Source organism: Anopheles cruzii, chromosome 2 (assembly GCF_943734635.1).
Source record: "Anopheles cruzii chromosome 2, idAnoCruzAS_RS32_06, whole genome shotgun sequence".
NCBI lineage: Eukaryota > Metazoa > Arthropoda > Insecta > Diptera > Culicidae > Anopheles > Anopheles cruzii.
Window position 1 is genome coordinate 61,216,860 of NC_069144.1, and position 134,286 is coordinate 61,351,145.

The 134,286-nt window shown below is 50.2% G+C and overlaps 23 protein-coding genes across 27 annotated transcripts in view; 7 read left to right on the plus strand and 16 right to left on the minus strand.

Annotated features, from left to right (window-relative positions):
• The window catches only part of LOC128267187 (uncharacterized transmembrane protein DDB_G0289901), a 6,317-nt gene extending 5,034 nt beyond the window's left edge, over positions 1-1,283 (minus strand). The window contains exons 1-4 of the mRNA XM_053003975.1: positions 1,174-1,283; positions 963-1,103; positions 84-467; positions 1-9 (exon numbers count right to left, since the gene is read on the minus strand). The exon at positions 1-9 is cut by the window's left edge and continues 1,119 nt beyond it. Coding sequence (XP_052859935.1) covers positions 1-9; positions 84-467; positions 963-1,103; positions 1,174-1,283 — 644 coding nt within the window. The remainder of the gene's footprint in view (positions 10-83; positions 468-962; positions 1,104-1,173) is intronic.
• A 3,721-nt stretch (positions 1,284-5,004) lies between these two features.
• Positions 5,005-6,859, minus strand: LOC128267188 (general odorant-binding protein 70). The gene is made up of 6 exons (XM_053003976.1): positions 6,791-6,859; positions 6,237-6,256; positions 6,049-6,130; positions 5,416-5,628; positions 5,168-5,360; positions 5,005-5,096 (listed from the first exon to the last, which is right to left on the minus strand). The coding sequence occupies exons 1-6, from the start codon at positions 6,857-6,859 to the stop codon at positions 5,005-5,007; spliced, it is 669 nt and encodes a 222-aa protein (XP_052859936.1).
• Positions 6,860-10,118: 3,259 nt separating this feature from the next.
• Positions 10,119-25,246, plus strand: LOC128268447 (2-oxoglutarate dehydrogenase complex component E1-like). The gene is made up of 10 exons (XM_053005541.1): positions 10,119-10,222; positions 13,291-13,505; positions 13,573-13,713; positions 13,782-13,985; positions 16,061-16,163; positions 17,539-18,029; positions 18,105-19,720; positions 19,792-19,936; positions 20,011-20,165; positions 23,588-25,246. Exons 2-10 carry the CDS (start codon positions 13,416-13,418, stop codon positions 23,685-23,687), a joined length of 3,045 nt encoding a protein of 1,014 aa, XP_052861501.1. The 5' UTR covers positions 10,119-10,222; positions 13,291-13,415; the 3' UTR covers positions 23,688-25,246.
• Positions 25,247-25,579: 333 nt separating this feature from the next.
• LOC128267376 (RNA-binding protein 8A) lies at positions 25,580-26,292 on the minus strand. The gene has a single exon (XM_053004197.1). It carries the CDS (start codon positions 26,223-26,225, stop codon positions 25,728-25,730), a length of 498 nt encoding a protein of 165 aa, XP_052860157.1. The 5' UTR covers positions 26,226-26,292; the 3' UTR covers positions 25,580-25,727.
• Positions 26,293-26,541: 249 nt separating this feature from the next.
• On the minus strand, positions 26,542-29,699 carry LOC128268786 (iron-sulfur clusters transporter ABCB7, mitochondrial). The gene is made up of 6 exons (XM_053006005.1): positions 29,590-29,699; positions 28,674-28,797; positions 28,451-28,605; positions 28,208-28,374; positions 26,948-28,129; positions 26,542-26,874 (listed from the first exon to the last, which is right to left on the minus strand). Exons 2-6 carry the CDS (start codon positions 28,730-28,732, stop codon positions 26,641-26,643), a joined length of 1,797 nt encoding a protein of 598 aa, XP_052861965.1. The 5' UTR covers positions 28,733-28,797; positions 29,590-29,699; the 3' UTR covers positions 26,542-26,640.
• Positions 29,700-29,791: 92 nt separating this feature from the next.
• On the minus strand, positions 29,792-31,662 carry LOC128267189 (SET domain-containing protein 4). The gene is made up of 2 exons (XM_053003977.1): positions 31,532-31,662; positions 29,792-31,298 (listed from the first exon to the last, which is right to left on the minus strand). The coding sequence occupies exon 2, from the start codon at positions 31,184-31,186 to the stop codon at positions 29,792-29,794; it is 1,395 nt and encodes a 464-aa protein (XP_052859937.1). The 5' UTR covers positions 31,187-31,298; positions 31,532-31,662.
• Positions 31,663-31,899: 237 nt separating this feature from the next.
• LOC128267214 (uncharacterized) lies at positions 31,900-34,833 on the minus strand. 4 transcript variants are annotated; one of them, XM_053004013.1, is made up of 4 exons: positions 34,700-34,833; positions 33,758-34,152; positions 33,360-33,692; positions 31,900-33,285 (listed from the first exon to the last, which is right to left on the minus strand). In XM_053004013.1, exons 2-4 carry the CDS (start codon positions 34,149-34,151, stop codon positions 32,063-32,065), a joined length of 1,950 nt encoding a protein of 649 aa, XP_052859973.1. In that variant the 5' UTR covers position 34,152; positions 34,700-34,833; the 3' UTR covers positions 31,900-32,062. The 4 variants fall into 4 exon arrangements, with proteins under 4 accessions (XP_052859973.1, XP_052859970.1, XP_052859971.1 ...); XM_053004010.1 differs by having other exon boundaries at positions 34,694-34,804; XM_053004011.1 differs by having other exon boundaries at positions 33,758-34,155; positions 34,700-34,792.
• Positions 34,834-35,242: 409 nt separating this feature from the next.
• On the minus strand, positions 35,243-37,407 carry LOC128267190 (vitamin K-dependent gamma-carboxylase). Its single transcript, XM_053003979.1, has 2 exons — positions 36,881-37,407; positions 35,243-36,813 (listed from the first exon to the last, which is right to left on the minus strand). The coding sequence occupies exons 1-2, from the start codon at positions 37,405-37,407 to the stop codon at positions 35,280-35,282; spliced, it is 2,061 nt and encodes a 686-aa protein (XP_052859939.1). The 3' UTR covers positions 35,243-35,279.
• Positions 37,408-38,628: 1,221 nt separating this feature from the next.
• Positions 38,629-40,126, minus strand: LOC128267191 (uncharacterized; the record flags this gene model as incomplete). Its single annotated transcript, XM_053003980.1, has 3 exons — positions 39,984-40,126; positions 38,883-39,908; positions 38,629-38,812 (listed from the first exon to the last, which is right to left on the minus strand). Coding segments are annotated over exons 1-3 (1,353 nt in total), but the record flags the coding sequence as incomplete, so codon positions are not given.
• Positions 40,127-42,091: 1,965 nt separating this feature from the next.
• On the plus strand, positions 42,092-44,755 carry LOC128276599 (TAR DNA-binding protein 43-like). Its single transcript, XM_053015059.1, has 3 exons — positions 42,092-42,208; positions 42,279-44,398; positions 44,528-44,755. The coding sequence occupies exon 2, from the start codon at positions 42,675-42,677 to the stop codon at positions 44,295-44,297; it is 1,623 nt and encodes a 540-aa protein (XP_052871019.1). The 5' UTR covers positions 42,092-42,208; positions 42,279-42,674; the 3' UTR covers positions 44,298-44,398; positions 44,528-44,755.
• Positions 44,756-47,833: 3,078 nt separating this feature from the next.
• On the minus strand, positions 47,834-60,885 carry LOC128268161 (uncharacterized). Its single transcript, XM_053005186.1, has 11 exons — positions 60,667-60,885; positions 60,454-60,581; positions 56,207-56,459; positions 55,699-56,136; positions 55,369-55,635; positions 54,182-54,304; positions 52,674-52,984; positions 50,940-52,607; positions 48,494-50,869; positions 48,171-48,430; positions 47,834-48,094 (listed from the first exon to the last, which is right to left on the minus strand). The coding sequence occupies exons 1-11, from the start codon at positions 60,883-60,885 to the stop codon at positions 47,853-47,855; spliced, it is 6,285 nt and encodes a 2,094-aa protein (XP_052861146.1). The 3' UTR covers positions 47,834-47,852.
• A 6,925-nt stretch (positions 60,886-67,810) lies between these two features.
• Positions 67,811-69,085, plus strand: LOC128269490 (dynein axonemal assembly factor 10). Its single transcript, XM_053006970.1, has 2 exons — positions 67,811-68,805; positions 68,878-69,085. Exons 1-2 carry the CDS (start codon positions 67,904-67,906, stop codon positions 69,083-69,085), a joined length of 1,110 nt encoding a protein of 369 aa, XP_052862930.1. The 5' UTR covers positions 67,811-67,903.
• Positions 68,891-71,646, minus strand: LOC128269489 (tetratricopeptide repeat protein 27). Its single transcript, XM_053006969.1, has 3 exons — positions 71,552-71,646; positions 70,650-71,496; positions 68,891-70,581 (listed from the first exon to the last, which is right to left on the minus strand). Exons 1-3 carry the CDS (start codon positions 71,595-71,597, stop codon positions 69,123-69,125), a joined length of 2,352 nt encoding a protein of 783 aa, XP_052862929.1. The 5' UTR covers positions 71,598-71,646; the 3' UTR covers positions 68,891-69,122.
• A 359-nt stretch (positions 71,647-72,005) lies between these two features.
• On the plus strand, positions 72,006-74,909 carry LOC128275363 (DDB1- and CUL4-associated factor 8-like). The gene is made up of 6 exons (XM_053013844.1): positions 72,006-72,396; positions 72,464-73,114; positions 73,191-73,280; positions 73,353-74,085; positions 74,159-74,304; positions 74,380-74,909. Exons 1-6 carry the CDS (start codon positions 72,257-72,259, stop codon positions 74,906-74,908), a joined length of 2,289 nt encoding a protein of 762 aa, XP_052869804.1. The 5' UTR covers positions 72,006-72,256; the 3' UTR covers position 74,909.
• Positions 74,910-75,157: 248 nt separating this feature from the next.
• Positions 75,158-76,426, minus strand: LOC128275374 (uncharacterized). Its single transcript, XM_053013855.1, has one exon. It carries the CDS (start codon positions 76,424-76,426, stop codon positions 75,218-75,220), a length of 1,209 nt encoding a protein of 402 aa, XP_052869815.1. The 3' UTR covers positions 75,158-75,217.
• A 197-nt stretch (positions 76,427-76,623) lies between these two features.
• LOC128267666 (general transcription factor IIE subunit 1) lies at positions 76,624-78,024 on the minus strand. Of its 2 annotated transcripts, XM_053004554.1 has the most exons (3): positions 77,372-78,024; positions 77,085-77,295; positions 76,624-77,000 (listed from the first exon to the last, which is right to left on the minus strand). In XM_053004554.1, the coding sequence occupies exons 1-3, from the start codon at positions 78,016-78,018 to the stop codon at positions 76,626-76,628; spliced, it is 1,233 nt and encodes a 410-aa protein (XP_052860514.1). In that variant the 5' UTR covers positions 78,019-78,024; the 3' UTR covers positions 76,624-76,625. The 2 variants fall into 2 exon arrangements, with proteins under 2 accessions (XP_052860514.1, XP_052860513.1); XM_053004553.1 differs by having other exon boundaries at positions 76,624-77,295.
• Positions 78,025-78,320: 296 nt separating this feature from the next.
• Positions 78,321-79,603, plus strand: LOC128277406 (rab-like protein 3). The gene is made up of 3 exons (XM_053015860.1): positions 78,321-78,405; positions 78,807-79,168; positions 79,250-79,603. Exons 1-3 carry the CDS (start codon positions 78,360-78,362, stop codon positions 79,601-79,603), a joined length of 762 nt encoding a protein of 253 aa, XP_052871820.1. The 5' UTR covers positions 78,321-78,359.
• Positions 79,604-79,633: 30 nt separating this feature from the next.
• LOC128277407 (adenosine 5'-monophosphoramidase HINT1) lies at positions 79,634-80,206 on the minus strand. Its single transcript, XM_053015861.1, has 2 exons — positions 80,053-80,206; positions 79,634-79,979 (listed from the first exon to the last, which is right to left on the minus strand). Exons 1-2 carry the CDS (start codon positions 80,164-80,166, stop codon positions 79,710-79,712), a joined length of 384 nt encoding a protein of 127 aa, XP_052871821.1. The 5' UTR covers positions 80,167-80,206; the 3' UTR covers positions 79,634-79,709.
• Positions 80,207-81,002: 796 nt separating this feature from the next.
• Positions 81,003-88,604, minus strand: LOC128267473 (zwei Ig domain protein zig-8-like). Its single transcript, XM_053004310.1, has 6 exons — positions 87,567-88,604; positions 83,505-83,891; positions 81,652-81,774; positions 81,417-81,562; positions 81,185-81,344; positions 81,003-81,118 (listed from the first exon to the last, which is right to left on the minus strand). The coding sequence occupies exons 1-6, from the start codon at positions 87,622-87,624 to the stop codon at positions 81,003-81,005; spliced, it is 990 nt and encodes a 329-aa protein (XP_052860270.1). The 5' UTR covers positions 87,625-88,604.
• Positions 88,605-112,677: 24,073 nt separating this feature from the next.
• Positions 112,678-119,895, minus strand: LOC128267192 (folate-like transporter 3). Its single transcript, XM_053003981.1, has 6 exons — positions 119,687-119,895; positions 116,837-116,924; positions 116,224-116,437; positions 114,754-114,877; positions 114,144-114,716; positions 112,678-112,990 (listed from the first exon to the last, which is right to left on the minus strand). The coding sequence occupies exons 1-6, from the start codon at positions 119,893-119,895 to the stop codon at positions 112,678-112,680; spliced, it is 1,521 nt and encodes a 506-aa protein (XP_052859941.1).
• A 1,171-nt stretch (positions 119,896-121,066) lies between these two features.
• On the minus strand, positions 121,067-123,555 carry LOC128278347 (uncharacterized). The gene is made up of 3 exons (XM_053017060.1): positions 123,217-123,555; positions 122,817-123,149; positions 121,067-122,742 (listed from the first exon to the last, which is right to left on the minus strand). The coding sequence occupies exons 1-3, from the start codon at positions 123,401-123,403 to the stop codon at positions 122,459-122,461; spliced, it is 804 nt and encodes a 267-aa protein (XP_052873020.1). The 5' UTR covers positions 123,404-123,555; the 3' UTR covers positions 121,067-122,458.
• Positions 123,556-129,303: 5,748 nt separating this feature from the next.
• LOC128268196 (potassium voltage-gated channel subfamily KQT member 5-like) overlaps positions 129,304-134,286 on the plus strand; it is a 91,279-nt gene continuing 86,296 nt past the window's right edge. Inside the window, exon 1 of the mRNA XM_053005229.1 lies at positions 129,304-129,354. The gene's annotated coding sequence lies outside the window, so the exon portion shown is untranslated. The remainder of the gene's footprint in view (positions 129,355-134,286) is intronic.
• LOC128268197 (transforming growth factor beta activator LRRC32-like) lies at positions 130,647-132,367 on the plus strand. Its single transcript, XM_053005230.1, has 2 exons — positions 130,647-130,746; positions 130,823-132,367. The coding sequence occupies exons 1-2, from the start codon at positions 130,700-130,702 to the stop codon at positions 132,285-132,287; spliced, it is 1,512 nt and encodes a 503-aa protein (XP_052861190.1). The 5' UTR covers positions 130,647-130,699; the 3' UTR covers positions 132,288-132,367.

Here is a 134,286-nt window from a genome sequence, read left to right on the forward strand (position 1 = left end):
GAAAGCAGCCTGCAAGGCGAGTGAATGAGACGAGTGTTTGTCGAAAGTGATCGAGAGGGAGAGCGTCACCAACGTCCACTTACTTGTACTGACCGGAGCCACTGGGGCCACTCTCGAACGCAACCTTACCACGCACCTGTTTATGCGTCTTGTACAGTGGGCTTTCGTAGGCAATCGTGTTCGGAGCATCCGGTACGGGGTTTGCCACCTCGTATCCGGTTCCACTACCGGCCGAGTACCGCACCGAGTGCTTCTCCCCGACGTCATCGATATAGGAGTACAGCCCGTTGACACGCCCGTTGCTGTCGGAACCTTCGCGGCGCTGGTAGTTGCGAGTTTTGAACTGAAAGTCGTAGCTCGGGTCATCATACGGATCGGCCTGCGGGTCATCCGGTGTTCCGATCGGTCCCCGTGGAACCTGCGACAGGCTCTGCTTCCGATGGATCTTGGGTCCCCGAGCACGGAACCTGCAAACAGAAACACTTGGTCACTTCTTCATCGGGTTCCTCGCTTATCCGCTATTCAAGTCTTTTGATTTTGACCGCGAAACTAGACAACGGCACAGAATGCCGTCCAGATTTGTGACTCTCATTCAGACGATTAAAAAGAGCATTAAATTTGGATTGTATCCGTCATAACATAGCCTCGGTTTCACAACGACTCATTCGGTAGGCCCAAAGAACCCAAACTGACACCGAAGACAATACAAATTCATTTAAAAACTCATCTTGACCCGCAAGGCCAAGTACACGGCGATCGTGATCCAACGGGTAGTGGCTGCGGTAAACTATCGCTCTCACGCTCAGCCTGTCACATGACCCCGAAATAATTACACTGCCGTAATGGTGTGATAAATGCTAAAATTAGTGTCTCACTTTTCCAAAGTGGCGCTACATTAAATTCAAGTTCAGCATGGGGAAACCTTTCACTTGGGCGACAGGAGGTCTCGATCCTATGCTTACCCACGGGGACCGGCAGTGTAGATCGTTTCCTCGACCCGTCCCGTATCCGGCTGGCGGCTTCCGTAGCGTCCGCGGACGACCGTCTTCGGGTTACCACTGGCCGTATGGTAGTGTCCTCCGGGAGTGTCTGAATTTTTCAGGCTGCGTAATCAAAATAAAAATCACTGGCATTAAGATTTCGCCCCATTTCTTGGCAGTTCACTGGCACTACCCGAAAGCAAAGGATCCATCCGAGTTGATGTGATTGAAATCGGTCTGGTCGGAACGCACTAGCAGAAGATGGGTCAGCCCAACGGTCACGATCACCCACGGCACTTGCATTGCTAATGGATCGCTCAGATCTTGCACTGGTCTTAAATTCCTTGAGTATTTTAACGAAACACTTGTCCTATATCCTTCAGAAGTCACACACCGTTGAATGGCTTATCACTGTCGGTTCACGAGGTCGCTGCTCAGCTAATCCATTTTCGGGTTTGAATCTCACACCTTCTGCTGGGCCCGCACTCAACTCGCGTTTTCCCCCGTTGTTATAGGGTTTCGCTCGCGAAGTCAAACTCACACTGTTCGTGGCGGCGAAAATCCGTACCTCTTTATATACATTTTAGCCCGTCCACCGCCGCGAGCCCAACCGGGCTCCGTTAATGGCGCTTTTCCGCCGAAAAATTAAGCAAACAAAACGGCAAAAAATGGAGGGAAACACGAAAAGAACGCAAACAGCCGAGCGAAACAATAATAATAACACGATGCCACCCGCTCCGACGCTGGGTGGGAGGCCGCTAGATTCTCGGCAGATTGCTGTCGCCGACGGCGCGCTTCCTCGACCTAACCCGGCCCCGTTCCGATTTTCCCGCCTCGTTTCGAAGATTTTAGATTCGGAGCTGGGACGGTGCGGTGGGACGCAAAACGCATGCGCATGCGTGTTGATTGGATGGCTCTATGACGCGTTTTATGTGCCGCGTGCGGCGCGCTGCCAACAAACAATGGAATCTCGCTGCTCGATATCGATCTTTTCGGGTTTATCGCACACGAGAGCGGACCGTTCGGCCCGTTCTGCCAGAACCGACCGAGAGTTTCTTCTTGTGTAGTGTTGCTTGAGGGACCATTATGGGTGGCGCATGTGTGGAAGACATGTTGCCAGAGGCCTGCAAACCCGGTGAAGCAAACAGTGATCAAGCACGGAGGTGATTTGATTCATAAAACATTATCTTTATGCTCCTACACTTGGGCAACTCACGCTGGGCTTGGGGTGCCGTCGGCATGTTTGAGGCCAACGATGCAGAGTCTGGCACGAGGTTTCCATTAAACGAACGTTTACGTCGGACATCATTCATTCCGATATTCGCAGCGACAGAAAACAAAACGATAACTGCAGCAGGAATTTGTGATTGAATTGCCTTTCGTTCTGTAAAACAGAAATTTTCCAGCTTTTTAATTAAAAAAACTTTTGGAACAATTTTATTACATGCCATTACGACTGATGCGTATGCACCACATCCCGGACGAAGAGTTTGTAGTAAACCGGAGCTTTCAACAGTCTCGCATTTTAATGATGGGCTCTAGAGATGGGCCCGATCTTCCCCGCGACGTCGGCAGATCATCATGGACCGTCATCATCGTGTATGAGCCTTCCGTCGACTCCGCTGATGTGCGGTGGTGGAGTGGTGTGTTCGGCGCATGATGAACGAATCGCACGAAACGTCGGTCGGCGGCCGGCGCTGACCGCCCGAAGACCTGAATCTTATACACCTCGCCCACCTGCTTCCAGCATTCCAGTAGAGATACAAGTCAAGGACAGCCTCATTATGACGGGGCTGCCGGGCGTTCCCTTCAATTGTTTCTACGATCACGATCGCGATGAAGCCTCCCCCCGGGGGCCACACAACCTGTCTGCGCTGCCGGTGGCTGAACATGGCCGCCCCACCGAAACCCGCACGACTAACACCTCTCCATTAGCGCGCGGGCCTCACTACAGGTGGTGTCAGATTATTTTGGCAGGATTTCCTTCTTCACCGGCCGCGCAGGCTCAAATGATTGATCGTCTGCCACACACGATGGTGGCCGGTGCCGTGTTGATTCGAAATTTCTGCGCCATTATGCAAAATTCTTCCAAAAATCCAACTCCCCCATAATTGACCGAACAATGGCCCCGGCGGGACAGGCAAATTTTCACGAGCCAGCTCCGGAAGCGGTTCGTGTTGGGGCGCTTACTCCTACAACACACCCGCGAATCCTTCATCCGGACTCCGGAGCATCAGCGCGCGTGGCTGACCGCCGGTGTGACCTTACCCCTCGTGGGGTGCCGGCATCCGTCGCCGGGTTCGTTAGCATCCAACTGGGTAATGATTTATGGCAACGGTAGCGATCCTACCACGATAGAGCCGAGCGTCGTGCAGACACCCGGAGTCGTACCGGACGCGCGGCATCGCGCGAACGGCGAGGAACCTACCAACGATCTTCAACTTGGAAGCTCGTTTCCGTCGCAGTATGGTCCAAGATGGTCTCGGGGTAATTATTAGTTCGTATTGTTTGTCCCATCAATCTTCCCTGCAGGCGCTAATAGCTGGCCACATTATTGACCCAGCCAGTGGCCAGTAGCGCCAGCTCAGTTGTTTGTTGGTTTATGCTCACAGTGTTAAGGAATGGGTGATCCATAATGAACCTTCCATTAAGTGGAAAGGATGCGTTACTTCCACGCGATCCTCTTGTGTGCGTGCTGATCGCCGTGAGTTTGATTTGCGTACGATACTAAGCCCTAGCGATATATCGGTGGAAATGAAGGAAATGATTAATTCTGTGATTTCTCATTTTGATTAAAACAGATTGGTTCGCTAATAACTAGGTGAGAGCATGTTGAATAAGCGTTGCTCATGAAAAATGTATTCTACCATGCACGTGGCATCGATATGATCACTTTTAAGAATACTTTGCAGAGCTTCATACGCAGCAGCTTTCTTGTAAGTTGTAAGATTCTTTTGTAAGATTCTTTTGAGTACACGCCGAGTAACCGAATTGTGTAAGAAACGACAGTAAACTTTGTCGCCATCTTCGAGGTCCGACTCCGAAACCCCCGCTGAGAAACAGCGGAAGAAAATAATTGGATAATTAAAAACAATCGATCTTTATCGTCTAAATCTGCCGGGCTGCGGTGTCGTACTGTTCTCAGACAGACTCGAACGATAGAGCGCGACAAACCGTTAGGCCGGGACATCTTTTGGGGCTGCTGGTGACCCTGCTGCTGCGTTTGCTGGGGGTGGTAACAATGAATGTTCTGGGGTGGGCGCTTAGTGTTGTGGACGTGACTGCAGTCAGTCATCTTTCGCATAGTGTTTCGGTGGGCACTAGGTAACTAGTCCATTTGGAGGATAGAACCCATTGTTTCTACCGTGCTGCCGTCCCTGAAGTCCAATGCTGAGGAAGTGAAAGAGTTGTAATGTGTTCCGTTTCCTTCTAGGCGCCATAATTCCCAGCTCGGAGAAGGTCTAAGGCCCAGCTGACGAAACTCTTGACAAATTGCCTTAATTTCCTGTTGTACGCTTTTTGTGACAGTTTCGAATCTTTTCTGTGCTCTATCTGCTGTAAACTTATCGTAATCAGAAAAATGCGTTTCAAAAATTCGCGCACAGTTTAACACGCTGAATTTGAAAAACAGACCCTGTTGAAATTAATTCATATTTTGTGGCTACCAATGACCTTCCGCACCATGTACTCCATTGTTCAGTTTATGCAGAACAGCTCATTTGCATAACCGCCATAAGGAACCAGTTAAACACAGGAAAGTAATGTCATTACATAATTAAAATACTGTGTCAGCGGGCGTCTTTTGTTGCTTACTTTTTTACTGAATCTCTTACACACATACTAATAATGTAAACCATTTTAACTCATTTCATATTGGAAGTAGTTTATTTTATTCACAAACTAAATGTGGGTTTTACACAGTTTTTATTGACTTCCAAGTGTTACTTATTTTTGTAAAATTAAAAACATCACATAAAGCACCAATCCCACCCGCTCTCTTGTCACCAGCACCATCCTCCGTTAGTCAGTGCTGGGATCGATCGCTACAGTAATCGGTGATCATATCCGAGATACAGTCAAACACGTCGAAAGCGACTTCACACTGCTCAAAGTTTTCTAAATTAGGTAAAACCAACATTAAGATCCTAGCTCTGGACGCACAGTTTGGACACCTTTGGCAAGCTTACCCGCTAAATCGTTCCGTTTAATCTGATACTTCTTTGATGTGCCCTTCAGACAGCGATCGACGCCTCGCAGAGTAGCCATGAAGAACCCGTGCTCGTGTACACCTTCCGTGTACAGATTCACCAACCCATCCAACGTTGGCCACCCGTTCTTGTCGACGGCGTCGTTCTTACGGTACACGCACTGCATCAAACACTGGAATAGGAATAGGTTATGGTATTTCGGGCGGCAGGACTGACAGGATTCTTACTCCTGCAATCCACTTGTCTTCGTGCGAAACAATCGTCGGATGGGAGAAGTCGTGCGATTCGCTGTCACGCTTTCGTCGCTCGTGCCACTGTGCACTCTCGGCGGTGTAGATCTTTAGTGCGTCTTCGATCAGGCTCGATTTGATCTCCTCCTGGCACTGGTGGATTACCATGTCCACCTTTTTCGAGATGTTCGGTTTGCTGAGGCATCGCTTCTGTGGAAACGAGTCAATTGGAAACTTTACTGGTGGCATTTATAAGGATAAAAAGGAAAGGAGCCAAAAGGTACATATAAAGGATGTCAATCCAGTCGTGACCGGTTTGAAGCAACAAACATTACCCGTCTTGACCATTTGTGATTGGTCAACGAAAACTAGTTTTTCTCTTTCTCCAATAAACTCCGCGTCCAATAAAGAAGCTCTCTCCCCAGTTGCAGACACCACGCAAACTTTCGGTGTCGAAGCTGTACCGGAGATGTGTAAACTCGAAACTTGCCCTCTGCCATGCCTATTTTCTTCGTACACCGAGCCCCGTCGGAACATTGCGTTCAATGTGCATTGCACTTATCTTCTTCGTCCAGACGATCACGAAACCCTTCTGGTTATGCAATGCGTTGCAATTTCTGCCAGAAGCACGGGGGCCAGAGCGATTTTGGCAAGCAATAAATAGGGCAGCATAAGGTCATTAACTTGAGGCAGTGACTCAACATCACGGGACCTTTATGAGAGGTCCTCTACTATTTCGTAATCTGTTATAAACGAGTTGAAGAAATAAAACACAAAACATGCAGTATGACGTATTTGGGAAAACACATGCACCTTACGTGTTCTTGGGCTCATTATGCTGTAAATTACCAATTTGAGATTCAACACCTCACGTGCCATGGGAAAAATTAACTGATGCCAAACGAGAGCAACATCATAACGCCGAAAATGCAAACTATTGGTCGTTAAAGAAGTATCTAAACGTCACTATCACCCAACCGTTGGTCAAGGTGAGTGGCTTTGTGGAGGGTCTCATTATTATGAAGATTGGCCAACCCATCGACCGATTCCAATGCTGTCTCAGTTTACCAGTGCCAAGGTTGATTCCAATTTTTGGAACCGTTGCGTGTGGTTTAGGTGCTTTAGGTTTAATAAACCCGTATGCCGTGTTAATCAAAGTGCCTATTACAAGCAACACAATCTCTCTGAAATGAAGTAAAAGCAAAACCGAATTTGACCGAAAGTTTGGGGGCTCGTTTGTCTCGCAAGGTTACGTTCGGTTGTGCAAGTGATGCCACTTCAGTCACAATTCGAACCATTACGTGTGAGTTCGATTACGATTGCATAACAGAGGATCGCCTGACGGTGGCAATGACCACAGATTCGAACTCACTTTCGGTGCATCGGCCTGTACCGTGCAGACAAAGGAAACCCACAGCATCAGGAAGTAGCGACACTTCATCGTTCGTTGAACTTTTGGCCGCTGGCACCAACTTAGAGTCTGCGTTTAATTGGTCTTCCGCTAATGCGGCACTGCGAATGACGCCTCTTAGGTGCACTTGAACTACGAAAATTCACTGAGGCCACTGCGGGGTTTAGCGTGCTACTAAGGATGATCGCACCAAAACGCGACTTTCCGAAGCGGGATCTCGCTGCTTTCTGCTCTACGATTGCTGGTTAACGGTGACTGCCATTTTCACCCTAAGACCCCCGAGACCACGAACCACACATGCAGCTGCGCTTATGTTTGTGTAGTGTACGCACACCTTTTTCGGCTCACGCACTGGCGCACGCCATCGCAATGTTTGCCATGTGCGCGCGTGTAAGCAGCAACGTGTTGCGCATGTTGGCGCCCGTGATACTGGAAGGGAGATTCGCCACGCGGTGGTGGGTCACAGTTGCCACACATGGCCCAAACGAACCGGGGATAATCTTGCGCCAAATTTGGAAAGGAGTTTGCAGTTCTGCGGCCGCGCCAAAGAGTGGAATGCTGCAGCTTCGACAACGATCGTCTTCTAAGCGGTTCATTGCCAAAGAAAGTCAATTGAAGTTGCGTTGCCATTACGTTGCAGGAGGTGCTTGTTAAACGACCATCTTACAACGCACGGTGCAATCGTCTCGCATTAGGAAACATTGGCGAAATAATTCGCTTACCTAGCATAGTAAAATACCAGATGCGAGTTGGACTCTTGAGTCGATACGATACTTTTCTCTTCTCTAAAAATCAATGTTCGACGCAATTTATACAAACTAGTTGAAAACACATCCTTTCCTTTCACGCACTTGTTGGCATTAGTTTCCTGTGCTTTATTTGTTTTCAAAACTAAGCCAACCAACGGTCAAATTGAAATACCACAGCCGTTAAATCTCTAAAACATCGAATTCATCTAAAGATGGTGCGATTATTTTGAAATGGCACACCAAAAAAACATCGCCTCCGAGCTGTCACTGAGTAGTTCGCCCGCTTCTCACAGTGGCGCTCACGCTTGCTAGCAAGGTTTTTTTTTGCGCTAGCATTTCTCGTGCGTGTTGCGGTGTGTAAGGTAATGAGAAAACTTTGCTTGCTCTTTATTAATCGGTAAACGCAGCTGCGTTTGCTCAAGTAGCGATTAAAGCACGTGTCGGAAGAGTGAAGGTGCATTATTAGTGCAATTCAGTGCCAATTGCGACTCGCAGACGTTATGTAATGGGAATCGTCGCCGGAAAAGGACAATCGAACGTGAAACGTGTGTCCTTGATTTAGGGACCTCCCTCTGTGTGTGTGTGTGCTTGCGTTTATGCATGTTTGGAAATCAGGCTACTGCAATGTGAGCCAGTGCCGGGAAGGTGATGCGCTTTGCGCATCCCTGGCGCTAACTTGTGATGCAATGAATCGCTTTTCGTTAAGTGACGAAATGCAGCCATCGTGGCAGTGCGTCGACTAAATCCCCTCGAAACAGCTTTCATAGCGCAGCTGTAGCGAATCAGCTGAGAGAATGGACTGTGAAACGCGGAGCAAACCGAAATGGCAACTCCGAGGAAGCAATGCGATTGGACAAATCCCGCAGGGACCGCGGCAGGGAATTCCGCACTGAACGCGTCATAAAAACCCCCGCCGTGTCTCTCAGGCGCATCTGGCGGGGTTGCTTAACGAGTGTTTTCTATAATAGTCTCTCTTCGTTTTTAGGTTAGAGACACGTGGTCGAAATGTAGTGGATTCCGCTCGTTCGTTTAATGAGGTCAAAAGTCTCACAGACGAGCCTCCTCGCTCCGAACTCGCAGATACTGCTGCTCATTCGGGAGCACAATGATCGAAAGGAAACAAGAAAAGTAAAGCAGCGCCAGAGGAGCTGGGCAGCCCAGCTGATAACACGGCATGGGACAGGGATCAAGCCCTGCGTGATTGTTTACCCCCGTGGCCACCGACTCCCATCAAAACATGCGCCTCGTTCGGATGCGGACCATGATTCGGTTTAAACTGGTTCGCGAGCCACATGATTAGGAGCCGCATTATTATTGCTGGGCCCATTACCCTCATCGGATGCTAATTGTACAGAAACGGTGATCGGATGATCTTCTCTTCCTAGCCCCTTTGGTGCGATAGGTAACAATGAAGAAAGATGTTAATTCAAAGCGACGCTCGTGTCGTGTGACTTTGAGCGGACGCGCGTACTTTGGCCGCGATAAGTTTGTCGCTTCCAGTCCGGATGAATCTGGTTCAAATGTTCCCGGCAAACTACGCAGTAGTTGCCCCTCGAGAAGATGTGTCCGTTTACGATCGTTCTGGCGGCGGCGACCGTGTCATCCGGCATGATAAGGTGTTTAAAATGCAGCTCGTTATCGTGCCTGAAGCGTATCTTCTCGATAGCAGATAGCAACGATCTTGCAGTCCCATTTAAAGGCAACTCGTGACACCGACGATAAACGACCGCCGAGAATGATCATCGCTGCCGTCACCCGTCGTCCTTCCCCAGGGCCACTGACACACATTCGCGCCCTTACGGGCGTGCATTTTTCACGAGCAATTGTTCCACATCGGATACGGTCACAAACGTGAGGGTTCTGTGGTGGCTACAAATACTTACAACTGAAACGGGAAGGTCAGTTCGCTCGACCGCTGGTTGAACGCCTCTTGTTGCTGTCCACTAGACAGAGGGAACGGATTGTTACCGAAGCTGGCCGTTGGTCAACTAATCCTCTGCACGAGCGACGAATGTAAACGAAAATGTTGCACTCTAGGGGATTTCCTTCGCCCCATTCGTATTCCGGTCTCGGTACCACGTGTTTCAAATTGCGCCTGAGTTCGTGCCGGGCTCTTGCTTACCTTTCACTACCTTTAAGATACCACCAACCCACTACTGACGATCGCGCGGTCCCCGCCAAATCACGTCTGTGGCGTGCAAAGTACCAACCGCGGTATCGTAAACGGAAGATAAGATATTGAGTCTTTCAATCAATTTGAAGACTCGCGCACACAACGAAAAAAAAGGCCAGAAAGGAACTTTATTGTTTAACGGATGACTAGACTTTTGACGAACCGTATCGTGCCCAGCCGATACGCGCCCCCAACGGGTTTAGTAGTAGAGTCGACCGCAATCGATGCCGCTCTACACCTATACTCTCTACCCGACGCCGAGAGATATTATTGTCGCGGGCGGTGGTCAGTTGATTGTGTTTGTTTTTTCGTACACATTCTGTGTTTTGCATTGGCTCGTGGTCGCGACCAAGCTCCGTAGTTGCTCGCGGGTTGTCGTTACGCGAACATTCGAAGACGAAAACTGCCGGCGTAAGCAGTTTAGCGGTTCGCAGAAAAGATCCGTTTAGTGGCGGAGCGCGATCGTTAGAGGTATGTTGGTGGTAATACATATTATAGTGCTCGTTTGGTGCCGATTGGCTGAAGAATGTCCGCCTTTTAAATCATCATGGACGATACAAAAAGTCGGCCTTCCACTTACGTAAATCATGTGTAGTTATATTTTTGGCAGTTCCTACGTGAGAGGCACAATTCGGACGAAAATAATCACCAATCGTTTTTGCGTTTTTGCACGTGTTATGTAATGGAAAAAATATTTCCATCGCGAGCGTAGAGCTGAGTGAGGCGAGGCGGAGCAGTATAAGTGGAAATCAAATAGAATCATGAGAGGCGCAGCTTGCTGTGTGTTGTTAGCTCATGTTTAATTTGAATACATTGTAACCAGGAACTCACTCGCTTTGGAAAAGAATCACCAAAAAAGCGAAGTCAGCTAAAATGTGCGAAAGGTTATGGTTGATCGCTAGAGAAATGAACCTAACAACAATTGGCATTAGTTTCTCCTCCGTTAGATCACCTTTCGTGCCCCAGAAAGCGCGTCGCCGTCGCCAGCATCTGTTTCCCGCCCCAAGCCCTGAACGGTATGAAAATGATCAAAAATAGAAACCGCGATCGAGAAGCGACTGTGTGTGAAAGGAAAACTGTTAGCTTTGCCGACAAACTTTTCTTCAACACGCGGTGGTGTAGCTGTGGTTGTGATCGGGGGGATCGTTTTTAGCCCAAGGTTCTCGGTGGTTATGCAAAAGCTTCTATCAGTGCGCCCACCAGCCCTCCGAAGCTTGTGGACGAAAAGTTTTACAGATTACTATTCGCTATCGGAACAATTCAGCTAAATCTGTGAGTGGCCTACACCTTATGATAGCATTACAAGAGGGTTAGCCTTGATTTGCTACTCCATTGAACTCAAGCGAGAACTTTATTTGCATTGTCTCTTGCTTGATCCCTTGCCAAAGAGATGATCGGTTCGCCTCAGGATGTTTGCTGCTGGCATTGAAAGTAAACACGCCTCGCGAGAATGCCGCTCACTCGATCAGCGCAAAAGTTTATGAGGACAAGGCCAAACCGGCGAGGCACCCTCAAGCAAATCCTGTACCTACCGCACCGCAGTGGAGTTCTCCGCGCCGTTGCCAAAAAAAAACCCCTCACACACAATCGAACAAGTTTTTGGTTTACAATGTTATTTTTCGCGCTACGGCGGCCTCCAGAAACCGGTTGTTAGAGGACAAACCCGGCATCGGCTCCGCAGCGATCATTGACTCACGACGCTGATCGCCGGTGGATTTGCATTCTTTTCTTTATTCCGCCGTAAATCCATGGCTCACGTGAATCCCACCGCTCCGTAAGAACCGGTGCGATCCGGTTTGCTGTCACTGTGGCTCCGTTTATTATGCTCTTGATGGGGTTGTTTTTTTTCTATTGCAGCCAGCATAGGAATGGCGCCGATCTGTTGATAATAAATTCCTTCTCTCGCCCGCACTCCGACGGCTACCCCAAACCGGCGAAGATTGTGATGGCTCGAATGACGAGAGGGCTGTATCACGTGCTAGGCGGATTGGCGAATGCGCGCCTCCGCAGTTTAACCGGCGCGCCGTCATATGACAGAACATCCGGTGACGCATAAGCGGACTTTCTGGCGCCGTCGGCACTGTGTGCGTCATCTGATTTGAAGAAACGATTGTTGCAGTATGATGTCACACTTGATATCATCGTCTCAAAGCAGGCGTCTGTTCCTTTTGCAACCGTTCATGGAATTTGAAAAGTTAATCTTCTCGACAATTGCCGGCCGGGCAACGAAACGAAATCTTTTTGAAAGGGACCAACATCGAACTGCGCAGTAGAACCAGTCACTGTCTCGTCCGTGTGTCTTTGTTTCGGTCTTCTTAGCAGATGGACGATAATTATATCGCCGATCGGCCGATCGGTTTCTGCCGCACAAGTATCGTGCAGTCCTTATTTTAGCCCATTGACGCACGACAGCGATATTTGTCCATCGTGTTGCGTGCTTGAGCGGGAAGGTAGCGCTATCGTTCCCGAAAAATATTCCATTCAAAGAACACCTCAAGGTCACACTGGGGCCGACAGTCATACAAAGTAATGCGGTTCGCGGCCCAGCCCTTGTTGAACGAACTCAATCCGCTGATACGACTGCAGTTCCCATGCTGCAAGATCTCTCAGTCGTACCAATACTGTGAAATTCAAACAATCGATACCAGCGCGGCCGTTGCTGTGAGAACTCGAACGCCGTACGGTGAAGGGGCAGAGGGCAGAAAATGTACCTCGTGATTCAATGTCAAGGTCGCACACGACGATAGCTTGTCGCGCCTGGTTCGATGCTCTAGAAGCTAGTGGCCAACCTTTTTTCCTTGGCCTAGGCGTTTTTCTTCGCGTTCCACCGTTCGTCGAAAATTGCCTCTCGTGTGCTTGATAGGACCTATTTATAGACAAAAAACCACGAACGGTTGCTCCTACATTTGGTGGAAAGTGTTGCAGGGCACCATCGAGGTGTCTTCAAATTGAGCAAAGCTCACGAAATTTTAATGAATTCTATTGTAAACAATCGGCTTACGGAAGTAGTGATAAACCATTTCTGCCAGGTCATGGTCATAAGAGCAGCTGATCGGATGACGGTGTTAATTTGGTATGATACTGGCGCACAGATTAATGGCTAGTCGATAAAATGATAGTACGTGACAAATTGAAAACTACTGATAAATAATGGAATTATGTGAATTTAGTTTAGTACTACTATAATCCATGATGGAGTGTCGGAAGTTAGGTAGTGCATCGCTTGGATTGTAAATTGTTTCTCGCTGGAACTTTGTTTAGAACATTTTTAAAACTTGTTTTTTTCCAATAATTAACCTCGCGTCACTGTGTCGCTCGCAACGTGCCCAGATAAGGCAACCGGTGGCAAATGTTGTGGTAGTCGCCACTACTGCGACAGTTTGATAAGGCTTGAAACGATTTAGCCCCACAGTCCGTCACATTTCTATGGCGACGGGTTTTGCGAAAAATCTCTTATCATAGTAAACCATCGCTGAGTGCTACTGTGCTGACTGTGGATGAAAGTAAATTTTTGATTTTATCTCATTTACCCGCCACAGAATCTGAGACACAAACCATCGTCTACCGGCAGCACGGATCCCTGGCCCGCATCCGTAGTTTGAATTTTCGGATTTTTGCAACTCAAAGGTGTGGTGCAACCGTATCGAAGTAAATCACCATCAAAATGCATCGCGCAAGGACGGCTCTTCACCTGGTGAACCCGATGGGTCAGCAGAGCTTCGGTGCCTTTCTGCTGAAGAAACCGGCATCGAAGGTACACCAAGATTCCACTACATTCCGCATTCCACAGACCGTTAAACCGTTTCTCTTCTTCCACACAGCTGACCACGGAGCTGGTGGCAGCCTCGTCGGTGAAATTATACAACTCGGCCGCGGCAGAACCATTCCTGAATGGGTCCTCATCGAACTACATCGACGACATGTACAATGCGTGGCTGCGGGATCCAGCTTCGGTGCATGCGGTATGAAACTAGAAGCGGCCTAGTTTATCCACGTTGATCCCCTATCAAGCACTCACGTCTCGTTGCAGTCTTGGGATGCATATTTCCGCAACAATTCATACGCAGGACCGCCAACGCTCGTTCCTTCACCGAAGCACCACGTTCCCGCTGCACAGTACCTTGGTAGCTCACTGCCCGCCCTGGCCGGCGCTGGCGCCGCCGTCGGTGGTCGTATCGACGATAAGCTAATCGATGACCATCTTGCCGTGCAAGCGATCATTCGCAGCTACCAGGTAACATTGGCCGTTGCTGTGCGATAAAATTGTCCTTCCGGCAGTTCTCCTGACTCTGACGCGCGCCACCCCCAGGCCTGACGTTCGTAGACATCGCTCTCTCTCTCTATCTCCGTCTCTCTTATCATGTGTCTGCCCCATGTCCCGTCCTGTGTTCCTCGTTTGTTTTATTTTTTGTCCCTAAAATGATCCCGCGACGCGCCAAAATCGATCCTTGTGTGACGTTGTGTCCTGCAGCGTAAAAGAGCAATTCAATAGTAATAGTGGCCAACCTCTAGGGCCGCTATCAGCTTCGCGTCGTCTTAAAAGTCCTAAAAGATAAAGGCTCCTTTCGTAATTAATGTTTTAGATTTTTGTTTTGGCTTTTTAATCACAAAAGTATTATTATTCCGACGACATTTTGTTTGAAATTAGATTGAAGCTGACGCGTGCCGTTTTTATGTGTGGCTCCCCCAAACCTCCTCGGTATCCGTTAGATTGCATGAGTGTATTCTATTCTAGACTCGGTGGGGATCGACGACGGAATGTCGTTCTTGTGCGGCCCAACGATGGGCTTTTCCATTGTTCCATTCCGTTCCTATTACTCGGAGCCGTGCCTCGAAAATGGCACTGGTAAACTATGGAGGTCAAAATAACAAACCATACACACTGGACGCTCCGTAACCCGATTTGCCTAGTAGAACGCGTAACAACCCCACAGGGCACCCCAGGCTACGTGTGAGAACGACGGGAAACACGCCATCATGAACACATTTACGACCCTCAACGTCGGTCACAACAACGAATGGGGAGCGAACACTAAAAACAATCATTAAAAAATATCTTTAATATCCACTACTCCCTATCACCACCACCACCACCGAACTCATCGAATCCTGCAGTCCCGTGGGCACCTGGTGGCGGACATCGATCCGCTGGGCATTCTCAATGCCGAGGTTCAACCGGATAGAGCGCATCTTCGAGCAAATGAAAAAGTTACCCGCACTTACATGAACTTTGGTAAATTGATCAGCCTTACTTACTCCTTTTTACTACTTACTCCTACTATTACTACTCCGTTCAACAACGCACCATCTAACATGGGTGCGCTTTTTAGTGGTTAAGAAGGTAATTGATATCCCCGGACCCCTTTCCCGGTTTTCCTAGCTTGAAATTGAGATTCGGAAGCAACGAAAGGCCAGGCTTTGAGGAGGGGTCAGATGATCGCACTGAGCGGGCACTGATTGGAATGTCCGTGGCGATCTTTCCATGGGGATTTCTTAACACAAAATAGCCATTCACTAACACATTTGTGTGGTTCTAGTGTGTAGTGTTTAGTTTGTGAGTATTTTAACTATTTAGCCGTCTTGCGTCAACTAACCAGAACTCTGTCCATGCAGTGACTCAAATGTTGTGTGTGATCTGCACCCGGAAAGTGCCCGTTCTCGTGTGTTTGTCCTTTATTGGTGATGTTGTTGTTTGTGTTGTTTTGTCCGCTTGTGTGCTCAATGTTTTATCCGCTCGTTTGTAAACCATTCCCTTTCTCTCTCTTCGACCGTTCCGTTCCTGTGATCAGCCCAAAGAATCTGCCAGAGAATATTGCCGTTAAATGACCCATACTCTTCTTGTCCATACGAAGAAACTCTAGATTGATCTTTTACCTTTCTTTTTTCACTCATCCTTTTCTCTTTTCTTGTCGGCGATATTATGTTGGACTAATATGTACAAAAACAAAAAAAAAACAATGTATCAATACCACATACAACATGCAAAAACATACAAACACCGCGCTTAAAATGTGTGTGTTGGTAATGTCAATGCAAACACCCGCAAACACCGCAATTTAACCGTCCTTCCGCCTTCCGTCACACTATTCCGCTACGACTACTACCGTGTCACACGCGTCTAACACACCATCCAATGATCTATTTTACCTCACGTCGCGTGTGTGTGTGTGTGTGCACCTCTCTCCGTGATCGGTGGTCGAATCCGGAAATCCGGAAATCCACCGAACCACGGCGGACGCATTTGGCGGCGGCCTGGTGTTTGTGCGGCGGCCGGTCGGGCGGGTGTGTATGTGTGTGTAACGTGTACAGATTAGAGGGCATAATGTGGCCCGCCTTGACCCGCTCGGCATCAATAGTGCAGACCTGGACGATAAGACTCCACCGGAGTTGCTGTACTCGTCCTACCGTTTCGGTGAGTATCCGGGTGTACGTTGCGTTGGGCGTTGCGTTTCCTCGCGTAGTTCGTTCGTAAGAAGAGAGCCAACACATTCCCTTCTCCCTCACACACTGTTAGTGGCCACATCACACCTTTAAACACAACAAATTTACCCTTTCGGTTTTTCAAGGCTGCAGTCTTACGTTTTTCTTCCCTTTCTTCATTATCTCTCCCCCGGGGGGCAAGGCAAAAAGAATTGGACCCAAGTTCCTACGGCGTGTATCCTTCATTCGAAAGACCCCAGCGCGACCTCATCACACACGTGCATTTGGTTTCATCTCGCGATCGCTGCGCAAAATTCTTCCACAACCACAAGAGGACCCAAATTATAGTTTCTGATATTCTTCTTCTTTTCTCCGTTTATCGTTGCCCCCCCATCCGGTGGTCATATCCGGTGTGTTTTGGTTGACTTTTTGTTCTGATAAACGGTTGCCTTGCACATGCCCACAAAATCACGCATAAATTATTAGTTCCGGCCAGGATTCTGGACTGTGTAAGCGAAGAAGATCGTCAACTGCTGTTGGGCATGAGTAAGAAAAGAAAAAAGGACACACACAGAACACAACTGGTTCCGTGTTCCGTCCGCTAGATAGTTAAGAAGCGCCCCGTATCTTGTGATTCTTTCGATCCACCAGACCCCCCCATTCCTTATCGCCTGGGACGTTTGACCGCACCCCGCCTGTTTGTCCTCTGTTATCACCCGAGTGGTTTTTGGTTGGTTTTCTGTTACGCTTTTCTTCTGACCTACCTACCGGAACTACCGTGCAGCTTTCTTTTGTTACATACACCTTCCCCGTTTTTCTATGCTTCCTCCTAACACATGCCGAACACTAACTCTCTCTTGATGCACTCTCTGACACTGGAGCGTTTAATGTATGCTTGAGAATGTGGAATGTGCCGCATAAAGCGTTTTTGAGTTGTAGCAAATTGGCCACGATCGCGCAAACATTGGCATACTGTGAGTGGAACCAGACCCTGGCTCCCATCGAAAGGCCGTTCCGAATTTCAATTGCTTTTTGTATTGCCTCTTCTGCTTAGTTGTAAGTGAGTGAGATCTCTAATTAGATGTCCAGCACAGCACGTAATACCGAACACAGGTACTTTGGACAGACCCCGTCCGGTATTACTTGTTGTGCACAGATTAAGTCCAGTAGTTGCAAGCTAACCAAACACGATAGAGTAAGGCAGCAAAACGCGCTCAAACCCTGATTCTCGGTGAAGGGACGCCGCGTTGCCAGTCCGGTTCCCGGAGGATGTGTGTGTGGTATTGTGTAGCACTAAGTCGTCACGATAAGACCCCCCCCGTCATGCTAATTGTGAGTCACTTGTTTCCCGTCCACCACCGGAACAGAGGAATCCGACATGGAGCGCGTGTTTAAGCTGCCGAGCACGACGTTCATTGGGGGCAAGGAAAAGTTCCTGCCGCTGCGCGAAATCCTGGGGCGGCTCGAGAAGGCGTACTGCAACAAGATCGGCGTCGAGTTCATGTTCATCAATTCGCTCGAGCAGTGCAACTGGATCCGGGAGCGCTTCGAGACGCCCAACATCATGAACTACAGCAACGACGAGAAGCGTCTGATCCTGGCGCGTGTCACGCGTGCCACCGGCTTCGAGGCGTTCCTGGCCAAGAAGTTCTCGTCGGAGAAGCGGTTCGGGCTGGAGGGCTGCGAAATCATGATTCCCGCCATGAAGGAGGTGATCGACGTGTCGACCCGGCTCGGCGTCGAGTCGATCATCATGGGAATGCCTCATCGTGGCCGCCTGAACGTGCTGGCCAACGTGTGCCGCAAACCGCTGCATCAGATCTTCACCCAGTTCGCTGGATTGGAAGCGGCCGATGATGTAAGTGTCCGCAAAGTCCGGTACCGGTATGTTGTTTCTGACCTCTGCTTTTTGCATCCTTTCCCCCTCCCAAAGGGTTCCGGTGACGTAAAGTACCATCTGGGAACGTACATCGAGCGGTTGAACCGCGTGACGAACAAAAACATTCGTCTGGCCGTCGTGGCCAACCCGTCCCATCTGGAGGCCGTGGACCCGGTCGTGCAGGGTAAAACGCGGGCCGAGCAGTTCTATCGGGGCGACGGTGAGGGTAAGAAGGTAATGTCCATCCTGCTGCACGGTGACGCTGCGTTCTGTGGCCAGGGTGTGGTGTTTGAGACGATGCATCTGTCGGATCTGCCGGACTACACGACGCACGGTACGGTGCACATCGTGGTGAACAACCAGATCGGCTTCACGACCGATCCGCGCCACTCGCGCTCTTCGCCGTACTGCACGGATGTGGCGCGCGTGGTCAACGCACCGATCTTCCACGTCAACGGCGACGATCCGGAAGCGGTGATGCACGTGTGCAAGGTGGCGGCCGAGTGGCGCGCCACGTTCCACAAGGACGTCATCATCGATATCGTGAGCTACCGGCGCAACGGTCACAACGAGATCGACGAGCCGATGTTCACGCAGCCGCTGATGTACAAGAAGATCCGCGGCACCAAGCCGGCGCTGGACATCTACGCCAACCAGCTGATCGGCGAGGGTGTCGTGACGGCCGAGGAGGTGAAGAGCGTCCGGGAGAAGTACGAGAAGATTTGCGAGGAGGCCTTCGAGCAGGCCAAAACGGAAACGCACATCAAGTACAAGGATTGGATCGATTCACCGTGGTCCGGATTCTTCGAGGGCAAGGACCCACTCAAGGTCGCCCCGACCGGGGTGATCGAGGAGACGCTGGTGCACATTGGCAACCGGTTTTCTTCACCGCCACCGAACGCCGCGGAATTCGTCATCCACAAGGGCTTGCTGCGTGTGCTGGCCGCCCGGAAGGAGATGCTCGAAAACAAGACGATCGACTGGGCGTTGGCCGAAGCGATGGCGTTCGGTTCGCTGCTGAAGGAAGGCATTCACGTGCGCCTGTCCGGTCAGGACGTCGAGCGGGGCACGTTCTCGCATCGGCATCACGTGCTACACCATCAGACGGTCGACAAGGCCACCTATCGGCCGCTGTGCCACCTCTACCCGGATCAGGCCCCGTACACCGTCTGTAACAGCTCGCTTTCGGAGTTCGGTGTGCTCGGGTTCGAGCTCGGTTACTCGATGACCAATCCGAATGCGCTCGTCTGCTGGGAGGCCCAGTTTGGTGACTTCAACAACACCGCCCAGTGCATTATCGATCAGTTCGTGTCCTCGGGACAGGCCAAATGGGTGCGCCAGAGCGGACTGGTGATGCTACTGCCCCACGGAATGGAGGGTATGGGCCCGGAGCACTCGTCGGCCCGCGTCGAACGGTTCCTGCAGATGTGCTCGGACGATCCGGACTACTTCCCGCCCGAGTCGGACGAGTTTGCCATCCGGCAGCTGCACGACATTAACTGGATAGTGGCCAACTGCTCGAATCCTGGCAACTATTTCCATCTTTTGCGCCGACAGATTGCGTTGCCGTTCCGCAAGCCACTGATTGTGCTGACACCCAAATCGTTGCTCCGTCATCCGGAGTGCCGCAGCAACTTCAGCGAGATGATCGATGGAACCGAATTCAAGCGGTAAGAAGCGGAAGCGGAAGCTTAGCGCGGTTCGGTGGTGTTGTGATGCGTTTCGCTCGGTTCACTTACAGATTGATCCCGGATGCACTGACCGGTGAGAACCCGAACGGCGTCAAGCGAGTCATCTTCTGCACCGGTCGTGTGTACTACGATCTGCTGAAGGCGCGTCGCGATCGTCAGCTTGACAGCAGCATCGCTATCAGCCGCGTCGAACAGGTCCGTCCGATTGCTGCTCCGACGGCGGCAGTCAACACCAGCCATTAATCTCTATCGTTCTTGTCTTGCTGCAGATCTCACCCTTCCCGTACGATCTGGTGAAGGCGGAGTGCGCCAAGTACCCGAACGCCGAGCTGGTGTGGGCCCAGGAGGAACACAAGAACCAGGGCTGCTGGACGTACGTGCAGCCTCGCTTCGATACCGCAATCAACTCGACGCGCGACTTCAGGTAGGTGACCCCGGTGTGCGCAACTCGCAATTGTGACCAGTTCCCACTTTTGCCCTCCCCCTTCATCCTTTTGCGCTATAACTCATGTTTCCCCAATCCCAACATCCCGAATCGACTCTTTCCGCCGCGACCGATACGCCACAACAGTTTGCGGATCAATAAAATGTTTGTAGTTCCTGCCCTTTCGTGTCACCGCCTTCGTATTGCCAACCCGTATCGATTGTAGGCTAATGATTGTGTTCTAGACGTCCCTCCCATCTTGAGTGTGCCCTCCGTTTTGTTTGGTGAAATCTAAGGTTCCGGAGAGTTCCCTTTCGCACATTTCTATGGACACGAAACAAACACAAACTCATACACGTAAAACCTTCTTTTGCCTGCTAATAACACACTACACAAGCGCACGCACTCGTACACTAAACACCGTCTCTTTGGTAGTATTAAACATCACCACTCACACGACACATCTCCAGTTCCCAGGTGCCTCTCCAAATGCGCCCTCTAATTGTACAAAGACAGCACCTTTCCTCTGTGATAGGAATAGGTATTGCTACTACTACTCTACTTACTACACTACAAGCGCCAATCTGTCTGTTTTGCTCTTTTAATCTATCTTTTTCTGTCTATCGTAAAACGCACCGAACAGCATACACTCTGAATGCACCGTTTTTTACCGTTTTTACCGCTAGTTTCTCTCCTTAACACTTCTCTTTAACTATCTTTTCGTCTCCTCGAGCATTACCTTCTACCTATCGTACTGCTAGTAGTCATTCCGTAGACACGCCGGGGAGTGCGTTTCGTGTAGTACCGTAATTGGCTGTTGAACGTGAGCGAGAATCATAAATCACATGCGCTGGGTGGGTCGTTTTCATCAGAACTCAGAGACGATGGTGTTGGGCGCCGCCGGATGCACTAATCCGTACACGTTAGATCCGGTACAATGCGGTGTGTAACTGCCTAACTGTATTGGTGAAGGTTAGAGGCATAATAAGAACGAAACGATGCTGATGCTAGCGAAAAGCACATTTAATACCGAACTCACCCGCCATCCCGACCGATCCAGTTGCGTTAGTTGGTAGAGTTATCCTTCCCACGGTTTCCGTTTGAAGTGCCGTTTGATTCCCCTTGTGGTCCACTACCAGCCACGTACCACCGATTCCGTATGTTTCCGCAATGTCTTCGCTTGAAACGCCTTAGCTGTGTTCCACCTTTGGATGATGTATGATTTGGAAATCCCTTTTTTGTGTTCTTGAAAGTAATTTTAGTTTAACGTTTTGAGTTCCAACAACCCCGACAGCATACCTCCTTTCGTAAGTTTCCACCGTTCAGTATCATTCAGTTCCTTCCTTTTTGCGTTAAAAGTGCTTTTTGAATCACGCGTACATTAAGAGAGTCACGCGTGAAGAAGGGGGCCTCCCAGATACCTCTCTCTCAACCAACCTACCCCTTCACCGAATCAAACTTCCGGCACTGGCCACACAGGCACAGGCAAATGGGGCGTGGACGACCGAAAACCAACCACACAAACATATACGAACCAACCGGAGGCCATCCCTCTCGTTCTCCATTTTGCAGCCTCGAGGGCGACGGAGCGATCGAAGGTTACAAAGACGTGTTTGACGCTTACAAGCCCAAAAAACGGTCATCATTGGACAACGGCGGCGGCGGCGGCGGCAGCAGCAGGCAGCAGTCCGGAACTGCGGCGGAATCAGTGCATTCGAAGCCAAATGTCACCGGTAGCGCTACTGCCGCTGAGCCCCCCCATTCTGCTACGTCCACGTCCGCGGCAAACGCGTCGTCGGAGTCTTGGTTTAGTCGTTGGTTTGCCAGCAGCACCAGCAGCAGCACCAGTAGCAGCAGCGGCCATGATGCTAGTGATGCTGCTGCGGACCGTAAAATTGAAACCACATCCACCACATCACTCCCCTCATCCACCACCACCACCACCCTCACTAACGATGATCGTAGCCAAAATGCCAATATTCATAACCACAACCATCATGCCCGTAGCGATAGCGACAGCGTGCAAGACGAAAAGCTTGTGCAGCAGAAAACCGGCCAAGGATTCAATATCCCGCAGGGTACCTTTAACTCTCCAACGAGCGGTTCCGCTGCCAGCAAGGGTCGTAAAGTGCGAATCTCATCGCGACCACTTAGGTGAGGGGTCACAACAACCAAAAACCGTATTCCCAAACTCTCTCTCTATATCTATTCCTATATTAGCACCTTTTACCCCACCATAACTGCTATTGCTAGCGACTACCGCTTCGTAAGGTCCGCTTTCCCGCCGGGTTGCCCAATCGGGTTGTAGTAGTACGGCGCAGAGGTTGCTTCTGCTTCGCTGTAGTGAACGCATCTGGTCTAGTCCGATCGCTCCATCGCCGCCCATCCATTCCGGTCGCCCGACCATTCCGCTTCCTTTTGCTGCTCATTTCCATCTGCGATTGACTAGAACCTCAGTTGCTGCGTGTGTGTGTGTGTGTTATTGGTATCTGGCACTCGCTGGCCACGCGTGTTGCGTAAAACCCAATCGGCTGGCCTTTTGCTTTATTACAATTTTCCGTTATGGGGCGTTTCAAACACGAATTGGCTGAAGCATGTGCGGTCATGCGTATCGATTGGCGATTAGCATTGCTTTCGGGGGTTTTATTTTGTTTATTAATTTATTTGTTTGTTATTATTTCAACAGTTTATGTACCAACGTTTGGGAAGTATTTATCCACGCTTTTGTTCATTTGCATAGGTGCTTGCTAAAATTGTTTGCTCTATCCGCTGCCACAGGTTCACGTTCGTCGTTTTCGTTTTTCTAGTTGTACCGTTTTAAGTGACTAATCCCTGTGCCCAGATCGTACTTTTCAGTATCTAGCATGATCGCCGTTCCATCACCACCGTGTTAATCCCGTTGACTAACCCTGTGTTACCCTCTAGGCGCGTAGGTCTTGCTAACGTGTGTCTAACGCTCCCCCTAATAGATTGTGTTTTCAGGACAATTGTAGTGCTGAGTTCTTCGTCACATGTACATAGACACACAATGTCGAAACAAAACACCACCACCTGTACACACTCTACTGTGCGTTACATGTTCCTAAGTAGTAAATGTGTTACACTCCCCATCTGAATGGTCAACATAAAGCCCCGAACTAAACCCCACAGCCCCATTCTTGTATCCCTTTTCCGTCACTTTTGTGTTTGTTGTAAAGATATTAACCATTCGATCGTTAAACACAACGCATTGTTGCTAATGTTGCTGTTGAAACACAAAGCAAAATATATACATATATATCTGGCCCCTTTCCCAACGGGGTGCATCCTCCGGCGGCTCGTACGAGGGCAGCATCTAAACTTATTTTTCTGTTCTATTTACTTTACTCCCGCGGCCGATGTCCACGCGGCACTGCTGCTCCCTTCCTTGGTCGCGGCAACAGCTACGTTGGACGTCCGTGCGGTGCATCGACCGCCACTGGCTCTAAGGCACAGCACATGAAGGAATTGAAGAACCTCCTGGACGACGCAATGGCCTTATAAATTACTGGTTCGACTTGTGCAACACACAACAGTACTTCGCATAAAACACGCTGGACACGCTGTTATTGTTTGTCTGTGGGTATTACCGTCCGCGACCGAATAAAGGTGGACGATGACAACGGCGACGGCGGAGGGGAGAACAGAACCACAAGAACACAGGGACCTTCGACTTGACCGTTAGTCAAACGCCGAATGCTAATGCTACGAGATATTAAATATGAAGTTATGTTAGTCCCACGGTGCAGCAACACACAACAAGGCGCACTTGGCGAGTGACGCTTGGTTATTTATGAAGTTTTTCACTAGTTTTAGTAGTTCCCCTATTTAATGTACGCCGCTAGGCGAAAAGGGCACCACCCGTCGGAACGCAAAAAAAAGGATCAAATCAGGAACAGCAGAAGACCCTTCCCTCCCAGTTCCCAGCTCCAGGTTCGAGGCGAAGGACGAAAGAGTTCTTCGCAGAGTTCTGTGAGAATGGGGCCTGGCCTACACGTGTGTGGCGCTTCTAGGTACATTTATTTTTAATTAGTGAAAGATCCATACCGAACCGAAGCACAAGTCTCTCGGCGGGTCTCAGATGCGCAGGAAATCACTGTTGAACTATTTATTTATGCTAATATTCTTACGGCCGGTGTGTCGCGGCCGTGGGTCGACAGGTCTTGTCGCTAGTGAGTGCGGCCGGCGGGGTCGATGTGGAAGGACGTGTCTGTCGTTCTAAATAAATGCACAGATATGGAATGGAAGCAGTTTTTTTGTTTCTTTTTGTTTTCGGATTGAATGGCGAAGACTTACGACATAAATTCGCGTGAGCCAAGTTTAGGTAGATTTAGCGTGAAACCAAACATTTCTAGATCTATTCAAGCAACAACAGTTTAACTCCACATTAATACTAGCTGTAGGATGGTTAAAGCGTTTTTATCATGATGAAATCGATTGGTGCTTTCATTTTTACCGTAAAATAAACCAAAATCAAACCCCGTAAATGGCGACAAAGCGACATAACCTATAATAATCCCAGTTATAGCCCCCCCTTGTACCTAGCAATTGGGGAACACGCGGACAAGCAAAAACAACTAAATGATAGACGCGATTTAAAACTGAATTCAGAACGTAGTATTGCCGCCTCTTTGATAAACCATAATCGTCTTTCGATTGGACACGTGTCTCGTGGCGGTGTTAGCAACGGATCGTTCTCTCGCGATCGTTCCGGCGATCTGTTAGTCCGAATTCACACGCACCAAGTGCTTCTTCAGCGACTTTGTACATACACTTGTTGTTCACTGATAATAGGGAAGATAGGGAAGAGTTGAGGAAAGGAACGTGAAGGAACAACCCGATTGTTACGGAAGGCACGAAAAATTGTGAATATATTTTGGACGCACTTTTTAGCACTTCTACTTGCACCGATTCCCGGCCCGGCTGATGATGGAAGAGCCGAATGTCTAGATAAACTGTAAACGATAGGCCTATCCAACCTATTCTGTACCAAAATCCATGCTTAAAAGGGTCGCTCATTGGCCGGCTGGAACGATTGTTTGGTGAAATAAAGCTGAATACACTAAACCTTAAAAATACATCCTTGAGAAAACCACCGGTGGCCGGCGACCATTGACCGGATCGAATATGCTTCTGTTTTCGCTCGCAGGTATGCAGGAAGAACGACCTCTTCATCACCGGCTACCGGAACGAAGCCAACTCACCAGCGGGAACTGGAGCAGCTGCTAGAAGAAGCCATCGGCTACGCCAAGGAACATCCGAAGAGCCCCATTTTAGTAAATGCTGGCCGAAAGCTGAAATGCTCCCCTCTCTTGCTTTAAAACGCGTCGGAACTCTTTCGGTTCCGCGTAACGATAACGAAAAGGTAGGTTTTGAAATTATGAGGTCCAGTTTATTTCATGTCGCGTATTTCTTACAAAGCCCTCTATGGGACAAAATAACCGTTAATCTGTGGTGTGGTGTGACAAATGGGTGTGTATGTTCCGGGTACATCCGGGTGTCTTTACCTATAGAATTGGTATACATTTACTTCCGCCTATCCACCTATCGCCGGCGGCGGTCACTACTGGATTTCTTGAGCTTTTTCGGTCCCTTCACGAAGCACCAGTCGACGGCAATCGTTTGGCCGAGGATTTCCGAACCATTCAGCGCTTCTTTGGCCGCCATCGCCTGTTTGTACGTTTCGTACTCGACCAGCGCGTACCCCTTCAGGAAGCCGGTCCGGCGGTCGAGATTCAGGTGAATGTTCTTGATGTCGCCAAACTCGCAAAACTTCTCCTGAATGTCATCTTCCTGCGCCTCCTCGTGGATGGACGTCACAAACAGGATCCACCCTTCGACCGAGCGCTGCGGGCCCGGTTCGGCCTCTTCCTCGTCGTCCTGAAGCCGCTCGTAGTCGATGGTTTCCCGGGGGATGCTTTCGTTGCCGAAGCCGCGTCCCTTTCGCTTGCGTGCCTTTTCCTTTAACCGTGCGATGCCCTGGTCTCCATCTTCGTCCACCTCGAACTCCTCGTGGTTGTAGATGTCCAACACGTCCGCCATTGTGTGTGAAAGGTGCTTCTAAAATGATATTTTACCGAAATCTTCGCCTCCTAGATCGTGTTTTCAAACTTTCTCTACGTTCCCAATGTTTTTCTTTGCTGCACGCTCACGCTTTGACAGTTGGCTCGCGGACTGGCTGTCACTCCGCACTGGCTGCGTCCGTTGCTGCTGTCGGTCGTTTGAAAAGTCAGTTAGCTTCTACTGCAAAACGACGATAGATCAAAAATTGACTCATAGTCTTGTCTTTCAAATAAAACCAAAACATTCGGGTATTTTAAAACAGCGCTGTATTTTACCTAGCTCCCTATGGGTCGGAGTTTTCTTTTCGTTTTGTCTTAAAAATAGTCAACAACCGTTGGCAAAGTTCGATTCCATTGCGTTCGCCTCGCCTGGTGCAAACTTTCGCATCCGAGGCTCAATGATTCCCTTCGCCGATCGTTTTGGTGCCACTGTGCAGACGATTCTGTGTGTCCCACAGCTTGGTGTACAGACCTCCGCTCCGCAGCAGCTGATCGTGTGTTCCCCGCTGTCCAATGCGTCCGTTTTCAAGCACCAATATTTCATCCGCATCCATCACCGTCGAAAGCCGATGAGCAATGCAGATGCTGGTACGATTATCCGTTGCCCGGGCCAGGGCTTGCAGTATGTTCTACGAAAGGAAGCGAAAGTTTTTCGTTTGTTTCCGTTTGGACTCGGAAGGACGCCGATTCCTGGTTCCTTACTTGCTCGGTGATGGAATCCAAACTGCTTGTCGCTTCATCGAACACCAGGATGGGTGAGTTCTTTAGAATGGCCCGCGCGATGGCCACCCGTTGTTTCTCTCCCCCGGACAGCTTCAGTCCCCGTTCGCCGACCTGCGTGTCGTACTGTTTGGGCCACTGCAGAATGGAGTCGTGCAGATCCGCCATACGGGCCGCATCCTCCAGTTCGGCTTGCGATCGCGACAGATCACCGTAGTGAATGTTGTGGCGGATGGTGTCGTGGAAGAGTACCGAATCCTGCGGCACCACAGCGATCGCACGTCGCAAACTTTGCAGATCCACTTCGCGAATGTTTTGCCCATTGATCCGAATCTCGCCCGCCGTCGGTTCGAAGAATCGATACAGTAACCGCACCATCGAGGACTTGCCCGAGCCCGACCCACCGACGATGGCAATCTTTACACCGGGCGGTATCGTGAAGGAAAGATCCTTGAAAATGTCATTGCTCTGCGCGTACCGGAAACCAACGTTGCGGAACTCGATCGAAGCCGTCTCCCGGCGCACATCCAACGGAAGCGCATTGGAACGGTTCTGAATGGCGCTTTCCACTCCCATTAGCGTGAACATGGTACGCATATCGAGTAGCGCCTGGCGAACCTCCCGGTAAACGCTCCCGAGAAACCCGAGCGGAATCGAGAGCTGAAACAGCAACCCGTTCACCATCACCAAATCCCCGACCGTCATGTTGCCCCGAGCGATCTCGTTCGCGGCCATCACCATGATGGCGCTCAGCGCAACGCTGAAAATCGCATTCTGGCCAAAGTTCAGGATCGCCAAGCTGGTGCTCGTCTTCAGGCTGGCCGCCTCGTACTTCTGCAGCACTCGATCGTAGCGGGTCGCTTCGTACTGCTCGTTGTTGAAATACTTTACCGTTTCGTAGTTGATGAGCGAATCGACGGCCTTATTGCCGGCCTCGTTTTCCGCCTGGTTCATGTAGATTCGGTACTTGGTGCGCCACTGCGTCACGGCCAGAGTGTATGCGCTGTACACGCCGACGCACCCCATCGAAAGGGCCGCGTACGCAAGGCCACACTTCATGCCGAGGATCGAGGAGACGAGCGCCAACTCAAACACCGTCGGAACAACGTTAAACACCATCGCCGTGAGCACAAAGTTGATGCCTCGCGATCCTCGATCGATGGTCTGTGCACACGAGAGAGAGAGAGAGAGAGGAACCAGTGGATGAGTGGCCATTCAATTCCCGCACCTTCGGTTCATTACCTTCGAAAGGGCACCCGTTTGCTTGCTAAGGTGAAACTGTAGGTCGAGATTGTGCAAATGCAGGAACACATTGGTAGCGATCTTTCGTATCGAATGCTGAGCCACGCGGGCAAAGACGGCATTCCGCAGCTCGTTGAAACCCGCAGCTCCGGCGCGTGCAATGCCATCTGCGGAAGTGGACGAAAAAGCAATGGAACATGATGAAACGGGGCCACCAGGCGAGTCCCGTTGATGGACACTTACACCCCAACAGGACCGAGATGGTGAGGGCTGAGGCCGCCTCCGGTACCGTGTCCATGCTCAGCACGTTCAGGTTATCGACGCCCATTTTGAACAGGAACGGAACGCACACGTTCAGTACTTTCGCTCCTCCGAGTAAGCTCAAAGATATCAAGACTCTGTAACGAAGAGACGACGGGTTGCAGTGGCGATCGCGAACGGTCCCCAGGACAGATCCACGGCCTACCTCTTCCGCACCAGGGCGTCATCCTTGGGCCAAATGTACGTGGCCATCGCCTTAATCATATCGGTGGCGGTCACTGCCGGCCCATCGTAGCTGCCAATCGATTCGCCGGACGCCGGATGGTGGCCTAGGTGGAAACAATGACGGATTGGTGGTGATTTGCGGATTGTGGTCGGAGCTGGCGACAGTAGGGAATGGTGGTTAGGGTTGGTTGGGAACCGTTTTGTGTTAGGGGCAGTCGCTCTTGATGGCAGCTCCGCTCCACCGTGAAACGGTGCGGCATTCGGATGACCCGTCTTCGTCTTCCGGTAGCCCCCGGTGTGAAGATACCGTCGTATTTGCTGCGTTTGCTGTGGCCGACGAATACTCAGCGGATTGCCTGATTGACCCTCAAACCAACGACCTTCGAATCCAGCCGTCGTCGCTGCTAGATTACAGCCACCGGGACGTTGTGGACCATAACCGTGCGCAAATGGAAAGGAAAAGTGTGCAACCAGGGAAAAGAGAGAGAAAGAGAGAAACAAGAAACGTAACGTAACCCCGTGTTGGCGGCACACAGTTTAACCAGAAAATAAAACAGGCAAATGCACAAAAAATCGCGAACAAAAGTTAGCAAAACGCAAACGGATTCAAATCACGGTTCTACTCTATTACAGTCTGGGGGTTGTGAGTATAAAATGGGGAAAACAAATGGGAAAAACCTGCGAAAAACAGAAGAGAAGGGTAATTTTGTCTGCACCGAATTGGGTGTTAGCCCCGTTAGACCTTCTCCGGTCGCAAGCATTAGTGTTGGAATTGGACAGTGTTTTAGTAGCACTTTGGACAAACCCAATGCCGCCGCAAACGTGATCGGCCAGCCAATTATGTTAGAGGTGGAGTGTGAGCGGATTGTGGGGCGGACTCGAAAGACTTGGCTTACGTTGTTTCTTCTTCTGAAATATATGCCGCAGGGCGTTTCCGGTGCCATCACCACCCTGTGGTCCGGTGGCATAGTATCGTCTTGACACCGTGTCTCTGTGTCGCCTCGGATCGTTGCGTAAGCTTGCTGCGGAAGCCGTGACATGATGGAGGTGCTGTTATAGAGAGGGGAACCGAAAAGAACGGGACCACGCGGTTTTTGGCTAAAATTTGCTTTTGATTTTATTCAAAAATCGGACACCCTCCCATCCGTACTCTCGATACGCGATCGCCGCAGGCGTGAGCGAAGCCAGCGAACTGAGGCCCGCAATCGATCGGTTCATTTGCAACGCCACGAAATCGAGCAACCGAAGCGCGATCGCTCGGATCGGCCCCAGTGGAGGGGTCGAGGCGAATGCGATCGCCCGCAGGTGGTGAACGTTTTGCTCCACGAAGAGGATCGTCAAACAGACGGACAGGTTGTGGCTCAGCAGATCGTCCTCAACGAAGAACAGCTGTTCGGCGAGCCGATGTCCGCCAATGAACCGGTACTTTTCGCGCGGCAATCGCAAGCACCGCAGTTCGGGGTCGTGCTTGATGAACGCGTTGATATCGTCCAGCGTGAGTTCGAAGAAATCGTCCGGATTATCGGGAACCGTAAATCCGTACTCCAGCAGCAAACTGGTGTTGTTGTGCGTGCCGTAGTCGATGAAAATTTGCCGCCCGGCCGGATGGGCGGCGTGCGTGCGAAGCGTGTACCACAGATCCAACGGTTTCCCTTTGCTCAGCCGATGCTGAACTTGCCGTGTCGTAAGTGAGAGGCCACTTTTCGTTTGGGTGCGCGCATGATGGTTGAAAAAGTCCAGCAATGGTGCAAGCGCCATCGATGGGTCGTCGGAGAGAAGGTCTTCGAATAGGGTGCCGGCGGGTAGGAAACTGTTGATCATTCGCGTAACCTCCGGGTCCACGTACACACTCCGGGTGTTTACCGCAAAGAATGCCCACTTGAAGCGCTCCAGTTCAAATACGCCCTGCCACTGGGAATGCAGAGCGGTGACGATTCTTTCAAATGCCACATTAATTTGCTGGTTCTGCTCAACCATTGTTCTCAACAGCACCTCGGGAAAGTGCAACAGTTCCGCTTTGGAGCAAAAGTAAGGATTGGAGAACGTCTTTGGTAGCGCCTGCAAATACGCTTCAGTCCTTGGGTTCTTCTTGTGCTCCTGTGCACAGAGGTAGAAGGCCAACAGCGTTTGAAAGGGAATCTTCTCGCTGGCTTCGCGCTGGCCGATGGTTTCGCCGTTGAACATGGCCCTGAACTCTTCATCCTTCTCGATCGTGTTCCAGCCGATCAACGCTTCGAATGGCAGTGCTATGATGCAGTCCCCACCAGCGATCGATCGCCGCGAATACAGTCCCTTCCCGGTGCGCTCGAACGTCGCTATTCGTAACGCTGTTTCGTTTCGCCATCCGAGTTCTTTCAGCCACCGGAACAGGGGAACATGCTCCAGACACTCGCGTGGATGTCTGGAGCCGTTCTTTCGATTCGTCTTGGTGCTGTTCGTTGAGCCATCGGTTGTCATTTCTCTGGCGTTACATAATCCGTCAGCTGGTTGCATATTTGCTCTCTGCGTGCTTGCTGACCGTGGCCTTGATCACGTCAGCGGGCCTCGATCACACTTGTGTGGAGGATGTTGAGCAGCTGGCGAGAGTGAAGAGTGTGACTCAAAGCTGAAAGTGAACGTTTAGAGGCAAATCATTCAATTGTGGAATGGTTGGGCCATTAACGCGAGATCCTTTCCAACAACAGCACAGCATCCACTCTTCACCCGCTGCCGCCGCTCAAACACTCCACGTGTGCGTGCGTACGTAAGATTCTGACTCCGCTTGCCCCGCAGCCTGATCGCATATCGAGAGTACCGTCGGTTGGTTTATCCCGGAACAAGGGCGAAAACAACACTCACCCTAGCGTGCAGCTTACAGTAGTTGTCGCTGAGCGGATGATGATTTTTGAACGTAATTTTCACCACATCCAACCAATTGCGGTGGATTTGCGGGAATTGTTTTGATACGACAGAACAGCACAGCACAGCCATTTTTCAACTGACAGTTCAGTGACGGTCCTTCGAGGGTTGCTTCCAACAGCTAGAAGCTTTTGACAGTTGAATGAATAAAATTGACAGCACCGTAGACTGTCAGTTGGCTGCAGATGTTTGCTGTGAGTTTGAACAATAAACGGTTGTTGCAATATATCAAACGGAGCCCGAAGAAATAATGGAACGATGCGACGGGTCAGTGCAGATCGGAAACTCATACTGGAGTTCGTGGAGCTGTTTCGTATTTATTTAGCCAAACGTTTTTCATTTGAGAGTCGTTACCCGAACTGAAGTGAATGCATTTTCGTAAGAACCCTATTAAAATGGTTTTTTGTGTCTCCGCGCGAGAAATTGAAAGCTCACAAAATTGTTCTTCTTGTGAAAGGTCTAAGAATCTCCTTAGGTCTCTGCAAAGGATTCAGGCAGAGGCACAAACGCTGTGTAACTCTGCATATTAAGTGGACATAGTTTACAAATCATATCCTTCAAGCGATATTCTTTTGTGTTCTGCAGTTGTGTTTTGTCGATTGAGGTAAACACGTTCAACCCATCAGGCACGTTGACTGGATGTTTGTAACTCGTCGTTTGCTCGGCAAGGGGTTGCCCATACACGGTAAAGGGGTCTGCCGAAGCTTTAAGAAATTTAACTACTTGGCCGCCGCTTGCGGAGTTCGGCGCCAAGAACCAAGAGTTTTTATCGTCTGCTGAAATGGATTCGCATCTCAACACGAATTTCTCTCGGATTACCACCCTAAGGTCATCGTTCGTAGGGATCGGAATAAGAGGGAGTGGTTTCTCACCACGACGCGCTGCCTCACGGAGTAACAGGGCTCTCGCGATCTGCTGCTCCGGCGGTGTGCGCTTTGTGACGTCTACTCTGTGTTTAAGGTTACTATGTGCGGCCTTAAACGGGTACGCAGACTGTAGTGGCAAGGCTCCAAACATTTCTACCTCGTCCACTAGGTGGAGGAGGCAGTGAAAAGTACTCGTCACATAGCCGACCAACTTTTGGTGCTCTTTTACAAAATCCTCTATCAACAACCGCGCGTAATTCAGCAAATGTCGATATCGTCTATTGTTGCAAATTGCAACGGCCCAATGCAATCGACAATAGTTGTCGTAGTACTGTTCCTTTATAGCTGGCTTCAGTATTACGACCCCTACGATGTCTAAAAAGCAGCCCCACATGGTGTGCGGCCACTTAGCAATATCGGTTACATAGTTTGGCTGTTTCCTTTCGTGAGGGTACCGGAAACCATGCAATGTGGTCTCCATAAGTTCACGATGTTGTCGTTCCATGGCCTGGATATTACCAAGACCATCGGCAAACGCGAAAAACAAAGTTTTCATAGCACCGATGTGCAGTAAACGTCGGTTTTCGCCTACAATTACATTCTGGACTAAGTCTATGGGCAACCTCGCCAAAGGCGTCATAAAGGGTTGCCCATCTCTCTCATCTCTCACCAATTGGTGGGTGCCTGCGTAAACTCCTCGCCGGAACTCTTCATTTGTCCGTGGGTTGGTGTTCCTTTTGCCGAAGAACGTGATGGTGGATCCAGAGACAAACTTTCCTTTTATGGTGCACTTTGGGCACCCGTAGTAATTGCTCTGATGGACCGTCCCTGTAATAGTTGGGAAGGCACATATTTTTTATACGTTTAGATACATTTATATTCAGCCGCCCTTCGAAACCTACCTTTAACAAATGCCCGTGCGGCAACGTCGGTAATTACTACTCGTGGTTTAACGGTTACCGAATCCCCATTAATCGTCAGTGGTGCTTCGCATAACCGTTCAGCCTCTTCGATGAACGGCCCCAGGAACTCCTCACAGTGCGGCTCAGCATCGCCACAAAACACACCGACGACAAAAGGCTCGCCCGGTGGTTTTGAGCCTTCGTGCAGCCGAGCCATGATAATCCACGCTAAGAATGTCGGTTTTGTCATCTGTTCCAGCGACACTTCATCGACTTGAATGTCAAATGTGAGGTCCTTTTGGTCGGTGGCTCTGTTGGCACGTATTCCGTTTTCTGTAATGATAATGTAATTATAATAATTTTATGTTAACACACCTAAGACACACAGACACACTTACCAAAACCACGATGCCAGTAAACGCCTCCCTGCATCTCGATGGACTCGTTGCTCCATGGCCCTATGGACTCCTCCAATGCGGTGCGGGGATCCTTCGGTAGGCCGGGGATAAGTGGCCCCAGCGCGCACAGAATCTGCTTCAGCATCTTCGGCCCATTTTCCGCGTGTTGCTCGCAGATCAGCACCATACGGCGCGTGAGTTCCCTCGCCTTTTGACGCTCCTCCTCCGTGACACTGTTGAACACCCTGCGATCGGCCTCCAGCTCATCAGCGTCGAGTTCCGGTTCGCTGTCGCTGTGGTAATCGTAATATTCTCGTCTGGCGCGGGCCTCCTCATCCTCAACCTGGCTCTCCCGTCGCTTGACTCCTCGCCTCAAAGTTTGTCTGGATGACATTCTGCTGTTACGAGACAAAAAAAAACATTACACTAACCATTACAGAAAAATGGGTTAGGGTTCCGGCCCTTGGACGGATGGTAAATATGGCTTTGTTTAGAGGGCCCGGTGGACCGCGGATACGTGGTCCTCCCTTAGTGTCCTAAACCCCTAAAGAGTACCGGTTTTTGACAGGGTGTTTTCCACGGGGCCAACAAAGAAGGAACAGCGAAACTTAAAATTCACGATATGAACACATGGCAATGAATGTGCATAGTGTTTGTTGCCGTTTTATGCTTACGCCACACTTGTGCGGAGGAAGCGAGCAGCTTGCAAAAGTGAAGAGTGTGACTCAAAGCTGAAAGCGAACGTTTAGAGGTAAATCATTCAATTGTGGAATCAACGCGAGAAAGGCATCCTTTCCAACAACAGTACAGTATCCACTCTTAGCCCGCTGCCGCTTAAACACGTAAGATCCCGATTCCGCGTGCCCCGCAGTCTGATCCCATATCGAGAACACCTTTGGTTGGTTAATTCCAGAACAAACGAGAAACAACACTCACCCTTACGTGCAGCTTACAGTAGTTTCCGCTGAGCGGATGATGATTTGAAAACGAAACTTTCACAAAATTCAACAATTTGCGGCGCAATTAGCGGGAACAGTTTGATACGATCTGAAGCGAAGCGACGCCAATTTTCGTTTGACAGTTCGGAGCGTTTCTGCAACTTCCGGCAACTAGATGCTTTTGACAATTGAACGTTGACAGTTGAATAAAACTTACAGCACAAATAACAGTTGTGTGCAAATGTTTGCTGTGAGTTTAAACATTAATCGGTTGTTGCAATATATCAGATCGAGACCCGGCCCGGGCCCGAAAGAGAAATAAAGGATAAGTGAACGAGGCGACGGGTCAGTGCGTCAGTGCAGATCGAGAAGAACCAGAAGATCGAGCCAGAACTGTAACGCCAGAACATCTGTGAATTTCGGGCTCGGTTTGACAAAAAAAGCAACTTGTAACAACAATAGTAAGCGATTTTTTTGCCCATTACAGTGTTTTATTCAATTTAATTACCCGACCTTTCCGTAGTGGAAAAAAAACACACTGGGCGATATCACATTACAACACAAATGCCTCATTACTCTGGTTACTAACAATCCAATACGAGTTCCTTCAAGCGCCTTGGCATGGGAACCCCGTAAACTTCGTACAGAAATGAGTTGCCTACGTTTTGCGTGAATCGGACAAAGTTTTCCCACCGATGAAGAAATTCTTCACGCAATGGCAACATTGCTACGGAGCGCTTCCCTTTGACACCGTTCGAAATCTCTTCGAGCAATTCTTTGGTACGGTTTACGTATGTGTACATGTAACACGACGGTTCTCTGCCGATCGTTTCGATCGAATGGAAACTTCCCGGCCGCACTGATGCACTTTGGCCGGACTTGAGAACCATCCTGGTTTTCGGTTGGAAAGTGTCCGCGGCCTCATCGGTGCCCGTCTCAACCCGCACCGTCCCATTCAGCACGGTTAAAGAAACGTTGTACAACTCGTTGGCCACATAGTTGCGAAGCGTTAGACCGGGAAAATCGGCGATAAACATCACATCCGAGTGGTTGCTCCAACCAAGAACTGTGTCCGTTAGGCGCCGCATATCTGTCCGGTGAACGGTGAACTGCTGCAACAGTGGCAAAACCCATTCGACCGACTCGAAAGGTGACCACGGGGCACGCAGGATGTCCACGTTCGGATTGAAGATCCGCTGCTGGAACCTGGAATTCATGCTACACCAAATATCGAAGTAAACGGAAATATTCATCACTGGCCGGGGGGTCACTTTTCTTTCGGGACTCCACGGCTGCTCAAGCTGCAGGTTCCGCTCGACGCACCGCGCGAACTGCACCGCCATGTCGGCATGTTTGGTCCAACGATCGTTGTCTGTGAATGCGTAAGGCGCTACATACTGCACCCGGCCCGGATTGTTGCGATCCTCCACCCGCACCCCAATCATGGTCGTATCCCAGGCGTGTACCATCATGTCCCATGAGTAGCCGTAAAGTCCGTTGGTCCAGTTGTTGTAGCCTGGACTGAGAAAGTGCGAGTAAGGTAGAAACAGCTGCAGCGAGCAGTACGCCAGCATGATGGCCATTTTCCATCGTTTGCGACGACGATGATGGTTTGGCCTGCCGCAGCTTCCACGTGTGTCGTTCTGCGGTTTAGCTTCCGTTTCCTTCGCAGTTACCGGAGCTGGACGTGGCTCACGGGAAAGAATTCGTCTCGGCCAGCTGACGCTATAGTAGAGCGGAAGTTGAGTCAGACAAACCCACGGAAACATGCCGATATGAAACAGCCTCGAGTTCATCAGATGGAACGCACTGGCAAACGCGGTGGCCACCCTTCGCGTTGGTGCGTAGATCAAGAAAAACACAACGGTCGTATCGAAAAGGCAGCCGAACCAGTGGACAATCAGCAGATCCGTCAGCTGTGCTCCGAGCACCGCCCGGAAAGGGACAAACACCCAATGATAGCTGAGGTTGGTCATCGCGTACCCGGACAGCCACTCGTGGCACAGCTTCTTCAGCCCGGCGATAAAGTACAGCACGAAGAACTGAAACTTTAGGATGAAGTAGTTCCAGAACGGTACGCACTGTCCGGACGCCGAATCTCGCCAGGCATCGATGGAACTGCGGGGGAGATAAAAGGAGTCCGATCAGACACACCCATCGGGGGCGCAACGGACGGGCATCTTACCAGCAGCGGTGTGCATCGGTGAATAGAAAAATCGTTCCCAGCAATCCGTAGAGGTAGCTGTGATTGTTCCAGGCGCTCTTGTCCAGCAGAAACACATACCAATAGGTGACGCTGAAGGTGGCGGCGGACACTCGGAATCGGTAACCGAGCGCCACGCCTGCCACCCCGAGCCACATCGCGCCGTAAACGAGTCCCATGCGCGGTAGAGTTGGCGGTTCCATCGAGTGGATCAACGGAAACCGACAGTCACGAGGCTCACCCCAGCGGAGGTCCAAGTCGCCACCACCTCGTTCCTCGGGAATGTCGATCAGCATGGCCAGTCCGAACAGAATGCGGGCCACACCGAGTGCGGCTCCGTCGACCGGGCGGTACATACACTGGTTCACGAAGCCATCGAATGACGACACACAGCGCAGATCGTGTCCTGTGACAGTACGTAGGAATCGATCCACTTTCCGATCGCCACGAATGGGTGAGCCGTGTGCTGAATCCTTCCCGGCATCACCTTCGTCTGCGTCGTCTTTCATCATGTGGCCGGCACTTTGCGCGGACTACATACTTTACTACTCAGTGGACGTCTTTATCGTCCCAAACACTGGTCCGCGGTAGCTTATCTGCTATCTGCTCCGGATTCGGCGGATTTTTTCTCACTGAAAACATTGCCACACATTACCCACTGCTTATATACCTTTCTCAATTGCCTCGCCAGGATACCGACGAAGGGTGAGCTCCGGCATCCGGAGCGCATTGGAAGACATGCGCAGAACTCTCCGCCAACATCTGGGGAAGCAGGCTCCACTGGGAAGCAAGTTGTTTACAAACTATTCTTATCAATTGCTGCGGCTACGGTAAACGAAGGCAGTAAATTGGCAATTTAATCGATTTTTCTCAAAACCATTTCCAGAAAGGTTGGCCCAGAAAAACTGAACCATTGAATCTCAATTTCCGGCTTCGAACGGATGCTGGGCAAGGGGCGCAATACGGGTGGAACGGAATTGATTTTCATTATCGCGCACCTTGCCATGTTTTCCTTTTGTATATTGCTCATTGATCATCGTCCACTGATTGGCAAGTGGGTCCGGTTCCTGCGGCAATTGGCCGCAGCCCTTAATGAACCTCGGCCACATTTGCAATAACAAACCGTTATCCCTTTCGGGACCAATCGGTTGGGTAATAATCCGACGCGAGGTGCGACGATACCGCACGACCGAACGATGTGTGGGATTACGTTCCGGTTGGATAACGTGGTGGCCACCGTTATTAAGGTCCGTGGAGCCAATTCGCGCCATTCGCGGCAGAAGGTGAGATGCGTCATCGGCGATGGCCAGACAGCGAGATGGCGATGAAAGTCAACAACCATTACTTGGTCCGGTGTCCTCCTGCGCAACACCGGACCAAGGTAACGGGCCGCACATGGTAACTTGAACTTTCGTTACGAACGTTCGTCCGTGGGAGTTTTGCGCATTTTCGACCATCCGGCGATCACCGAAATGTGAATGTTTGTGAATTTGTGAGTTTAACCATTTCATTTTATTAGCAGTTTTCAAACACTCCTCTCTACGGCCGACTCTTACCCAATACGGCGCACTGAACCACGGCACGGTTGCTTTCACTCACTGTAGTGCACAAATAAATAGACGTTTCTTACGGACTTACGGACGGATATCCCCAATCGATTGGCACATTAACGCCTCCTCCGCCGGGCGGCATCAACCCGCGTATTGCTGCTGCGGCTGCTGGTCAGCACCGTTGTTGTTGAAGAAGCGAAAGAATCCGCCCCTGTGGTTGTTCAGGTAGTACAGAATCTGCATCTCATCCTTGGGGCACTTCGGGTAGTACGCGTCGCAACTGTTGGCCCCGATCCCGTACCCCAGCAAGGCGGCCCGTGAAAATTTCAGCCACGGCGAGCTGTCCGGAACAGCACCGAGGATACTGTTAGAAAAACGGAGAAACCTTCATTAAGCGGCTCGACTCGTTCCCTACTCGTCCCCTGGTTACTCACGTCGACAGGAGACCCCGATTGACGGAGCTACTGAAACCTTGGCCCGTCGAGCTGCGGGACATCATACAGATTAGCTTCGGCACGCACTGCAGTTCATCGTTGTCCGCAATATTGTCCAACGCTTGCCGTAACTGTCCACCGACACCTCCCGGGAACCCGGGAACGGGGGCCGGATTGGGAGCGTAAGCCGCACCCGGCCGGTTGACACCGAACGTGCCGGGGGCAAAGTTGAAGATGCTCTGGAGCACCCCGAGAATGCTTTGGGCATTCGGTGGCCCATTCGACGGCTGCTGCTGGTAATATGGCGCCGATCCACCTTGATACGGCGAAGGTCTGTAGGGCGCATATGGTGGCTGGGACGCCGGGGAAGGATACTGGGGCTGTAGGTACTGCTGCTGCTGGTATAGACCTCCGACCGATGCCTGCTGCCCGTTGTAGCTGGGATACGCACCGGGATAGTGTGAGCTCATGCTAAACGGATACTGCTGTGTCTGGAGTTCGGGATAGTGGCCGATCGTGTGGTCGTACTGAGGCCCCGCGGCCCCCGTCAGATAATTGTCCTGCAGAGGAGCCCCAAACGGGACGTACGGGTCTTGCCCATCCGCTACGTTGTAGACCTTCTGATTGGCGTACTTGAATTTGTTCTTCTTTCGTTTCACTTTCTGTTGGTAGGCCACAGTTTGGCCATCGCGTGTGTCTGCTGGCGGTGGTGGTGGTGGCGGTGTGATCGTATCACCTCCTGCACCCGCAAACTGAATGGAGGCACCGACCGTGTAGAACTTATCGCCGCCCTGATCCGGATCGCCCTGATTGTAAAAAGGGACCACATTCGGGGCGCTAGAGGACGGTGCGAAGAACGGAGCACTGCTGTCGGAGCGATGCTGTTCGGACGAGTCTACGAAGCGGACGCGTCCGGCACGCTTCACATCTTGCGCTTGAAACGCAATGATCGTTCCTGGCCGAGGGCCCACGCTGGTCGCTTCCGGTGCCCGGAACACGAACTGATCCTTCCCGTCGGTCGCGAAGCTGTGTTGTTACGTCCGAGCATTCACTTTATTAAAAGAGGCTCACTCCGGGGGGAATCCGATGCCCTATACTCACCCAGTGTCCTTCCGGTAGCTTATGGCATCCGCTCGATTGTTCACGATCACCAGGGCCACCACCAGGCACTGCGCAATCAGTGGCCCCGTCCCACCGCGAACCCCACTAACCCACTTATGCGATCGTTGGCCGGATTGAGGCATGTTCACTCTGCACCGTTTGCCGACCGCGACTGGACTGGTTCGACAACCCGCGCGCTCTTCGGTAACTTCATCGCGTGCCGGGATCGCTGGCGGGATTGCAAAACCGAAAGATCGTAAACAAAACAAAAAGCTCCAAATACACCAACACCACCACCGGGGCCGCCCGAAAACGGCAATTTCACTTTTCACTTTTGCAACGCACCGCCGAGTGACTCGCGCTCGAGCCGAGGAAGTGGGGACTCGGACTCCCACTCCCTCCGGCCGGCACACGAAGGCGAACCGGGTTGCGATTGAAGCGGGTGCTGTGAGAAAGGGGTCAAGGGGTTGGTAGTGGGAATTCCGCGGTCTTTATGCAATAGCAGCTCTGGGGGCCGGGTATTAGATGAAGGAAGGCGCCACCACCACTATGGGACTCCACTAGGCTCGATGATAGGGGATGGCGATAAGGTTCCAAACCGGAATCAAACACGTTTCCATCAGCGGTTACATCTTAATGGAAGTTAATCGAACTTATCCAACGGAGTTCCAAAACGCACTCATCTTGCATCGCGGATCTTTCAATGCACGTATTAGAGCACCACGTGTTACACGTGTTCGCGATGTGGGAAACGCGCCTTCGGACGTTGTTCGGGTGTAGTGAAAGTGGAAACAATTGGTTCGCCGCAAGTACATCTACAGGTCTATCGATTGGTGCATAGGTTTATGCTCTCGTTGGAACCGTGGAGTATTGGCATAAGAAAGTGCCATGTGTGGAACTAACGTCAATTTCAATAGGGCCCCCCGATTCGTATCGCTTTTCTGTAACGAACAGTTGCCGCATAACCTATTCAAAAGTCAATTATGTTTTGCCCGTTCATAAATTGGGCAGAAACGGTACCGCCGCTACGGCATTTCGTGGCCACAGATTACCACCCAGGTATTCTGGTAAATAGTTTGCCGCTATCGTATGACTAACGCGGCCAAGCTTTCTCCATCTTCCGGAAACGCTTTTTTTCGGCAAACGGACGCTTTCGATTTTTTTGCGTGATACGGCGACTACTAAGTTAAGCATCATGAAAAGTCGATGAAAATGAATGAACCAGCCAGCGAGCCAGCTCCGCCTGGGAACATTCTGCAGAGCGTGACAGGAAAGGAAAATGAGTGATGCGCATTTTTTGAAAAGTGTATCAAAAAGGTTACTTCTACGGATGGTTGGTCGTAAAAATGTTCGACTCTCTTTTCCGACAGAGAAACTGTACGGTTCGTTAAGCGTGGCGGACCACACCGATTTGCAGTATTGAGTGCAAAAATGATAACGACCTCCGTTTTTGGTGAAATTGAACCTGAAATTAAGAGTGAACTTGAACATGAGCACGAAGTGATGGGAGAAAGTGAATTTACCATAAAGCAGTCCATTTCGAAGGCGCAGTCTCCAGTGGGAATAACAAATCGGACGCATAAGTTGTTCAGACGCCATTGCGTTACAGATTACAATTATTGGTGATTTTTTCACGATTTTTTGGAAGTTTTTGATAACGTTTTTTGACGCCGTTTGCAATTGCTGTTCAAATTTTAAATTTTTTATTTCGTTGACGTTTGACGTTTCGTTTGACGTTTCCGAATGAAACATCTGGCTGGCTCGCTCACTCTGATCGGAGCGTTCTCTTTCCGGCGCGCGGTCTTACTCAATCGACCGATTCGAGCTCGGCTTTTTTCGAGTAGAACAAAGTGGGCTGCGGAAAGCGCACAGTCGCTCTCTCGTAGAACAATTGGGTTTCTATTGGCCTTTTACGAGCAATGGATTATCGATTTGGGATCCTTCTCGTACGCGTTAAGGCACAAAGCATCGCTCGCATCGATTGAACAGTGCCGGCCCTCGGAAACTTGTGCTTTTGATCGTGTGTTATGCTCCCTTCACAGTTCGTGAACGTGTGTGCGTGTGTGTGTTCTTGTGCGGTGGCGAGAAAGAGTGCGGCCGCAGTTGCTGCTGAGTAGTTCTGTGAAACGGTTCTACGACGACGACGACGGGCAAGCTGGCTGGCTGCTGGGGCACCACGGATAAAGGGCATTCGCGCAATCAAATTGTCAACGCTATGTGCCAAGGTGTGGCGGGTGATTTAATCGATCTCGAGTGTGTGCTGTGTACCATAGGAGACAATTTCTTTTCTTGCAGAAGCTAAGCCAGCCCCGCTGCGCTGCATAATCGCGTGAGTACGTGACCGCGAGCAAAAGTACGGATCCGTGAGCGAGTGAGTGAACGCGAACGAGCGAGAGAGCGAGCACGAAAGCGAGAGCGAAAGAGAGCGCGGTGTATAGGTTCACGCGAGAGAGCGTGCGTTGAACGGAGAGTGTGAGAACGGGTGTGTGTGTCATCTCTATTCCTCTTCTCCCACCAATACCATACCACCAATACATGCCAAACGTTCCAAACGTCATCCGGCCGGGTTTTGCTTAGAGGAACCGTTTGGAACGAAGCAAAAAAGACTTTGTTTTTGCCCAGCCCCCCACCCCGTCTCGTCCGCGCTCAGTCCTGGAGTTTTCAGGGGACCACCCATCGTTGGACGTGAAGATGGAACCGTCCGGGACGGTGCTCGTGTCGGAGGAGGAGGGTGACGAAGCGGTCGAGATTCCGCTCGAGGACGACGCGACGCTGCTGCTGACGACGCTGCAGGCCCAGTTTTTCGGGGCCTGCGGGCTGAAGTACCGCAACCCGGACAACAAGGTGATCCGCGGGGTGCGCCTGAGCGACGGCAAGCTGCACCCGTTCTCGCCCGACTCGGGCTGGGGCAACCACGTGTACATCTGCGTGTTCCCGAAGGAGAACAAGCGCAAGTGCGACGACCGGACGGAGAACTCGACGCCCAAAACGAAGCGCATCGAGAGCCGGAACCGGACCACCACCGATCTGATCGTGCTGGGGCTCCCGTGGAAGACGACGGAGGAGCGGCTGCGCGAGTACTTCGAGAGCTTCGGTGAGCTGCTGGTGGTGCAGCTGAAGAAGGACTCGAACACGGGCCAGTCGAAGGGGTACGGGTTTATCCGGTTCGCGCGCTTCGAGTGCCAAATGAAGGTGCTGTCGAAGCGCCACCTGATCGATAGCCGGTGGTGCGACGTGAAGGTGCCGAGCAGCAAGGACCAGATGCAGCACCAGATGCCGAGCAAGATCTTCCTCGGGCGGCTCACGGAGGACATTAATGCGGACGACATCCGGACGTATTTCAGCAAGTACGGTGAGGTGGCGGACGTGTTCATCCCGAAGCCCTTCCGGGCGTTCGCGTTCGTCACGTTCATCGATCCGCACGTGGCGCAGAGTCTGTGCGGCGAGGATCATCTGATCAAGAGCACCTCGGTGTACGTTTCGACGGCATCGCCCCGGCCCGAGCACGGCCGGCATCGGGGCAAGAGCCAGATGGGTGGCAACCCTTCGTCGAGCTACGGCGGTGGTGGCGGCGGCGGTGAACATGCTGGCCGCGACGGGAACGAGTACTGCGGCGGAGGGCCACACCATGGCGGGCATCCGAACAATAACTATCACCATGGTGGTGGCGGTGGCGGCGGCGGTGGGGTGGCCGGTGGCCCGGGAGGTTACAATCATCTGCCGCAGCAGCCGGGCGGGGGCAATCAGCGGCCAGTGTGGAACTACAACGAGTACACGACGCAAAACCGCCAGAATAGCGGCAATATCGACTCGATGCCGAACCTGCAGGCACTCGGGCTCAACTCGACCGGTCCGAATGGACAGGGTGGCGGTGGTGGTGGCGGGTCGGCTAGCGGTCACCACGGTGGTGGCGGTGGCAGTATGGGAAACCATCTGAGCGGCAGTGGGGGCGCTGTGACTGCGGCCCCAGGGCCCGGACTGCACGGTGGCCCGGCGGGGGGCAATATGAACATCAACCAGATGCCCATCAATCCGGCCATAATCGCGGCCGCCCTTAGCCAGTGGAGCCTGATCGGCAACCAGATGCAGCAAAACACGGCCTCGCACGGTGGAGGTGGCGGTGGCCCCGGAGGACCGGGCCAGGGGCACGCGGGCGGTCCGGGAGGACCGGTCGGCGGCGGTGGACCTCCGGGACCGGGTGGGGCCGGCCCCGGACCGGGTCCGGGCCAGGAGTATCTGGCGTGGAACGGCAACGGTAGCGGTGCGCCGGGTGCCGCTAGCCCTGCGGGCCGTGTTGAGCCGAACCGACCGTAGATCCTTTGGCCCCGGGAAAGAAAGAAAGAAAGAAAGAAAGAATGAGAGAGAGGGAGTAGAAAGTACAGACGATTTTTCGGACGATGTCGGCCAGAGAACAGGTAAATTAGTTGTGGCCAGGGGGCCACAACGCCCCCGGTGTTGTGCTGAACGCTGAAACCCTTATCCGGAACACCGGCACTGACACGCATTTCTTCCTCGTTTTTCTCTCGCTTGAACCCTATTTTTAGACCGACGCCCGCGCCACGGTTACGAGAGTCCGGGAAAAGAAAACAGACAAACCCGTGTTCTGTGGGAAATCGCGTTCCCACGAAGTTTGACGATCTCCGCGCTCCGCGGCGGGCGGGCGGGCGGACGGACCCCCTTGACTGACCTCTTGTTCAGCAAACACGAGAATGACGCGTGAAAGGATGTCTGGATGGATGCTCGCGATGGATGCTCGGGATGCAATTTGGTTTGATGGCGTGGTGTGTTGTGTGTGGAAGACGAAGATTTGATAATGAAACCTTTTTTACTATTAGATAAATAAATCTTATTATGTTCTGCCCTTTTGTTTCGTTCGTTCTCCGTTCGCTTGCCCGAGAGATGTATTTGAGAGAGATATTTGAGCCCATCAAGAAAACAAACTAAAATAAAATCTCATTTGCGTGTGTGTTCCGTGGCGTAAGTAGCCCCAAAAATATGTAAACGTGTGTGGTTTGTGTGTGTCTGTGTGAAGGGTTAAGCCAAAAACAGTAGTTTTTCCAAAAGTATCCGAGAAGGTAGGAATGGAAGCGAGAACAAAACCGTTGCTCTTAGAGGAAGGAGTCGTGTCGTTGTGCTAGAATTACGCTAATTTAAACCACATCAAACCCCCCCGAGAAAAGCGGATTTCGGATGCGTGTGTAGAGTCGAATGAGTTCTTCTGACCGCCGAACCAGAATTAAAAGAAGCCCCCCTAACAGTAACAGTAGCAAGCAAATGATGGATGATTGCAAATGGATGGAAACTAGCTTTGAGTGTGATGATGCGCCCGCCTTTTGAGTTTGATTGCCGCGATCTTCGGCAGCGCAAGATCGTCGTGAGCCTCACAGGATCCATAATTTAACAGTGTGTGACTGATGTTGTTGTGGGGTTTGACTTTTTTCCACTTTTATGACGTGTAAATACAACACAAGAAACATAGAATAAACGTTTAGCTGTTTACGGAACATAACCGGCCCCCCTTACTGTTCCCTCGTGTTTCATTTGTACGTAAAGAAAGCTCGTGTGTGGTGTGTTATGGCCGCCGCAGGTAAGCGATAACGGCGGCGCCGGCGGAGAGACCTTTTCAAACGGAGTCTTTACCTGGCGAAACTGTAGTTGATCGACGTTTTTCCTATCTTTTTTATCAGCTTTATCAGTGTACAGTGTTATCGCCGGCGGTGAACGGCAGAGCGGAGCGTAAGTACATGGAATCGGACTGACGCGGGGACGAGCATGGCCAGAAGAAGAAAGAAAAAAGGTAAGCATCCATTGCATTTCATCAACTTCTACATTTATTGAACAGGATTGAAGCATTCCAGTACCATTGCGGGTGTACATATATCGGCGTTAAAACAGTTGTATAATGTAGTTCTGCATCGGTTCAATCGTTTGTATGTTTTTCCTTGGGCCAGGGCCAGGGGCGCGATAAACATACTTGCGGCTTGAATGGTGCACTTTTCTTATTGTAAATATGTTTGATGCTCAATACAGATGCATACGATGTATATATATATGATAATTGCGCGTTCTGGTGTATATTATATATATAGATGCCGCTTGGAGAACTTTGCTACCGCAACAAACACTAACAACAATGTAAATTTTCCGGTGTATAACCGTATATGCCCGCTTAAGCCCTTTTCCATTGCCTCTGGCGCATTCCTAACGCCCGAAGCGCAGTATTTTATTATCTGCTGTACGCCTGTAATAAATATTAAACCGTTCGTTTCAGCCGGCGGAAGGACTCGTTTCACAAGCCTCAGTTTGTGTTCATTAAGTGGTGAGTAGAGTAGTACATTTACTTCAAACTGCTGTTACATGTTTAAATGAACGATGACTTTTGTCGCTTAGCGCGTTGATATTGTAGTTTTTTGTTGGCCGTAGTTAATAGTTTCTGTGTTTCTGTAAATAGACATATCGGTTACACATTACGGTTCCGAGTGGTGCGCAATGCCAAGAGAGCGTGCTCGAGGTGTGTGTGTTTATGGCTTTTAAGAGTTCACACTCTGAGATATGGGAGATATCCGTTTCAATAACCGTTTTTTTAGTTGGTAAGATGTATGGCTTACGACGTAGTGATTTAACTTCTATACGCTCTCAGTCACATCCTGCAATATAGATCTGCACACTAATTATTGTCATAACACTTTGCCGTAGCGTTTAGTAGTACTCCTTGCATCCTGTGGACGCAGTATGCTGTGTATCGCTTATTCGCTAAACATCTCACTTAATGAAACAAGAGTGCAGAACGGAGCATAAAATGATTCCTTCTCGGAGACTGTGTGTGCGTGGAGGGTTTGATTATCTCTAAAACATCTAATTGACTTTCGGTATCGGAAACTTGTGACAATGCAGGAACCTGTTTGTGCAATAAAACCCGCTTATGCTCCCTAGTAGGCGGTGCTCTCGAGGTAATGGTGCACAGTCCCGCAGTCGTGCTTGGATTACTTCGATCGATTGCAGAGATGAGCCGCGATGGCCAAAAGAAACCAATGATCGAAACAAAAAATCAGAAATAATATATTTCTCTTTGCTTCGCTGGAGAATTTGTGTGAGTTTCCGCAAAACAGATCAACAGCCCCCTAACATTTGCCTTACCAGATACCTTACCAAAGTCTGTAACACAGATCGTGTTTTATATTTGCAACCTGGACAGCTGCTCCCGGTTCGAACGATGTTCAAGAAAACTAATGAAATCCTATTTATCCAACCCCCTCGTCGTCGCTGAGCGGAATATGATAATTAATCGCGCGTTCCTAAGAAGAGCTGCAAACATTAATAAGCACTTGCAGCTAAGGGGGGCGCAGAAAGATTTAAATAAATTATAAACAACGACCTACATCAGCTAAGAGATGCAAGAGACCCGTCGCGGTTACACCTAATATCGCCATCAGATGGCTGCCGATTGAGCTTCTTCCGTAAACCTTTAAGTTATGCCCACAGCGTTTGTCCTACGTTTGCGCGCTTTCCGGTGTGATGCATATACTGAATCTTGTTGGAATAATGATGATATGAGATGAGTTGAAAAGCAGCAGCGTGCATTCAAGTGGGGAAGTGCAGTGCAGAGAACAATTTAACATTTCAAGCCCGTTTGCCAAGCAAAGCCTAAATTTTGAGTTCCTCTCGTGACAGCTTGAATCCGCAATATCAATGCCCTTCTGTTCGATAGGTCCAATGTTGTGGTAGATAATGGATAGCAGACAATCGATTCACGCATAATACATGTGTCGAAATAACAAATTAACAATCGACTTTGTCGGAGTGACGGATTTTCTCTCTCTCGTTGGACACCTTTAAGTTCTGTCTGTCTGTCTGATCGAATCGGATCGCTTACGCCTTGACGGCAATCGGTGACCGGGTGTTATCGATCACACCGCCCGGACCGGGCAGAGCGCTAGGCTTGCCGATCAAATACGCATCGATCTGTCGTGCCGCCTGCCTTCCCTCCGAGATGGCCCAAACCACCAACGACTGACCGCGGCGACAGTCGCCCGCCGCGAATACCTTCGGATTGGCCGTACCGTACGTTCCAACGGGGGTTTTGATGTTGCCTCGACCGTCGAGTTCCAGTTCTACAATGAAAAAGGTTCGAATGACAGGAGAGAGAGAGAGAGAGAGAGAGAGAGGGGAGCGGTTCCCGAAACTTACTCATCTCGGACGGGGCCAGCTTTTCCGGGCCCAGGAAGCCCATGGCCAGCAGGATCAGATCGGCCGGATAGTACTTCTCCGAGCCTGCCACTTCCTTCATACTCCACTGGCCGGTCGGAGTTTTGGCCCACTCGACCTCGACCGTGTTCACACCCTTGATGTTACCGTCGCCATCGCTCACGAACTCCTTGGTCGTGGTCGAATACTGCCGTGGGTCCTTGCCCCATTTCACCCGGACCTCCTCATGACCGTAATCGACACTGGTGAGAAAATGGAAACCGTTAAATTCCAATCGGCGATCGGCCTTGTAGTGGAGAGCTTACCGGAAAATGCGTGGCCACTGTGGCCATGGGTTATCCTGACCGCGCTTCTCGGACGGGACGGGAAGAATTTCGAACGTGGTGATCGATCGCGCTCCCTGGCGCAGTGAGGTCGCGATACAATCACACCCGGTGTCACCGCCACCGATAACGATCACATCCTTGCCGGCGGCCGATATCCATTCCGGGCGCGTTCCGAGCAGTTTCTTCTGGCTCGCCTCCAGGAACTCCATGGCAAAGTAGATTCCCTTCAGATCGCGGTTGGGAAGATTCAGATCGCGTGGCCAGGTGGCTCCGGTGGTGAACAGAACCGCATCGTACTCTTGCTCCAGCTGCGATCCCATCACGTCCTTACCGATGTGCGTATTGCACCGGAACTCGATACCTTCGGCCACCATCAGATCCAGCCGTCGTTGTACGACCGTCTTCGAGAGTTTCATGGTCGGAATGCCGTACTGCAGCAGACCACCGGGACGATCGTTGCGTTCGAACACCGTCACCAGGTGGCCGGCTTTGTTCAGCTGCTGAGCGGCGGCCAAACCGGCGGGACCCGATCCGACCACGGCAACCTTCTTTCCCGTACGAACTTCCGGCAAATGGGGCTTGATCCAACCCTGCTCGAATGCGTGGTCGATGATGGCACACTCGATGTTTTTGATCGTCACGGCCGGTTCCGAGATGCCCAGCACGCACGCCCCTTCACACGGTGCCGGACAGACGCGGCCCGTGAACTCGGGGAAGTTGTTCGTCTGCAGCAGCTGATTGATCGCTTCCTGCCAGTTGCCATTAAACACGAGATCGTTCCACTTCGGAATGATGTTCCCGAGCGGGCAACCGTGCGAGTTCGACTGGCAGAACGGAACGCCACACTCCATGCAGCGTGCGGCCTGCACTTTCAAGTTCTGGCGCACGTGCGGGAAGTTGAACACTTCTTTCCAATCCTTCTGACGCTCGGTCGCGTTCCGATAGACCGTTGTCTCGCGCTTGTACTTGATGAAGCCACGCGTTTTGTCCAATACCTGATCGAGCTTCTTCTTCGCCAGCGCCGCATCCTGGATCGATTCCTCGATGTCCTTCACCTGCGGTTCCTGCTTCGGGTGACCGTTAGTCGCGACCGTGGCCTTGGCCACGCTTTGCTCTTTCATTGCCTTCAGTGCTTTCTGGTACTCGTGGGGGAACACCTTCACAAACTGCTGGCAAGGTTCGGGCCACGTCGATAGCAGTTCCGTCGCGATTTCCGAACCAGTTTCGTCAATGAATTCCTGCAGCAAATTCTTAACCGTTTGCCGGTCTTCATCCAGTTCGAGCCCCAGCAGCTCGACCATCCCGGGGTTCACCTTCGAGCGGAACGTTCCGTCGACGTCGAGGACGTACGCGATACCTCCGGACATTCCGGCGGCAAAGTTACGCCCGGTTAGCCCCAGAATGACCACCATTCCGCCGGTCATGTACTCGCACCCATGATCACCGACGCCCTCCACGACGGCCGTGACGCCCGAATTGCGCACGCAGAACCGCTCGGCAGCGATACCGCGGAAGTAAGCGCGTCCGGCAGTGGCCCCGTACAGGCACACGTTGCCCACGATCACGTTCAGGTGCGACTCGAACGTGGTCCCTTCCGGTGGCCTGATCACGATCGTGCCACCCGAAAGGCTCTTGCCGACATAATCGTTTGCATCGCCCTCCAGCGTCATCTTGACGCCCTGCACCAGGAACGCTCCGAAGCTTTGGCCAGCCGATCCGGCCAGATTGATGGTGATCGAGCGTCCCTCCGGCAATCCGGCATCTCCGTAGCGACGAGCAATCTCATAACTCAGCGTGCTGGAGAATGCTCGTTCCTCGTTGTTGATCTTCATGCCGATCGTCAAATGAGGATCGGCAGCCGTCCCTTCGATGACCGCCATCGTCCGTTTGATCAGCTCGTTGTCGGCACGTTTCTCTAGCATAAAGTCCTGGTGCAGCGAGCCACCGACAATGTTGGTGCCCGGGCGCAGATCCAATGCGTTCTTAAGCAGCATCTGCAGATCGAGCAGCGATCCCTTGAACGACACTGTATCGCGCATCTTGAGCAGATCCGTGCGGCCGATCAGTTCCTGGAACCGGCGCAACCCGAGTCCCGCCATGATCTCGCGGATCTCTTCGGCCAGCATGAAGAAATAGTTGATCACATGCTCCGGCTTGCCGGAGAACTTGGCACGCAGCACCGGATCCTGCGTGGCGATGCCGACCGGGCACGTGTTCAAGTGACACTTGCGCATCATCGTGCAGCCCATTACGATGAGCGGAGCGGTACTGAAACCGAACTCATCCGCCCCGAGCAACGCGGCAACAACCACATCGAACCCGGTCCGTAGCTGACCGTCGGCTTGCACCACAACTCTGTGAAAAGATGGAATGGAATTGGTTAGCGTGGCCAATCACACGAACATCAATACCTCGCCTCGAATACCTTGATCGAAGATCGTTCAGCACCAGGACCTGGTGGGTTTCGGCGATCCCCAGTTCCCACGGTAATCCGGCCGACTTGATGCCGGTCCAGCTGCTAGCACCGGTGCCACCGTCGTGGCCCGAAATGACGATATGCTCCGCCTTGCCCTTCGCCACACCGGACGCCACCACTCCGACACCGACCTCCGACACCAGCTTGACACTGATGCGTGCCTTCGGATTGGCACACTTCAGATCGTAGATCAGCTCGGCCAGATCCTCGATCGAGTAAATGTCGTGGTGCGGAGGGGGAGAAATCAAACCCACGCCCGGCACCGAGTGGCGCGTGTCGGCAATCTCCTGCGATACCTTGTACCCGGGCAGTTCACCGCCTTCGCCCGGCTTCGCTCCCTGGGCCATCTTAATCTGCAGATCATCCGCGTTGGCAAGGTACGCGGCCGTCACTCCGAACCGCCCGGAAGCGACCTGCTTGATGGCCGAACGCCGATTGTGCTGCGGATCCTGGTTCATGTAGCGATCGGCATTCTCGCCTCCCTCGCCCGTGTTGCTCTTGCCCCCGATACGGTTCATCGTGATGGCCAGTGTCTGGTGGGCTTCGAGTGAAATACTACCAAAGCTCATGGCACCGGTCGCGAAACGCTTCACGATCTCGCTGGCCGGTTCTACGTCGGCGAGATCAATCTTCGGGCGGCCCTTGACAAACTCCAGCTGACCGCGCAAAGTGCACAGCTCCACGCTGCGCATGGTCGTATCGCGGAACGTGGCATACGCACCTTTGCTCTCGTTCACGGCCGCCTCCTGAAGGGCCGCGATCGCGGCCGGTTCGTTGATGTGCCCTTCGCCGCCCGCACGCCAGTGGAACTGACCCGGATTGCGCAGGATCAACGCGTCCGAGTGTCGCGTGCCGTGCACCAGCTCGTGCCGCTCGAGACCCTCCCGGGCCAACACTTCCAGGCTGACGCCACCGATGCGCGACTGAGTGCCGCGGAAGCAAAGATCGATCACATCCGTGCCCATGCCAACGGCTTCGAAAATCTGTGCGCCCTTGTACGACTGGAGCGTCGAGATTCCCATCTTGGCCATCACCTTCAGGATGCCGGTCTCGATGGCGGTCGCATACGCCCGGTAGATGCCATCGTCGGTGAGCGACGGATCGATCACGCACTCGTCGCGCAACGCATTCGCCATCTCGAACACCAAGTACGGGCAGATTGCATCGGCCCCGTACCCGAGCAGGACGCACACGTGGTGGACTTCGCGTGCCTCGGCCGTCTCCACGATCAGACCGACCTTCATGCGTTGGCGCGTCTCGATCAGATGATGGTGGACGGCCCCGAGCGCCAGCAGGGCCGAAATGGGGGCCCGTTCGGCGCCGGCCGCCCGATCGGACAGCACCAACAGCTGGTAGCTGTGCTGGGCGGCAGCCTCCGCCTCGGCGCAGACACGCCGCAACCCACCGAGGTAACCCGGTGGACCCTCGTTCGCTGGGAATGTAATATCGAGAACCTTAGTTTTCCAGCCACGGTGCCGATTCCGTTTGAGCGTTTCAGCATCCGGAATGCTTAGGATCGGATTATCCAACCAGATGCGATGTACCTGCGAGGGCGAGGCCACCAGTAGGTTCGCCTCCGGCCCGACCGGGCACTGCAGCGACATGATGATCTTTTCACTGCCAAGAAAATACCAAAAGAATTAGGATGCAACTTTCGGACAACACAAAGGCCGGAATGCTTACCGGAATGGATCGATCGGTGGGTTGGTGACCTGGGCAAAGAGTTGCTTGAAGTACTCGTACGGTAGCGGCTGGAAGGCGGACAGACACGCGAGCGGCGCATCGTTGCCCATCGATCCGAGCGCTTCCTTCTTGTTCTTGATCATCGGCAGCAGCAGCATGTGGATCGTTTCGGTCGTGTAACCGTACAGCGGCAGCCGAGGATCCAAGATGCCTTTGCGCTCGCTCGTCAGCGCAGTTTCGTTGTTCAGCGCCACAACGCTGCCACCATTCGATTCAACGCCTGCTTCGCGACGAATAACATCCATCGTTATCTGTGTACGGCGCAAAATAACGCGAAAAGTAAGATCATCAAGCGTAATGGAGATAGTTTGAAAGTATCACACTGAACACGGCAAAAGAGTTACGAAACTAGAAACATATTATGCAAAACAAAGAAGATTTTAGAACACTCAATCTAACACATTGAACACATTAAACAAAAGGCGCGACAGCGTTGCCAAAAAACATATACAACTGGAAACTGGAGAATGCAGATGGGAGAAAAGAACCCAACCAAAGAGTGTCGTTCAACGCAAGAAGTGGTTGGTTGTTAAAAAGCATAATATTCTCGAGAAGATGCCGGAAATTATAATATCATTCGGCTCGGAGAGCGGCAAAAGCTTGCAAGCGGCTACGGCTGAGACACTTTTAAGGATCCACTTACCATCTTGGTGTGTCATGACGTTTTGCGTTTGGAGAGACGATTGAGGAATTGTTGTGTGTTCGGGTGAATGGGTGAGGCGTGTTGTCATGGAATTAGAAATGAAGCGGCCCGGTGATCGGAGTAAAATAATGTGTTTCATGCACGGACGGGACGGGGGACGGTCAGGCAAAGGCACGCAAAAAAGTTAATATTTTTTATTTGTTGTAAGTTTAGCCAGAAACAAGACAATTGCATAGCAAGGGACGCGAGAGAGATGGCGGATGTAAAATATCACGGAGAAAAACAAAGAAAACGAGTACAGAGTACAGGATAAAGAAACAAGTCACCGATGAGGATGGTAAAGATGTTACAAGATGTTTGACGATTGATTGACGAAGGACAATTTGGTACCGAGCATAGGAAGAGAGAGAGAGAAAGAGAAAAAGAAAGTACAGTAAAACAGATTAATATGGATTCCAGAATGTGTTTAGTGTGGTAAGTGTGTGGTCAGGCGATGAGCTTACGCGGGTCACTTGTAACCAACTGTATACCACGTATTTTGTGTCTCCCGTTAATCCTTATCCTTAATACCCAAAACACGTTACGTTATTCGGACGCGTTGCCATTAAATAAATGGACACGACTGGGACACACTTCGGACACACAGTACGACGACGACACGGGACGGTAACCATGGTAACAATCACGTCATCATCATCATTTCTGCTGTCGTGCGATTCGACGAAGATAATTCTCTTTTACGATCGATCGGCACTAGAAAAAATGATAGACCCATAACGTTTACTGTTCACTGTTTCGTCCTTACCTGTTCCTGCAACCATTCGCCATGCGGACGGGATTTGGCAATCTCCGTCTTCAGCTCGATGTCCTGGATGAGCGCCTTTTTCTCCGTGTCCACCAGCAGCATACGGCCCGGCTTCAAGCGGCTCTGTGTAGGTAAGATCGTTCGAAGAAGCGGATCCAATGCGATCGGGCGATCATAGATTGTGTAATGTCGGATCGGTACACGGAGAAAGAGTAATTTTACGGTGCATTTACGGTGCATCAGGAAAAAGAACAGGGAAACATTGGTAGAATTAGAAAGAGTTTGACGAGTTGATGTGGATGTGTCGGTGTGGCGCGCCATCGGCCACCTTCTGATTCTAATTGTTTGGTTTTAATGATAGTGACTTGCTGACAAATGCATTTTTGATACGAATATGAGTGGTTCTACCGACAATGTTTAGTAGGTTTGCGCGCTTGCGTTCGTAGATTCGTTATATTTTGGTACGAGTTCCTGGCGCTTGTTCTTGTGTGTACGCGAGTATGGGCTTTGGAAGAGTTGGAAGAGGACGATCTTGACACTTGTGACCGGACACGACTTGAATTATAAGAAGAAAAAAAACATACAAGACGAGAAATGAAAGTGCCTTAAACGCTATACGGAGTGAGAAGCATTACCGCTCACGTGTCCCGGGATTCCCGGCGATCATTTCCAGCAGCCGACGATCCGCGGGTACACACCGGAGACAGAGAGAGATGCGCGCCCACTCAAACATCCACCTCCCACACTTTCTCATCCTCAAACACACACACACACACCGACACACACACACTCGTATGGTCACCAGCGGTGTGTTGCTGTGTGTTCTCTCCTATCACCTGTGGTGGCCCATTGGTTCCTTGGGATGACGACATCTCGCCAAGCCGTTTCTTCGTCGGCGGCTTCTGGCTACGAGACCCGTCGTCGTCGGCGGGCATATCATCGCGCGGATCGATCACTTGATCTGTTCTAGATCGCTGACCACTACGCGGCACCGCCAAGAGTGTGTGTGTGTGCGTGGAGGAGGCGCCCGAGCTTCGCGCAGCGCGTGGTTATGATACGATTGTGTGGTGGTGATGGTGGTGGTGGTGGTGGTTGGTGGAACAACAATAGGTATTTTTTTGGTTTATGAGCATGTTTTAAACGAATCTACAAAAAGAAAAACCCGCATAAGTACACAGTTTGTCTACCTTGAGTATAACGTCTTTGGGATCTACGTCGTAAACGCCGACTTCCGAGGCCATGATGAGCACGTTGTCCCGCGTCACGTAGAAACGCGACGGGCGCAACCCGTTGCGATCGAGAATGGCTCCGATGTAGCGGCCATCGGTGAAGGAGATCAGTGCCGGACCGTCCCACGGTTCCATCACGCACGCCGACCAATGGTAGAAGTCACGCTTCTCCTGCGACATCGTACGATCGTTCTGCCACGCTTCCGGGACCATCGTCATAACGGCCTAGGAATCAGAAAAGGGATTACTAAGGGTGGTGCCCTTCTAGGGTGATGATGGCCACATTACCTCCGGCAGCGAACGATTTCCGACGTGGGCCAGAAACTCAAGCACACAGTCACAGGACCCGGAATCGGACAGATTCGGCTCGACGACCGGATAGAGCTTCTTCAGTTCCGCGCCGAACTCTTCGCTCTTCATCACCCCTTCGCGAGCTTTCATAAGGTTCACGTTACCGCGCAGCGTATTGATTTCGCCGTTGTGCGCCAGCACCCGCAGCGGGTGGGCCCGTTCCCAGGACGGGAATGTATTGGTGCTGAAGCGCGTGTGCACGAGCGCCAGGTAGGTGAGGAAGTCCGGATTCTTCAGGTCCTCGTAGTACTCCCACAGCTGATCGGACGTGAACAAGCCCTTGTATACGATCGTCTTCGGCGACAGCGAGCAGATGTAGAACCGGCGTCCCGGGCGTTGCAGCTCGTGCGAGGCACGCTTACGCAGCACGTACACCTAGACAGAAGGGGAGCCAAGTGTTAAAGTGATAACGAAGGATAAACTTTCCAGAGCAGATCACACACACCTGCCGCTTGAACGTGTCCTCATCGACGTCGGCGGTAACGAAGACCTGCCTGGACAGTGGCTCGCTCTTCCGGGCCACCCCACCGACCGCCTCCTGGTTGGTCGGCACATCGCGCCAGGCGATCGCCTGAAGTCCCAAGCTCTCGGCCAGCGAGTTGAATTCTTTCTCCGCTTCCTCGTGAGTGTTCTTATCGAGATAGAAGATACCGGTCGCATATCGGCCAAGTTCGGGCAACTCAATGCCACGGGAAGATCTGCGAATGAGACAAAAATATGCTGTGAAATCGGTGAAAGTTTAGTTCAATCATAGTTCGTGAACATTGCATCAGACACACCATCGGTGGCCACTCTACCGGCCTTGCCTTGCCAGTCCCTTAATCTGATTTGCTAACGTCGGCCAGAAACATTGTTTGTAGCTGACAGTGTTTGCGCCGCGCCGCCGCATCAGATAAGTCCCGACACAGGGATGCATAGGAATTGACGCAAATGCTGGTCATCGGTGTCCAAACATAGTGCTGCTTATGACGCTTCCACCAGACCCAGACAGAGAATTATCAAAAAATAAACAACACGGTGCGGACCAAGCTGATGCTTTCTAAACAAACTGCCATTGTGTCGCGGAACCGCTCCAGAGTCCAACTCCATCTCGGCGCGCCCCACACAAGATGATAAACACTAAAAACTGCAACGCCATCGACTGTGTTCCGTCGGGCTCACTCACTCCGGTCATTGATGGCGAGCGTGATTCACTGCATATGGCCCCGCCGGTGGGGCTGTCAGTATTTTTCCCATGCCTTTTATCATGTGTTCCCTAATCATGGTTTCCCCAAAAAAGCGTCCGCAGAACTTTATCAAGTAATTAGCCGTAATCGGCACCTATTCTCTTCGACACCCGGTACCCGGCGGTACACCGGTTCGGTGCGGTTGTGAGTGAGCGGAATTTTTCATTCAAAGCTGCAACCATCTTATCACCGTCCGTCCGTCGGCGTCACCAGCGACGGGGCATTTGCCTTTGGCGCGAGTTCTTTTATTTTTGCACGCTCGATGCTCGTGAACTTCAGCTGACAACGGTTGGATGTTGCAACCCGGGTTGGGAGGGACATTTTTCTTATTATTTTGGTGTTGAGGTCACAAATTGCTGCTTACGTGTCGGTGATTCCTAGCTTGTTGCCCGGGTGTGCAGAGTAGAAACCGACCGTTGACCGGTTGTAATCTGTGGATCGGTTTTTCGCGAAGGGCTGTGACACTCGCGTGAATCGTGATAGTTTCGTTATCGTACTCGATAATCATCGGCGCTCAGGCTTTCAGGCTTTCGGCTTGCGCAAACGACATTCAAATGACCTTAATTGGTCTAACAAGGGGCCCAATCGGGGCACTTCAATCGGGACCTGTTGAAGAGGCAAAAGCTTCGCATGACGTTCGCGGTACAAAACAATATTTACAACAGTAAAACGAGTCACGTCTCCTGGCGGCTACGGCTCCGTGTTCCCATTTGAGTTCGAGTGCTAATGAGTTTTAAGATAACTGTGGTTTTTTATAATTAACATAATTATTCAACGTTGGCCACTGAGCATGAGAAGCCTCCGTTCGCGCGATTCACGCGGAGGCCTTCAAGCGGACTCAAAATTATTGACTATTGTCCCACTGAGCGGTGCCAATTACAATGTTTACAGTATGCTAAAAATGGAACTCGTTTGCATTCCAGGCCACTTCACAGCGACCTGACTTGCAGTCGAGAGCAAGTCGAGAGCGTTGATTGATTTATTGCGCATCAAGCGGCTTTTTATCTAGTCTAGAATATGTTTACCTCGGCGAGATGCTCGCTCCCTTCGCTCTTCGCTATTTGTTACGAAACAGAGCAAAACAATTATTTTGCCAGAAAAGCAGTTTTGGGTCAACATGAGCCGAAGTGAGCCAATTCGGGACTAAAAGATCGTCGCGCAAAGATCATCATCAAGATCATTGAGCATCAGTAAACAGGGACACGACTCACTTGAATTAATCCTCTTTTCGTGTGTTTACATAATGAATTTAAGCACCACTTTAAGGTAATGTACTTGAACGAACTCTACCAAAAAAAGCTTTTCCACTACCCTTAACTGAACATTTATTACGTTTTAAATTGTTAGGGCAAAGATAAGTCGTCCTAGGAACAACATTGATAAGAAATGAACAACATTATCACAAAGCACCACAAAGCGCAGCGCGACACGAGACGGCGCAAATACAAGGCAAAAATGCGATCACGAGCCGTCGGCGTGATTCTGGTTCTTGCAAAGGCCGCGCGCAGCTGCCGATGTTAGTTTTTGTGCGATTATTAAAAAAATCGCGGAAGATTAGCGTAGGTCGCGTGAACCATCAGGGTATTTTGGTTCAGAATTTTTTCAAATTAATTTGTCCTTCACAGCAAAGGGTTTTCGTTGCCAGAGCGTGTCCCACGTGCTTTCGTCCAAGGCCTTGTGGAAATCTAGAAATTTCTTTATTTTAATATTTGAAATCGGAAGATGTAGATTAGCACGTCCGATACCGTTGAGTGTCACAAAGAAAGTGTTTAAATTAATCTTCGATTGTGCGGAGAAAACTGGTCAATGAATACTTGACGATACTCGTTAACGCTGCTCGACTGCTCGATATTACTACGACGAGGTCGCTACAGCCGTTGCACCGGCGAAGAAATTTCACCTTAATGTATTATCCTACCAAGACGAATACTAAAAAAACGTTCATAACGAAAAAAAATACAATTTCATCACCGACGCCAGAGCGTGAAACAACAGAAATCGGTGAAAAACAAGCGCACGTTGTCCTCGCGTGTCACATAATTATAGCCAGTCGGCCGCGCCGTTTTGAACTCCATTGCCGATGCGTGCCATTATCTAATTTTAAAAATGTGCTGTGCTGCCACGCAGGAGGAAACGCAGCCACGGTCGCAGCACAAGTAAACGTGCTCGCAGTGGCCGCAAAACGTGAACACCTCTCTGTTCGTTCGTTGTCTGTGCTCAGCGACCGAAAAGAATCGACCGGTTCGTAGAATTTTATTTTACTTCTTAGACCCACAGACCAATGAAGAGGATTTGGTTTGGGTGCTTTGCTTCGGTCGTAAGTTTTTTGCCATTTAAACTGTTTGGTCGATAGCCAAATCCGCTACGAAAAGGTCCATTAGGGATGGATCGCTGGCAAAGAAATTCGAAGAAGTAGCATTCGGTGTATAAAACAACAAGATTGAGGTTAGTTATTAAAAAACCGAATGATGATCGGGGTTCGGGTAAAATAACACATCATTAATGGAGACGCCGGGTGAGTTTCTCTCGGCACAAGATTTTAACACGCAATTGCGGCTTGTGTAAACAAAACCGAAATGCTTTCTAATACGTTTCCGCTTTCTGTCAAGGAGAGTTTCGTGATGTTTTTGCTTTGCTTGTTACACAATCTTGGCACTCCTGTGTGACTGTAGATCATCGATCAAACCTACGAACCTTATCGCTGGCACGTGTCAAGCAGATCTCTTGACGGGATCGATTATTACCGGTAGAAGTCGACTTTGGACCGGGTGACTGGACAATACTCATTTTGCATCCGCAGACGAACATGATTTTGAGGAAGTAATTGTCAAACTGTCGAAAATTCTACCGGAACCGAGATTGTTAACTCTAGAGAAACTTGTTTGGTTTCTATTTGGTTCGTTGCGAGGACGCCGATCGTGTAATCCCCGCCGAGAACCGGTTGCACAATGTTGCGGACCGGATGTCGGACACACGCACACACGGAGACGCATTGGCAAGTGTTTAACCAGTGCAACTGCAGCAAAGATGGAAGCACCTAAGGGGGGCCGGCAAGTAATTCCAGCCCCATGCATCTCGCGGCGGCGGCGGCGACCAATTTAATTAACGCAACTCGTAATGATTTAATTAACTCGCACAAGGACAATGCCACACACAGTGCAATGCAGATAAGCCGACGTTTCTACGCTTTTTTCGTAATCGCCACCCGGTCCCGGGAATGCGATAAACTTCGAAAAAGGCCAACGTGGCCCAACAATTTAAATTCCTCCATAAACAGCTCTGCTTCGGATACCCGACCGGTTGTACACGTGACCAGCGGTAGCCGATGGTCACGTATAAATTGGTAAATAAATTCCTGCGGTGTGCCGTGAGTAGTCACGAGATGGGCGCTTCCCGCAGAGGACGTCTACTGCGGCGCAATAACTCGGTGCGGGCCATTGTCAGGTGGGCGCGCCACTTTACTTACAGCTCCTTGGCGTACAGTTGATGCGGTATCGAAGTGCATACGCCAGCACCATCGCCGGTGTCGTTATCACAGGCACATGCACCCCGATGGTTCATGCGAATGGCAAGCGTTTGGGCATCGCGTAAGATCTGCGAGGAAGAAGAAAATACGAAATGGTGTGTGTGTGTGTGCGTTAACATTCAGTCCATTGATTTACGCGATCAGCGGACGTACCTTATGATTGGGCTTTCCTTCGATCGACACGATGAAGCCTACGCCGCAGGCCTCATGCTCGTTCTGTGGATCGTACAGTCCCTGGGCCGCCGGCGTTTCCCAGGGCATTTGCGATTTCGGTGACTCTTCGGCGGCATCATCAAAGTTATCCATGCGCTGCTCCGTAGCAACAACGTTGCTGATCACTTCGAACGAACTTTCATTGTTGGGTGGGGCCATCCTAACCCGGGGAACGGTTCGACTCGGATTGACGAAGAAGAAGGCTTCGTACACTGTCGCAAGCAGACTCGTGAATGGATGCTGTGCCAAATTTATTAAACTGACCGTCCGATTAGAGATTCCGGATCACGGGTTGTCAACACAAACGCGACTTCACTGGTTACTCTGACCGACACTGTGCTGCAATGTTTGTACAGTTTTTGTCGTTTCTTTCGCCACAACTTGCCTTAATATTAAACTTCACTTAGGTCACGGCAAATGCCTGTAGCACACGCGGCACCCACAGAAGATTGTTTATGGACTACTACAGCACAATGGAGACTGTTTTTGAGATTATTTTAACAGGGCTTCTTTGCACTCTATATAGCCGTTGCAAAGCAACAACGAGACCACACTCACTGGATTAGAGGGAAAATTGTTCTGACACGGTTACTACACAGGGGGGGTTGAGATCCAGTGAAACTGGCTCACGGAAGACTGCTGATGTAAAGTGGTTGATCACGAAGTGTTCGCATGTAATGCTGTGAATTGAATCGAAAGAGAAGGTACAAGGAAATAGTTAGTAAATGAAGTGTGTGAAAATACAAAAAAAAACACATTTTCAGCGGCGGTGATAACCTCGCGGTGGCCCTCAATTAATTGCGAAATTGGCAGTACAATTAGTCGGCACACAATTAAAACACCAATTTACGGAGCCTGCTTAAGCTTCGCCAGTTAATATTGCGCGCGGCACACACCGAACCATCCGTAGCGACCGACTCCGGACGGAGTAAGGATGAGCACTGGCCGTGGTGGTTCTCCTCGATGATAAGACGGTTTCATTGCTGCCACCGTAATCGTAATTATTCTCTCTTTTCACGGGTCAACAGCTTAAGTGGCACGTGCCGATAAGAAATTAAATCCATTCTGTCTCATTCTTCTTATTTAAATGAATAAAAAAAAACACTAAAGAACAAGAACTCTAAGTCTACCGTATACAGGAGTGTAATAACTGCATGGAATGAAACAAAAAACCTGTCCGCTTGCAACTTTGCTCTCCGTGGCCGCGGCGAGCAATTCTGAAACAAACAACATCATGAAGAGCGAAAAACATGATGGCTTCAGTGTGTATGATGCGGCGTAAATATTATTTTTTGCTTCGCCGAAGATGGTGTTTATTTAAGAAACTAACACACTCCCTCTAATACTGGTCCTCGTGACCCTCCGGGAATCGATGGGAGGGTTAGGGCTGAAGTACAGAAAGGCCCAGCAGGGGGAGTTCTGTAAGCCCATTTCATTCCCCAAAACAAATTACGCAACACCTTTGGAGGAAACTATATTTTAAAACGACACTTCACGGCGTTGGCCAAAGTGCTGACGGACGTAATTCTTTGTAAAGAAACGGAACAAACAACGCGTTTGTATATCGTTAGTGTCGTCGTATCACCAGCATACGGCAATGTTTTAAGTGCAATAACAATATTTGTCAACTGCCGCCAGTTGCAATGCGATCCTCTACGCAAGTCTAAATTTGGCCGAACGACGACCGTGCATCATTGTCATGAATATTTACAGCTGCAGCGGAACATTCCGCGTCTGAGACCTACATTTCACGGGGACTTTCTTCGTAATGTAGATTAAAAATGTAAGCCACACAGTCAGTCAGTGCATGTGTGTTTATCACATTGTCTTATCTTTTTCGCCAATAAAACAATATGCACAACAGAACAAACAAAAAACACATCGTGATCGATCAGTGTTCGTCATGATAAGCGTTGTTGGTGTTGGTTCAAGAAGTTGTTCACTCGGACTGTACCCTAATATTATTTTACATTTTTATTAGATTCAAAGTTTCAAAATAAATGGTTCACTTCCGTCGGTTGACCGCGCGCCATACAGAGCTATGCACCACTCGCGGCAGACCGACGAAATCCCGTCGTCACCATCGTCACGACCAAAGTCCAAACTAAGGTTCACATGTGTGCGGGAACACGAAGGCTAGCGCCGCACTAACCGCGACGGACCGCGTGTATTTTCGCGACACACACGCAAGTCTCGTGACGTAGCCGACCGCTAGACGAGGCGGGGGGCGCACGCACGAAAGGAGAATCAACCCCCGGGCACGCCCGGCACTCGAAGAAGTTCTATTTCCATCGCGTGCGTCACACTCCAGTGAAGGACTGACCGATCAAGGATTAATATACGACGTGTGGTGGAACGCAATTCTTACACCAACGAAGCGTTGCACAAACCGCTGTCCGCGTCTAACAAAATTCCCAAGATTCTTTTTCGATCTTCACTGATTATGCAGCTCCACGCTTTCACTCCAAAGAACCACCCGATCTTACCCAAGGGAGAGATCGAGGAGTTGTAACCTTGCACCGGGAGGTCGCGATGGTGAAAAACGAAACTCTCAATGAACCGAGAAGCACAAACAGAACTAGACCGTCACGATCGAGTGTCGCCGATGAACTGATGCGGCCACGCAATCGCGCAATCCGGTGCCGCGACCGCGTTGCGCAGAGCGAGAACGCGCGATACAACTCTTTCACCAAGCGCCAGTCCACCCCCCAGAGGGGGCCTCCCTTATCCGCGGGCGTGCGTCCGATAACGAATGGGATACGATTGGAGGGCATCGGGCAAGCGGCGTCGTACTCCATCTGGCGACCCGCGCCTGGTCGAGTTAATGCTGGGTTTTTATGATTAGTTGATGACATTCGCGCTGCGTCCTCGTCTTTGGTTACGAATTTGCCTTGAGAATGCGTTGAACTTGAAACTGCGACTCAACGTTCGACACACTTTGATGTGGAATCGTCGTCGTCGTCGGAACAGACGTGCACCGACTACCAGAAACCGGTTCGTGGGTAGACTACCAAGTGGCGGCCAGAGCAGGATCCGCTGCCTATTTTGAAACACAACTTTGACACGTTCGCCTCGCAGGCACGAGAAAAGCCGGCCGGCCGGCCGGTCTCCTACCGGTTTTCCGTTCCAGTGAGCCGGTTCCATTGCCGGTTGCATTCGAGGAGAGAGTAACTGGAGCGACACGAACATGCGTCTGGCAGACGGAAGAAATGGCCCACAAATCATCTAAAAATACCGCGGGGAACATCAGGGAACTGATCGGGGAATCCTCCATCGAACGATGCGCCGTTTTACATAACCACTGTTCGATCTGGTTCTTACTGCATTCGGGAACCCAATCGCACGGGACCTTCCAGGGTGGCCACGGTTGACTGACGCCCGCGCATCTCCCGACCACGATCACGTTCCAAGCGGTGGTGATTGTTTGTTCATCCGCCATTTACTAGCCGTTACTTATGTAACCGTGAGCGCGCGGTTCGAACCTTATGCGCATTGGGCGTAGAAAACGCAAAAACCACAGACGCGCAAAATGTGAATTGCGATGGATGTTCTACCGAAGAGACCGGAGGTACAACGGTGCATCGAGTAAATAAAAGCAGGGTGTGTTTGGCATTTTACAGGGCAAATACCGCGGAACAGCGCAGCCACGTGCCAAAATTCTGCGCGAAACTGCACTTCTCTGCTGTGTAAACACTTCAATCTCTCTTTTGGCATCCAATTATTCGTTTAAGCTTGCATGCTCGATTTAATCGTCCATTCATTCATTAGGATGCACGATTTGACGCCGCAACGTGGCTCAATTTATGAGACCCCTTCCGACTGCAGTCTGCCTCCGAACTAGTACTGCGATTGATATGACATTGGAACCGTGTCTGCGGTCGACCGGGTGTAGCTACCGGGAAGGTCGTTAGATTTGCCTGAATTCAGAAGGTAACTAGCAAGGCGTGTCGACAATTCTACGAAGAGTTTGGATTGCAAAATATCCGATCGAAACAAGTTCTTCGAAGGATTTTCTTACGCCTCAGCATGAAGTTTGGAACAGATTTTATATTGCCGTACGAATAAAGGAAAATATAAAACATTCACGTTCTGCAAGAGTAAAACCAACGAAGAGGGCAAAACCGTTTGCATTTTTCTGTGAATAATTTATGGCACGTCTAGCGCCAAACGAAACATCGTCCCGACACAGACACACCGCAGAGCTTCGCGACTGGCGATGGCGAGAGTTGATCGACCTTTTCGTCGTGCGCCGGTTCAGGTGAAGCTGCCAACACACTCTCCACCGTTTGGCCACACGCCAATTGCCGCCGTTCGTTCGTCGCCGGACTTTCCCGGCTGCCATGTCTGCTAACGCCAGAACACCCATAGCTACAACCTCACGCAATATCAACAATTTCTTTTTACGTGACTTCGCAACAGGTTGCGTTTCCGTGAGCACGAATAGCTGAAACAGGTCCGCGACATCTGACCGACTGCGGTGCCCCGAGATTCTTTCAGCAACCAACTAGAATAAAAAGGCTTGTGAGACCAACAAAAACTCGTTAAAATTAGTTATTACCGGTGAGTTTTAGAACTTAAACGTGATCTTCTATCTAAAAAAAATCTCAGAAAGAAGAATGTACGAAAGTAATAAGAGTAAGGTCCGAGGCTCTTCTTCGGTCATCTTCGGATTTACGTCGTTGTGCTTGGTTTGATTCCGTTCACGTTTCTGCAACGTGCAGACGCGTTTCGTTTCTTCAAGGTTACTCCGGGCCAGAGACAAGGTGTGCCGGCGTCTCGGGAACGTGTCTTTGAGGTTTGTCCAAAAACCATCCCCTTACGGCAAGTTCAACGACTGAACCAGCATTCGTTCTATTCGTTGTATGTTTACGAACTACTTAAAGCCTTTTTCAGCCTTAAAGCATTGTCTTACACATTAACCAAAATATTTAACAGAGTTTGTTTCATCTGAATTTATCACTTCTCGATCGCCTCAAACGGAGCCCATTTAATGTACGCGATATTGATCATTATCTGAGAACCATAAAATCATTATCGTGATATCTAAGCTATATTGGTTATTATTACGAAGCTATTGGTTAATTATTGGTTTCTCTTAGCAAGTCGCCGCAAGCTATAATCAGATTCAATCACAGAAACTGGCAAAACCAAATTACCCTTTTGCCGGGAGCTGGCGAAAATGTCTCGCCATAGTAGCTTCTTGCAAACATCCAAGCAACCTTTTCCACTTTTTCCCTAATTAATCGGCTCAACGAGCAATTTGTCTATCGGGTCGGACATGAAGTCACATATAATTTTCATCCCGTTGGATACGTTGCAAAAAATGGCAAACGCACGCACACTTTCGCTCTCGCACTGGAACCAGCATCAACACAAGTTATGCTTTTATCGACCGCTTGTTTCGAAACGCCTGAGGGCACGCTTAGTGACAGGGAAACCGAAGAAAAACGATTTTCCATTTGCCCTTCAGCTTTGACCCACCCTCGGCGGCCTCCTTCTGTTTTTGGGCGGCAAAAATCGATCGGTTCGCGAATAGTCCAAAACTGCACCACGCAAACGGCACGGGTCTCGTGACTGGAAAAGCGGAACAATGAAAACATTTCAGCATGGCAATTTCATCTACGCACACTAGGAACAGTAGAAAGTAGGCTTTTTTATGTTTGCAACACGTTTGTCCTAAGAAAAGAACCTTGCAATTCACGACCAAATGGATGCTCTTGGTTTCAGCTGCTCAAGCATGGCTTGCTTACGTAATCGGAGAACGAACCCGTCCCTCGACTCGACCGTGTGCTTCCTACCCGACGGACAAGCGCTAGATTGCATCTCTCCGTTTTCACCACCCGTTCGCGGCTTTCTGGTGCACTTTTTACAATATTGCTGATGCATCACCATTTCTTCTTTCTGGTGCACTTCACGCTGCGTTTGGAACAAAACACATATTTTGTTTGCTCTCCGTAGGTTGTGAGGTTATGAACCACCTCTAGGATGATGCAGCATCGAACGGAAGATAAAACTCCATATTCTTGCATTCATGACTGACGGGGACGGGGACAAAAGGTTCGGTCGCAACACAGGAACTTTAGCACGAGAAATGCGGAACAGCTCGTAGCAATCTAAAAATAAGAATAATTTTACGCGAGCAAATTAAGCAACTGAGATTTGCGTAGAAAAATGAGCCTATTTTCTTCGTTCACTAACTTGCAGAAAAACTTTTGCACTAGAATAACATTTTATTAAAATTTTCCCGCATTGATCGCACAGTGCAGTGTAAGAGGAAAACAACTAACCATATCCTTCTCGTACAACGTAGAAAACAATCTGGCTAGACCACTAGAGCTCGTCCTTTCGAGAAGCAATTTCTATAATATATCAGTATTTAGTCTGGGTTTTGTTTCGGCACACTGAACTCTTCACACGCCTTCACACGCTGCGTTGTCCTTGCCGATCGCGGCAGTTTTCACAACGAAGGTGTATAGTTAAAATTCAATGTTATCCGATTATGATTTTCGTTTGATTTAATCACACGATAATCGAGAGAGTCAACACACAGAAATAGCCGCTTGCGTCCGAACCGTTCTACGAACTGAGACTGAGCGAGTGAGAAAATCGTGTACAAATGAAGCCCTATTCTCGCCACTTTCATCCTTTTTATCCTTTCTGTGATGCCACACGGTCCGTAACTGTAACTGGGGAGCCACACGATGCATAACATAACATAACATAACAAAATTTGACACTTAATCGGTAAGCATGTGTCAATATAATAAAACTTTATAATTAAAATAAAAAAAAACTTCACAAATAAGAACTTACATTATCCTTACATTTGTAAACAAACGCTCGTTGTTACGTGTTATGTGTTATGTTTTAGAGGGTCTGCTGAGCCACAACACTTTTGACACCTACTGGTCGCTGTACTGTCAAAATTGTTATATGAGGCTGTTATATCTGCTGCTGTTATGCACCGTGTGGCTTCACAGTTTCGCTCTCGCTTTCTTTCTCGTTTACAGTTGCGCTCACCGTGGCTTCTAGCTACCGTGGCGCAAATGTCATCACTGTTTATTTACAAATCCTAGCAACCGTCGAACGTTTCCAAGCGGGACATTTTTCGCCTAGATTTCGAGACGGTGATTTTCGGTGGAATGGTTAAGCCGTTAGCTTCCTGCGGTTCGCAACGATGGATTCCGTGCAGATGATATCGCACATTGAACAATCGCTCACCTACTCGGTTTACGACGTCAAATGGATACCCTGTACGGCCAAGTTTGTTGCGATCGGCTCGAAGCCCAAAGGAACGGGCGCGCTGCAAATATACGAGCTGAACCGCGGAACCGTGGAGCTAGTGAAAGAAGCGGAACTGGAGAAGTCCTTGAAGAGCTGCTCCTTCGGTGCTTCCAGTCTGCGCGAGGCACATCTGGCCGTGGGCGATTTCAGTGGAAAGCTAGCCGTTTATGATCTCGAGCGTATCGATGCCCCGTTGTACGAGGTGGCGGCGCACGATGGAATCATCAACTCGCTGGATGCGATCGGTGGGTCGACGATCAACTGTGGAGCACCGGAGGTGGTGACGGGCGGCCGAGATGGTTCGGTGAAGGTGTGGGATCCGAGACAACGCGATACTCCGGTGGCACACATTAGCCCGGCAAGCAGCGACCCGAGCGAGAGGCGTGACTGTTGGTCGGTCACTTTTGGTGACTCGCACAACACGGTCGAGCGAATCGTATGCTCCGGGTACGACAACGGAGACCTGAAGCTGGTCGATTTGCGCAACTTGAAGCTACGATGGGAAACGAACCTCAAGAATGGGATTTGTTCGCTGGAGTTCGATCGAAAAGACATTCGAATGAATAAGTTGGCCGTTACCACCCTCGAGGGGGGTCTGCATGTGTTCGATATGCGCACGCAACACCCGTCGAAAGGATTCGCGTCGGTGCGGGAGAAAACTGTCGGCCAATCGCTCGGAACTAATGGAGTCATAAGCGGTGCTAAATCAACCGTTTGGACGGTGAAACATCTGCCACAGAATCGGGATATTTTTGTCACCGGAGGTGGTTCCGGCAATCTCCGCACATGGCTCTAGTAATTGAATTGTCTGTGCAGTGGGGAAAATGGAACTGTGTTTGTTTAACGCATCTTCTATTATCTTTTTAGTCATTATCCGGAGAAGCGAAGCACCACGCACACGGATGGTGATGAGCTGGGAGTGGCCGGTACACTCGAAATGTTGCACGCGACGACCATTTCGACGCAACCAATCCACACGTTTGACTGGAGCCCGGATCGCCAGGGTTTGGCCGTCTGCGGATCGTTCGATCAGACTGTTCGGGTGTTGATAACGACCAATTTGAATTTGCATTAAAATAAGTTCCTTCTTGAGAGATGAAACGTTGTGCCTTTTATTTGTCCATCGCACCTTTCAGCTCAGTCGTAATCTTGTCCACCAGCTCTTCAAGCGTGGCCAAGGGTTCATCGCATTGAGGCCATTTTTCCGCCGCAGCCGATCGTAAACATCCTTGCCCGGTAAGCCGGGCAGACGAGAGCTGCGAACGTAGCGAAACCAAACGTTCCGATTGCTGTCTGCCGTCGATAAACGCCTGCAGACTGCACTCGCAGAGATCGACGCAAAGTTTGACGATCGTAAGACAACTTTCGGCCGCTTTTGACCACTGGCTGTTCGATTGCGTGTAGCCCCGGTACGCGTTTTGCAGCTTTTGGCAGCGCTTTAACATGTCGCTATCCTCCAGCTGGGCGGCCATCGCGTAGAGGTAACCATTGTTGGTACGCTGTGCGCACGCGTGCCCGAGGAGTTTGATCGCTTTTTTCCTCAACCGACTGCACGGTTGCCCATCGGCCTCGGTTCCGTCGGCAACGATCGCGCGCACCAGCAGCTCCAAAACTTGCTCATCGTAATACTTGTCCTTAAGCTCCATCAGCCGCTCGTACGCATTCAGCGCATCCTCGTAGTTCTTAGTGTCGACGCTTACGAGCAGATAGTTCTCCCAAACCATCCAGTTGTTGTAGTTGCACTTGAGGGCCTCTTGCAGGATCTTATGGGCACGATCTTTTTCCCCCAGTTTGACGTACGCTTTCGCCAGATTGTTCCAAGACTCGAAACCGTGGCTCTCGAGCGAGGTGTACAGCCGGTAAGCGTAGGCAGCTTCCTCCCACCTTTCAAGCTGCAGCGCGGCGTAACCGAGTCTCAGCAGTGTCGGTTCTTGAAGGCTGTTGATTTCGACCGACCGTCTCAAATGTTCGATGGCCGTCGCGTAGTCCTTGCGTGCGAAATAAAAATTTCCCCAGTGACGTTGGGCTCGGGCACTCGTTTCGCCAGACAATTCCCAAGCCGTGCGATAGCATTCGACATCGTCGGTTGCGTCACCCAGCATACAATGCAGCCGGACCGAGGGTCCGTGCTGCTCAATAAGCTGCCGGATGACGGCCGCTGCCTGATGGCGCAACTCCAGCACCGTATAACAGTCGATCACGTTCTCCCAGCTGTGCGTAGCCCGGTAGATATCGAGGGCACCCTTTATCAAACCGAGGGACATCATCACGTCGGCCAGTTTAACCTTCACCTGCCAGTAGGGAATGAGCCACGAACTGAACGCCATCGAGAGGCGATCAGCAATGGTCGCGGAGTTTTCGCTTCCGTCGATCTGCTGTACGAGATCCTCAAGCTGACGCAGGGCTCGGTCAACGGTGCGTTTGTGCGAACATTCATTCGAAGAGTTCAGAAACAGGGTGGCCACTCGCGTAGCCCACGGACCGTGGCGTTGATAAACGAGCGACGTAATGTACGGTTGAATTTCTTCCAACGCCAGCTGTTCCTTCGGCTGAGACACGTACAGCAAGTTTCTGGCGATGGAAAAATCATTCATGATACAGCGAAAGGGTGTTCAAAGAACTGATGATGGTATACTTACAATTTGGCCAAAACCATGTTTTGTATCAGCGCCGGCAGCTGGAGGTCTTCGTTTTCCGATTCGTTCAGGAACTTTACCTTATCCAAGCGTACGTCGTCGTCGAGTTTGAGCATCAGAGGAAGGGCCACATGGCCATGGCTTACTGACGTTTCCGGTAGTCCCAACTCGGTGTAACCGCGTGCACGAAGCGTCAGTTGAGGAAGCGGGTTTTGTTGAAACTTTGTTCGCACGCCAAGCAATCCATCGACGATGATGCGCACATTCGAACACGCGGCGATCTTCTCTGCCCATTGTTCGGATTTCGTGATCCGTCGGAATTGAATGTAGCCAAACAGGATCTCCAAGTAGTGCTCTAGTTTGGCAGCGTTATCAGTTGCTTCCTCAAGACCCGTCTCGACGGCCTGCACGTTTTCATTGAACCGTTCGTAAAGACTGTGCGCCAAATCGTCCAAGCATCGTTGATGCGTGAGTAAATATCGTTGGTACCACACGCGCACGCACGGGCTATCGTTTTGTTGCGGGGTCAGAAATTCGAAAACTTTTTTGCACACCAGCAAACATTCGGCCCGAACAACGTTGCTATTCAATTCTTCGCCATCTACCGACAGCTGACGAAGTATCGATTTCGGTGCCACAGTCTGCTCGTCTGTTGGCGAGTGTTGGCGAGGACCGAGGAAATTGTGCTCCACGAAGTCCAGCAGTGCTGCCACAGCAAGAAGCAGCAATTCGTGCTGCGTGGCGTTGACCTGCGCAACATCTTTTGCGATCACCTCCTGAAACGTGTTCGATCGAGTCAAAGATCCCCACTCGCCGCGCAGCAGTTGCTCATAGAGTCGTTTAGATTGAACTGTAAATGAGCGGCATGAGAGCGGTCCAGTAAAACACGGATTAGACACACTTACGATCTTCAGCAGATGGTGGTTGCAAATTGGAAAATATTTTATCCATTTCTCAGCGGAAGACAAACTTTTTTAGCGGTCCAAACGCGATCTTTCCCAGAACATGTGAATCTTTGAAGTGCGCGTTGCAATCACAGAAGCGGTTCGCAAAATCAAAACAAGCCGCTGACGTGTTGCCATCAAAACAATACATTTTTCTTGTGCAGTTACTGAAATTTGCTAAATTCATCAACGTAATTATGTTTTACTTTCATCCGTCCGACGGAATAATTTACGAATAAAATAACCATAACCAAGCAGCGTGATTCGTGGCAATAAATATCCAATGTTTATGCAAAGTACAGTGCCGGATTTTCTGTGTCATTCGCTCAAGCTGTCAGTGTTTGTGTGTATGTGAATCAATTCGTGGCGATCGCAAAGCCACAATATTTTTAAGCATAATTTTCCTAACAAAGTCCGCTAGCTAGGTCGTTAACGTTTCCGAAATATATAAAACCTCTGAAAAGAGACCAAGACGACGAATATAGCTGAGGCGTGGCATGCCTTCAGCAAGCCATGGAGTGAAGATGAATCCCTTCTAGGTTAGCGGCATACGGAGAAGTTAGAATAAAGACGCAGTTCGCAGACAATAACGATTTTCAAACGGTTTCTGAAAGTGATAGTAGCACTGTTGTACCTCACGTTAGCCTATCGGTGATAACCGGTACGATGGAAGGCGAAAGTTCGCCCAAAGCCGATGGGAGTGTTCCGGACGATGCCTCTCCGCCGAAGAAACTACGGGTTGTTGAGCGAGTGGCGGAGCGGCCTGGCACCTCGAAAAGCCCTTCTACAAGTAGTTCGCACAAGAAGTAAGCGAGAAAGATGATTTTTCGGTAGGCTGAAAGCAGGGCATAATGTTCCCCTTCGATTTTGCAGCGAACTGATAACGAAAGCAAACAGTGACCAAGATCCTAGCAACGAAGAAGAAACCCCTCCGTCGTCAACCGCAACGACACCGTTTGCTCCGAACGACCAGCAACATGAGCTAACGGCCACAGCATCACCGAGCACCGAACCCAACAGTGACGCATCCGACGGAAGCCCTTCGGTGGATTCCTCAACGAACGAAACTGGCGAAAGGCGTCAGGACTCGAGTTTGTTGCAGCGTCTCGTCGAACAGCGTCTGGCAAGCGAAAGATTGGAAAGCATAGATTTGGACCGGAATGACGCCGGAGTCCGCCGCCCTGTGCGGCCAAACGAGATTGTAATACCTCAATTGCTAGGCGTAACTGATCACCACGATTATGCTGATTACGCTCCTGATTGGATTTTGGATGGATTCGACGATGATGATGATGATGATGATGATGATGATGATGATGATGATGACGACGATGACGACGAAGATGGAGACGATCTTATTCCAGCCGAAGACATCATCGGAGACCTGCCACTCGATCTCGATACCGACAGCAGCTCCGGAGACGATTCCGACCACTTGTCGTCTTCGTCCTCGTTCTCAACATCTACTTCATCGGCCAGCTGGCAATCGGGAGGATCAGGAGAGGCCAGTTCGGGGTCCCGGCGGTAAGACGAACACGGACGAGCGATAGTCACTGGCATGGCCTCCCGAGATGGTTGATGTTGTTTTCTGTTTCTGCAGTTCCGGCGAATCGGTGGATGAGGACATTTCGACTCGTATCGCTAAGCTGGAAGAAGAAGTAATGGCAAGTTTGCAAACCGTTAAAATGAAGTATGTCGCATTTGGCGCACTGCTGCAAACGTTCCGCTTACCTGGCGCGCCCGCTTGTGCCTCTCGTTGCAGGAGCAAGTGGAATGTGGTGCACGATTTGGAGCAACGCCAGCGCTTCGGGGCCGCAGCTGCCGGAGTGCCAGGAACGAGCCGGTACTGCCGGGCCAACAGCATGTTCACGACGCACGCTTACGGTTCCTTGGACATTGTACAACGTCTCCAACTGTCGCACTTTTTGCGCGGTCATGAAGGTTGTGTCAACAGCTTAAACTTTAACGCTACCGGAACGATGCTGGTGAGTGGCTCAGATGATCTGCAAATCAATCTGTGGAGCTGGCACACCAACAAGTTGCTGAAATCGATCACTACCGGCCACCGGATGAACGTGTTCCAAACCAAGTTCATCGAGTACGGTGGCTACGGCAGTGAGGTGGAGATAATTTCGACCGGTCGCGATGGTCACGTGCGCCACACGCGCGTCGATCCGTCCGGCGACTCAAACACTCAGCTGCTGTATCGCTGCCACCATCCGATCCACAAAGTAGCGATCCCTGCGAGCAACGAGTGTGCGTTCCTGACGGCCGGCGAGGATGGCAAGGTGCGAATGTACGATTTGCGGCAGGGCAAGGTGGACACGCTGCTGAATCTGCGGTTGCGCCTGTTCAGCATCGCCACGCACCCGTTTGATCCGCAGTTCTGCGTTTCCGGCAACGATAGCTTGGTCAGGATGTACGATCAGCGCCATGTGCGTCGTCCCATCAAGCAGTTTACGTCACTCCAGCTACCAAAAAATAGTAGAAACAAGGTTCGATATTCTCGCGGGCTTCAATCGATAGTTTTTGGAATGTTTTGGCTTTCATTGTCTTTTTGTCGTTCAGAACGCGTTTGTGAGCATCACGTCCGCGGTATATAATCATCTCGGTACGGAAGTTCTGGCCAGCTACAGTGAGGATGCCGTCTACCTGTTTGACAATACGACCACGGATGCGGTGGTGAAGCCGGTGGGTCGCTATGGAGGACATTGGTAGGCGATTTTGGAGTTAGTGCGTCTGTGAAACCCCGTTCCCCGTGTTGATTTGTTCGTTCTTGGCCTTTTCAGTAACCTTCAGACCATTAAGGGTGTAAATTTCTTCGGTCAACGATCGGAGTATGTCGTAAGTGGCAGCGATTGCGGCCACATTTTCTTCTGGGACAAGAAAACGCAAACCATCGTCAATTGGCTGCGGAGCGGGAAGCACGATGTAATCAACTGTCTCGAGCCGCACCCAGAGTACCCGATCCTGGCCACCTCCGGGCTTTCGCACGTCGTGAAGCTGTGGGTCCCGAAGGGAGTTAATGATGAGCAGACGGTGCCACTGTGGGAACCCAAAGATCTGCGACGAAACGTGCGCGAAAACCTCGCTTCCAGCAAGCTGAATTGGCAGCATTTTCGCCGCACCGGCTTCACCCGTAACATGACCACGGCGTTCCAACGCCGAGGAGCCATCCGCCGTCCGCACGCCAGGGGAAACGATGCCGCTGTCGCGTATGATGAGGTGAACGATAACGACAGTGATAACGATAGTAGTGATGATGATGGTGCCGAGCCGAATGATCTTGTCTCGTTTTTACACTGCAGACCGTCGTAGGGTCGTAGGGTCGATGTTTTTTTTTGTTGTCCTTCCCACTGTTCCCCACTTTCGTAAGGCTTTCGTTTAAAACATCCACCACTTTCTTACGCCCGGAACTAGGGAAGATCGTGGGGAACATTTCGAATATATATATTTTTCATTCAACAACCTGCATTATGCACTAGCTGTGGCAATACCGGCAACTTTCGAGGCGTTGCTTTCATAAAAAAAATCAGAAATAAAGCAAATTAGTATCGTTGTTGAAATAAGGGGGTTCATATATTTACAACAAAGTCCTTTCCAACAACCGAACACTGAGCACGGAGCCTAAAACCCGTATTTGCTTTGCGTTTGGCGACGTGACTGTCGGTTGGCGGCCCACATCGCTTCCAGTTCTTGTGCATTTGCCTGTGCCTTGTTGGCCAGCTGTGTGATGTGCGATTTCCGGCGGCTGGTGCAAGTCCAGTCGCCTACAAGGTGGCCCGTGGGGACATATCCCGTTTCGTCCTGCAGTTGACGGCGCAAAAAGTCCGCCTTCGATGGCACGATGTCCTCCGATGTGATTTCGATCAGATCCACTTGCTCCACCCGTGCCCGTTTCGCGCGATTCCCACCGATTAACGCTGCCATGGCCGTCTCGTTAGCTAGATCCGTTTGCTCGGCGGTTTCAGGCATCACTGAAGCAGACAGCTCCTTAGTGCATTGATCGACACTGGCTGCTGGCGGTTCCGTTTCCGTGAACTTTCTCACCGTGTCAGCAATTTTGGCCGCTTTTTTAGCCACCATGGCAGTAATCTCGTTCGCACTGACCGTCGGCAGAGTATCGACTTTGTTGAAGGAGAAATAATCAGTAGTGCCGCCGTCCTCTCCATCGTCACTGTCCGGGTCTTGGGAGGAATTTATGGCCGGTGCCAGTGGAGGACGGACGCTTGACTTTGGAGCACTTGCCGGAACGCTCCGAGGGCGGTTTGCAACGGAATCCGGCACCAGGCGCTTGCTGAACCCAGGGCCGGTTTCAGAGACAGCCGAAGGGGAGGGTTGTGGTTTCGACGAGGGTTGAAAGAAATTGGTCTTCGGTTTTGGCAACATACTAAGCAATCCGGTTGCTTTCTTGGGTAAAGCTGCTCCAATAACCACTTTGTCCTTTTTCGAGCCTCCGGGCCCGTCATCGACGTCCTTAAAGTCGCTCATGGACGGGATGGTAATTTGCACCTTACCGTTGCGCAGTTTCGGTTTGATGTTGGATTCCTTCGCTGGCGGCGCCTCAACGGGAGTAGCTTTCTTGCGTAGAAACTCATCATCTTCCTCCTCCACGTTCAGGTCGTTCGTCTTCTTGGGCGCGGGAAGTTGTAAATGGATCCGCGAAGTCGCCGTCTCGTCTGTGTCGTTCTGTTTGGTAGCCGTTTCCGGACCCGTTATCGAATTATCGGAGGACTTTAACGGATCCGTGGCGGATTTCGTTGTTTGCTCGGCTCCATCATCATCCGATGATGATGAATCTTCAGCGCTGCTGTAATCGTACGAAACGAGAGACATTTTAAACGAATTCGGATTTCTACGCTTTTGTTACGGACGATTCGTAAACAAACTCATTGGAAACATCGCACTTTGACAGCTTACTGGCTGCGTACGTTTTAAGGTTCTCTGACATTTTGTACTATTTGAATTTCGAGAAACATATCGAACTTCGAGAAACATATCTTCGTTAACATTTATTGTTTGCATGCGCCTAAGTTTAATCGTAAATGTGACTGAAATGGTCTTGATACACTTGTATGTAGGTTTCCTTCTCCTGCGGCGTCATATCTGCAATCAGCGTGTCGTTGATTTCATCCAACGGATAAGGTCTACCCGCCACCGTCACGGTCGGCATATCGTCGTCGGAATCGGAGTCTAGGATTTCTATGCTAGGAATTTCGGCGTTCTCGATATCACGATCATCGTCGCTGGTATCACTCGAGTTGCCGTCGTTGTTATTTGCCAGCCCACGGACCGCCTCGTTGGTCGCGTTGCTAGCGCTCTGCTTCTCGTGCTGCAGCAGCACCGACATGATATCGTCCGCTTCCTTGAGTCCGCGTCCGCGGGTCGACGACATGACGTTCGTCGACACGTTGTTATTGTTAATACTGCCACTGATATTGTTTCCCCCGATCGGTGATGGCTGTGTGGAGGTGAAGGCAGCTTTCTCCAGGATGGCATCGACTGAGTTTTCGTCCATATCGTTCGCAATCACGGTCGACTCGGTCATCCAGACCGGCCGATCCTTACGCTGCGACGACGTGTCCAGCGTGTCCGTATCGCCAATCGTAATATCTACCCGCGTTTCTTCCACGGCAAATCCACTCGACCGCGTTGCTTCGCCGGACCATTGCTCCGTCGGTGCTTTGGTGGTGGGTTTGGCAATTCTGAAAGAGGTAAAAGATTACGGTCAACAAACGGTCCCTTGGGTAACGGCTTCCATTCCATTCTTCATTCCCGTACCCTCGTATCGTGTCTATGTCCACGGGTTCAGGTTCGAGGATCTCCGGGGATAGTTTGATGCCTTCTACCTGCCGCAGCAGATCGTACAGTGGTTGCATTTGCTCGTTGAATTTAGCTAGTAACAGTCTTGAGTCCTTCTTCGGCAGTGCCGAACTGTCTTCCTCGACCGCGCTGCCGCAGTACGTGCAGCGAAACTCGTCCGTACTGAAATCGTACAGCTGGTCCGCCTCGAGATCGGTGAAGGTTTTGTTGCAGGAAGGACACTTGAAGCTCGCCCGGCTCGTGGCGTCCCGTTCTTCCGTCTCCATGCGTTTGCGCATGTGATCCAGCTTGTACTTAACCACGTTCACGAACGTTTTGTAGTTGATGAAATAGTAATTCACTTTCTGCGCCTTTCCGTCGGGCCCGGTTTCCATTTTAAGCCGCACTTGTAGAAATTTGTCGGTCCGCAAAATCGAAATGCGGGCTCGCAGCATTTTACGCTCAAACTTTAACAGCTCGCAGATATCGTCTTCCTTCATGCACGGATTCCGAACCAGCATGTCCACCACCAGCGCGTCCTCGATCGTGTAGAATGCACGAACCACCAACCTGGCCAGCTGCTTCAAGCTGCTCGGAATCTCGGTAACGTACCGTTGATCAGCCATTCTCCTTATTATCTAATTCTAAAATAAGACAAACAACTATAAATTAAATCACAACCGTCAACTAAAGCGGATAAACAATTGTTTGTCAAAATTTAAATCTAGTTGTCAGTGGTGCATTGAGCTCCGCGGTCGCGTGAGTTGCCTAGAACCGGAATCAAAACAAATAGTAACTCACTTTGTTCGCACTCTTCTCTCGTCTGTTTGGCGTAGCTCGCTGTCTCTTTTACTGCACCCGACACGATTGCTGCTCAACGGCTTGATTGTGTTTTCAGCGGTAGCAGTATCTTTTGTCGTTCCACGAAGGCTGGGCAAAGTTGGTCGACGATTTTTCACTTCACTTTATGGCGGCTATTGACAAAGTTCGCGTGCTGGTAGTTGGCGACTCAGGTAACGAACGGCATAGCGGGTGTGCTAGTATCTATTAGGTGCCTCTGGCAGCGCGTAATGCAGCGAATATCAGTGCTTTTCTGCTTACTCGACTGACCACCGACCCGTTCAGCGGTGCGCCATGTTGAAAATTGGCATTGGCACACACGTCTTGGCAGTGCTGCCGGGATGTCAAATGAGTGCTGTTTGCTCGTTAACGCTCTGCCTTCGCTTTTGTTGCTTCGCTGCCAGCACTGGCATATGAGAGGGCATGATGTTTGTGTTTATATTGCCTTCGCACTCACTCTCTCATGTCTTGTACTGAGGAAACATGTCGGTAATTTCGAGCGCTTTTAAACCATTACTTCAAATTATTCGGCGCTGATATGTTTCCTTGGCACTGAATTTCGTATCCTTTGCAGGAGTCGGGAAAACGTCCCTCACGCACCTGATTGCCAACAATGAACCGCTCACGTCGCCCGGCTGGACCGTGGGTTGTTCGGTGGAAGTGAAGCTGCACGAGTACAAGGAAGGGACATCGTCACAAAACACGTTCTTCGTCGAACTGTGGGATGTAGGAGGATCCATCAGCCACACCAACGCTCGAGGCGTGTTCTACCATCCAACGCACGGCATGGTTCTCGTGCACGACCTAACTAACCGGAAAAGCCACGAAAACCTTCAACGATGGCTAGTGGAAATCCTCAACAAAGACGGAAAGGACGTGCTGAAAGGCAACGATATGCTCGACATAGATCCGGAGCAATTTCTGGGCTCCACGCAGGTAGATTTCGCGACCTCGCCTGAGCATCGCTCGACCAGGACATTCGTAATGAAAACGATTTATCAGTTTCAAACTTGCCAGATTCCCATACTGGTCATCGGCACCAAGCTGGACATGCTGGACGAGGGCCACAAACAGAAAATTATGAACCGAACGTCGGTCGGCAGCATAGCGGAACAGTGCGGTGCACAGGAAATTTGCCTCAACTGCCACGAGGCCCGCTCGTTGGCGGCAGGAACTACGGATTCTGTAAAGTTGGCGCGTTTCTTCGACAAGGTGATTGAGCGCAAGTACTACAATCGAGAAACAGGAAGGAAATACGCCACAAGTTACACCAGCTCTGCGATAAGTGGACCATTCCCGACGCTTTCGGCGCCAACAGTAAGTGCGTACAGCTATCTCAGTACTAACTCGGTTTCGGAAAGTGCATCTTAATATAATACGTTTACACAAGCTCGTGTTGACTCTGGCGATTGCAGAGTGAAGCTTTATTTTGCATCCGATAAGATTTCAAAGGTATACATGGCCCGGACAGGGCTGATTAGCCAGGGGGCCACTTCATCTGTCTTCCGCCAAGGAAATGTAGATGAAGATGGTAAACCGATTGCGCTCCGTTCTTGCCATCGTTGATCACTACGCGGAACCCTTCCTCAAGTCCCTGCTCGGAAGCTACTTTCCGGCCGACTAGCATCAAATGGCCAAGTAGCGCCTCATCTTCTTCCGCGGCCTTCGACAGCTGCGAAATAGGCTTCCGAGGAATCACTAGAAAGTGCACCGGTGCCTGAGGATTTACATCGTGAAATGCAACACACTGGAAAGTGAAAAACAGGTTAAAGGGGTTAACACGAGTAGGGCTCCGTAAGACAGCCGAGTGCGATTCTTACCTTGTCGTCTTCATAGATGAATTTGCAGGGTATTTCTTTGCGCAGGATCTTGCCAAAGATCGTATCGTCGGCAGCAGCATCCGCGGCCTGAGCTTTTTCCACTTCGTCCGACATTTTATTGCGATGGCAAAAAAAACACCGATCTCGATTTGCCGGCAGCTGACCAAGGTGTATCTGACAGCTTGAAAATCTGACAGCATGCCAAGGTCGATAGAGAATGTGAGTGGAAAACACAGTTTATCAACTGTGGCTTTTTCTGCTTAAATTTTCCGTTAAATTGATTTTAGTTTGATTTTAGTTTGATTTTAGTTTGATTTTAGTTTTATTTTAGTTTTATTTTAGTTTGATTTTAGTTTGATTTAGTTTGATTTTAGTTTGATTTTAGTTTGATTTTAGTTTGATTTTAGTTTGATTTTAGTTTGAGTTAAAAAAACGCCTCCCGACGGTAGAGGGCGCTGGCCCTGGCAAAGGACCAACAATAAGGGACCGAGAAGAAGACCGAGAAGCTTTAAGGAATTTTTCCACCGCTCGCGGTCGAGCGCCACCAAGTATGAATACCGGCCGATATCGAGTCCCAATCTCTCAATCTCACACGGGGCCTACCACGTCCCCTCTGTCCCTCCGGACGGCCTAAGTGGACCGGACTAATTACATTAATTTCCTGTGCCCACCCTTTCTTTCTCCTTTCTTCGACTGGCCGGGCGGTGAAAACTACCCCATTTGGTTCGAACAAGGCAACTTCTTCAACATAATTTATGAAAGAATTAACTAATATTTCAAATAGTTACGATGTTGTTTGATGATCGTCTATCACGTGTCTCATAATCAAGCCGCGATAGTTTCCAACCTTGGACATAATAATACAAGAGACTAAACGCCCAATCGAAGCCGCGAAAACCTTTAAGTAACTTTATTTACATTATGTACAAAGCATTTTCTCCTTCAGCTCACTAACTCATCCGGTCACGATGATTAAAAAGTGAAACTAGCACTCCACAAAGGAAACAGATGGCGCTGCTCAACGTGGTACTGGTCGGGCCACCGTTTAACTCCTGTGCTTCTTCTCCTAGAAAGACGAGATGTCTTCATTGAAAATGTTCGTCCAACATCCCAATGCGCGGCGGCCACTTACCGTCCAAGATGCGCACAATGGTGCTGGCAGTTGAGTACAGTTCCGGTGCGCAGGTGTAGTTACCAGCATCGTCGAACTCGGCGTCCCTTATTAGGTGGAACGAAGTGATGCTATTAAGGGGCGATCGTTCCCGCTTACGCAGCGACTCGTAGGCCACGATCTGTAAATGTTCGAAGTGAAGGTTACCCGATGCTTACGGGGATGTTGGGCGGCGGCAGTTCGGCGTACGTACGTCATTTTTATGATACCAGATGATGTGGTTGGGTCGCCGGTCGTAGTTATGATTGACGATGCAGGTAATGTTCAGATTCTGACCCTTGTAGCCGTACACGATCGAACCCTCGAGGATTTGCGTTGTGACGGCTAGAAACAGATAATCTACACGCTCAATAGTTACTTCAAACCTTCGCCCCTCCCCGCCGCTGCCAGGATGCCAGTAAATGGGCAACGACGGCGTTCTCCCTTACCATTCACACGATCCGCGTACATACGGCCGTAGGCGTCTTCGGCTCGCATCCCGTTCAGTTCCCCGGAAGAGGGCGGAATGTCGTAAAGTATGTCGTCCTGTCGTCTCACCAGCTCCTCCTCGCCTGGAGAAGAGATTTATGATAATCAGTGCCCCTTAGGACCCCGGTGGGGCAGAGGTTGTCGTTTGTCAAACTGAGCCGTTAGTTGTCCAAGCTTAGGAAATCATAAATAAATGGAAAGTGAAAGTGACGCCCGGGTGGAGTGGGAGCGTCTCTCTATGGGACGCTGCCGTTGATTTGGGTGTCATTAGAATGTCGCGACCCAGCGACGGGACGGAGGAAAAAGGCGTTGAAAACCGTAACTAGCGCCGTGAAACATTAAGTGGGTAATAATTTATTGGACCGTGCGCGTTCCACAGCGTCTCTGGGGAGCTGTTTGGAAAAAGTGCAAAACCCTGCGGTACCTCTAGGCGAATTTCGGCCACTCTGTGGGCGTTATTCTTTTCGCCGCTCGCCGGAGATGCCGCTCACGGGGACAGTTTTCTGACGTGTCAACGGTGATGTAAATTAACCGTTTAATAAGTCTGAGCAGCGCATTTATAAAGCTACGAGTGTCAAAATAAATGTCACCAGCAGCGGCTAGAATATAAATGGCAACATCAACGGCCATTGGATTTGATTTTCGTGTTCTTCTTCGATGGTGCACGCCGGCAACTGGATTCTCGAACGCTCGCGCCAAGGAAACTCGGCCCCGTTGTTTAGTGAATGTTGTTGCGTAGCGGATGTTGAATGGCTTGATGGTTGACATGCATTTGGTGTGGAATATGTTTGTGAAGGCAGTTTCGCGGTTCTGTCTGTAGATTCAAACATTGACGTCATAAGAGTTGCTGCTAATTAAAGATTCTAATTTTCGCCCTCCACGCTGTACGACAATTTCTACATCCATTTATTCAGCTCCTAAATAAGATCTTAAGATCCTTTACCAGATTCCGTTAACGTTGTATGGGCTTTCCGATTTTTTCCGTTCACACGGTCATAGAATGTTAACGATCCGTGGAACGATCAGCGATCCCGTGTGCGGAAATTTGTCTATCGCTCCCATGTGATCTCCTGCCGCGTTAACGCTCTTTACGGGTTTGTTTGCAAGGCTTTTGTTTAAATTATAAGCATAAACATTTGGCGAATAAACCAGATTCCCCAGACCTTTTATGTGGGCAGCTTGTTTATTAACCCACCCACCCTTCAAGGTGCACCCTTCAAGGAGCAGCCGCGAGCAAGGGCGAAGAATATTTCCTCGCATCGGCACTTCTCGCGATGGCCTGCTATGTTTGTGTCAGCTGCATTGCGATAGCCACACTGGCAGCTTCCGGTTGCCGGCGAGCTGTGGTTTTGGCGCGCATCGAATCAAACTGAAGCTCGCGGAATGGCTTTAAATATCAGTGGCGCTGGAGCACGCCAACCACCCATGTCCGGTTTTGGGCCGTGGCGCCGTAGTTTATGTGTGTTTGCGGTGCATGACCCACGACCACGCTGCGGCTTTGATGGGTGCACTGATTTAGTGTCGGTGTCAAGTGTATTTATGAGCCGTGTAGCCGGTGATAGCAAAAAGGAAATCAAAATCGAGATTTTCCTCCATTTTGAATAACTCTCTCGTTGCTGCTTTATCGCCCGGATCGGTCCGCGGGGTGGGGTGTCCCCGGGATGTTCTATTTAACGACGTAATCCGTCATAAATTCGCTCATTACGAGGCGCTACATTTGTCAGTGACTTGGTCGATTAGCGTCGACCGTGGCTGATTGGAAACGACAAACTCTGGGGTGGCGCTAGACGCCAGAGACGCCTGTGGCCATTACCGCGAACAATCAGGTACAGCTGCAAGCTCTTGACGGGCATGGTGGAAATTTGGCACTCGTAGACACCGGTGTCCTTCCTGTGCGTTCGGTGGATCCTGAGCGTCCAATCGCCCGTCGGTCGGCTGTGTTGTACCTCGAACCGGTCGTCCGAGATAAACGTGATCTGGTTGATGGTCAGTATGTGTAGGTCATGATGTCGCACCCAGGATACGCTGTGTTTGATCAGGTTCTCTACGCGGCACGTGAGGTACGCCGTTTCGCCTTCGCGCACCGTCACGTTTCGCGACGCGGACACGTCAAAGTACGGTCCGTTCCATTGTTGCAAATAGTGTGCGTCCAGTTCCGCCGTCCGCCAAGAACTGGTCTCGAACCAGGCGCTCGACGAACCTGCAACGAAAGCAATAAGGGAAACCAGGACGTTAGAAACTCTGGAGGTCCGTTGACGCGCGTTTATATTATTAGCACTGCATCCGTGTGCTGTGGCCGCGCAAGTTCTGGCAGCAGGTGCATCGTCTTGATCTAAATAGGGGACAGAACCGAAAGAGCGCTGTCTCACTCATTTGATAAGCGCAGATGATTTAGACCGCAGAACCCACTACTAGGCGCCATCGGAAGCCACGAATGCACATCCCTGGAACGCACGGAGCACGGATTAGTGGGAAGCGAGTGGACTATTTAATTTTACGCTACGCTCGTGGCGTAATGGCGTGTGTTCACGGATCGCCACGCCAGCCATCCATCTTTCCGCGCGCATCACGGCCCGCGACCATCGAGAAGTCAATTACCGGTCTCCGACCGCTCAAACGCCCGTAAGCATATTTTACGCACATTTACGTGTCTGGCGGTGACGGACCTTCTTTTTGGGCGCGCTACGGTATATGCGTTTCCTTCACCGTTCCGCCGGCCCCGCTATGCACCAAAGGCTAATGTGTTTGCGACTATTTTAAACCTCGACCGACGGGGCTTTGACTTGGCCCTGCCAAGCCGAGCGACGGGTTAATCGCCGTGTGAAATAATTTCTCATGTTTCGCTCGTTCGGGCGTTCGGAAATTTTAAATTTGCCATTATTCACACCGCGAGCCGATGAGGGGGGTACTGTTGAGATCGGCTGTAAATATTTACCGTTCGATGGGGGTATTAAAATTGACCTTAAAGGGAAGCGCCTTTACTATCGCCTTTTATGTTGACCAAACTGCTGTTAGCTTTGAGTTCTACCTCCAACATTTAGTGAAACTTTTCGTCCGTTAAAGTCGCGGCCCATTCAACCACCTGACAAAGTCCCGGGGCCACTTACCGGAGGTCGCCTGTTTGGGCGGTGGGCGTACTTACACGCACCTGCAGCACGTACGTTGGGGCGCGGGCTACGTGCCACACTCGCCACCGCACTCAGGCCGTGTCACATTAAGCGTGTGTGTCTGGCCCTCGCCTTGCCGGATGAGTAGATATTGAGACAAACCCCCGCATTCCCAAACCTCAAACAGGATTGAGGATTGTTTGCTTTTCGTGCCGGATGCGTGCGCGTGTGTGGCAATAGTCATGAGAGACGGTGTCACTGTCGCGGTTCGCGTAAAATTTATGGCCGTCCATTTTCTTCGGCGAACCCGCGCCAAAGGCGAAACCACAACACAGGATCCTTCGCCGGTGCCCTTGGCTTGGTGCGCGTTTGGGTCATAAGGTGGTGGTTCCGTGGTACCCGGCTCGAAGTTAATTAATGAATTGTGCCACCGTTGTGCCAAAGGTGACGTAGTTTGCGGCTGTTCGCGTTCCGTGAAATGGCACCGTGTGTCGGGTTAATTGCCGGGCCAAAAAGGCTCGTGGGGGCCGGGAGTGGCACTTTTCTCTTTAATTCCCCAATTTAGGCCACCATTTTCGTGATGAAAACGGCTGCCGTTTGGCGTTGGAAAAAGGGGCTCGGTAGTTTTATTCGGAATCCTGCGCCCGGGGAACGGCTTAATTTGCTGGACCACTTTTCAAAGCGATGAATGCGTCCTGTAGCGCGGCGCTACAGACGGCGCGCCGGCACGTAACGCCACGTCTGTCGGCGTTGGCTGTATCGTTTAACAATTACTGACATTTGCCATCCGTTCGCCCGGAGGCGGTTTGTCCGCTTATTAGTATAATCCTTGCGCCGTGCACTACTCGGCACAGGCCTCGGTGGGCCGGCTGGGCGCTGTCAAGGCGCAAGGCAGCAGCAGCGGCAGCAACAGCGCGCCAACGTCAATCAACCACACCGTTGCTGCCGTTGCGCCACCACGGGTTCCCGGGTACGTCACGGCTTGGTGAAAAGCACGACTACACACGGTCTCTCGGGGCTACGGGAATATTCGTATGTTTTGAAAACAGTTGTTTCGAGTCTTGTTTTAGTGTGTATAAATATCACGAATGATTTACGTTAAATTTAGAGTGATAATTGATGAGCGCGGTGAAGCATGATGTATGTGGGGTGGCTTTCTCGCTCGAAACTAACCGGCCCTGTAAACGGCCGGCCCCTTGCGGCCCCCGTCGACGTCCGAGGTCAGTTTATGCTACTCTCTGCCCGCAGGCACTGCACTGTCCCACAGGCCTCACATTATTCGCATCATCAATCTTAACTAGCTTGTTGACTTCGGAGACCGGTGACGGCGGCGCCGGTGGTGTCGTAACGCCCGGTTTATTTGTACGCCATCGACCGTTTGGGTTTGGGTTTCACGTTCAAAGTGCGAGCTTCTTCGTACAGCATTCGGGCCGCCATTATTGGTTCGAAAAATTCGCCATCTCGAACCCTCGGCCGCACTGAGCTCATCAGGCGGCCGGCCGGCGACCAACAGGAGACAACAATGTGTCGGGGTTGAAAAATTCGCAACACATTCTTCGCCGAAGAATTGAGGTTAGCGACAGAAATCGGATGCGGCATTGAGCATTATTTTAAGGGAGCCCGTCGGGAGCGATGGGATATCATTTTTGGGTCGCCGAGGATTTCACTGCGCGCGGCGAGCTTATGGATAGTTCCAACGCCCCGATAGCAGCCATTAGTTTTCTGGTAATCCTGACGCGTTTGTTGTAAAGCGTGACCGAAAAGAAATCCATGTTCGCCCGTGATGTTTGTTTACGCACATCGGACTGTGGTCGGGTCGGGGCCTCGCACTCGAACGAAGGAATTTCTCGTTTTGTTTTCAAAGCCGGCCGGACGGGTTCGAAAGGATCAGATTATTTTGGTCACACCATTTTACGCCGCACCGCACCGCATTTCACGCGCCGGGGGTTCTAATTTTATGAGATTTTATGTTCCCCGTTTCCCACGTTCCGTTACGTCCGTCCGCGTTAGTGCGCCTTGCGCCGAGTCTCCTGAGAGTCCCGAACCGAACCGAGGAAGTCGCTGTAAAAACCTGCGGGGACGACACCTTTTTCGGGGCGACTACGGGCAGTCGAAAGCGATGATTGAGTCACGTTTCAGTAAAATCGACATCGAAAATTACAACCGCCCCGCAGCCCCGGGGCGGGTTTCCCACTCAGAACTCATTGCTGATTATAATGCCGCCGTAAGCGAAGGATATATCGCGATACCTGCCCGTTAACGAGATCCCGAAGGCCGCCACGTGCACCACTAACCCACGGGGTGGTGCACCGACAGCAGCACACGTTTTATGGTGTCCTTTTTTTGGATTCTCGGCGCCATTTGTTTTTGTTTCGCCTGGCCAAAGTGCGAACGGATTTATGCGGGATACTCGTGCATAAATTTCGTGTATCCCAAAACCACACGGAACCACCGGCGTGAGGGCACCCGGGAGCGTGATATGCGGCGTTCCGATTGATATAACGAGGGCCGGCAGCTCGTTATTTTGCGCGTTTATCTTGTGCTGCAGTCGCGTAACGACTGTCCACCCGGGAGGGGATTAGCCGTTTCGTCACTTAGGTAATTACGTTGCACAATGCGAGGTGCTATGGATTTGAACTGGGATTTCATTCGATAATTTACGATGATTTACGATGATGATGTTTTGCAAAAAGTCTAAATCGAGTTGCTGTTGGTTGAAAGTTTAAATTAAAATTAATGTAAATTGGTTGGCCTTTTGCGTAACTTACCCAAGAGGAACAGTAATAGAATCAGCATCACGTGTTGCTGCTGCTGCGCGCGTTGCATATCCTCACCGCTAATGGCGTCAATGTCAGCCCGTCGGCCGGCTCACCGATTGATCGTATTATTATGCTTATAGCACTCCCCGAAAGGCGGATGATCCTCTCCCGCACCCACAAACACATCCACACGCACGGGCACACGGCCACAACCGCCACCGGGGCGTAACGATTAATGTCGACACTCGACGAGCTCTGCCACTGGGCCGTGGATAATTATTTCACATGGTCGATAATTTTTACTTGGCCACCGCCGGCAACCACCTGTGTACGCCGCATTGCCGTGTCCACTGTTGGCCGTGATCATCTCTAGTCGCTCGGGTCGCTCAACTTGGCATTTGCAGCTGGCCCCGTGGTTTTTATATTAACTTTTTTGCGGCCACGCGCTTTCCCCGAGCCGCAAGTGCGCAATTCCGTTAAATTGCACGAACCACCGCACAGAACCAGGCTCCGTATGGACGACGGTTCTCTGCTACACTCTGGCCACGGCTGTCGGTTTGGCTGCACCTTGCAACCACGGGAACCACGGGGCTATCTTCGCGTGACACGCGGTCCGTTTTGTTTGTCCCCACTAAAGTGTGGCGTAATTAATTAAATGACGTATAATTAGACACACGATGCAGAACCCCGTTTTTTCACTGCCGACGCGCGTTAGGTAGTTGCTTCGCACGTACTTGAAAGGACTTTTTTTCTGGACTACTGCCTCCGAGGAGTGTCCTTTTACACTTCACGGAGCGAAGGCAAAGCCGGCACACACGGCAGATCCTTGAAGTGGCGAACTAATTATTGCTTTTAGTGTCAGCCACTCACACTAAAGCGAGACCACCCTCGTTAGGGAAGTGTTGATGGGTGTGAATGAAGCGATCGAATCGAACGCGAGCGATTGGCACATCCGGGGGAAGCTTTCAAACAAATCACGATCCGGTTGCAAGAAGTATGCTGGTATGCTCCGGCCAGCATCCGGCGCGATGACGGCGATCTGACAGCGCTGAGCTCGATCTCGACACTGGCCAGTCGATGGCGGTGATCATCGTGCTGCGAGCGTTTCACGTTGCGCCGTTGGGTTGGATCGGTGGAGTTGAGAATGTGGAAATAAGAATGTCTCTCACAGTTCCTCTCTTTTGAAGTGCGTCGCTCCCGTGCGAAACTACTAACAAGCCTTTCTGGTTCTGGGCGCGCTGAGCACTAAATATAGCCGCGGGCCTAGAGCCGCTAGCGAAGATCCTGGGGTCTTTCGACGGATGCGAAAGAACGATCCATTCGCTCCCATTCTATGGTTCGGCTTCTCTCACCGACGTTCATGACGTTGCCGCTGCCGCTCTGGCGGAGACGAGGAATGACATAAAACACCGGCCTGACAGCATGGTTTAGTGGGAACGACAAATTTGCCGTGTGGATGAAGATCAATGTCACGGGCCGGTGACCACCGGTGGCATCTCTTTAAGGGCGGTAGGGACAATTTAGTTCTTTCTTTTCTCATTTTGCTTCTCAATTATGAGGGCTTAGGACATTATTAGCACATTGAAATCGAATCTACCCGGTTTGATTTCTATCTCCTATCATTCGTACCGTTGACCACAATCTTTGTTTGACTTTTTGTTCTATCGAAAGAAATCGAGAAGATTAGCACGAGTACGATTTAGTCAATGCGAAAGTACCCAATACGCCGGTTTCGTTGGTGTATGATCGATGCGATCGGCGCAGCGACTCGAAGTGTCTTTGGGCCAAAAAGCAATTTCAAAACAAAAAGTGGATAAGAGAATGGACAGTTGGAATCAACAGGTATGATGCAAAAAGAAAATAAAATCAACAGCCACGTTCCGAAGCAGCTGAGACGAGAGGCCACCGACTTCGGTTCATGAATGGAACTCGAAAACACGACGATGACGAAATAGGCGTGAGTGTCGGGCGAGTTCACTCGGTGCTCATGCTCCGCAGCATCCTGTCCCAAGGGTTTGGCCCCACTGGAGGACAACAAACTCCGGATCTCGCGTCCCTTTCGTATAGTCTTGTTTCCCGGCGATCGATTGTCGGTGGAACTCTCACTCGCCCACGGAAAGGCTTGCGTGCGCTGGAGTTGCCGGCATGTAGTTGGGCAGTAGTAGGGCCAGTAGTCGCCGGGACGTCATTCGCAGCGGATCGTACTCAGTGGTGCTCAGTGTGTGGTTTCAGCTTCTCGACCACCGCGGTTCGAAGGCTAACGTATCGGTTTCGCTTGGCCGTGCATGACACGTTACACGACCCAGCGTGCGTGTGCATGCGTCGGTGATCGAGACAGCGATAGCCAGCAGCTGTCCCAGCAGTAGCGCCAGTACGGTGCCCGTTACGCGTAACGTTCCCGGTTTCGGTGCGATGGAGGCGCCTGGTGCGCCTTACTTCAACGGTATAACTTTGTAGTCCACTGACGGGAGCTTTCTGAAGGAACCGCTGGCATTGAAGCGCCCCTCGGACGCCAGGACCCGGACACTGCTGTTGCCACTGTTTCTGCCGGTGCCGCTAGTAAATTATTCAAAAGGATAATAATCGTTAGACGAAGAAAGCTTTCGGTTGAATGTCGCTTGGCTCAGCATGCGGCTACCGGGAACGGGGGGTGGCGCAATCGCACGACCCGACCACGACCGTACACGTGCGGTTCATGTGGAATCGGGCGGTCGCTGCATTGTGAAGCGGCCATCGTTCAGAAGGAATTTGAAGCCGTTAGGCCGGCGGTTGCCATAAAGGAAGGTGGGGATTTCCATTCGCTCCGTTCGCTGTGTCTCCCCGGACTAGGAGACCGACGAGGAGGTTATTCGAAGGATACGGAGAATAGGAAAACATATTTGCGCCCCGTCGATTACTGATCGCGGGCGCCAGAAGTGTACCGATCGGGAAGGTTTTAATGAAGTAGTGAATGTATAAATAATGCCCGTCGAATGCAAATCTCCCCCCAGCGGTCCAGATGCTTGATTGGAAAGGTGCTTAGGTGCGGAGTGTGTCTGTGTGTTCGTATGATAGAAAGCTGACGTCTGTGTTTGTGCGAGTGATTATGTAGTGGAGGTGTGATAATCGGTAGGAGCCGTCAAACTTAAGGCAGAGAACGAGTGAACGTGCACTAAATCACGGTGCAGCTGACCTCCTAGGCGGGTCACCAGACGTCGTGTGTTCGACGGCCCCCAGCCCGGTACGTGTCGAAAGTTGTAACCAACTGAAGTGAGGTGGTCCCTGAGGTGTCGTTCGTTTCTGGTGCCGTAAATCGAGCTGCATTAATATGGGTGAACATTAACACAGGCAGAAAGGAAATAATCACGTAAAAAACACTTCAAGGCTTAGTATCGATTGGCTGCTTGTCTGAAGTGTGCTCCCCTTATGTTTTATGCTCCACGGTGCCGCCCGTGCGAAAGGGAATAAAGTTCTCCGTACACTCGGAGTCAATAGCTGGATAATGTGGCAATGATGTAAATGTGGCCCGCCGACCTTTCGAAAGTGGGAACTCTAAGCCGGTCTTCGATAACATCCGTCGGCCCGCCAAAGAAAAGGTAAGCCCGACAGCTGCACAGGCCAAAAAGTGTCTGTCAATCTTTTACCTTTACCTCGCGCCCTAAACTGACGGCAGAGATCCTCTCGAGCAAGATATGGGTGCTGCCAAGATACCATCGCAACACCGGGCTCCTCGATTCCGTGGTGTATCCTTTCAGGGCAAACCTGATGATCGATACAAATTGAGTTTAACGGGGCGTGAGTGCGCTTAGGTGTTTCGTTGAAAAATTAAAGCGCTGTACAAAGATATGTATAATCATTCTCTTCGCAGAAATCCTCACCCCGTGTGTAGTCTCTTTCTCAATCCTTTCCGCAGGCCAAAAGCCCCCGGGCGAAAGGGCTTCCTGCAGCTCGCTTTCTAGCATGACATTAGCATTCTTTCGACGTGGCAATGGTTGCTGCGAGCATTGCGTTCTGCTAAATGATTTTTTGCCCAACCTAAGTAGGCGGAACCGTTGGTTCAGGTCGGGTGGATACATTTTTATGCTACCGAAGCCGGGCGGGACTCTGGTTGAAGATTCTTTCCCGCCGTGGTTCGCATCGGTATGCCTGGCTTCGGAGCCGAAGAAGCCGTAAGCCGAGAAAATTCTCATCTCCGGCTGGGAGGCGACTCGAAGGAAGATGATTTCTAATTTATGTCAGGTTTTGGCGGCCGTGCTTCACCTGAGCAATTTATTTTACTGGCCTGTCTAGGGTATGCACCAGAGCAGAGAGGATCATTCACTTGAAGCGTTAGTTAGGGTCGAGTGAATGTGAAATAAAGGATGTACCAGCCCTGCCGTCATGATGCTTGCGAAGATGATCGAAATCTGGCTCTATGTTTAAATTAGCAGAGTAGTGTAGACGAAAACGCCCCGATGTCTGCCGCGAAAACCGCAACCAGAAACCGATCTTTCCGTGAGCCGAGCACACGAACAATGACAAACTTTTCATTACATTAGATCATATCGGGGCCCCCGATCTGGACCGGCTGACGGAAGCCAAATTAGAGCTCGGCTCATGAGTATGACAGCCCGTGGCTGGTGGTTTGAGCAAAGTTTTCCCAGCGCCGGGTCTTATCGGCGCGCCACGCGGTTTTTGGGCGGCGCAGCGCCCGGACAACATTATGCTCGCAAGCTCACCCATTTTCCCCACAGACCGCGGCGCTCTGACGAAAGTTTCTTCGGCGTGTCGTATGCGTCATCATTAGCCCTGTGAATGTCATCACCTGCTGGTGGCTTTGGCAAGGGAGCACGAGCTTATGATACGTCCTGCACGAGCGCCATCAATAAATCCGGGTACTGCGCCGGCTACAACCGGTAGAGATTGAATTTAATTCCGAGTTCCAATTTCAAGATCGAAAAAAACGAACCGAGTCGAACGTGTGGCTTCGAGAGCCAGCATAACACAGGTGCTAGAGTTCATAAAGTTCGAACGGAAAAAGTTTAATTCGATCTCGAACAAACTTCCGAGCACCTTGGGCTGGAAAAACGGCAAGATAAACTCTGAACTTTGAAACTTCCCGGTGCAAGAAGGCATGCCCTCTGGCGTATTCTATAGTTTCCTGTTGGTGTGATTTGCACGATAAAATTATCATCGGGCTTTGGGGTATTCTCCAGAGACTAGGATACTTCCCGGGATCTTGTACCTGCGCGGTTCCTGCGAAGCACGTGCCAATCTGTCCAATCTACTCGGCTTAATAGACCAAGGCGTGTAAAGTCTGCAAGTGGGTTGCAACTCATTGATTTGTGTGCTTCAACCACATCAAACCGGAGCATCTTCGTGTCTGCTGGCTATCTTCCATTTTTCTGACAATTCTTTCAGCGGTTTTGATAATAAATAAACATCATTCCTCCGCGCTTTGTTTACTTTGCAGAGGTTACAGACGATTGATCACGATCGGCTGGCCAGGCAAGCTCGCGGTTCCATCGATTGCCTTATTTAATTGTCGAGCCATATTTAATCGCAAAATCAGTGGGTGTCTCTCGGGCACGTTATTAAATTTCACAGTTCACTTTTCTTCACGCTCGCGCGCGCTCGTTCGTCCGGTCCGCAGAGATTAGTTGCACCTGACAGGGCTCGGCACAAAGATTGCACACTGAATAATGCAATTTAAATTCCCAGGTTTAATCAAACGTTGGAAAATAAAAACCAAACACTCCATTAAATAAATGCCTTGCTGCTGCGCTGCTGAGGCCCGGTGCCGGAAACAACCAAAACCTAGCAAATAGCGAAGAATAGAATCAATATTTTGTGACCAAATAAATGTTGGCCATACATATTTAATCGAACACTTTCTACCGTTTCCGGTCCGTGCGAGGCTGGCATGGGTTTTTCGGAGTCCTGCAGTTGATGTACCGGTGCCGGCGGCGCCCGGGAATCATTTTTATTGCCCATCCCCAGGGGTCCGAATTTGTGGTCGATAATTGAATTTAAAATAACGGCGACGCCAAACAGGAAACGTGTGCATGGTCGGGTGCGTTCAGACTCGCCGCCGTGAATTACGGTGTGTGTAGCTGACAAGCTGAAAGAAGGATATATGCCCCCGTATGATTCTCCATTTCGTGAAAGTTGATCGGTGATAAAATGTTACGGTTATCGCTTGCGGTCTTTTTGTTCACCAGGCGCGACACCTCCAGAATGAGCGGACTGTGGATTATTTACTTTCACGACGACAGAAGGGCACGCGATAAGGGAAAAGCGCTCAATTTAGATTCTATGCAGCGTCGGGTCCGGGACCCCGAGATTGCCAAAAGTTGATAAACAACGTCGCCAGGCGGGTCAATTTTTTACCAAGTTAATCAAATAGATTGCATTTTAAAAATTGACTGTCCGAATAGCAACGTACGGTGGAGCTGTTCAAGGAGCAAAGGATTTCGAGTTTTGTCACTTCAAATGGGTCAGTTACGCGGGAAAAGAATGGCCGGCCAAAATGACGGAAAGTCACGAACCACGACCCACAGAGAAGAAACGAAAGTGTAAAAAGTTTTCAGTTCTGCTCGCGTAGAGTTCCTTCAATTAAACTTTGCGATAAAGTCCCATGCTCCCTGAGAACATCTACTTGAAGTGAAATTATCCGTCTGCGCATATGAATGATAAATGTTGATGTCATCAGTTCTTGCCGATTCCCAATGAGTTGATGGTCGAAGATTATAACTGTTCACACCACGGGCTTGAAACATGATGAATTAATCTGCACAATCGGAGTAGAATCCGTTTTCCATTAGCCTTAAGCGGGAAGCCTAAAGCGTTGATGAGCGAAATTAAATTGGACCGGCACTTGGGGGCAGCGATCTGGTTGAACTAAAATTCCTCTTCTTTCAAACCCTATCTGCCGTATCTTCACCATTCACTTTCCACTGAATAGCCGCCGCTCGTGAACCGCTTTCGGGAGCACTTTTTATTACAAACTCACCTTGTTCAGTGAAACGCTTGGCGCATTATGGGGGCGTTGGCGAAAAACTACAAGTCGTTCGCTTTGTTTGCTTTCTGGGCTTCTGCTGCTGAGGCGTTTTTTCGTGTGAAGACAGCAGCATTAAGCCAACGCGGGAATGACGTTCCGACTAGACTCTAGGCGCCGGGCCACGACTCCGCGAAATGTGTTTGGCATATCCTCCCCAGAGACCGTAGCGGAGAGCACGCGGTCTTAATTGTGCGGACGGAGTGTGCGGTTGAGTCCGCATAACATATTATCACATTAAGCGCGGTGCGGTGCAGAGCATAACTAGCTAACGCGAAGAATACGTCCCAGTCCCCCGTCCTCGCTGGGGAAGGAACAAGTGAAGAAAAACAGGATCTATTGCAGAGCAATGTTAGCCGGCTGGCTCGCGGGCAACGGCAAACATAACCTCCAACGGCCTGATAATGGTGATGGCCCGGGTTGCGCCATGCTGTCGGCTACGATGCTGTATTAGTTCAGGGGATTTGTACCTTTTTACGAGGCGCACAAAAATGTTTCGCCAGAGAAGCTTCGAGCGAGAGCGCGTGTGGCGGCATTATCTCTTGCTGTTGGTCTTTTCCTTGCGCTTATCCCCAAGAAAGCTCTCCTGCTACTTGGATCGGTTCCTACCAAAAGCCTCCAGCAGAGCCTGCCGGCAGGTATACGTAAGGTATGAGACGGTTTCATGAGCCGGCACATCGTCGGACGAATGTATTTTCACTCGGTTGCCACTCGATACCCGCCTCGCACGCTCGTGCCAAGGCATGGCAACGCACACACGCGGTGGGCCCGAAGATTCTTTTCTCAAAAATTCCCAAGAAACTTTCTCATTCGCGTCGTAATGGTGTTTATCTTTCCGTGTGACACTCGGTGGCTCTTTCAAGGGTGGCTTACGCGGCACGGGAAGCAACACGTTTTATGGAATGATAAAATTATTGGTCTTTATCCTCCATCAATGCGCCGCTTACGAGCTGTGGCAACAGCACCACCAAGTGGTGCAATCGATGGAAAATGATTAGTGTCTCGGTGTAAGTGTGTGAATAAAATCATCTTTCCATTGATGGCGAAGTGCTCAAGAACACGCGCTCGAGGCTTTTATCTTTGATTGCCGAAGCGGGTTTCCTTCCTTTCGGGGCTTTCGTTTGAAGTGCTCGAAAATAATTCCGCGCATCCGGCCGCTGTGCTGGGGTGGGGCAATGTTGAACTTACTCCAAAACCAGAAACCAGGCAACCGCGTGTCTCAGCAAATGTTTGACTTTTGAACTGTTACCGTTGTTCTTAAAGTTCTCCGAAGGAATCCCCCCCTCCCATCGGAAACGGATTGCACAATGGTTACAATGTCTTTAAGATAAGACAAACGACCCTCACGAAGAAGCCTAACGGTGGCACGTCGCTTCGGAGCGTAATTTTAAATGCTTCATTCAATCTCTGAGGCTCTCAGGGTACAGTTCGTTAACGGCAGCTCGTCACATTAATGTAGCGTGAAGCGAACGAACGGCAGGAAGTGGCCGGCTCAATGGTACAACCAAAATATTGGGCAGCATCCCCGGAATCACGTGACTATTGAATTAATTTATCGGATTAAAGCCCTCGGATCGCTTTTTTGTAGCTTCTTCAGCGGGAAACAAACTGTTGCTAGAATTTATGATACTTGTGAGACGCGCTCAGATTTCCACTCTACCAAGAAAGGCCACGGCCAGCTAGTCTCCGGTATCCGGTACGCCAAACGGACGCTTCCGTGGCCTTAGCGAACGTGCGATAATCTGTGTCATAATGTATTTTATGGTGTCATTAAATTCGTATTATAGTAAATGCGCTTTTAGTATTTGTTCGCTGGCGGTGGATCGGCTCCACGGACAGCATCTTTCAAACGGTTAATTATACCGGGCACCAGAGATCACACAATCGCCGACCAGTTCCGGGGGTTGGCCAACTTGTGCGCTCCAGTAATAAACATTCAAACCGTTGTAATAACCGACACAAGGGCGTGCCTCCGATGGGGGTCCGGAATACATATTGCCATTAACCTTGGTTTTTCGGTGTTTGGCGTCATTAGTAAAGGTCAACAGCAGCAACTTCTGACGAGAATACGTCCCGTCCAGCCGTCCGCGTGCAAACGAATGGTCATTCAGATTGGAAACACGAAAACGGCAGATATTCGGTGTGGACGGAGCGAACCAAAAAAAAAAAGGTTGGGAAGTTTGCGCAAAAAGGCGAACAAATTGTAGAAGAAATAAAGTTTCTACCGAACGGCGGTCCTTCGGTCGGAGCGGAACCAACAAGTAACGAGGAGAATGTATTTTCCACATTCTGATCAATTGAACCGACGGAACGGTCGAAAGCCGAAGAAGAAAGTTAAAAGCGCCAATAATTTCTACTCGACCGAACATGTGTACGGCGAAGGTTTAATTTGTGCTTCGACCCGATTGGTGTCCTGTCCAATCGCGGAACTCCGGGGTGGCAAGTTGATAATTTATCACGGACAGCATCTTTCGTACTGTGGGTGAGCATAAGGTGAATGCTTTTTACACTTCGCCCACCGAGACGTTCGGAAAGCAGGCCAAGGTTTTGCAGAAGACTCCCGTGGCCAGTGAGAACTCGTTTCTGGTCAGCCGACTGTCATTTGGGTGGCAGAAATGTTTCGCTACTTGTGCGGCTGCCATTTAAGGTTTATTTATTTGCTCTCCATGCCTTCTCGGAGAGGCGGACTTTTGTTGATTTTTCATCCACCCTCTCTGACGCTGAGCAGAAGACAGAGCGCAGCATGGAGCCATGTCGTAGAGCGTTTCTGGTTCCTCGAAACGATGTGTAGCGCAACAAATTAGGTAATATGAACCGCTGTCATTTTACCATGCGCCTCCATCGTGGAGGCGCACGGTACCTCGATGGAGCTTGGAAAATATTATTATTTATTCAACTATTTTCCGAGAAAAAGGCCAGGCACACGGGCAATACTCCTAAAGTAATGTACTCTTTACTGAAAAATATTGGAACATAATATTTCTCGGCAATCGGCATTCTGTTCCAGCATTTTTTGTTTTCAATTCGAACCGAACGATCAGTTCGAAGGGCGTAGGTGATGGTGGCTGTACATTGTGGGTGTATTTTAATCACAACTTCCCACTCGTAAGGTCGGTGACACTGACAGTTGTGCTGTGGACATCTGTCGGTGCCAGTTGTCGATGTTCGGGACGGAGTGGCGATGTTGGTACGTCGCGACGAAGTTGCGTAGCTTTTCAACACGATTTGCTTTAAATTTTTCGCCTTTATTTCGTGATTGTGCCACTGGTACCTCGAAAAGTATGGCCACCGTAAGGCGCGATAGTTTGTCGTTCTCGATCGTGTTGAATCAATTCGTTATTCAGAACCCAGAGGTTCGATTTCGGTAAATCCGCGGCAGCCGGAAGTTACATGAGCCCCGTAATGAAATTGAATTCACATTTGACAAGAAATCGTCAGCCGAGGGTGTTGACGGGCTGATGAAAATTTAAGTTCCATCACCGAGCTTACCGATCCATTACGCAAATGAAATTTGGCAGAGTATTTTGGGCGACACACAGTACCAGTCCCGGAACAAGGTTAGCGCGCCGCACCAACCAATTTTGCGACCCACTGCTGTGGTTTTGCGATAAAGCGAAACGATGGAGAAGCATGGCGGTGTAAAGTGACCATCAGCAGTGGTAGAACCCACCGACGGTGCTGGCAAAACAATGCTGTGATGTATGGTTATTTAAATAAAACTAGACACATCCAGGCAGGCCGCGGGATCCGAATGAGCGATGGCAAATTCGATGGAGAAGCTGTTTGCAAGTTTCCAACCCTGAATTATCGAACTGTCCGTGCTCTTACGGATAAAAGAATCGGGTGGCACTTTTCTAAACTTTTTCGACATTTTTTATAGGTCATCCAGGCTTGGGTCGGCACAGGGTATCGCAAATCAGATTGAGACCATTCTGCTTGTGTTGTAAAGTTTTGGTTCCCACTTAAGCGTCCGTCCAAATTCAGTGTCCGGCCAGTGGTTCTGTCTGTTGATTTTGCGTCTGGTTTGCATCTTAAATCTAGTTAGAAAAGCACCGAACGAAAGTGTTCTTGTTATTTCAGTCTATCATAACCTTGCCGGTGCGGTGCCGAGAAGAACGGTCTACTGAAAGCATTCCATTCTAGTTTGGCAATTGAAAACTTTCTCGAAATGGCTCTTGGCTGGTGATAAAAAATATCAATATTGCTGCTGAGACTGCGAAGCGTAGCGGGCAGAGTTGCAAGAACTTGGAGTGTATTATGCAGGTTACGTTTCGCTCCGGAACAAGGATTTTCGCTACCAAAACCAAGTCCGAGTTCTACGTGACTGAAAGGACGGGCGGTTGGACAGAGAGTTTAGCATGTGAACATCTTTTATCACTGCAACCTACACTACCTTGCTAATGACAGCGAGCTTTAACACCTCGATTGGGAGGCAAAACGGTAGCCACACTGCCAGCAACATAATCAACGAGAGGATAGAACCTTTTGGCAACCGGATGCTGCCGGAGGCTTTAGTCGATGGCCGGAGGCAACACGTGAAGCCAGCCTGCCAATGAGTGTTTTTCTTATATAAAAACTTTATTTCTCGAGAAGCGAATTTCTTCCGGCTTTATTTTCCGACCTTGTTCTTTTTCTGTTCGGATGCCTCGGTGTGGTGTTTGCGTTGCTGTTTAGTAACGACCGTGGGTCGGTTTGTCGGCCGCAGCCCCGTGGGCATCACGCGGAAACACGGTTACGGAAAGTTGACGTGATGGTTGATTTGAAATGTAAATAATTTGCACAAACAGACACGCGATCTACGCCCGGAGCCGCTCGGTGGTTCACAAATTGTAAATCAGTATATTTAAATACCCAAGCGTGGCGATTGGCAAATTTAACGGCCCACGGTTTCTGATTTTCTGTGAATCATCTTCCGCTCGGCATGAATTCGGTCGCGAGAAATTATTCGGAAAGACCTTATCGGGAGGCTTTAATCAGTTTTATTTTGGACTTACGTGTTTATTTTTAATGGTCTATTCTATTAACGTGATCTGCTGCGGTACCTAATAAAGGCAAAAAAATATATAAAGTATTCTTTGCAGTAAAAGCAACCGCAATGAACAGCTTCCTAAGTGTTTGCCTCTAAAAAATCAATAGCTTCACCACTTTGGACTTCGACTTTGAAGCTGATGCTGGTCAGCGGTTTTTTTTTGCACCGGAAGAGACACAATCGATTTGTGGCTTCGCGGCGCTGCCATAATAGAGTGCCGGATTAACACCGCGCTGTTCGTGGTGTTTGTAGATCCTGTAGCGGTTTAGTGGCTTTGGTTTAACAGCTCATTACTCGTGCTTCGACAGCCGGGCAATGATGCTTGCATGTGCACCGGCAGAATACCGAGAACACCGATAATAGTTTGCATAACCAACAACCTAATTATTATGCCTCCTGATAGGATCCGTTCCAGATTTGCTCACGCGGTACCTCACGTGCTCAAGCAGGACTTTTTCCTTCATTCTCTGCGAACAATGTTTTTAAACGTATCTGAACCATACACACCGCGCCACACCGTGGTCTGACACGCTGCTCGTCGCCGTGGCTGTAAGAGAGCCATCACAGCGTAGAATCTCCTAGTCGTGTACCCCGTGATCACGGACGGAAGGAGCGAAGTCCCGACCGGTAGTAATCGCAGTGTTGGGATGAACACTGAGCACTGTCTATCTGGAGCGTGCAGCACTTAATCATCCTTCCCGGCGCAGGTCGACAACTACCGTCCGCCTTTACCGTTCGCTGCTCGATAGCGTGAGTGTCGTGATTTACGTACATGTTTATGGTCACATTTTTCCGCCTTGTGTGTGTACGACACACGACATTATGTGCAGTGTCGGCGGGTGCTTCAGGAGGACGGGCACTGGCCTCCTAGCGTGGTATGTGGTGTATGTACTCTCTAGAAAAGGGCTCTAACGGCTGAGGACTCCCCTTCGCAGTGTGCTCAGGTGAGGCGGAAAGAGCATCAGCGGAATGCATGCCGGGTTGTAGCGGGCCACGGGGTGCCAGGCAAGTACTACGGCAATTAATCATTATTCCGTTTTTGTTGCCGCAACTTGCCGGTGTCTATTGGTTCTCACTGACACAGTGAAGACAGATGCGCGTCAAACGGGAGGTTCTTTATTGAATGTTCCACTAAGCAACCCATGACGTTGTGGAACGAAACGGAACGCCGATTTACAACCTTTCGTTAGTCTTACGGAACTTTAGGTCATGCTAAATGCTAGTGTGTACATTATTTAAAGTAGGCCCGATACCGTGTGTCTGTTCTGGCAAGTTTACACAGCGCTGTGGGACTCGTTGGGTCTCTCTTGTGTCCACTCTTTAGGTGCGGAACGATCAACGGAACATGTTGATGTCGGAAATAAGGTTACACCGACGGACACTACAGAGTGTTGCCTTGGGCGCCTGGGGCTTGTTGTTGACGAATTTAATTAAAACATGGGGGTTGGTCAAATGCTGGCAAATCGCGTGTACAACACAACATTTGAACATTAAAAAAAACAATCTTTTGACAAAATTCAGCTCATGACGCGGGCTTAGAACAGATTGGAAACTAGAGATGGCCTACTGCGGCATATTAATGTAATGATAACGCGCCAGCCGGCCATTATATGCCGAAGTAAATTACACATTTCTTCAAAGGCGATGGTGACTGCGGATGTATCCGTGCGGTCCGGAAGCTACATGATACGAATCTCGGGTTGTGCCCGAGGAAAAGGGCCCTGCAAAAGAAACTATGCCCTGCTTCGCGGGAGTGCTACGCGAGCGTAGAAAAGCAATTTTTACGATTGCTGGCGCAAAAGTTGTGTCTCGGGAAAAGCGCCTTGCCAAAGCTATCCGTCACCGGTTCCGGCGACCGGTACGGGAACCGTGGCAGGAAAGAGCGTTTCCTTTTCCCCAGTTAGCGGGCCACCACCGCTCCGGTGCTGATCCGGTGTGGCGGCGTGTGTTTTCTCCGTTCCGGTTCGCTTCTTCTGTTCGGTGTGTGGGCCCATTTTTTTTCGCTCTCTAGTGGCTCCGTAAACTCCGCCCGACACCGTAGCTTCCGTGGGGAAGGCGCGTCCGGCGTGTTGAAAATCGAAAATACTATCGAAAACCGCCAGCAAATTTGGCGGAAAATGTTATACCTTCAATTACGTGGTGAAAGAAAAGCGAAAAGTTAAATTGAAAATCGCTTTCGTTCGCCCGCGTTTCGGGAGACTGGAGGCCATTTCGGTGGTTTTTGGTTGTCGGGCAGGAACCGTTTTAGGCACAGGTTTACGTTGAACAATGAGGAAATTGCGTCTCGCGTGGGTTTCGCCGTCCGTTTCATTGGCGTATCGTTAGCGGGTGGCGTACGAGAATTGATTACCAAACCAACGGATGTAAATAATTGTCTTCCCAAAGGGACCGCGGCAATTGGGCCTTATATGACGTCAAATTATTGGCACTCGCCCAGCAGCAGCAATGAATGCGTCTTTGGCGTCCCTAAACTATGAACGGAGCAAATTGAATAAGCTGTAAAATTATTCCATTGCACCCCGCGGGCAATCGTCATCGTTAAATCGAATCAACAGACGAGGGGTAAATTGGTGTAGAATGTTCTTTAAAATCACACCCTGCTGTCCCTGAATTGTAAGTGACCGAAATCGGATTATGGAACACACTTGAACATCAAAGCCAAAGACGATCATTAGTGGCCGGCATTTTGCCGGAGGAAAATGTTTTTCTCAGGCCAATTACCCGACGTCCTGGCACTGGTCCTGTGGTTAAGTTCGCTTTCGGCATAAAGTGGAAAGTTGCCGAAACAGTTTTCTTCATTTATGTAGAACTTTGCCCAGTTAATAGTTTAGACCACTTTCGGAACGCATCCGAAGGTCAAGTAAATGTTAGTTTTGAGTTACACGTACAACATTTCCTTTGAACAACCTTTTGCGTAAGAAGGACAACCGATACTTGGGCTTCAGGTTCCATGTTGTTTCATTGGCGTGTGCTTGGAAAAGTAATGGGCCACCATTTTCATAATCGTAAGCCGAGCCGATGTTTTACGCAAAAACGTCGTTGCCACTGATTCCCGGAAGAGTGCTCGAAAAGTGCTCGAAAACAGTTAAATTAGCCGTCAACTGTTACGTTCTGTTTGATAGATGTCTAATTGAATTAATTATTTTCCACACGATAACATTTCTGCTACACAAAAACTCAGATTCTCTGTTACGACAGTTTTGTGGGGATAATGCGAACGTAAAACTTTCAACCAACGGCCTTTCCGTTTTAGGCGAGATTATTTCAGATCCGTTAGGGTCCGAGTTTTCGAGTATCACACAATATAAATGCAAACAAGCAACTTTTCATACGGCAAAGTGCACTTCCGAGAAAAACTTTGTGCTCCACAAGCCCACAGCACAACACAGCACCAAGTGATCTTCTGGGAGACTCTCTCTCTCTCGCTCTGGCGGGCGCCTTTCGTGGGCCTCAAGATTAGTGTCTTGCGAGTGTACCGCTGGAGCAGCTGGAGCGAGCGGCAAATAGCGAATTTATGCGGGCTTTCCAGCGGTCTGCAAAGTGATAATAAATCCGCCAGTTATAAATTCTCTCTATGAATTGCTTGCCTGGCTGTGGTGGGATTACATCGGACCGAGCGACGCCAGGCCGAGGGCGCCGTGGGTTCGTCTTTCACAAAAAAGGGAGCCTGACTTTCATTCGTAGACATCCGTGCTGTGGCCTTACATTGGGCGAGGGGGAGCTTCCGCTTTTTCTCACTCGTCGCTCGCTCTTAGCAACCGGCCGGGTCGGGACCCGCCATTCGAAGACATTTCGTTTCGCTTCCGACGAACCGGAAACAGTTGTACATCGACGTAATCCCCGGTCGCCGGCCGTCGGAGGTTGGTGCCTTATCGTAACGGTTTCGGTTGCCGTACGCGAAATGTGCTAGTCCGACGCTGGCGGGACACGCCACGAAAATCGGGGTGGGTCAGCAGAGGCGCCGAAGTATGGCAAATCGAGTTTCATAAAAGAAAAGTATCGCCACAAATAAATGCGTAGCCGGTGGGGACAGACCAACGGAGAAAGGAGATAGGGAAAATGGTTCACTTTCTGGGCGTTTTTGGGACAAGCGGACCCAGCGAAAGGAGGTTATGGTAGTTAAAGATAAACCGAGCATAATTGAGATGCTAGTTGTGGTCTGAAAACGATTGCTTATTCAGTATTTGGCTCGATTGGGCAAAAATGACAACCGCAAACCCCGGTGGGGATGTCCTTGGTAGGTGCGGTCTAGTCTGTTGGTTCCCCTCAATATCAGCCAATTGGTAGAATGAACCAGTAAAAAGAATGGAGCTGGATTTCTTGTTTCATTGTGGCGGACCTCGCAAATTGAATGCAAATTATGTTTCAATGGACAAATAAAGCTAGTTTCCCGCTGTTCGGTATTGACATACGCGACCCGGTAAACTACTTTCGGTTGCACAAGTGAAATGAAGCTGGCCGCATTGAATATTCATCAATGCAAGAAACAAAGCCTTAGGCAGACTAAAAATTCCGAAGCAAAAAATTCAAATAAATCGATTACTTCAAACACGGAACATAAAATGTACAGAAGAAATGTAGGGAAATTCACGACCGCTTCACGGAACCAATATGAAGGGCAGAAATAACGTGGGCCTCAAACGAAAGGGACCCGGAGGGATGCCTGGAACTGGTTCTCTGGTTATCTAACGGTCGCCCAGAGATAGGCAGAGGCAGCCCGTTGCCATCAACATCAAGTCCGGAGGATGCCATCGGACTCGGTGTGTCATCGGAATAGTAGCACAAAATCTAGTGAGGCAGAAAAAAATGGGAATCGCCTCTCCAGCCATTGTTTACGGCGAAGTGGAAAAGGATTACACATTCCTGCAGGGCACGTGCCAGACCCGTTGTCAGCGCCACACGACAGCGGCGGGCGATCTTCAAATCCGCCGCATCGGTCCGGTGCGCGAGCGGCGTGCCGAGAGTTTTGCGGTGTGGGTCAGGAAATTATTTGGAGCCACAGTCGGGTCGGACATCGGTCGGTTGGGAGTGTGCAGTTTACAGAATGTTTTCCACCCAGTTTCCGGTGCCGGTGCCCGAAACGAAGGGAGGAGCGGTTTTTTGGACAGGGTGAAAATAGCAATCATTTCGCCCGGCGATCCGGCGAACGTCCGATATGTCCCGAGAGTGGAGTGGAGAAAAATGCACTACGTTCGGAGCGGATTACGTTTCCTGAATACATTTTCTGCAGTCGATTCCGGCCAGCTGCCGGGGTCCGGACCGGACCCCGCCAAAAGTTCGACGGTTTGTCCGCCACTGACTGCGGAAGCAATCTGTGTTACACTTCCGTCGGTGGCCAGTCGCTTCGGTGGTGACCTACGCCGGATGTCGAAGAGAATTTACTTCCCTCCGGGACCGAAAACAGAAAACCAAACGAACCGACCGACTGCGTGTGCGGCAAACGCACGGCGCCCGAACGAGGTCAACGCAATTAGAATGGTTTCTAAGAAATGTGGTTCAAGTTACGGTATTTCATGTATGCTACCAGCCGTTCCGTCCTGGCTGTTGAGATGCTTTTCTTGCTGTTGGCGAAATAAAAACAAACCGGGTCTGTTCGTCGTCGTCTCCGTCGTCGTTGTCGTCGTCGTTGGCTGCAGCTTTTCACCTCGAGCGGGTGCACCATCAAACGCACGGCGCCGTATCGCCGCGAGCTTCGTCCTTCGCTTTGTTCGCAACTCCCCCTGCGCAACAGCAGCAGGACCTTCGGTGGTGTCCCGAACCTGAACGTGACTGGGTTCGAAAGCTCGACCGGGTTCGGAAGCCTAACTCCCTAATCTCCGACCTATGACCGCCCGGCTGCTAATGCATAATAGATGGTTCGTTTGTAAATAATTTGATGTGTTTCGCACACGAACGTGAACAGGAACCTAGACCCGCGGATGTTTGTGGCGGGATAAATGTTTAAAAGCACACCGGAACGGAGTTGGTAAAAAATTCCATGAACCGCTTGAATATGTATCCTTAACACGCGCTGTTGAACTTGTTGAATTTGTTGTAATTGCGAAAGGTTTTAAAATGTATGTGAAATGAGATGAGACTAGTTTAAACAGGGCGCGGTAGTGTTTATCATTGCCGAGCCAGGCAATGTTGAGTGGAGAGTCAATATTGCACTCGGTCATTATCTGGTTTATGCTTCGAACCATAAAAGATGCCATCATTAGTCGTGCTTACTGTCCTTTGGTAATAATCGCAAGCGCGTGCCCGAGAGAGAGAGAGAGGGCGAAATAGAAGGAAACAGAAATAACAAGCTTATTTCCCGGGAAAACTTTTTATAAAAAAAGGTTACCACGCAGAAAATTAAGAGTAAAAAGAGGGTGGGAAGGAATCTAGTCCCATTGTGGGTCTTCACCGAGCTGCGGAGCGATAAAATAACAAAGTGATGTAATTTGAATTTCTTCATGATGTTGAAGAGATAATAAAAGCGGTACACAGCAAGATGATAAATAGAAGGCAAACGAAGTACGGATTCATGTTGCGGGAAGCGCTGTGAAGGAAAACGTAAACGCGGACGAAACACGAAACGCGTCCGCCGTTCCAACGTCCGGGAGCATTAGCGCACGGAATCGCAAAAATCTGCATACGACGACGGTTTAGTTGCTGAAATCTCGCACTGCAGGGCACCAGCCTGCCGTGCCGACCGTCAGGCAGCCAGGCGGCCGCGAACACGGGAAAACAAACCAAATTACTACAGTCAATATTGTCGCCGAACGGGGCGCAAACGGGGAAACCCATTATGTTCGAACAGCCGAGCACATCTCGAGGATTGTGCAGCATCGACGTTTATTATTGACATTACATGTAAGAGCACTCATACATACCCGACAGGCATTCACAAAAGGATTACGGTCCAGGGCAGAAAGAAAATGGAGAAAACCCCTTGCTGCCGTGTAATGTTTCCATTCGTTCCAAGTGCCTCGAACACTGCCCGAGCTCTCCGGTGCCCGGGTTGTGAGGAATTGTCGGGCGAAAAAGCCCAAGACCGTCGCAATGCCTTTAAAGACCGTCCCGGAGCAACTGGAGCATTCGGTTGCCGGCTCCCCGGAACAGCGGCGGTCGTCGCGGGATGTTTTTTTTCTGCTGCCACGCCGAAGGAAATCTCCCAGCAACGGCGGCAAAGATGGCAGATTATGAGCGTGATGCACGGGTCGTTTCGAAGTGCTGCCACTGGCAGGAGAAAATAAAATCAACCGGCGAGTGTTGATGAACGGGGTGCGTTCTTTGCAGCGGATTTTTTGGCCCTACGCCCTACGTTCACCGGGTAATGGTTTAATGCCAAGCAAAACAGGGCGAATGTAGGTTAAACATTTTTTGCAAACTACTCCCCAGGTCCGAGACAGGTTTTGACATTCACCAATTTGTTAAAGGGCACTCGGTTGAGAGAAGCACCATTATTGTGGCCGGTTCTTTCTTTCAAGCGCTGGGGTCGGTCGAGCAGTCGTTCCAAAGCTCGAGCTGCTCGAGCCGTTGAATTAATTGAATAATTACCAGCCATCTTGGGGACCTGCTATGGTGCCTTTTAGGCAACGGCCACATTTAGCGCGGTGTAAGTGTAATCATAAAATATCATTAGCACGGAAGCTTCTCGTTGCGATCAATCATATTAGTGCGCCGGAGGAAATGGGATTTATGTGATAAATAGTGCTCGGCCAAGAACTCATTAATGTCGTTCGATGTGCTGCAAAGCTTGTGATGTTTCGTGTGCCGAATTCTACTCACGTCGTCGCCGCCTACGATGCCGGGACCCCTTTTTGATGATGATGCTGTGGTTGATGCTGGCACACCCAATTCCCAGCGGTCCTGGTTTCACGCCTTCCTGACGCTAGGTGCGGGTCGAGCTTCGTTTACCATTCGGTGTTGCTGGGGCCTGAAATTTCTGGAAACGATGTGTCTTGTAACCGAGAACAGAGCGGAAGGCACGATGAGTCGACAAATGGAAGGATTTTAATTCTCGTGAATGGCACGAGAATGAAGCTGTGAAAACAATGCTCGAAGCAATGGTGGAACAAAGGGCCATGCTGGGAATGCTTGACATATCGAAATGTAATTTGGAAAGCGAGATTTTGATTGTATTGCGAGCGAGTGCAGTGTACAGTAAGGGAAACACAATCATACAAATAAATCTTTATAAACAACTAGCCGACCCGGTGAACTTGGTTTCGTCCAAGGCTGGTTTCTATTGCATGTATTGTAGGTGCAGGGTTTAAGGGATCTTAAGTTGAGATAGATGCTGAAATGTAATCTTCCAATGAGATGAGATGAGTGAAACACTCTCGCTACGCAGTATGCAAGTGGAGCGGACGAATATACAGACATTCATTTTTATATGTTAAGATACTTAATGCTCATATCCTTTCATTGTATTCAAAATGGAAAAGTTTAGATTTGATTCGCCTGTCCCTGTTCTCATTGATGATGACATTCCAGGTCGAAAGCAGACGCGGATCGCTCTTTTCGGCTCAGAGCAGATCAATTCCAGGATATGTTGATGTTGATTGGATAATTCGAAAGGAAGTGGCGCTGTGCTGAAACTCCCCCGTGCGCCGATTGTTGCTTCCGTGCTCCGCTTGGTGGCAACAACTTGTTAGGACATCCTGCCGGCTGTGACCAGATCTTTATGTTGATTACTAGTGCTTCCGGAGTGTTCTTTGTCAAACATATTTCCAATATTCGGTGTACCGGCCCGAGTGGCGGAATTAAAGTTCAGCATGAAGCCAGTCAAATTGACCATTGTTTGTTTGCGAAGCGAGTTCGAAGGGGGCGCGATTTACACGAAGATAATTATTAATGCAACGCTGTAATTATTCACGTAAATCCTAGGGAGGGAACGAAAATTAAAATGATCGTTTTATCACCAATGCATGGGTAATTTGTCACTGCTGTATTATCGAATTTCCTCACCCGGGCCACGGGGATCACAAACTGCCGCCCCGGTGGCAAGCTGCCGTCCGGGGTCGCATAATATTGATCAAGGGTACACATAATTTTGCTTCTCTTATAGCATCCGGATAGCATAGGTTCGGGCTCTGGGGTATCGATTTTCTCACGTCTGTCGCGTATTGATTGGGGTGTAGTCGTGCACGTGTTAGACATTATTAAGTTTTGAATCTAATATTGAATTTCCCCGGCTTGCCTAGTGGAAAACTGATAGGCCACGGCACACATTTGGATTTTGGACCTGATTCTGAGCGTAGCTGGTGCTGTGTGACCTGTACCGTTCGGGTTCGGTTCGGTACGGTAAACGGTTCAGCCTGGCACTAGTGGTACCCATTTAAGATTGCATTACTTGAATTAATTCCGACTCTTTGATGTAGCAATATGTTACTTGTTCTTTGAGTAAACAACATCGCACACCTTACTAGCGGCAGCAGCGTTTGTCAACTGCTCAGTGGATAAGGGATAAGGAAACGATAGCAGCGGGCTCCGCCACTCGTCACTAGTAAATGCAAATACACACCTGATCTGCTTCCGTTTTGCGACTCAATGGCGGAATAATGCTCCCGCGCTGTGAGACCCATTTGTTTTGAAGAATGGCGTACGAAGCCGTGCATTCCGAGGAATTATTTATGCCGCTCCAAGACGAAGAAATATTTCTGGGCCAAAACGGCGCTATTACTATGCTTTATGGGCTGTGTTTGTGGAGCGCCATTGGTTGGTTCCCTTTCATGGCGAGAACGCTGAACTGGAGATCAAACATAAATTTGTTATTTTACAATAAACGAGCAAACATGTTAAGTTAGGCCTTATGGCGTTCCATTTATCATGGATTCTACTGTCTTTCGGATGTAATTTCACAGCTGGCGGGGAATGAGTTAATCAAGAGCTCGTTACTTCCAAAGGGTGTCATCAAAATGACTCTTTGATGCTCGCTTTTTAAGGGATTCTCATGGGAATCACGTTTTTGTCAGCTGCTTACTCATCTCAACGGTGGATAAATATCCGTCCCCAAATTCATAAACTAATTATCGACTAGACTCGACTGGGAGCTTGATTTTCCCACTTGGCACGAGCTAGTGTTGAGCTCAATCAATTATGTAGGCCATGATCTAGCAGCCATAATGGGAAAAGGCTTAAGTTGACCGACCTATGCAAAGTTGCCACGGGAATACTAACGAATGCCGAAATAATATTGCTGGCATAATTAAATGGACGGCATTTTAATTATAAATTCCTTTTATTAGTGCCGAAGATCAACAGTGCCACCGTCGTCGTCGGCATCGATACCATGGGAAAGTTGGTCTTCCAAGACGTCCGCCGTAGTTCCTCTGGTCTGGGTCGTAAGTTTGCCGACAACGCGACGCTCTCTTGTGGTTCCGAACGCACGCGTGCAAAGTGTAACTTATTGACCAGCAGAATTAGTCGGATTTTCCGCCGACAGCCGGCGGGCTTTCGCCTTAATTTTCGCGGCTTCCAACGCTGTCGCCGTCCCACCGGGGGCTGCGGAAAATAAACAATCCTTTTCGCGGAGGTCAGTGAGCTAGAAACACCACAAATAACTTCGTTGTAGTCATGGTTAGTCTCGTGGGACAGAAAGTGGAATTTAAAACCGGTCCCGGTGACTCGTGGCGGCAGAGGCTAAGACCATCACGGGCGGCACAGAAGTGTTGAGAAATTTTGCATTAATGGCAATAAGGAAACTTGGTGGCAACAGGCGTGAATAAGCATGTTTACTTTCTTCTCACTTTGAACCGTTTCCGATGTTTTCCTTTGTCGGCGCCTCTTTGTCGCCGGAAGGCGGACGTAGTAATTGTAGAATGAAGGACTTCAGCGGGTTATGAGAGTTAAAGAAGTTTGTGAATGAAAGACTTTGATTGATTTCAAATGGGTCATTGTTCGTAAGAATGTTTCATTGTTCCTTCGAGAGGAACATACCAACATAACATTCAAAACAATACCCTGCTTGCAGGTCATGTAGAGAGCCGTTCTGGTTCGAGCGGTTGACGTAATTGCCCAAGCTTCAAAATGTCTTCGAATCCGAAACCCTATTGTGCCAATGATTGTGTCCTCACGGGGAACAGGTTGTACACGTAATCGGTTCCAACACGGAGCGGGGTTCATCGTTGGCGTGAGTACACTCCATACACATGATATTGTCGGTGGCGGAGGGTGCGTCCCACAGCTTGTCAGGCGCAGATGAGCTACGTTTGTCACGCGGCGGCTCTCGGGCTCGGAAGTGACCGAGAAGAAGTGTTAGGTGGGGCAGATAGTTGGGCCCCAGCTATTGAGCGCAGATATTGCCAATGGGATTGATATCGGATACGGATCGTACTTGACACTTGGAGTTGATAGCACAGCATGCGAAACGAGAACTTTCTTCGTTCGGTTGCGTGCCTCTTGGAGAAAGTTTTACACACACACACACACACACACTTTAGGGAGCGTTTCTTCAACGGCCACGTCAGAGGATTGGTGTCCCATAATTGAAGATCAAAAGGGGGACTCTCTGTGATCCGCGGAACTGGTCGAAGAAACGGTGTAATTTGCCCATTTCGCTGTGCTGTCCGATAAAGGTCCACTCGCAACCAACCAAGCGAGGTAATAAATGATCGCAACGAGGTCGCCCTGGACCCGTTCTGGCTAGCCGTTTTTCCTGACCGCCCCAGAGGATCTGTTATTGTTTTCCTATGCAGCGACAACTAACGATGATTCATTGCACTAATCATTATCGCTGGGGGCTATCGTTGTTGAAATGCACCCTTTTTGGCAACGGCACCCGGAAGACGAAAGATGATTCTCAAAAAGCACAAGCCAGCAAGCGTTGGCCAGCGTGCTCCTGGAACTCGGCGACCGCCGGAGAGAAGCGGGCCACGCTGTACCGAAAAGCTTTTAGAAGCGAATGAAATATCATTAATATTGCTGACATTTATTTAACCTAATTTCTTTACGTACATTGGCACTGTTTCTCTCTCGCTCTTTCACTTACTCTCTTCCCCTCTTTCTATTCTTTTCTCTCGCTCTCTCTCTCTTTCTGTGCTGTCCAGTCTGTAGCTTTGTTTCTCCTTAGCCTCCAGATGGTTGTGTTGCAAAGAATCAAACCGATACACCACCGTTCAAGTAGTTTAGGAAGTGATGGTGGCCACCGACATGGCCGGCAGATACACGTGATGGCTTGTAAGACGCAAAGAAAACACAACGAAGCACTTTATGCGGGGTGGCGGGTGCGCACGGGGGATTGCAATTTTCGTGCGCCGTTTTGTCCCGTACCCGAACCCGGGCCCGGCCATCATGGGGGTGCATTGTGATGCAGCGAAAAGTTTCGCCTTTCATAGACGGGATCTGGTGGTCTGTAACACCCCCTCGCTGGCCTTGACTCCCAAGCAGGACGCTCACTTAGCGAATGGATCGGTCGGGCGACGACGCCAGATCGGAGATCACACGGGGTGCGCCAGAAGGAGGGACCCTGAAACGTTGGAATGGTCGAGATTCGATGAAAAATAATGTTGTGTATATGATGGCTTCTGCAGGGTTTTTGTGGGACACCCGGCGACGCGGTCCGAGGACCAGGCGAAGGAGCTAACGAGGTCGATGATAAATGCGACCCATGAGCTATCCGTGGTTGCTTTGTCTTTTCCGTCCAATCTTTGCCGGAGGCGGAAGTCCTTCCATTTTGGCGTCAGTTCGGTGGTTAGACTTCTTGGGTTTCCGTCCGTTTTGTTTTTCAATGTAAGGAACCTTCAGCCCCACAATCAGCGGCAGGGGCAGAACGTGAAACGGGATGGGAATCGATGCTGCGGCCGTCGCTATCGTCACGTTTTTTACCGGCTTTTCGTCAACGAACGGTAGAACCGGATGTCCATCTTTCGGGCATTCCTCGAACTTGCGCCTTTCCTGTCCGCCAGAGGTTTTTATTTATCTTTTCTTCTTGCCGGTTGCTCGTCAGAACTTCGGGAAGGTTGGCGTACGTCAATTCGACCATGACTCCGGAGCGGGCCGGCGAGCGTCATCGGCCCCGGACCGGAATGGGCTGACCCGACGACTCTCTCCACTCAATGACGAAGCTGTGTTTTGAAAGTTGCTTTTTATTCCGAAACCGAAGCACTTTACTGGCCCAGGCTCGGAGTTCTACAGGGGACCGGCGGCTGGCTTTCCACCGGCCCGTCCTTGATCTCCTGTGGCCGCCAACACGGCCACAGTCCGTAGGTGAAACTGACGACGGCAGCAATTAGGTAGATTATTGATAGCACCAGAAAGTAGCCCCCGTAGACTTTGAACTGCTCCCGGGGATCGAGCATTAGGCCACGCTCGGAGATGGTGGCCAGGGTGAGGAGCGCCTGGACGCCGATTGCCAGGAACGTGTTGATGCCGAATATCAGTCCGAAGCTGTCCTCCTCCAGGTACTTGGCGACGATGGCACTGCCAGCAGAGGGAGAGAAAAAGGGGAGAGTTCTGTACGGGAGAATACGGGGAACGTAAGGCCGCACGTCAGGGATGGGGCTTCTAGTTTGAAACTCTCGAACCAGACGTGCGGCTGCTAGGGATCCGTAATTGATTTCCGAGCTTCCGGCCCTTAGGTTGTCACAGTGGACCGGTGCATCCGCTGTATCGTTTGCCATCGGGTGTGTTCCGGTGATTGGGAAACAAGTGTTTGACTAATTTCAGCCGTCATCGTGTGGAACGGATGATAGCTTCATGGTTCCCAATCGGTTATTAGTGTTTTTGCGGTGCGCTTCGAGCGTACAATCATTTGGATCCCCTGAAACCATTTTCCTTTACGGTTGCCAATGAAGCAACTCCGGCATTGTCCTCAAAATGTACACATCAGATTCCTCTCGCAACAGGTACGAAAGAAAATGGACTTTAAATTAGTCACAATCCATTTGGAATGCTCTCAGACAGCCACAGGACTCCCAGGCTCGGTGGACAAGAAAAAAAAAGATATTTCAAAGTCGACCGTCCTTCGGCGTAGCCGCTTCATTCCAGTCTCCGTGGCGTACTAGGCAAAGCGGAGTGAAAATAAGAATTATTTGCAATTATCAAAAAAACCTGTGAAGTCTAAAATGTGTTTTCGTTTTGACAAATGCTTTCGGTGCCGGAATTCATTCTCCGAACTCGAAACAAAACTTCTGCCAACCGGCACGGGGTGGGGTGACGGGGGCCGAATTTATGGCGTCCACTCTCGACCGACCGGGGGCGACATTTATGTGGGTTTTCCTTTAGGTTTTTCAATTCTCAAACGGCGCTGCGCCCCGGGGCTTGGCGCAATTTGCATATTACCGATGGCCGCCATGAATTAGAACCGTCCCATATCTCGTCCGAATTACAAGACCACCGTGGAGCGAGAGATTTTTGCGAGTATAAATTTCCTTTGATACATCGGCAGTGGCCAATTGGTCCGTCAGGTTTTCAGGCCAGAGCCACAAACAAAGCACTACAAAGAGAAGGACGCACCGCACCTTCGAGTGGGCTATCGAGTGGGGCGAAAGTTTTATGGTTCTGGAGTGACACGGAACTGATGACAGAGAGAAAGAAAGCGAGTGTAGGCAACGAAAGTTTCGGCAGGACGTACCTGGCCATCGTAATCATAAACAGGTAGAGGGCTCCGAAAAGGATGTAGAGGGTGTACGCCACCCATATGTTGGTGGCGAAGCCGGAGTAGAGGACGAGGCCGCCCTGCAGCCCGGAGCAGACGGTCAGAATCCAGAGGGCCCACCGCTCGAAGATGCGGTTCGCCACGTATCCGGCGATGATGGCGCTCAGGGCGCCGAGCAGCGTTAGCACGGCCTCGGCCCCTCCGTTGAACAGCGTGCCCTGGTCTTCGTCGATCTCGTGCCACAGCAGCTGCACGTACACCTGGACCTGTATGAAGCCGGCCATCGCCAGCGCCCACCAGAGGCTCCACTGGACGACCGGGACTTGCCGGTAGGCAGCGATAAAATGGCGCCCCAAGAGACGCACCGCTCGCGAAGCCGAGAAGGTAGCCCGCGGTGCGGTGGCCGGTTTCGATTTCGGGCTCAGGGTTGCTTCCGGAGGATGTTCGATGGTGGCAATGGTCGCCACCGGCCGCTCCCGGGTTCCGGTGCCGTCGGATGCTGTGAGACGGGGGGGGGATAGTAGAACGAGAAACCCACGTAAATAATAGCTCCGGCCGTGGCCGTAAAGGTGTACCGTAAAGCGGCTTACCTTCGGGGACGTTGGTCGGATCGGCGGTCCCAACTGCTTCCAGGTTTTCACGGGAGTAGAAGTAAACACTCGTCTTTACCGACGGCAGCACGAATGACCAGAGCAGGGAAAATGTTTGCGCTGCAACATTCGACAACGTGTACAACAATCAAGTTTTTGCTCGACGGCGTCACGAGTTTACAAACACGACCGGCGGCCGCGACACACACACACACAACACGCAAACAATTTTCATGAAAATGAAATAAAAATAAAGTCTACAGTTCCGGTGAGTTTTGCGAGAAACACACTTTATCACGTTCAGCCCCGGCAGGCTTTTGAGTCGTTGCCATATTTTAAGGGTTCCTCTCGTTACAGCTGCATTCTCCTACTGCATGCCGTGCAGTTCCCAGATTACGCTACGCTTCCTCCATGGCGAAGAGTGAATCGTGTTTGCGGCCAGCAACATGATGTTAAAAACTACGCCAAGTGGCAACGGGCAGCCATGGCTACCGTTTGCGGAGGTTATGAGTTTTTTTATTACTTCACACCATCCAAAAGCCCTTCACCTTGTAATGGAGACAATTACCGAAATGAAAATTTAATTTAATTAGTTCGCATCTGACTGCAAAATCCTTGCCCGTTGGTGACCGTTGAGCACACTGGCGCAGCAATAAAAATGGCACAATAGGGGATTTCCTTTCCTTTTGTGGAAAATTCAATAAAAGCCAGTTGCGTCCATGTTGGTAGTGTGGAATGATTTTCTACATGGCACACACACATGGCAGCCCCATTGTCGGGACCTTCACCTTCAAGGACATTCCGGGTGTAAGGTCCAGTACCCAAGATTTCGAACGGCCACCTACCGGCTGGCTTTGATGGAGAGATCAAAGTGACAGCGTTTGCCGAAAAAGCTTGTCGTCGGTGAACGAACTTTGGAGTTGATTGATGGCCGGCGGCGGGCTGAACTTTGGTCGAACGTTGCTTTGATGGCGGAACAAAAAAAATGGAAAAATATCGATCAATCATCGAGCCAAAGATTGTCCTCTAATAGTGAAGTGACCACACGCTTGCGGTTACGTCATATCGGTGCTTCACGACTAAACGAAAAAATGGCTCTTCAAAAGAATTGGGATAAAAAAAAACGATGAAGGCACTTAAAAGTACGACTTATGAGCAAACGGCAGAAAGGCAAGGCAGAAGTGGGAACTTTTTCCGTTTAAAACAATTTTTAAGAACGGAGCCTTCAAGCCACTTTCTTTCGCATAACTTATCACGGGAACACTGAAATCACCGAGTGTAAGCAAACAAGGACAGTAAATAGCAAAGTAGAACGCACATTCCACTAAATGCTGCTACACAAACGCTTGAGAAGGTTCTCACGGACTTGGAACAAAGTTGCGGCTGCTGCTGGTTCCCGCTGCGGTCCATGTTCGGTAGCCCCATTACCAGCCCCCCCCCCCCTTCGAGCACAGCCTTCCGCTTACCTCCGAAGGTAATGTAATTCAGATCGCGTACATCCATGGCACCGGTCGAGATGAGCACCTGGGAGACGACGCCGGACAGGAAGCGGCCGAGCAGAACGGCTGCACGCGTGTTGCCCGTCACTTGTTGATACTTCTCTCGGTCGATCTTGGCGTAGATGTACGTGTAGTAGGCCACCTCGGAGGCCATGTAGCCACCGTACAGCACTTGCACCACCTGTTGCGAGCATTAAGGATGGCAAAAAACACAAAAGTAACAAGTGGCAAATAGAGGGCCACACCACTTGCGGCAAAGCACAACCAATCAGGGTCACATTAGTGGCTCGAGGAAAGGAACTCCACTTTCCTTGCTGGTGGCTTCCTGTTCGCGGAATGACTGAAATGTGCAATTAGAGAGCCACTTGGGGCGTGGTGTGGCACCGAACATAGTTGCAGTTTCACTGAAAAAATCTAATTCTGTCTCGGCAACCGGCAACGGAGTGTAGTGCGGCTTGCATGCGGTACTCCACGCCTAGGCGACGGTCCTGAACGGTTCTCCGTACAGCTCCGTACTCCACATTCCTGGCGGCTGCTCCATTGACAAGGAGCTCGTGGCCAACCTTGATGGTGTACTAACCTGCAGTGCAGCCAGCGTCTCGGTCCAGAGCAGCAGCGACCAGATGACGATACCGACGCAGGCGGAAAACGTAATAATCGATTTGTATCTGATGAGGAGCGTGGCGGCAGTTGCAAGCGCAATCACCGGCCCGGCCAGTAACGAGCGAGAAGGTGGCGAGAAGTAGAGTGACGAGAATGAAAGGCTAGTCAGTTGAGCAAACTTCCCCAGATATTCCCCCGGTGGGGCCTGTCCTCCGTCCGTTCCTGGCCGTTTGTGGTAGATGTGGGAAAACGCATTACCCGCGTGCTGCGCGTCGCAGTGTCCGGGAACCGCCGGACAAGCGCCGTTAATGAAACGTTAATGTGATAAAATAGCCGTTGCGGAGTCGGCCCATCAGAAAAGGGTCACACCCGCCGGTGGTCGGAAGCCTTCTTGCCACCCGGCACTTCCCAGGTCCGTCAGTGTCCCCTAAATGAAGGATGGGACTTTTTCACTCCAGTGAAGTGAAGGGTTTTTTTTGCGCCCGAGGCCGTTTAGATAAGATACTGCGGGCCTCGCTGATGCTGGGGCTTTGTTTGCGCGAAATTCTTAGAATATCCTCACAATTTTCTTCTTAATGAAAGTAAATAATGTCTGCCGGGGATCCGGAAGCACATTTTCAGATGTACGTTTTAAAAATCCATTGAAAATAGCAACTACAATCGGGGAGATAAATGCGGCCCGCGCTCCTTTAAGATGACACAAAAATACAACCGTGGAGGTTTGTGGAAGGTGGCGTTAATTGAAAGTGTTGCACTATCTCGCCCACTAAATCAGCATTTTACGGCTCATTGACGTTGGTTGGCTCAACAGTTATTTACACCGAAAAGGTGTGATCCCATCTGTGGGTTCGTCTCGCGTAATTCGAGTGGCACTGCGAACCGGGGCGTGTAAAAACTAATGCAAAAGTAATGACTGCTGCTCAACATGCTGCGCAACATAGTGGCTCGCCCGTTCGCTTGTCCGCATGCTGGTCTGGGCTGGTCCCGACATGTGTTTACACCGGCCGCATGATTCATGGCGGTTTAATTTTTAATTTGTCATCAGTCGACGAACGGAGCGAAACGGTGTGCAACAGCACGGCCATCCGCAGCAACAGTTTCAGCGTGGACCTTGCACATTGGCGCAGCACAACGCTCGTTGTCGTTCCGTGCTCTGGAGTATTGTTTCTTGCGCATAAATATTCAAATATTTAAAATAGTACAACGGACGCGGGCGTCTGGTTTGCGAAAGTGCCGTTGAAAAGATTAAAAGAACTCATCATTTGTTAACTACTTCACCGTTTCGTACGTTTCATCGAAAGCGTATTGAAAGTTGTTAGCGAACGAGCGTTCTTCAAGCAAAAGGTTCCAGATACACGGTGTAAATATGTCCCTGTCAAGTCGTCTTGGGAACACGATAGAGCACCTAGGAAAAGTGTCTCCCGGCTCACCCGGAGCGTGGTCCGAGATGATAAAGAAATTCTTCCTTTCCGTCGCACTTTGGCCATTACCAAGTCGATAAGATGCTGCCGCCGCCGTCTCCTCTCGGCCATGGCGGAGCCCGGGCAGCCGGAACCGATGGCGGATCGTTAAATACGAATACTTCGGCCACGGGCGGCGACCATCATAGCTAATCATTATCAAAAGCACTCTGACGATGTTTCTCCGGTTCTGCCGGCCACACTGGCCTGGCCTGTGCGGGGCTTTGCCCCTTTTCGGCTGCGGTTCCTCGAGGTCGGGCACTTACGGGTCCGGAGTCCGGAGAAGTGCTGGTCTAAGTGTGTAATTAAATAACTAAATAAATTCGACTCTCCCCAGTCGCCGCCCGGTCGGGAAGAGGTGCTCCCCGGAGATGGAGATGTCCTCCGGAAGGGCCCCTTCCGGTCGCCCTCTGTTTGTATTGCACTTTCTTCGCACCCGTCGCCCGGGTGCCGTGGTGTGAATTGGACAGGAATAAACGACTCGCTGTCACTGGGAAAGAAAATCAATTTATTCCCGTCCCGTCTGAAGAGCTGCTCATCACGCGGGGACCTTCTTCTCGGAGCCTTCCGGGCGGATAGTTTCCGTTGGTCCGCGCCCCAGCGAAGTGCTGAAAACGATTTACGGACCCCGGAGCCGGAGCTCCTCGCCATCAGAACCAGAACTTTGTTTACGCAAGGGTCCCGGTTCGGTGGATTGGGGCGGGGACGAGAGAAATTATTCGAAGCGCGCGGCCAAAGTGTGTGTGTGTGTGTGGCGTGAAATTTCCACGTGGAATCGTGGGACTTCCGGCGCTGGGAACGATAAATTTAACTTCTTTTCCTCTTCTTGTGAGTCGGTTGAGATTTTTTAACGTCCGCTCCCGCGGCCCATTCGGCCATTCTTGGGCTATCGTAATGCTAAGATATTGCTTGACGATAGAGCATCTTTCGGTGGGCCCCGCGGAGTCCCCGGGTGCGGCCCGCTTCCCTCCGGGGGCTGGCCGGGTGATGGCTGCCAGTTTAAGTTGGCAGTTTAAGTGCTGTTTTGAGAAGTTGTGTGTGAGTGTTTTTTGGCCCACTTTTCTGACCCCATCACCTTCGTAAACATCCGAAAACAGCGCAACACCGGAAGTGGCACACGCGCACGGGCGCAACAAAACTATAACAATTTTAACTTTTGACATGCATCAGTTTGCTGCTTCCGTGCATTTGTGGCAGGACGGAACAAAGAAAAGTCGAAGATACATCGGCAGCGTGGTGCTTCGGGAAGGACAGGCATCGGCATTACAGCAAACTAAACTCTGTCCCTCTGGGCTCATTAATATTCAATCAAAATACGAAAAGTCAACAGCCCTAAGACGCACACTCCACAACTCGGCCAGACGTACCGTAGTATGTCCGTGAGCAAAAACATAAACACCAGCAGCCCCAGATGGCTGTACGTGCCGATTGGATATACATCGCGGTTCAGCTGCTCAGGCTCGATATCGCGCCACTCGCCGGACAGGAACTCGGTGACGAACGGCTCCGACGGTCGCAGTTCCCGGAAGAACCCGAACACACACAGCAACAGCGACACCTTCAGCCACGGTTGCATCGTTGCACTTTTGGGGCACCGGGACACTCACACACGGACGGGGGGACACTCCAAGTGGACGATAGTTTGGAGGACATTTGCTGTGGGTTGATTGGTTTTCGCGCAATCGGTTACCACACCGCAAATGAATGTGGATGGTGGCCGATTGAAGACTGAACTGTGTGCTAGGACGACCACGCTGCCGCCGGCTACCCGGTTTGTTATCTGCGGGGCGATTCAACCGCAAATAAAAAATGAAGAAGGCAGACGATTTCTTAACGGGCGGATTTACTGCGACCTCAAACGGATTAACGTGAGAAAACGGACCCCGCCAGCGCGTCCGCCACTTATCTGGCCATTCGGGGTCGGTGTTTTAATTGAGCATCGGCTCAGGGGCGAATGTTATCGGGGTCGTCGAGACAGACGAGACAGGGGCTCATTTGCTGGCGGGTTGGGTGTGCAAAAACTGTGTGTCGCTCGCCCATTCCTGGGTCGTCAATTGGTTTGGGGTTTGGGAAAAACGATTCTTAGATACACAACGGTCTGCGGGTCTGGAGGATAACGAAGCGCGAAGATAGCGAAGTTCAGTTTAGTCTACGAGTTCTTCATTTCCTGCGTTTTTTATTCAATTACACAAACAATATTTAATCGCCGGAGCTATAATTAGGAGATAACGTCGGCTTTGCGGTCAATTATGGCCTACTGGAAGCACTGGAACTGAAACGCGTCGTACGTGACGAACCGATGCTTGTTGATCAGATGCTTGTTCAACCACGACTGACCACTGCCACGACCACGACTCAACCAACTGTGCGACTCGCCGATACGCCGGCGATGCCAATAGTTTTCGAAGAACTGGAACCCGCTGGCCCAGCTATCGAAATCGAAGACGGAGATATCGAGGCGATGCCGATAGTTTTCCAAGAGGAGAATATACCGGAAACCGCCGAACCTCCTGAACCGTCGGAAACCGCCGAACCTGTCCAAGTTTCCGGCCAAGAAAAAAAGATGTGGGTTTTGGTTCGTGACTGGGACCACCTTTCCCAACAAGTAGCAGTCTTGCAGCAGGAAAACGAAGCTTTGCGGCAAGCCTTACAATGTTTGTTGTCCTCGCGTTCCCTCCTTCGTCCTACCCAGCTCCCCACCCTATCCCCCACTATTTCCTCCCCCCCAGCTCACCCTATCTCCCAAGAACTTCCCACTATTTCATCCCTTATTCTCATTCTCCCCGTTACGAACCGCACCGAACTAAATATCCTGAACACTTCGTCGGTGGAAGAAGTGCGGCAAAAATTAAACATGACATATTTTCTTGATGAACATTTTGATACCAGATTCAGACTTTTCAAAACTCTGGCCTACAGATTTTTTAGTCCAAATTTTCTAAAAACCTGTTCTTTCATCAAGAAGAGTGACGGAAAAGAAATACTTAATAATATAGGTCATGGCTCGGTGAAAATATTACAATCAATCGCAGCATCTCATCCCATATGCACAAATATAACGGACGCAGAGTTCCGGAAACTTATGTCCGATGTGGTCAGACTCAGCTACAGAGACGTAGTGAATTTATAAGTTATCAGTATAGTTATATATATTAGTTATATTGTTGCAAATGCAACCCAGCGGCTCCCAATCGACCGAGCGATCGATCAGCTCCCGACCGAGCGCTCCGACTGAGCGCCATAGGCGCCACGTTCGGGGCGCTCGCGAGACCCGCGCGCAGTAACTCCAACGAAGGAATCAGGGATAAAAAGGGAGCAAAATCGAGCGATAAGCGGGTTTTGTTAAGCAAGTTTTAAGCGGAGTGCAAGAGCGAGAGTTTTAAGCGAGTTTAAACAGAGTGCAAGAGTCAAGTTGTAGAATCAGTGCCAGAAATACACGAGTTTTTTAACTCCCGAAACTGCTAAACATAAAAAAGGAGATTAAGAACCTGACTTGGCTTTCTACCACCTACCATCTACTTGGCTACCCGTTGCATTCGCAACATATATATTGTAGACCCCTAGGCTCGTCTAATCACGGCATCCTTTACAATATATAATATTTATATAATAATACTTATAATAATATATAATATATTATTATAAATATATTATAATATTAAAGTATGAATAAAAGTAATGTAATGAAATATGCAAGTTTATATTTTGTTAGGAGCCGAAAATTATGTGCGGCCTTAAACGGGTACGCAGACTGTAGTGGCAAGGCTCCAAACATTTCTACCTCGTCCACTAGGTGGAGAAGGCAGTGAAAGGTAGTCGTCACATAGCCGACCAACTTTTGGTGCTCTTTTACAAAATCCTCTATCAACAACCGCGCGTAATTCAGCAAATGTCGATATCGTCTCTTGTTGCAAATTGCAACGGCCCAATGCAATCGACAGTAGTTGTCGTAGTACTGTTCCTTTAGTGCTGGCTTCAGTATTACGACCCCTACGATGTCTAAAAAGCAGCCCCACATGATGTGTGGCCACTTAGCAATATCGGTTTCAAAGTTTCGCGGTTGCTTTTCGCGCGGGAACCGGAAATCACGCAATGTGGTCTCCACAAATTCACGATGTTGTCGTTCCATTGCCTGGATATTACCAAGACCATCGGCATATGCGAAAAACAAAGTTTTCATAGCACCGATGTGCAGTAAACGTCGATTTTCGCCTACAATGACATCTTGGACTAAGTCTATGGGCAACTTCGCCAAAGGCGTCACAAAGGGTTGCCCATCTGCATCGTCCATTTGGTGGGTCCATTTGGTGGGTGGGTGAGTTGGTGTTCCTTTTACCGAAGAACGTGATGATGGTTCTAGAGACAAACTTTCCTTTTATGGTGCACTTTGGGCACCCGTAGTAATTGCTCTGATGGACCGTCCCTGTAATAGTTACGAAAGCACATATTATTTATACGTTTAGATACATTTATACTCAGCCGCCCTTAGAAACCTACCTTTAACAAATGCCCGTGCGGCAACGTCGGTAATTATTACTCGTGGTTTAACGGTTACCGAATCCCCATTAATCTTCAGTGGTGCTTCGCATAACCGTTCAGCCTCTTCGATGAACGGTCCCAGGAACTCCTCACAGTGCGGCTGAGCATCGCCACAAAACACACCAACGACAAAAGGCTCGCCCGGTGGTTTTGAGCCTTCGTGCAGCCGAGCCATGATAATCCACGCTAAGAATGTCGGTTTTGTCATCTGTTCCAGCAACACTTCATCGACTTGAATGTCAAATGTGAGGTCCTTTTTGGCGGTGGCTCTGTTGGCACGAATTCCGTTTTCTGTGATGATAATGTAAATATAATAATTTTATGTTAACACACCTAAGACACACAGAGACACACTTACCTAAACCACGATGCCAGTAAACGCCTCCCTGCATCTCGATGGACTCGTTGCTCCATGGCCCTATGGACTCCTCCAATGCGGTGCGGGGATCCTTCGGTAGGCCGGGGATAAGTGGCCCCAGCGCGCACAAAAACTGCTTCAGCATCTTCGGCCCATTTTCCGCGTGTTGCTCGCAGATCAGCACCATACGGCGCGTGAGTTCCCTCGCCTTTTGACGCTCCTCCTCCGTGACACTGTTGAACACCCTGCGATCGGCCTCCAGCTCATCAGCGTCGAGTTCCGGTTCGCTGTCGCTGTGGTAATCGTAATATTCTCGTCTGGCGCGGGCCTCCTCATCGCCTCAAATTTTGTCTGGATGACATTCTGCTGTTGCGAGACAAAAAAACATTACACTAACCATTACAGAAAAATGGGTTAGGGTTCCGGCCCTTGGACGGATGGTAAATATGGCTTTGTTTAGAGGGCCCGGTGGACCGCGGATACGTGGTCCTCCCTTAGTGTCCTAAACCCCTAAAGAGTACCGGCTTTTGACAGGGTGTTTTCCACGGGGCCAACAAAGAAGGAACAGCGAAACTTAAAATTCACTATATGAACACATGGCAATGAATGTGCATAGTGTTTGTTGCCGTTTTATGCTTACGCCACACTTGTGCGGAGGAAGCGAGCAGCTTGCAAAAGTGAAGAGTGTGACTCAAAGCTGAAAGCGAACGTTACCTCTAAACGTTCGCTTTCAGCTTTGAGTCACACAATCCACAATCATTCAATTGTGGAATCAACGCGAGAAAGGCATCCTTTCCAACAACAGTACAGTATCCACTCTTAGCCCGCTGCCGCTTAAACCTGTGCGTACGTAAGATTCTGATTCCGCGTGCCCCGCAGTCTGATTCCATATCGAGAACACCGTTGGTTGGTTATTTCCAGAACAAACGAGAAACAACACTCACCCTTACGTGCAGCTTGCAGTAGTTTTCGGTTAGCGGATGATGATTTGAAAACGAAACTTTCACAAAATTCAACAATTTGCGGCGCAATTAGCGGGAACAGTTTGATACGATCTGAAGCGAAGCGACGCCAATTTTCGTTTGACAGTTCGGAGCGTTTCTGCAACTTCCGGCAACTAGATGCTTTTGACAATTGAACGTTGACAGTTGAATGAATAAAAGTGACAGCACAGTAGACTGTCAGTTGGTTGCAGATGTTTGCTGTGAGTTTAAACATTAAACGGCAGATCGAAACCCGGCAAAGGGCTCGAAGGAGAAATAAAGGAACGATGCGACGGGTCAGTGCAGACTGAGACCCGGAGTCACACGGCTGTGTTAAAGCTGTTCTCGCCAGAACGGCGAACAAAAACAGCTGTGAGTTTCGGGTTCGGTTTCATAAATAAAAGCATCGGTGAACCGTTGGAAGGTGAATTTCGTTGGGTGACGAGGATTTTCACCACAGCAAAGCTTTCAAACGAAAGCGTGGTGAATTGACTCGGAAACTCATACTGGAGTTCGTGGAAGTTTTTCGTATTCATTTTCAAACGTTTTTAATTTGAGGGTCGGTCGTTTCCCGAACTGAAGTTTCGGACGAACCCGATTAAAATGGTTTGTTTCGTCTCCACGCGAGAAATTAGGAGCTCGGCGTGGAAATGTGTTAATTGCTTGGTGTAATGATTTTTGAAATCGTGCCTGTCCGACTTTGCGCAGCTGAGTATTCGTACAGGCAATTGTTTATTGCCGATTGATTGATGGCCGGTCGAAGATTGGGTTGTAAAACGTGTACCGGGCACGGTTTAAAGTCATTCAAACATTTGTCCGGCCGAAGGCGCTGGGGATAATTAGCGAAGCCCTACGTTCCAAACATGTTTTTTCGGTTGCCGTGGCTCGCAGCGTGGGGTCGATTAAGAACGGACCGCAACCAACTTGACTGGGGTTTTGATCGGTTGACGATTAACGTTGTGTTTTGCCTTCGCGAGCTACTTCGCGTTTGGGTATGCAAAAGATCTCTCTTGTGGCGCGCGATTGACTTAATGAAGGCGCGCCCCTCCGCCCGCGTGCCCCCTGGAAGAAGGTTTGGCAGCGAAGGCGCAAAACGGTGCCAATTTCCGATTTATGAATTTTAATTAATCACTCGGCTCACCGAACAAGAACGATCATGAGTGAGGGTATTTTTTTTAATCCGCGCAACAAGACGGCAAACGGGGAGGAACGCTAACGCTCATGGTGCGTCGTCGGGGACGTGAAACGAGTTCCAAGATGTCGAGGATCGAGTATTACCTCCCTCGGCGAATGATAAATGCGCGCGATCGGCTCGCGTGGCAGCGAAATTTGCGTTTCTGCCCGATTGACAAATTTATGAGCTACGAGGGCGCCCGCTGGTCATGCTTTCGGGGTGGCTCGACGTCGTCAACTGAGGGACAAGAGACATGAGGACATGAGCTGCCTGGCGCAAGTGACAGGTTGTCAGCGACCGGCCAGGTCAATCGATCGGCGCAGCGAGTGACAAACAAGCTGGTTGGCTGATGGCTGATCGAGGAAGTGGTTAAATTGATTCTAATTTACGACATCGGGCTAAGGTGATTTGCATGCAGCAAATTGTTTTGGCCGCGGCAGGGGGCGTTTTGTTTGCACAGTCTGTTACACGAGCCTGTTGATTATGCTAATTTCTGTCTGGCGTTATGCTGCTGGTCAATTAATATCCCTCGCAACGCAAACGGGCGGATATTTCGCGACAATCTAGACTAAACGAAGTGCCTATTCATCAGAACGTATTATTGTGTTAAAAAGAACTCGTTTTTGTGGCCACTAATCTCGCGAACCATTTTCTTGTCTGTTGCAGGCAAGGAAGTTCTCGCTGGTTGATCACCGGTCTTGGCCTGTAAGTGAAGCCCGCGGAGTTGACCTAGATCGCGTCACAACGCGTGTAAAGTGGACCAATAATCGAGCAGCCTTGCGTTTGCAATTATAATTCTACATTCAACTGAAACCACCTCTCCGGGAGGCGGATAAGCCACCAGTCATCGATGCGTGGAACGATTGTGCTTGGAAAGCAATTAGACAGACCGTAGACTGGCGCAACCTCCCGGCAAGGCTGTGCCGCCTAGAAAGTGAACTGGTCTCCCCAGACCCAACCGCAATCGCAACCCAAAGTGGCACCGAGTACGCGATGGACGATGCGTATGAAAACGAAACGAAAGGCGATCGTTTCCAGCACCAGGACGCCGAGCAGCCCAAGACGACGTTTAACGGCAGCGGTAAGAACGCGTCCTTGCGCATCCTTGCGCAGCCCGCTTCACCGAGTGAACCGCGAATGCGCTCACCGATCAGCTCGCCGGCGGCCATCAAGCGAGACCGTGCTGCGCGAGATTGTTCCGGGCGAAAGTCCTGCGTTAAGATGACCGCCAGCTCGGCGGCTTCATCGGTTGCCGCACTCGCCGCCGGGACCACATGCGACAGTGAAGACGCTGCGGACGGCGGGCCCACCAGCACCGCCACTGCCGAAACGGTGCCCAAGAAGTCCAAGGTGGACTTTGTGCGGTTCGATTCAACCGAGATCCATTACACCGAGAGTGACGAGTACCGCAAGAAAATATCCGACGAGATCAAGAGGTGAGTTTTGTAAGCGGGTGGGTCGCCAAATATTTAGTTGGCTTGATGGGCACTTTTCTAGATTTGGAGCCCATTTGCATAGAGGCGGCACCAGCGATGCCGCACATGGCACTAATTATCAACCAAACGGTAATGAGTGCGCCGTTCAGCATCCAGACGCAAACGTTGGCGGGCCCAAAATTAAAGGACTGTGGCGAAGGCTGGACGGCGAATTGTTAATTCGATGGACAAACAAAGAGGAAACCCCTCGCACGTAAAAGGGCCATTTGCTGTGTGCCGGATGCCCGATCTCGATGGCCAGGCCATTGCGATGGAACCAGAGTCCCTACGATCGTCGGCAGCGTGTCTGGTTTGCGTTGTGCTGCGGTGAGAGGACGTTTGCCCCAAATGTGCCACCGGCCGAGCTATTTGCCGACGGAGAGTTAAACTGTTTATCGAGCATGTTCTTCGAGCAACGGTTTCTTCGCGGTCGTGTCACTGTAAAATGTCAAAAATGGCAGCAGGGTCTGCCTCTTTGAATCGTACTTTTTGCAATTCGTGTAATCGGTCCACAAACGGTCTGCAAACGGTTGACAAACGGTTCACGAAGTGGGCCCGTCCAACGGCCGTCCGATTTCTGGGTCCATTTTCGGCATTCGGGAACCCACGGCGCCGGTGAGGGGGGTTGACAAAAGAAAAACGAAAGGCCGTTCCAAATTTAGCACCTTCTACCGGCCACGCACGGTTTGTCTTTATTTCATCCCGCGTGTCTTTCAGCGCCTCGTCGTTGGTGTGCGTTAGCCGGCTAATGAGTCAAATCTTTCTCTTAAGTCGGTGCCTTTCTTCGACCTTTTGACTTTGGCGGAACGATGTCCTGCGTGGCGGTGCATCTATTGCATTCGCGGTGTCGCCTAGTTACTGTCAAGATAGCCGCTCTAAAGGCAGATTGTTGATAACCAACAAATGACGAACATGAATCACGCTGCCTCCGGACGACAGATCATCTGGGACGGGGGAACGATTTTAATTTGCGATCAGGTGGTGGTTAGCGAATCGCCAATTTATGACGTCATCGGCAAACAATCACGGTGTGGTGCACTATGGGGAATTTGACGATTGGGCATATTGTGTTTTAGGATCTACGGACGTAATAACGTCATTAATGTTTTCCTCTATGACAAAAGAAATTTTTGACTGTATCAGGGAAACTAAGTTTTCTGGTTTTGTCGTTGCCCAATGCAATAGAACTAATTATTGCTGCGCTACCAAACTGTATTTTGTCGGAATCTGCGCAACATTGAAGGTTAAACATTCCGATCGCTTATAGGTAACGTATCTATTTTAGAAAAATATACCAAAAATCGTCACTTTTTGAAGGTGGTTTATGACCGCGATTAACCGTAGTCCCATAGTGCGGCCGAACGTTTCCCGAAGCAAAAGTTGAACTTCGGGATTGTTCGGGATTTTTCGTAAATTACGAACAAAATTCATTCTTACCGGTTCGAAAAACCAGAAATGAACACAAATTCATTCTCATTTCAGAGAGCGCACAGAAATGAGAGAGAATAGAGAAATACAGAGAGAAAAGAGAAATCTTCGGTTTCTTCTAGTTCTTCGTTTTAGAAATGCAAAATTTGGAGGAAGAAAAATGCAAGATTTGGATAAAAATACGCATATTTTATGTATAAATATGAATAAAATTGTAAGATTCATATTTTCTTATTTCACTTATTTTTTTTTGGTTCGCTTTATTCAATTGTTTCGCGTGAATTGCAGTTGAACAACAAGATTTGAACGCATTCAAATGAATGAACATTGATGAAAAAGACGAGTGTACAGTTTTCCCTCCGAATATTCGGAATGTCTCGCAGTTGCGAAAAAGAACTCGCCAGCATCGGTTCGGCCAGCAGAACAGACACGGAGGTCCCGGCTCCGAAGTGAGCGATCAAGCGTGCGTGCGTGCGTGTAGAATGCGTACCAAGAATAGACGATCGCAATCCTCCTTGAAGTCACCGGCCCCACGTGGCACTTTTGCTTTCGCTTCCGCCGCTCGATCCATGCCGCAGCAGCCCTCTTCGGTTTCCTGCTGCGCGGTGGTGGTCCTTCGTCCTGGCTCACAGACCCCCTCAGGATGTGCGTGTCGGCTCCGCCGTTAGAGTAGTAGTGTCCGTTGATCCGTTGGTCTTCGATCGGAATGGCCATCGCTAGCCGGCCATTGTGAGTCGCGTAAGTGCGCCGCCAAGTGTCCTGATCGTATTGGCGGAATTCAGCGACGAAACCGACGAGGAAACAAAAGCGACTCGTCACGTGGCACGTGGTTCTTTCTCCGTTGAAGAGTTGAATAGTCTCCGTTCCGATCCAGCTTGTGTGTGTGTGCTGTGTTATTACTTGTGTTGCGCGTAGTTTGGCGTGCTTTTACTGTGTTTGTGGCCCGCCCGTGTGTTCTCGGTGTGCTCGGTCGTATGTATCCTGTGGAGCGGCTCGCTCTTGGTCCGGTGGTCCAGCCCCACTAGTGGCCAATCCAGGCGACGCACCAATCGGAGGCGAACCAGAAGGGAAGCAAAACGTAAGTTCGTTTGCTGAAAATCCCCGATGCCGGTGGAGTGATCGGTGCGATCCGGTTCCCCCGGGGGCTGGGAACAACAAACATCTGCCAAACAACACAACGCTTCGTTCCGCCACACGATCGTTCCTTCTCCGCTTCGTTCCGCCGTTCAGCGATCAGCTGCGTAAGGGAACGTTTGATCGCCATCCAGACCCCCGGCGCGCTCCGGGCACCTGGCTGACCTTCAGCTTCAGACCGTTGCCGTTGCGCGCGCTCCCCCCCGTGTCGTCCCCATTATCGACGCACTCGAAGCGCGGTTCGCGAATCGCTCACCCGTCAGCCATTTGAACGCCCCGAGACGCCCCTACCAAAGCCGTTCATCACTGTCGCGCGGCGGTGTGGGACTCGTCGAGTAAACACAGCTCCGCAACGGAGAAAGGTATTCCGGCGATTCGGATTCGGTTCACGCGGGAGGCCGGCGCCAGCGAAAAGAAAACAATGCCGAAAGAAAACAGCACTGGAATTAGCATAAAAGTGTGGGATAAGAAATCAACGCGGCCCTCTGAGCTGCAGAGTGCTGCGGGCAGGGAGCGATTCGTCCAAAGGACGTCGCCTGGTGCTCGAAGGAACGCATTGCGCGAGGGGCACTGTCGTTTACGGATAGTGAAAAGTGCAGCCATGTGCAATCGGTTGGAAATTGAAACACATCTCCTGTACGCGCCACGTGAGAAGCCGAAGGCGGCAAAAATGACGAGGGCAAACAGCACCATGTAATGTGTTACTTTAACGAGCACCAGTTTTCGATCATTTCTACCTTTCTGGCCACCGCAGCCGTCGTCAGCTATGTGTGCAAAATCCTTCTGTGGTATTTGTTTACAATGCACCAATAATACGGCGAGCGAACGGTTGTAATGTTTGTGTTCCGTTGACCTGCTAGTCCTGTATTAGTTTCGTCGTATTTCATTGGCCAGCATCACGTGGCAGATAATTCTCGATGGCTGTCTGGGTGGATTGCGTTGCGTGAGGTACCGTTCGAACGCTACGTTATCGCTGACAACCAACTGTTCCGATGGATCGTTCTTTTCGAGTAGATCGTTGCATCGGTTTGTGTTGGACGTGCATTTTAAACTTCCAAGGTGACGCTCTTATCTTCTCGGACAAGCGCGGAAAGAAGCGCGTCTTCACTACGCCTCTGGGGAAGATTTGTTCGTGCGAGGTCAAACAACACGACCTCTGGTGATTGTTGATAACCGCAAGGGGGTTTTCCCGCCCGATTGAACGGGGCTGCTGGCTTGTAGAGCAACTTGTTTCGCGTGCGGAATCAGTTGTCGTTAATATTTGAGCGAAGAAAGAGCTGAGGACGAAAATGTGGACACTACGTGGTGCAGCCCTCGCGCTGATCTTGCTCGTCGGGTAAGGATGGCTTCAGTGATCTGCGGTTGAATCGATAGTTGTGGTGATCGTGGTTCTTCTCTACTTCCCGACGCAGATACTCGGCTGGCAACATTTTCAATGTAGTAACATTCGATCAGGGTCGCTACAAGATCGAATACGTAACGGACGGGAATCTCCAATCGGCTCTCGGTAGCATTCAGGACCCTAGCGCAGTCCGCGAGCTCGACTTGAGCGCCAATGCGCTGACTGCAGTTAGTGCGAGCGATTTTCTTGCGTTCCGTCAGCTGCAGCAGCTAAATCTGTCGTCGAATCTGCTGCAGGGAGTGGTCGATCTCTCGCAGCTCGGAACGGTGCGGTCCATTGACCTGAACAACAACGACATCGAGGAGGTCAAGCTTGGGCGGTCCGTGGAGAAGCTGTCGGCCGTAAATAACCACATCAACAGGATGCACTGCGACGGAAGCCCGAAGAAGCTGATTTTGGCCAACAACAAGATCGGCTCGGTGACCAGCCTGATACTGCCGTGTGTGAACGCCGTGGAACATTTGGACTTGTCCGTGAATGAAATCGACACCGTTGACTTTGGAGACCTCGGAGAGGCTAGCGGCTCGCTCAAGCATCTGGATTTGTCGTTTAACTTCATCTTCGATGTGCGTAACTCGCACGACGTCATCTTTTCGGTGCTGGACATGCTCGATCTGTCGAGGAACAAGATATCGTTCGTTGGGGTACCGTTCAACGTTGCCCAGAGAGCGAAATCCGTAAATCTCAGCCACAATCAGATCGTCATGATAGATAGCAAATTGAAGCTTACCAGCCATACGACGAGTTTGGATCTGAGTGGTAACGTGCTGCAGTGTGCTTCGTTGAAAGCTTTCAATGACAAGTATCTAAACTTGCGAAGCACTCCCCGGCAGTGCAATCCGAGCGATTCGCCCGTGTCCGAACGTCGGGATTGCTGTGAGCCACTTTCCGCTCCGTTTGCGGATCGACTTATTGAACTTAAGCGCCGGGAGCATTCGCTTCTTGCGAACCCCAGGGACCCCAAGGGAAGAACAACGTGTCAGATGGACAACGAAAGCCGAAGCAAGAAAGTAGAAACCCTCAGACACAGGTACCAGGTCCCCGTTAAAGACGCAATTCGGAGGGAACAGGTCAAGAAAAGGCTCGAAGGGGAAAAGGGGCAATATGAGCAGAGGATTAAAACGAATCAGGAGGCAACCGTAAAGGTGCGTGAAGTTCTCGCCGAAGCCACCAGAAAACAAAACATCACGACTGATAATACTGCCGAAATTACATCCATCCTGGCGGATGTTATTCGGGAATACGAAAACCAGCTTGCGGCTGAGGAGAGGCGAAAGCACGCGGCCGTAAAGGACTGGAATCTGTACCAACTACAGATCGACGAGCTGGAGGGTGAAAACGATCGCTTAAGTAAACTCATCGCCGTTCAGGATTCCCAGATCGCTGAAGGCAACGCCACTTACGTGGAGTTGCAGTCCAAACAGGAGCGGTTAACAAAAGTTCTCGCGTCCCGAAACGCTGCCGAAGCGCAGTAGTGAGTGTCGCTTTAGGCAACATTGAAAAGAATGCTTAACTGACGAAAAGTTTTGTTAAAATAAACCGCAACCAACCGTTAACGCTGTAGCTTCTACCGTGTTTCGTAATCGTGTAAACCTCCGCGTTATCAGGTGGGATTCCCGCTACCGGCTGGAAATACCGTGGCTTGCTGCATAGATAAGAGCCTGACACGGCACAGTGGTAGTGGTGAAAGCGATCAGTCTGTCTCGACATACAGGACTCAGTTTTGCGATGGCGAGTTTGGCGAGTTTTTACGGTTAATGACTTTCTTCTATACGCTGTTTGTTTGTTGATGGGTTATAATTAGTTCTGGCAAATACGGAAAGCATACACGAGGAGAGTATCGATCGCCTTGATCGATAGAGTTAGCATCTAATTGGCCTTGTGGTAACATATCAGCTGGTCATTTAAACATTTATACTCCGGCTACGCCGTGAGCGAACAGTGACCAATCTGCAGGGAATGAAAATATTGTTTTACATTTTTGATTACGGCTCACATGTGTGTCCACCGTACACACATACACTCTTACGTCTGGGCGGGCAATCGCAGAAGTTTCCGCCTACCGGTCCTGTTGAAGGTTACAGACAGCGTTTTGGCTACATAATTCATGTAATTCGGCAACGAATCGATATTGTCCGTATCTTTACGAGCAATTTTATTCGCCGCGTTGGTGATGATGGCTACAACGGGAAATATGAACACGTTCTATTGACCCGCTTAGTGTGCCCGCTTTTTACACTCTCTAATTTTAGAACGACTTTTGGACACTATCACTCTTAGCGAACTGCTTTGAACCAAGATTTAACAAACTATTTATTTGAAAACACGTCAAAACCATGCTAGAATCGGTCATTTTGATTTATCGTCATCAAGATATGTCTATCGTCATACAGATATATCTGTACGTTTGTGGATTCGCAGAGAGTGTGTATTGTGGCGTCTCAGATCGTGCGTCGGCGAAGATCAGGTTGAACAGTTGAACCGGTCGATCGGGAAGTGTGATCGAGCACTAATACTGCCTTCAGGCTTTGCTCTCGATAGCGGATGAGGAATGTGTTGCACGAGTCGACGAGTTAAAAGAAGTTTTAGTGAAGCATTTACCACTGTTGTTTTTATATCGCTCAAAGTTGCTGACCTTTCATGAGCTCTGGATGTGAAAATTTAATGATGGGTACGTGCGATCGTCGTTGTGGTACTAACTGTGGACCAAAAAGAAAAAAATATTATTGCCAATTGTATGGAGAATTCTGAAGGTAGCGTACTTTAGATGTGGTCAAGACCAACCGAAAAACTATAGATCACTTTTGGCAACGCAAGACTTGTTGCATCTTGAGCATGATTCAGCAAAGCTGTAGAAGCTTATCCCGGACTTGGTGATTGAGGAGGGTGAATTCGAAGAAGACAACTTCGAGTGAACCTAAGCGATTGCGAATACTGGCATTTTCGCCAGTACGCTTAATTTTAATTAGTGATATCGGTAAACAAATAACGAATTGAGTAAAAGTTGAAAGTATTTTTGTGGATCAAGTTCTTAAGAATGAAGACGATGCCAATCTAGTTGGCAGTTCGCGAATCACACCCGCAAAGTTCAAGGCATTTTAGATGGTTGTGGCTGATATGGACCCCGTCGTTTTCGCTAGGCAAGCAAGGCCAATCAATAAAACTTGTAAATCACTCCACCGCTGTCGGCCAGCTGGTCAGCAAGTCGACGGCAAGTAGCCGCATGGTCTACCGCCGGCCGACGGATCAATAATTTAGCAAAAAAATGAAGAGTAAACAAAAGCTCATCCATAGCCACGATAATGGTTTTCCCGAAGGCCACGTGTACTTTCGAAGAGAGTAAAGGACGACTCGGTTCGCCGAGGAACGTCAGATTGTCCACTTTCAAGGATAGGCCTTTAGTGCACCATATCAAGCTCACCATCCAACCGTCGGTTCATAAAACGCGAGGTGGCCAATGTTGAGCCCTCCGGT

Bases quoted from the DNA above. Each gene is read 5' to 3' on its own strand.
- LOC128267473 (XM_053004310.1), bottom strand. From the start codon at position 87,624: ATGCAACGCGCGCAGCAGCAGCAACACGTGATGCTGATTCTATTACTG. The intron at 81,563-81,651 runs GTAAGGGAGAAC...TTGAGCGTGTAG, and splicing joins GTACGCGGATCGTGTGAATG to ATTATCTGTTTCTAGCCGTC. The intron at 81,345-81,416 runs GTACGTACGCCG...GAACATTTACAG, and splicing joins TCTGGTATCATAAAAATGAC to ATCGTGGCCTACGAGTCGCT.
- LOC128267188 (XM_053003976.1), bottom strand. From the start codon at position 6,859: ATGAAGTGTCGCTACTTCCTGATGCTGTGGGTTTCCTTTGTCTGCACG. The intron at 6,131-6,236 runs GTAAGGTGCATG...CCTCTCATAAAG, and splicing joins CATAATGAGCCCAAGAACAC to GTCCCGTGATGTTGAGTCAC. The intron at 5,097-5,167 runs GTAAGCTTGCCA...TACCTAATTTAG, and splicing joins TAAACGGAACGATTTAGCGG to AAAACTTTGAGCAGTGTGAA.
- LOC128275374 (XM_053013855.1), bottom strand. From the start codon at position 76,426: ATGTCTCTCGTTTCGTACGATTACAGCAGCGCTGAAGATTCATCATCA.
- LOC128267666 (XM_053004553.1), bottom strand. From the start codon at position 78,018: ATGGCTGATCAACGGTACGTTACCGAGATTCCGAGCAGCTTGAAGCAG. The intron at 77,296-77,371 runs GTACGGGAATGA...TACCTCTTTCAG, and splicing joins GACATAGACACGATACGAGG to AATTGCCAAACCCACCACCA.
- LOC128269489 (XM_053006969.1), bottom strand. From the start codon at position 71,597: ATGGATAAAATATTTTCCAATTTGCAACCACCATCTGCTGAAGATC. The intron at 71,497-71,551 runs GTAAGTGTGTCT...GCTCATTTACAG, and splicing joins ACCACCATCTGCTGAAGATC to TTCAATCTAAACGACTCTAT. The intron at 70,582-70,649 runs GTAAGTATACCA...TTCCATCGCCAG, and splicing joins AACATGGTTTTGGCCAAATT to AAACTTGCTGTACGTGTCTC.
- LOC128268786 (XM_053006005.1), bottom strand. From the start codon at position 28,732: ATGATTAAGGCGATGGCCACGTACATTTGGCCCAAGGATGACGCCCTG. The intron at 28,375-28,450 runs GTAAGTGTCCAT...CCACTTCCGCAG, and splicing joins CATCTCGGTCCTGTTGGGGT to ATGGCATTGCACGCGCCGGA. The intron at 26,875-26,947 runs GTAAGGAACCAG...TTCCTTTCGTAG, and splicing joins TGGATTCCATCACCGAGCAA to AACATACTGCAAGCCCTGGC.
- LOC128277406 (XM_053015860.1), top strand. From the start codon at position 78,360: ATGGCGGCTATTGACAAAGTTCGCGTGCTGGTAGTTGGCGACTCAG. The intron at 78,406-78,806 runs GTAACGAACGGC...TATCCTTTGCAG, and splicing joins GCTGGTAGTTGGCGACTCAG to GAGTCGGGAAAACGTCCCTC. The intron at 79,169-79,249 runs GTAGATTTCGCG...CAAACTTGCCAG, and splicing joins AATTTCTGGGCTCCACGCAG to ATTCCCATACTGGTCATCGG.
- LOC128277407 (XM_053015861.1), bottom strand. From the start codon at position 80,166: ATGTCGGACGAAGTGGAAAAAGCTCAGGCCGCGGATGCTGCTGCCGAC. The intron at 79,980-80,052 runs GTAAGAATCGCA...TTCACTTTCCAG, and splicing joins TCATCTATGAAGACGACAAG to TGTGTTGCATTTCACGATGT.
- LOC128275363 (XM_053013844.1), top strand. From the start codon at position 72,257: ATGGAAGGCGAAAGTTCGCCCAAAGCCGATGGGAGTGTTCCGGACGAT. The intron at 73,115-73,190 runs GTAAGACGAACA...CTGTTTCTGCAG, and splicing joins GCCAGTTCGGGGTCCCGGCG to TTCCGGCGAATCGGTGGATG. The intron at 73,281-73,352 runs GTATGTCGCATT...CTCTCGTTGCAG, and splicing joins TTGCAAACCGTTAAAATGAA to GAGCAAGTGGAATGTGGTGC.
- LOC128267192 (XM_053003981.1), bottom strand. From the start codon at position 119,895: ATGCAACCGTGGCTGAAGGTGTCGCTGTTGCTGTGTGTGTTCGGGTTC. The intron at 114,878-116,223 runs GTAAGCGGAAGG...CGAATGTTGCAG, and splicing joins GAATTACATTACCTTCGGAG to CGCAAACATTTTCCCTGCTC. The intron at 112,991-114,143 runs GTACGTCCTGCC...CTCTGCTGGCAG, and splicing joins TTTATGATTACGATGGCCAG to TGCCATCGTCGCCAAGTACC.
- LOC128276599 (XM_053015059.1), top strand. From the start codon at position 42,675: ATGGAACCGTCCGGGACGGTGCTCGTGTCGGAGGAGGAGGGTGACGAA.
- LOC128267190 (XM_053003979.1), bottom strand. From the start codon at position 37,407: ATGAAAGACGACGCAGACGAAGGTGATGCCGGGAAGGATTCAGCACAC. The intron at 36,814-36,880 runs GTAAGATGCCCG...TCTCCCCCGCAG, and splicing joins ACCGATGCACACCGCTGCTG to TTCCATCGATGCCTGGCGAG.
- LOC128267214 (XM_053004013.1), bottom strand. From the start codon at position 34,151: ATGTCATCCAGACAAACTTTGAGGCGAGGAGTCAAGCGACGGGAGAGC. The intron at 33,693-33,757 runs GTAAGTGTGTCT...TTATCATTACAG, and splicing joins TTACTGGCATCGTGGTTTTG to AAAACGGAATACGTGCCAAC. The intron at 33,286-33,359 runs GTAGGTTTCGAA...CAACTATTACAG, and splicing joins CGCACGGGCATTTGTTAAAG to GGACGGTCCATCAGAGCAAT.
- LOC128268197 (XM_053005230.1), top strand. From the start codon at position 130,700: ATGTGGACACTACGTGGTGCAGCCCTCGCGCTGATCTTGCTCGTCGG. The intron at 130,747-130,822 runs GTAAGGATGGCT...TTCCCGACGCAG, and splicing joins GCGCTGATCTTGCTCGTCGG to ATACTCGGCTGGCAACATTT.
- LOC128267376 (XM_053004197.1), bottom strand. From the start codon at position 26,225: ATGGCGGACGTGTTGGACATCTACAACCACGAGGAGTTCGAGGTGGAC.
- LOC128267189 (XM_053003977.1), bottom strand. From the start codon at position 31,186: ATGCAACCAGCTGACGGATTATGTAACGCCAGAGAAATGACAACCGAT.
- LOC128269490 (XM_053006970.1), top strand. From the start codon at position 67,904: ATGGATTCCGTGCAGATGATATCGCACATTGAACAATCGCTCACCTAC. The intron at 68,806-68,877 runs GTAATTGAATTG...TTATCTTTTTAG, and splicing joins AATCTCCGCACATGGCTCTA to TCATTATCCGGAGAAGCGAA.
- LOC128268447 (XM_053005541.1), top strand. From the start codon at position 13,416: ATGCATCGCGCAAGGACGGCTCTTCACCTGGTGAACCCGATGGGTCAG. The intron at 13,506-13,572 runs GTACACCAAGAT...TCTTCCACACAG, and splicing joins TGAAGAAACCGGCATCGAAG to CTGACCACGGAGCTGGTGGC. The intron at 18,030-18,104 runs GTAAGTGTCCGC...CCCCTCCCAAAG, and splicing joins GATTGGAAGCGGCCGATGAT to GGTTCCGGTGACGTAAAGTA.
- LOC128278347 (XM_053017060.1), bottom strand. From the start codon at position 123,403: ATGGTGCTGATCTGCGAGCAACACGCGGAAAATGGGCCGAAGATGCTG. The intron at 123,150-123,216 runs GTAAGTGTGTCT...TTATCATCACAG, and splicing joins TTACTGGCATCGTGGTTTAG to AAAACGGAATTCGTGCCAAC. The intron at 122,743-122,816 runs GTAGGTTTCTAA...TAACTATTACAG, and splicing joins CGCACGGGCATTTGTTAAAG to GGACGGTCCATCAGAGCAAT.
- LOC128268161 (XM_053005186.1), bottom strand. From the start codon at position 60,885: ATGGCCCCACCCAACAATGAAAGTTCGTTCGAAGTGATCAGCAACGTT. The intron at 56,460-60,453 runs GTAAGTAAAGTG...TCTCATTCGCAG, and splicing joins CAACTGTACGCCAAGGAGCT to ATCTTCCCGTGGCATTGAGT. The intron at 56,137-56,206 runs GTGTGTGTGATC...CCTTCTGTCTAG, and splicing joins AGGACACGTTCAAGCGGCAG to GTGTACGTGCTGCGTAAGCG.